Source organism: Nerophis lumbriciformis, linkage group LG01 (assembly GCF_033978685.3).
Source record: "Nerophis lumbriciformis linkage group LG01, RoL_Nlum_v2.1, whole genome shotgun sequence".
Taxonomy (NCBI): Eukaryota; Metazoa; Chordata; class Actinopteri; order Syngnathiformes; family Syngnathidae; genus Nerophis; species Nerophis lumbriciformis.
In genome coordinates this window covers 30,409,421-30,553,599 of record NC_084548.2, presented here as the reverse complement: position 1 = coordinate 30,553,599, position 144,179 = coordinate 30,409,421, and the positions used below count along the sequence as shown (strand labels likewise).

The window sequence follows — 144,179 nt, the reverse complement described above, 5'->3', positions numbered from 1 at the left end:
CACTTTGGCATAAACTAAATAGTGAACCAGCGCTGACAAAGTGGAACTACTCTAGTACCACTAGGCCACCTACTCAGCGGCCTAGTAGTTAGAGTGCCCGCCCTGAGATCGGTAGGTTGTGAGTTCAAACCTCGGCCGAGTCATACCAAAGACTATAAAAATGGGGACCATTACCTCCCTGCTTGGCACTCAGCATCAAGGGTTGGAATTGGGGGTTAAATCACCAAAAATTATTCCCGGGCGCGGCCACCGCTGCTGCTCACTGCTCCCCTCACCTCCCAGGGCGTGATCAAGGGGGATGGGTCAAATGCAGAGAATAATTTCGCCACACCTAGTGTGTGTGTGACAATCATTGGTACTTTAACTTAACTAAAGAGAATGAATTAACAATGAGGAACTGGTGTGCTGGCAGAACAAGAAACAGAAAGTAAAGGTTGCTGCAAAATACAAACAGGAAATACTGACAAAACAAGAGCACCAGGACAGGAAATGTTGTAATACCAAACACAGGAAAATAAAATCCAAAGTGTCACGTGGGACCGTGACAGGTTTCTTTTTCGTTGGCCTTTTTGTAAGAATGCGATAGAAAAACGAAAGTAACGTTTTTTTTAACAAGCATCTCTGTCCTGACTACTTAGGCCCAATCCCAATACACCCCACTACACGCAACCACTGCACCCTCGAAACGAAGTAAAAAGAGGTAGAGATTTGCAATCTTCCCTAGGAATTGGGACACTACCGGTACTTGCTACGTCACTGCATAGTTTACGTTCGGGCACGTAAGCGACTAAATATTTACGTTTGCACATACGTCCCACCTAGAGTTGTACCAACACCAATATTTTGGTACCAAAATGTACATCGTTATGTAATTCAATACTTCGATGCTTTACAAAATAAAGAGCACCACAAAAAATTTCATTATTGGCTTCATTTAAACAAAACATTTATGATAAAACTTGTTTCTTATTGCACCCAAAGAACATTATTATAATTAAAATTAAAATGCGCATTTAACATATGGGCACTCAAATAACAGTTTAGAATTATTTTACAAATTATATAAAGCCTGCCATATTTTAGAATTAGCAGAATCGAAAGTGGAATCGGAACTTGAAAAATCTTATCAATTCCCATCCCTAGTGGTGAGTAAATGTTACCTAAGACATTGAACAGTTATAGGGTTCAAACATCGTGGATCTTACTGCATCATTAAAGCATCTTAACATTGGATTGTGCAAGACTCTGACCTAATGTTGTGTTTTTTCTTTAAAGGCCTACAGAATTGCGATTTTCTTATTTAAACGGGGATAGCAGGTCCATTCTATGTGTCATACTTGATCATTTCGCGATATTGCCATATTTTTGCTGAAAGGATTTAGTAGAGAACATCGACGATAAAGTTCGCAACTTTTGGTCGCTGATAAAAAAGCCTTGCCTGTACCGGAAGTAGCAGACGAGTAGCGTGACGTCACAGGTTGTGGAGCTCCTCACATCTGCACATTGTTTACAATCATGGCCACCGGCAGCGAGAGCGATTCGGACCGAGAAAGCGACGATTTCCCCATTAATTTGAGCGAGGATGAAAGATTTGTAGATGAGGAAAGTGAGAGTGAAGGACTAGAGGGCAGTGGGAGCGATTCAGATAGGGAAGATGCTGTGAGAGGCGGGTGGGACCTGATATTCAGCTGGGAATGACTAAAACAGTAAATAAACACAAGACATATATATACTCTATTAGCCACAACACAACCAGGCTTATATTTAATATGCCACAAATGAATCCCGCATAACAAACACCTCCCCCCTCCCGTCCATACAACCTGCCAATACAACTCAAACACCTGCACAACACACTCAATCCCACAGCCCAAAGTACCGTTCACCTCCCCAAAGTTCATACAGCACATATATTTCCCCAAAGTCTCCAAAGTTACGTACGTGACATGCACATAGCTGCACGCACGTACGGGCAAGCGATCAAATGTTTGGAAGCCGCAGCTGCATGCGTACTCACGGTACCGTGTCTGCGCATCCAACTCAAAGTCCTCCTGGTAAGAGTCTCTGTTGTCCCACTTCTCCACAGGCCAATGGTAAAGCTTGACTGTCATCTTTCGGGAATGTAAACAATGAAACACCGGCTGTGTTATCCGGCACAACAATCAGGGGGTGCATTCTACGGCGGGGGTGTGTTATCCAGCACAACACTTGCCGCAATACACCGCTTCCCACCTACAGCTTTCTTCTTTGCTGTCTCCATTGTTCATTGAACAAATTGCAAAAGATTCACCAACACAGATGTCCAGAATACTGTGGAATTTTGCGATGAAAACAGACGACTTAATAGCTGGCCACCATGCTGTCCCAAAATGTCCTCTACAATCCGTGACGCCACGCGCAGACGTCATCATACCGAGACTTTTTCAGCAGGATATTCCGCGCGAAATTTAAAATTGCACTTTAGTAAGCTAACCCGGCCGTATTGGCATGTGTTGCAATGTTAAGATTTCATCATTGATATATAAACTATCAGACTGCGTGGTCGGTAGTAGTGGGTTTCAGTAGGCCTTTAACATCTTCCAAATATGTTGCGAACGGGGGCCATCAATAACTGCCACAATAATTGTCTTCATCGCTTCAGGAAAAAAAAAAAATTCAGTGAGGTTCGTCTAATTTCCAGCACAATAGCAAAGCTAAGGAACTCGGCCAGTTAGCAAAGAACCAGGCGGCCAATGCCTGGAATATATCCATTGTACGAAAGGAAAAACATTCCTTTTAATTCCATCACCTCGCACATGTCGGTGCGCTCACAGCCTTTTCAGAATGCTAAGTTTGACTGAAAGCATGTTTTTCCTCTGTTTACACGTAGCATTTGTTAGCTGATTTGATTGATTGATTAAAACTTTTATTAGTAGATTGCACAGTGAAGTACATATTATGTACAATTGACCACGAAATGGTAACACCCGAATAAGTTTTTCAACTTGTTTAAATCAATTCATGGTACAAATATATACTATCAGCATAATAAGTCATCACACAAGTTAATCATCAGAGTATTTACATTGAATTATTTACATTATTTACAATCCGGGGGGTAGCTATTAAGCGATGGTACAACGTACAGTAAAAAGCATGTCGTCTGTTTCCTCTGTCGCGGACTCAACGTCTAGGTCCAGAGTATATAAAGTCACCAAAAAGGAATGGACAATGAAGGTGAAGGCAAAAGAGTGAGGAGTGTCCTGACCAGATATCTAGATCCCTAGTTTGATTGATGTAAAATGTTATTTATCACATTGTTTACGTGTCTAATAAAGATTTGATTAATTTATGATGGCTCAGGTGTGATTCACTACAATAGGGCCCCACAGCACACTGGATTCCAGTTAATTGAAATACCACAACACTGAATATTGTTCAGATAAGTTCAATTTAATTTAAGAACTTGCACACAAAGCAACACTGGAGGTGACTATGACGTGCACATTTTCCGTGCATGCGTATTAGGTCGCGTTGCGCCCGCGGACAAAAGGGGCGGGGGTCTAAAACGGTGGCATTACTGTGTGTGGACACGGATAAGGTTAGGCGTGATTTACCCTGGGTAACCTTATCCGGCTTAGTGTAAACGGGGCCTTAGTCATGGTTAGGCACAAAATGAATGAGTATTAACTATTTAAAAGTAAAGATGGGTTAGTTTTTTTCATTGAACCCTGCTTATTAAACGCATCTCGGATACATAAGAGATGAAAGCTGTAGATTACGCACATTTGAACAAAAGACAATGAGCCTTAACAGACTTTGTATTCAACAATTCTTCACTGGTTTTAAAACTGACTGTTGACGAAATACAGACAAGTTGTCAAGAGCATGGAGGTAGCCATGGCGACATGACCCCAAGATGCAGCAGATGGAAGTAACAATTAATCTTCTTTAATGTAACAAACGAAAACATTCTCACGAGGGAGTGGGTGAACACGCAGCTGATAGTGACGAGAAACAAAAGAAGGCGAGTGGAAACGTAATTGCACAAGACACGGCTTCTTTTGAGAAAAGCAACAAAGCCAAGCAGAGCATTTGCATAGCAAAACAATCATCCGCCGCCGTCTTCCAGAGACACATCTGCACCCGGTTGCCAATCAGGCAGCAGGTGTGGACGCCTGTGCATGGCACGAGGAAGTGAAAATTACAAAATAAGGGCACAGGACAGGAACTAAAAGACCACACACAGAGAACACGCAAGCATAAGTCCCAAACAGTTCCACGCCTTGATTCAAATCTCTCAGCCAAGGGTCCAGTTCACAGCTCATTTGAGACAATTCCACCATTTTTTCAATCATTTTTTTCTAGGCAGCAAGCCTTTGGAATATGTTACAGTTTGTCTCGCCACCGTCCACTTTAATCCAGTTTGTTGCTCGCTTTCACACTGGAAACAAAGCCTTTATCTAACAAGTATGTCTACCCACAATGCATTGCAAAATCACGTGGCCTTTTCAAGCCCTATTATGAACTTTCGCGGTTCTACGGGACATTTCGGGGGAACAAACCTTGTTGACAAAAGAGTCCGCGGTGCTTTTTAGGGGGAGGGCCAGGTAGAGGGCCCCGGCCCCCAAACAAGCCCCCAAACATTGGGCTGTGATGTAGACGACGGCTCTGAGGACATCCAGCCGCCGTGTGGCCAGCAGGGCCAGAGTGACTGCAGGGTTCACCTGAGAGCACACACACACGCACACACACACACACACATGCACACACGCACACACACGGGTTGAAAGGTCACCCAAAACAAAAATGGAGATAAATACGACAAGTGAGAGTGAGACCTGCGCGCCGCTTATTTCCCCAAAACAGTGTCCCAGTGCAACGATCACCACACCGAGAGCCACAGCCGGGTACAGGGGTCCCACAGGGGACTGTCCAGGACCCGGCACAGATGCACCCAAGACAGCGCTCACCAGCACCAGCGTGCCGAGCAGCTCCGCCATCATGGCCTTCCAGAACTGACGACTGCGCAGCTCCTCGGAGCAAAGACCCACAAACAAAGTGGCGAGTTTAAAGGACATGCTGCAGATCACACAACTTGTTTGTGTTTAGCCTTTTTTCCCCCACACATAAATCACTAAAACAAGGTTGAACCAAACAGGAAATAAGTAAAGATGCTCACCTCACGCCACATCCTTTCAACACCCACAGAGTGCCTTGTCAGGAGCGTCTTTCGCTGGTGCGTCCGTCTGTCGGGCTGTGAGGCGCTCAGGGTCGTCACTCCATCCCTCGTTAGCGTCTGAGAGTCCTCTGATGAGCGCAGCCTCCTCCCACACTCCCCCCCTCCTCCATATCACACACCTCAGTGTGTAGAGTGTGCACATTAGTCATCATGGCCATGAACGTGTGTGTGTGTGTGTGTGTGTGTGTGTGTGTGTGCGTGTGTGTGTGTGTGTGTAGTGTCTTATCTGTCTCGTCTGACAGATTCCTCTCCACATGTCTTGGGTGACCTTGAGCAATTAGGTCCATCTTTAAGGAGCTTGAAGGTGAAGTGATTGTGTTTGCTGCAGAATGGCGTCATCCAATTGGAAGAGACAACTGTGCAAAAGACAAAGTAATTCGTATAAATACATTGGTTTTTAGGGCTTCACGGTGGAAGAGGGGTTAGTGCATCTGCCTCACAATACGAAGGTCCTGAGTAGTCTTGGGTTCAATCCCGGGCTCGGGATCTTTCTGTGTGGAGTTTGCATGTTCTCCCCGTGACTGCGTGGGTTCCCTCTGGGTACTCCGGCTTCCTCCCACTTCCAAAGACATGCACCTGGGGATAAGTTGATTGGCAACACTAAATTGGCCCTAGTGTGTGGATGTGAGTGCGAATGTTGTCTGTCTATCTGTGTTGGCCCTGCGATGAGGTGGCGACTTGTCCAGGGTGTACACCGCCTTCCGCCCGATTGTAGCTGAGATAGGCTCCAGCGCCCCCCGCGACCCCAAAGGGAATAAGCGGTAGAAAATGGATGGATGGATGGATGGACATTGGTTTTTAATTGATGACTCCCTCACTTTTAAACCTTTTATCGCTAACCTGGTGAAGAAACTGAAACTTAAATTGGGGTTGTTCTTCTGTAATAAGATGTTTTCTTTTCATTTTTATCTGTGCTAGATGATGGTGATCTTTTTTATATGGATGCTACTTGTTCCTGTCTTCAGAGGGAGGACTGTGTTTGCCATGCTTCTTTGAGGTTCATACCAAACTGTACAGCCATGACCCACCACTGTGACTGTCTGTCCACAGGGAGACCGTGTCATTGGTACACTTTTATTTACAAGGCTCTTCTACTATTGCCCGATGACATTTGTGCATTGATTTCACAGAGAAGTACGAACTCTTAGGCTCTGAGATCCAACGATCAGATGTTGCTCTCTGTCCCTTTTGCTCAGACTGAGCTAGGGAATAAATATGTTGTCTATGCCAATGTTTTTCAACCACTGTGAGATACAGTCTGGTGTGCTGTGGTAGATTATGTAATTTCACCTAATTGGGTAAAAAGTTGGTACATTTTAAGTCTACTTTATACTTCTTTTTGTGCCCTTGTGTGCACGATACTTTCCAGCCTTATCCTTTCCATCCTTTGTAACTGAGCTACTGTGTGGAAAATGTTCCCTTGTGATCACTAAAGTTTGTCCAAGTCAAAAAAAAAATTTGCAGCCTGGTAATTATAATCAGTGTCTTGTGCTGTCTAGAGCTTGGCAGACTAACCATGTAATACTCTTCCATATCAGTAGGTGGCAGTGGGGAGCTAATTGCTTTGTAGATGTCGGGAACATGGTTTGTCGTGATCACAATATGTAACCGACAGCGGGAGGCAGTGTGCAGGTAAAAAGGTATCTAATTTTTGAACCAAAAATAAACAAATGGTGAGTGCCTCTAAGAAAAGGCATTGAAGCTTAGGGAAGTCTATGCAGAACAAAACTAAAACTGAACTGGCTACAAAGTAAACAAAGACAGAATGCTGGACAAGAGCAAAGACTTACAGCGTGTGGAGCAGAGACGCCGTCCACATCCGTACATGACATGACAATCAACAATGTCCACACAAAGAAGGATAAAAACAACGTAAATAGTCTTGATTGCTAAAACAAAGCGGGTGCAGGGAATAGCACTCAAGGAAGACATGAAACTGCTACAGGAAAATACCAACAAAACAGGAAACGCCACCAAAATAGGAGCGCAAGACAAGAACTAAAACACTACACAGAGGAAAAAAGCAAAAAAACTCAAAATAAGTCAGGGCGTGATGTGACAGGTCGTGACAGTACACCTCCTTTGAGACAAGAGCTATATTGATGCATCCTTGGTTATGGTTTAAAGTCATATCCAACAATTGCGACGACGACTTTTTACTGTCAATACTGCTGAGTTTCATTTTTTTATGTTTTCTGCTGGTGGTGTGCCTCCGGATTTCTTCAATGAAAAAAATGTGCCTCGGCTCAGAAAAGGTTGAAAAACACTGCTCTATGCAGCTCCTTGTGCTTGGAACATGCTACAAAGAGACTGGAAGCTGACTGAATGTTTATCCTCAAATGCTTTTAAATCAAACCTGAGAGCATTTGAAGGAGCCTCGGTTTTCTGTGACTGTTTTACTTGATGTCCATCCTGTCATTTTAACGTGTAATGTCCATGTCATTTGACTTTTGCCTCTTGGCCAGGACTCCCTTGAAAAAGAGGTTTTTAATCTCAATGGGATTTTTTCCTGGTTAAATAAAAAAAAAAAAAAAAAATTGTAAACTTGTGTGTTAAACAATTGTCAGCGGTCTCGAGCAGATTCTCAAACTGTGGTGTGTGTACCATTAATGGTACGCCAAAGAGTCACCAATAATTAAATATTCAAACACAGTGTGACTGTTCAAATTGCATGTAATGTTTCAGTGGCCCAAAATATTAACTACACATTGTTTTTTTAAATGAATATTTAGGCCAACTATGCTACTGTATTCTAATATTGGTCATTATGGTGGTGTTTTCTGAGGCGGTATACGTTTGACCACCACTGCTCTTAAGCACAACAAGTCTACTTGTACTCTTGATGGTCTCTGCAAATCTTTCTGGTGCTAAAATATCACATAATTTCTGTACTCCTAATAATCTTTGACAAATCCATCCAAGTATGCATGCCACCTATCTGCTTGCCATGTTATTTATATTTTAGAGAAAATATTTATTTTACAATTTTAATCGTGTATGCCAGGTGTGTCCAAACTTTTCTCCACAGACATGAAAGGATGCAGAGGTCATTAATTAGCAACTTAATTATGAGCTGGCTGAACAATACATAAACAATACAGTGTGAGTCTCTTGCATCGAAGGATAATGTCGCTTATTAGTTCATATTTTATTAGTTGAAGTGGCAATGTAATCAAGTGGACGAGGACATCAAACCAAGCAATAACATCCTTCAATTTAAAATGCAATATGAAAAAGGTGTCTTTGATAAGTACAAAAAGAGGAGGAAGCATAAAATATCTTAAAGGTGTAATGTATTCATACAAATTACATATAAAGGATTGATGATTATTTGGAGCGTATGTGGATGTAATATGTATACGACATTTTGTAATAATATACAGAATATTGTTAGATATCAGGTGATTATGCAATGTATTATGCCTGATTGATGGGGCAGAGGACATTCTAAGCTTTGCTTCTTCCTGCTCCTTTTCCGACACGTTTATTTTTTTAATTTGCTTTTTTTTTTTAAGTGCAATTTTTTTAATTTTTAGATTTAAATTGTTAATTAAATCGTCCACAATCATTATGTGAGAGAGGAACACAAGTAATTTTCTTTTTAATGCATTGTAGATCATAAACACTAGCAAGAGGAGGCTAACAATGTAGCTGATGAGTCATATATTCCACCTATAGAGCCTTCTAAAAAACATCTGAAAACTGCCAACAATACTTAGTTTACTCTGAGTTGATCAATGTTTGCATTAGATTATAAATCTTGCTTCTCACTTGTATAGTACAAGGTTGAAAATCAACTCAGACCTGAAGACGTCAAGAAAACCAGATGCTTGTTTACTTTCAGCACTTTTTACCTGAGTGAGGATTATGATACATTTTATCACCTAAACTGGGAGCAGAAGTCTGCTGAAAGATCTAATAAACATCCTATCGGTGGACACCCCAGTGAGAGCAGACATTGTACAGTAAGTGATTGTTTTATTATGTTTGTAGTTTGTTTAATACTTAGCCATACTGCTACATTTTGGGGCGGCATGGCGTAGTGGGTAGAGCAACCGTGCCAGAAACCTGAGGGTTGCAGGTTCGCTCCCCGCCTCTTACCATCCAAAAAAAAAAAAATCGCTGCCGTTGTGTCCTTGGGCGGGACACTTCACCCTTTGCCCCCGGTGCCACTCACACCGGTGAACTGAATGATGAATGATAGGTGGTGGTCGGAGGGGCCGTTGGCGCAAATTGCAGCCACGCTTCCGTCAGTCTACCCCAGGGCAGCTGTGGCTATGAAAGTAGCTTACCACCACCACGTGTGAATGAATGATGGGTTCTACATGTAAAGCGACTTTGGGTACTTAGAAAAGCGCTATATAAATCCCAGTTATTATTATTATTATTATTACATGATGCTTAGTGTTTTGTCGCTAGATCTGCTTATCACTCAGCCTTTTAAGACTCATCCTCCACATATTCAGGCTCAAAAATATAAGGTTCTCCATCATCATTTGTGACAACTAGTCATTGTTGGCTCTCATGAAGTCTGCCATGATTAGTAGTTGCAGTTGTTAGCAAGCGTTGCGATGTGCACTGTAAAATCAATGTGCTCAGGGAAAAAGTAAACGTAATGCTTAAAATTAGCAAAATACGTACATATTAGATGTTATCATGAATGTGCCTGTTACATTATTTTACACCATGTACTGTATATAAAATGTTGTTGGGGCTTTTGGATGTTTTTAAGAGGGATTCATAGGCAGAATATATCGAATCCCCATTACCTGCATTGTTAGCTGCCCCTTGCTCGCACTTTTTTATGATTCAGAATACACAAAAAAGAAAATCATGTGTGTGCCTGTCTTACATAAGGATTGTGAATGATAGGCAAGATTCCAAAAAAAGTGCACTTTCCCTTTAATATTACTATTGTTTTTACAAATAATATTGTGTAGGAGATGGTATTTTTCTTACTCGTGTGGATGAGAAATATTTGTGTTTTTTGTGTCCAAAATAAATATTAAAAAATAAACATTTCTTCCTACGTGTAAAGAAGGTGTTTCTGGTAGCAGTATGCCAAAGAAAAGGAACGCCATCAAGCTTGGATGTAAAAACGTACATAAAAAGCTCAGGGATAGGAACAACATCTACACTTGTGTCAAGACCATCATTAAAGATGAAGACTGTACTGTATCCTTGAGCATGTTAAAGGATCTGCTCCAATGAAAGAGATCTAAGTAGTGTAGCGGTCTCATTTTTAGAGAGAAAGGTTGCTTTGTATGGAAGACCAGAATGAATTTGTATTTTTTATTACTGTATTGTATGTATAGTGGGAGTGACTAAAGTGTTAAGAATATAAAATTCCACTCGCCTCCTGCTGTTCCAAAACTTTTTTAATGAAGTAGTTCTTTTTAGGCCACATAATGCAGCATACTGTGACAAATCATTGTTAAAATGTATCGTAATTATAATTTAGTGCTGTGAGCAATATTTTCAAACAGACCAAAATGCCTGCTTTGACCATATCTGCTACACCTCCATAACATCCATCATTTCTCAAAATTGCTTGCGCAGCATCCTCTTGATCTCCAAGGAGATCAGGTGTCATGATGGTGTTGCCATGGCACTTATTGTGTTGCTGCACACCGACATGCTTTACTGTTTTTTTCCATCTTTGATATAAAAAAACAAACACACCTTGTGTTTTGAAAAAGACTTAAGGCTTCTCTGCTTTTGGGGTTTAAACAGCTTTCAGTGGCACAGAGGATGCTATATGGGCCTTGGCATTTGGGGGGATGGGGGTGTTTGAATTCAGACCTTCCGGGCGTCAGGGGTCCAGAATGAACTGGTCAGTGGGGGGGACTGATGTCCTGTTATGAGGTGGATAAGCCACTACTTACCAAAGCATCTGTTAAACTCTTATCCCCCCTTTGTGGTAAGCTTAAATGTGTGCGGTGTGGCGGGTGGGGGCAGCTCACTGGAACCCGCTAGCGTGGGGAGTTTTCGTCCCCTTCCACCCAAAGTGCTGACAGACACAATTTCACCCACTAACAAAGTGCCAACTCGGTGATATGAGGGAATGACAGGGGGTGAGATGTATAGGAGACATTGTGTCCCATTTGCATGTGAGGAGGGTCCTACTTGAGAGCAGAGCAGCTGGAAGTGATGGCAACACCTCCCGCGCAGCATGTGCCTCAGACAGGAGTCTCCAGGGAGGTGCTCCACGATCTGCAAACACTTCACATTTTTATCAATCTTGTTTCTGCATTTTTACAATAATATACTATATCAAGCATGCATTAAAGCAAGCATAAGACATTCATGTAATTAAAAAAATAATATATGGGTGCGTTGCTCAGATGGTAGCGCGGTCGGCCAGAAACTTGAGGGTTCTTGGTTTGAATCCAGCTTCTGCCATCCTAGTCACTGCTGTGGTGTCCTTGGGCAAGACACCTCCCCCACATTGCTCCCATTTCCACACACACGGATGTAAATATAGCTTACATGTAGATAACAGGGGTTTGTCAATGGAAAGCACTCTGAGTCACTAGAGAAAAAGCACTATATAATGTATATATTTTTCAATTCACTCAGTTCACGGGCAGGGTGAGTGACACTAATATAGGGTGAACCAGCAGTAAGTGAGTCATAGTAAGTGAAAAAAAAAAACTATAGTACTTCAAAATGGATTTCATCACCACAGTGCAATTGTCTGGACTTGGCAATTACCTGCCCAAAATGCTTATGCAAAATTGCCTGGTTGTTAAGACTTGTAGAAGTTAGTTTACATTTGGCCTCTGCTACCATGGCCATTAGAAAAAACTACTTCCCGTTTTAAGATTGATAAAGGAGATGTATCCAAACATGAACTGGGCAGAAGGAGATTGTAAACACAAGGAAGTCCAAATTACTACTAGATGTGTTTTTTATTCAACTCACAGTACATTCTACAGATGCACACGTGTTACATCACCTTAATACAACAGAATCTGATAATACCTCCTCTTTAAAAATGAATTGGTCCTAAAAATATAAAGGAACAAAATTTGAAGTCACCAAAACTGTACATTATTAAAAATTCACATGACACCACATTTGGTTTTCTGGTCTTTTTTTTTTCTTCCTTTTTGAAAAACATTTTTAACGTGTAATAAGGAACAATGTACTGTATATGTTCTAACCAACTGATCTGAGGTCAGTGTAAGAAATATGTTTAAATAAAAGCTGGACTGTGGTGCGGTCCTGTTTGTCACGCACGCCCAACAAGCCGCTTCATCATACACTACTGGCCCACAAGTGAGATTAAAAACAAACAAAAAAGGAATGTAACCAGGTGCAAATGCAGCCAGTGCTTTGAACTCATTTGCAATTCCTGTACAGCACACAATGTTTGATTATTTTACACACAGTGTCACAACATATGAGCAAGCATTCAGCGTCATCTCTACAATAGATAGACCAACCGGTGCAAGTAACACAGTTCTATACAATCTGTATACTACTGACTGCTGCCTCTTCACTGTGCAGTGAAATACACATGGACTGACTGACATCAAGTATCCTCCAGTGTTCCACACAGCAACAGCAGTAGAAATGTGTGTGTGTGTGTGTGTGTGTGTGTGTGTGTGTGTGTGTGTGTGTGTGTGTGTGTGTGTGTGTGTGTGTGTGCATGCGTGTGCAAGACTGAATGGAGGTTATACAAAGTCTACCCAAAAAGCTATTTCTTTTAGTTGATCTGGCCTTTTTCAGAAATCTGCTCGACCAGTCTATGAGGTCATCTGTACAGTCACTACGAGCTATTGCTATTAAATAATCCCAGCTATTGTCATCTTTATATATATATATATTTATATAGAATATATAATGAAAATATATAGCGCAACAAAACTTCTAGGTATATAACACCGCATTACATGACATTTCTATTGAATAGGTGAGAAATGGTCAATGATCTATTGTGTTTGTTGTGGATCGCTAAGCAGGTCCAAAGTTAGTCGCTCGACTGCAAAAAAAATGACAATAAGAAATAAAAAAAAAAAGGCAATGAAAAAATTTGAGACTTAAAATCCTCCGGGCCTGAGAACGAATCATCGCCCCCCACCCCCAGAGATGGGCTTGACCCAATGCCTCGCTACGATACAACTTGTGAAACAGGTGTGGCACAAACAGGAGATGAAGAATGACAAGTTCAAGTGAGTTCAGTTGCAGGCCTGAAGAACGAGGGACAAATATTAAGTCTGTACAAACATACTTTTACAGGCGAGGATACCGTCTTTGCAGTAACGAAGGGTTGCTTACAGCACCGATAGTCATGTGTTCTATTTGTCTTTGTTCGAGTAAAACTCAGCCCAGCGGCTCTCGAAGAAGCGCCTCATTGAGTGTCCCGCCATCCCCACCTCAGAGGTGTCCTCATTGAACAGCACACAGTTGTTAAAGACCAGCTGAGCATCTGCAGCAAACTCCTCACAGCTGCAGTACCTGCAACACAGAAATGAGGGACATTAGCAAGTGGGATGTCGTAAGAGACACACAAGAAAGTCTTACCCTCCCTGCAGCAGCCTTTCTCTCATGGTCAGGAAGTCCATTGGGTTCTTGACAATTCGGCGGTAACCTGGCACCAGACGTGGGTTAACAGGCTCCAGGAACGGCCATGCGTCTGCATGAGCCTCCATCTCCATTAAGATGATCCTAGCAGGATATCAAATGATTAACACCCACCAACCACATGGTATTGTTAAAAAAAAAAGCATTAGGTTGACAACTCACTCGCAGAATGTGAGGTCTGGCTGGTTACGGGTGGTCATCCGACGTCGCTTGGCGGCCGCTCCTTCTGCTGGGCTACGAGAGGACGAAGAAGTCGCAGTCGTCGTCGCCACCACCACCTCCTTGTGCCGCGTTGCCATGCCAGAGCTCCTTCGTCTTGTTGTGTCATCATCCGAGCTGTTTTCTTCATATCTCTTCTTCTTCACCCTGGTCCTCTTTTTAGGGTGCGGTGACTTGCTCTCATCCTGAAAAACGGAAGACAAGAGCTGACCTTCTGCTGAAAACACTGACATGGAGTTGCTTCTCTGCTTGAGTTCTGACCTTGGCAGTGCATGTTGGACAAAACCAGTCCCCTTCAGGCACCTGGGTGATCTTGGGCTTCAGGCAGTACATGTGACAGCCTCGATCGCAGCCATCACAGAGCAGCAGACAATCGTCGTTGTCGCCTTTCCTGCACACCTGGCACGCCTGGAGGAAAGAGTCTTGGTCAAATTGACACACCTGAGGTTCAGTCGAATTGAAAGATGGTAGCTCTTTGTACCACTTTAGTCACAGATCTTTCCCAAGCAATTGCTTTCTCCAGCTGCATCAGACAGAGACACAGCTGAGGGGCACTGCGGCAGCGATCCAGAGCCTGCCGCCATGTTCTGAGCCTGGATGTGATCTCACTTTCCAAGCTGGAAGGGGAGAGAAGCATTTTAGATTACACAAAAAAGTATTATTGTGCCGTGTACTCAAAGGCAGTTCTCCTGACCTGATGACATCCATGGGTTGTTCTTCTCCAGGGGTTGGCGTGAGAGGAGCGAGCCGCATCACCTCAGCCGGGTTCCAGAGTGGCTCCTTCAGGTAGCGCCTCTCGATGTTCCGCTCAAGGTTGGCGAGGCGCAGCATGGCCAAGTCGAGCGGGTGGGTGGCGATGCGAGGCAGGCCAGACCACTCCTTCTTGGTGCGTACTGTCCAGTCATCACGGGGGTCGGCGTCATGTTCGTAGTACTGGAGGTCCTCGCGGGTGGAGTCTGGCTCTGGGATTGTGTACGGCTTAAATGAGGAGAGAGTCCATGTTAGCCACATTTGTGTGTGTGTGTGTGTGTGTGTGTGTGTGTGTGTGTGTGTGTGTGATGCTATGCAATCTGATTGTATTACCTGAAAGTCTATTGCTGGTACCTCACTGCTTGACTCAGCTTCATTGACTACACTCTGAGGGGGAGCCTTCAAGAGAAATGAAAGGACAATATTTAAATGTCTTGTATTCATTAAAATTTATTATTGTTGCTTTCTCACCTTCAGGTGAAGGTCAGAAGCCATGACTCGCTGCTCTAGGTTCTCCACCCACTGGAGGGCGCTGAGGTCTACCTCCATTGCCTTTTCCTGCACTTGCCAAGGTTGCTGCAGAGCCTCTAACAGCGCCTCCTTCTTCTCCTCCTTCAGCTCAAACATGGGATCTAATGGGAGATAGTTATTACAGAATAAAATGAGCAGTTCAGACACTTTTCAGAGTTTTATGACTAATTTTTGCTCACCGTTGATAGGCTTGGTACACATCTCCTTTAGGCTCTCCATATTTTTGGCCAGGTGTTTATGGAGTATTTTTTCTCTTACACCTCGTGGATGGAGAGCTTGCAGAGTGCTAAACAGCTCCTCTGGATCCTTGATCCACCACCAGCCGCGCACCATTGCTGCAAAAGATATGACGTATTGTGACCACAGTGTTGACTAGGTAGAAACATTTCAAGTGTGCTCTACTTACATGCTGGGATGGGCTTAACCACCAGCTGTGTAAAGTACTGCTGCTCGAGGTCTTGGAGAAGCGATGCGGGAGGGGGACCTCTGCGCTTGGCTGAGGCTCCACGTGGCCCCCTGCGGGCGGGGCTACTGCCTCTGCTGCCTCTTCTCCGCCTGCGACCTGGTCTGGATGGGGTGGTGGGAGCCCGTTTGGCAGCATGAAGGAAAGCGGGCTTACACTCAGCAACAGTTGGTGTTTGTGTTGTTGAGGGTACTTCTTCTGTATCCATGTCCTTCTGGGTGTCAGCAGAAACTTCACCAACAGAAGTCAAGGGCGGGTCCAACTGAAGGATAGAATCAAAAATGTTAATGTATTAAAAGAAATTGCATTATAAAAGTTTACTATGTTATGGTTAACATCAAACCTGTACGAATGGGGCAGCAAGATCCTGCGAGGGGGATCTATGGGGCGAGGAGGGCATGTGGGGCTCACTCAGACAGTTGTCATCACTTTGTGTTTTGGGGAGTGGAGTAAACCACTGGTCTTGCTTCTCTGCAGCATCCTTTATAGTCTCTTCTGTTTGACCGCCCTCTAGAGGTTCTTCTGAGCAAGTGTCACTGGGTACTGCATGTCTTGATTGGCTGAGCCAGTTCAGGAAAGCTGTCTGCGAGAGATCTTGAGTACAGGCCCCAACCGGAGAGCCTAGACCATCTTCCCCCGCTGACCTGACGCTACTTCGACGTTGGCGGCGAATCTTTGCAGTGCGGAGGTGGAGCTCCACCTCAGGTTTGATTTTTCGCGGCCGCCCTCGTCCTTTTTGGCTGCTCATGAGGGATGCAGTGCCAGGGAGGGGGTCTTCCTCTGGGGACAATGTCTGCGCTTGAGGGGTAGCAGAGAAAGGCGAAGAAGGCAGAGTCTGAGGGGGAGTAGTTTCCATTGGAGTGTCTTCTGCTTTGAAAGGCGTCTCTTCTGTTTCAGCCTCCTTTTTGAGGAAAGTAACAGGCACCTCTGCTATGACCACATCTCCTGAAGCTGTAAGATAATGGAAAACATTGGAAAAATCAACAAATCAGCAATTTGTTTAAAGTTAATTGTAATCTAAACACATGTACTCAGACTTACTTAAAAGCTCTTCTGGACCCTCAACTAAAACTCCTCCGAGATGAGGGAGAGCCAAGTACCTTCGTCTGTACCGGTCCTGGCCCAACATTACAGACCGCATGGAATGAGAGGACTGAAGCAGCTTTTTCCGGAAGAACGCTTGCCGCTGAAGATGGCCGAAGGAAGAGGATAATTTCACTGCTTGAAACAAAGATTATTAATGTTGTGATAGAAAAGCATTAGTCTTACCTTAGTTAGCTTGTCTATCTGCCTTTCAAGCTCAGGAATGCTGGCATTGGTAGGACTTTCACTCTGCAGAAAAAAAACCCAAATGTTTTAAATAATGATTTTCTTGTTCTAGTAAATGCAGTTACCGCGCATACATACATCACTGAGTTTGGCGTCTTCTTTGCGACCACGGCGACTGCTTCTCTCTGAAACAACACTCGGCTCCAGATTGTCCTCCTCAGCTACCCGAGCACTACGTCGTCTTTCCTCTAAACAAAGTTCTTCTTCTGAGCGTCCTGTGCGACGCGCCAGTGCAGTCTTAAGTCTGTGAGGAAGTATGAAAAAAAATCCCCCCAAAAACCTTCAACATCCAAGTCATCTACAACATTTCCTTGATCTAATTTGTAAAAACATGGATCTTACTTGCGCAATTTGCCCTCAATGATCCACTTGTTCTTCCTGTAGCTTGACATGTTTTCCAGCGTGTTGTCAATGTCACTGAAATGTGAATTTTTTTTACAAGTGAGAACCTCTTATTGCCGAATACAAACATATTAAAAAAAGCTCTTGTTCTAACCTTGTCACAACACTGCTTCCGTTCAGCTCCTCCACCACAAAACCCAACATAGCTGCCTTGGTTTCTGGTGACAAGGAGTGAAAGGTTTTGGTCCGCAGTGTGTTGCACACCTCCGTCTCATAACCATGAGATTCCAAAAAGATGCGGAGAACCTCAGAAACTGTGCTGCGCGTCAGCTGCAGATCAGTCAGTTTATCACCAAGAATCTTTACTGACTGAGGGTGAAGAGCAAAACAAAACAGAGGTCTAAGTAACGTCTCCACAATTCAGATTGTATTAAAAGATCGATATATCACACACCTGATAATAGGATGGCAGGCCTGGATCACGGAGTGCAACCTCAATTAGCTTTATGAGCAGGTCTTGAACCTCCCCCTGGCTTTCTCCTATGCCAAGCAGACCTTCCTGCAGGGTGGCAAGACTGGGGATGTCTTTGGGTACATTGAGACCCACCAGTTTCCCATAACCATGAAGAAACTCGACCACAGCTAGGCAGTGAGAAAAAGCTGTGCCAGAGAGAACCATACCAGGCACACGGGACAGATCTGGCAGGGGCTACAAGAGGAAGAGTCATTATCTCCATAATCTTTGTGATCACATGTTTAAAATGAAAGTTAAAAACTCACTTTGTGGTCAGTAAGACACATGTCTTCGGTGGGTTTTCTCAACTCTTCTGCTATCAGCTGCTGTCTCTTGCGTTCCTCTAGTCGCCTCTGGGTCTGCACTCTTCGCTCTGCGGTTCTCTTAGCTGCCAGGGTGGCACGAGCTGCTGCCTCTGCCTCAGCCTGGGCCTTGGCGAGAGCCTTGGCTTTACCACGAGCACTCAACACTCTCTGGCCCTGAGCTATCCTCTCCTCATCTGTCTGCTGGATTACAGGAGTTGCCTCCACCTTGACTGACCTTCGTCGGCCTGGCTTCTTGGGCTCAGCAACAGGCTGTTTTGCATCCTCTGTGAGCGGTGAGGCTGTCAGGTCTTGTGGCTCGGCTTTCACCTCTAAATTCTGGGTCTCTTGCTGTTGCAGAAAACAGGACAAACACATAGTGCTGAGTAAGTACTGGTGTAAGGGATAATGTAATGATAGTGAAATTTTTGGGCAAAACCTTGGCTCTCTTTTTTTCTTCTCTTATCCTCTTCATTTTTGCATCCTCCATTCTCTTCATTCTGGCCTAAGTGATGAATACAAAAATCAGGAGAATAGACCTCTGCCGCACTTAGTCAACTGCAATTTTTTTAGTTGAGGCATGTTTACGAATGACCACCCACAGGAGGCTTGCATGCCTGGCTAAAGACTTAGTAGTAGAGGCGGTACTAAGTTACTTAGTACCGCCTAAGTCTATTTGCCTTAGGAACCGGTCATACAATCCCTAATATTCAACCTTCTAGTTCCAGAAATTAATTTTGGACAAAATTAACTTCTCCAAAAAAAAATACACTTCTCACAAGTTTTCACAATTCCTTCATTATCACTGGAGGACGAGAAATAGCTAAAAATGCCACCAAGCAAAGAGAGCAGCAGGAGTCAAGAAGTCATGCTAACCGCTTAACAAGCTTGAATGTAAAATAGCAAAACAGAAGTGCTTAGTACACTTCAGCGTTCAGAGTAACCAGCTTTGAAAATGAAATTAAAGAGCCAAGACATACATGTTTGAGAACATTAGAATATGCTACCGTACAACCAGAGGAGCCTTGCAACCTGTTCTGCAACGATTCTATCAATCATATGCCTTGTAATATATTTTGATTCAGTGTTATCGCAAGAGGTATGTATGTTGCCCCGGCCTCCTTTGGATGTTTAACAGGTTACTAAGATTCCGGCATTCATGTTTTAACCCAAGCGTAAAGGTTACACATATACCTGCCTGCTTTCAGCCCAATTCATTATTAGACAGAGCAAACAAAATAAACTGATTTGGATTTAGTCAGAAAACTCTCCAAATAAGTCAAAAGATTACAAAATGAGTCATTAGGTGCAGCAATAAAGGAGACATGACAACCACATCATAGTAACATCATAAACAATTACAAGCGCAAACCTTCTTCTTCATCTTCTTCTTGATTTTTGACATTTTCTCTTTGTCTTCCTCTGTGAGGCCTTCTAAAATAACCAAATAGAAGGTATTAATCACATGACACGCCCATCACATTAAAATCAATCATCAGTCACTCACCCTTAGACTCAAGTCTCTTCAACAGCTTGGCATCAACTTTACTCAGGAAGTCAATCATCTTGGCTTTGGGGGGTCTACCCGGGCGGCGTACCTGCCCTATCTTCAGGCTACATATCCTGCTCAGTTTCTCTTTGTCAGGGTTTGGCGGTCGACCTCTCTTGCCAGTGATGGCCATGATCATAGAGGGAATCTCCTCATTAGCCAAGAGAAACCACTTCATACCCTGCCACACATCATAAAGAATAAAGTGTTCGCATGTTTTATATTTTTGCAGAAACTGCAGTTTTTCATTTATTGGCAAGCGATTTATTAAGTACAGTTATTAACCTCAGGGCTTTCTCTTTCTTCATAAAAGTCTCCAACAGGCATGCGAGGGCTGAAGCTGAAGTGTTCTCTAGTGACAATACTGTCATGGTGTTTCTTCAAGTACTGAAAGATGTACCGGTAATTTAGGGGTATGATTATAAACGACCTATCATCTTCACCACCATAATCAACAATCACAGCACTACCTTAATAATTTCTGGGAACTGCTTCATTCTCCTTCCGCAGGGTGCGTAATACCAGGTTTCACCCTTCATGCGGTCATCTAGTTTCCTCACACGAATCTCTCTCTTCCATCTATTATCAAGAGAAAGCTTTATTACATCACAGTCAAATATATTTTGAATATCCTTTTAGCGTATGATAGCTTGATATGACAGCCACTATATCAAGCTTAAAGGGTACGTAAAGACAAATAAGCAGAGATAAGTGGCAATTTTGCGTAAAATACACCGTAAAAGACTACATGTAAACATGTATGTTACCCATGCATCAGAGGAAACTTGACTTGCTGCTCAGTTGCCACCCTCCTCCTGTTAGGTTCACCTGTTGAAAACCACACACAGGCTCAGCACAGGCACTGTCAAACCAGCAGTATCCTAAAGCATCTTCTCATCTTTATTACCCGCAGTGAAACTTTGTTCTTCATTGTCGTCAGCATCACTGGCAGCTATTTCAGCATCTTGTTTTGGTGGTTTCGTATCCTTTCCATCTTGGTCCCGTTTTCTGGCCCTTTTAACCTTGGGTTTGTCAAAAGGTGAGCTGATGGCGGCCGGGTTAGCGAGAACCGCTTCGATTGTGGCTGTGACGGAATCCATCTCCTCAGACAGAGGCCCAATCTGTTCACATTTGTCTGGACTTTTGAGGGACACCCTCCTCCTTCTCCTTCCCTTGGCTTCCACAACTTTGTCATCCTCCTCTTCAGCCTTCATCATCTCCGCTTTTGGGGTTCGACCACGTGGCTTTCTCTTGGCCTCTTGAGGAGCTACAAAAAAACAGAAGGGACATGCAAATTATATTCGATGATGGAGTAAAATGTCATACTTATAAGCTGGCTTATTACCTGATTTTCTCATCCATAATGCCTTTGGAGAATCAAGTTTAGTAGGTGTTTCTGGGCTTTTCAGAAATCCTCCAGTTGCTGACAAAACCTGATCAGTGACTGGCTGGAGCGGGTGTACAGCAGGGCTCTGTGCTGGAGTACTAAAGGCAATGAAGTTCTCATCTTTCATCTTGAAACTCGGTGGAGTCATGTTCTCGATTGCCGTGGTTGTTCTGCGAATTGCTCTGGAGTCTGGCGTATCTTGACCTATACAAAAACAAAACAATTTAAAATGATGTAAGCTCCAATTAATGAGAAAAATGACAAGCTACTGTTCAGTTGTTTTAACTTTAAAATTCCAGAAAGTACCTTCCTGAAATAGTTGAGATGCCCCAAACGCAGTACTGTTTTGAGAAGACACCAGTGCCCCAGATAGCTCCTGCTCACGAGTGGAGTCCAGTGTGTCATCTCTGGTGTAATCCAGGAAGGAGCTGCCGTTTCTAGTTGTGTCGTATACAGAAGACGGTTCTTCGTCGGTTTGTGAGGTACTGGCAAACTGAGAAGTGTCGTTGCCCAGGTAACCGCTGTTGCCAAAGCTGCTTGAGTCATGTATGTGCAAGCTGCTACCAGACATATCTAAGAAAGAACTAATATGGAATCTTGACGACTGGCTGCTGGCTGAATTGCTGCCATATTGGGAGGAAGTATGTGAAGAGTGGTCAAAACTTGTTTCAACAGTCAGGCGTTCGGCACTTGGGCAATGAGTTTGCGCTGCCTTTAGTTGGTCCCCAACACGGCCAGTTGACATTGGCTCCTTCTGCATTTTGCTGGACTGTCGTTCAGAATGGAAAGATTGGTCTGGAAGATCAGATGATTTCTGAGGATCGGTATCTTTGTGTGCCTCAACCTGAGGGAGGCACTCTTCTGCCTTTGTGCCTTTTTCACGTGCAAAGGCGTTCCTTGTGTTATTCTGACAAACGTGCTCTGGCAACTGACTAAGCACACTGACAGGAATGCAACTTGCAGGATGCTCCGCGGAGTCAGTATTGTGGACCGCTTCAGAAGATGCTGCAGGAGGCAGAGACACCAAGGCAGGAGGGACAGAAACAGGTGCAGTACTGGAGGCTTGAGTGGTTAGTAGAGGTAGGGCAGAGAGAGGTCTGGCTGAGGGGCTGTCATGGGCAGATAAGGAGGGCAAGCACTGCCCCTCTGGTGGGGATGATGCTGCAGACACAATGGGTCGAACGTCACCAGCTGCTAGAGCAGTGTACAAGGAGTCCGTTTGGGCCATGGATGCAGGTTTATTACCAGCAGAAAACAACACGCCAGGAGATGTTATTGAAGAAAGAACACCACCTGATGCATCACAAACTGATGAGTTGGATTTTAGAGCAGGCATGAGGGGAAGTGTGGAGCTTTGGACCATTTGTTGAAGGGATAAGATAGGTGTAGCCCCGGAGTAAGAAGAGGTGGAGACAATAGCAGGCGCTAAGATAGCTGTAAGTGGCCCAGAAACCTGTGACTCGGGTGATGTAGACGAAGAATCACTTTCAGACAAGAGTGGGTGAGGGGCTGGCAAGGAGGATGATCCCACAAATGGATGTTTAGATCCAGGAAGCATCAACTCTGTTGCTGCAGGAGCAGTAGACTTGAGGTCTTTCCCCATTTGCAAAAGAGAGGAATGCATGGGAGCAGTAGCTGATGATGATTGGGGTGAACTAGATCTAACATCAGGGTAAGAAGTAATAGTAACCGCAGCAGAATCCATTGGAGAGTCAACAGCTAGAATGCCGGACACCAGAGAAGGTACCTTATTCGGAGACGCCGTGGAGGAAGATAAAGACGGTGGGTGCAATGTCTGAGGAAGTGCGCTCAATGAAGGCTTGATAACACCTTCTGGCTGCTGGGTCGTGGGCTTTTCAGAACTCTGATGATGATCACTTGTGTGCCTGATGTAAGCCGTGGAAGAGCCAGGTGCCCTTTGAACAACCGGTGTCTCCTCTGAGCGACTATGGGACGCCTCCTTGCTCTCCTCTCTCAAATGCCCTAAGGAAACACTACATTGAGTCAGCAAGAAAAAGGTGACATGATAATAAATATGGAAGACATCACATATTATTCACATATATGATGGTCCAACATGTTTTAAATGAATTATGTGTCAAAAGATGGCTTTTTCAGAGAATACTCTCAATGATTCTACTCACAATGACATGTTTGCTACAACAGTGGCACCTGCTGGTTGACCACATTTATGCACAGGTCACAATAATGAAACTAAAGCACAACATATGAAAAATGCTTCAAATGAAAAAGACATTGTTGATTGAAATTATGTGATGCGTGGTCACCTTGCATGGAAGAAGACACGGTGCTAGCATGGGGGGTCTTGTTAGCGCCGCTGTCCTGCACAGGCGATGATGACATCCTCAAACCCGAGGGTGCCTCGTCTGTGTCACGTGGCGGTGTAAAATTCTGGGCTGTCGGGAGCATCGTCTGACCTTGAGGCATCGATTTCTTTGGATGCTGAGGTGATTGCAGAGATGTATGTGTCTGCTGGTAGAAGGGCATCCCATTTGGCATCACGCCATAGTGATGCGGGAGATGCTGGGAATGGAGGTGCTGTTGCGTCGACGGAGTGGACACTTGTTGCTGGTGAAGCGGTGACGGAGAAACTCCATGATGTGACGGACTCTGAAAGGTACCATACATACTGCGGGAAGTGTAACTGGTAGTTTGCGGTCCCGGGTTACTCCTGTTCCAGAAAGGACTTCCAGTGGGGGGCAAGTTTGACGGGTCCGCCACAGAAGGTGGCTGGGAGCTTGCCATGTCCCCATTGAGTTGGTACTGTCCATGAACCTGGAAGCTAGCTTGTGACAAAGGCTGCATCATCCCCGGTGCAGGCTGCTTTTGGTGCAAGCCGTGGCTGGGAGGAGAGGCCAAAGTTGGACTGTACTGAGGATGTGCTCCCCACAGGTAGCCCATGTTGCTCTGGTGGTGGTTGCTGATATGCGGGTAAGGACCGGAAGGTGGTTGAGAACCAGGTGCACCAGACCCGAGTACAGTAGTGACGCCATTGACATTCATATCGCCATTCATATCTGTCAAACACAAGAGTCCAACTACCACTTAGATGTTTCAGAACAGCAAAACTCGCTCATGAGGAATAAATAATACTCACTCTTTCCTTGCTGAGGAAAACTCGAGGACGAACCATTAGTAAAAAGAGAATCCCCTGAGGAACGTTTCAGTCCTGAGTTTGTTGAGGAATTGGTGCCATAGTTGAAATGATTATTCGCTTCCATCTATAAAAAGAAAACATTACTACATTTAGAAGAACTCATCTTCATCAACATTGTGCAATTAGGGAACACTACACAGCTAAGCACGTGGGCATCATTCGGTTCCCATTGCTGCTTTTTTAAATATAATGTGCTATTTAAGTTTCCTCCATATTAAACTTGGAAAGTGTCGCTTGTTGTGAGCACCATTTTGTTCCAACAACAAGCGTCAAAATGTCGCAGCTAGAGCGAAGAAGAGATGAGAGCGAGGCCCAGCGAGGCGCAATGGAGTTGCCTAAAAAGGTTCATCATTACGGCTGATGAGGTTGCTAAATGTGTACACAATATTCACGCAAACACAAGACATGGCCTCGGTCAATTCACGACGGAGGGGTCAGCGAAGCTACGTCAACGCAAAAAGCCCGATTTCTAAACCCGCATAGTTCGCCTTCTTAGCACTAAAGCGAGCCTCTAAATACTACATTTCCTAATTCAACGAGGCCATTGCGAGCGCTGCGTTAGCCAAGCGGCGCTAGCTCCATTCTCACACGAACAATTCACGCCAAGAGCGACGCTTGTCAGTCTTCAAAGACGGCATATAAAAAAAGTTCAAAGCAATAAGAAAGCGGGTAACATGTTTCCATTCACACCAGAGACAAAATATCCCCCCTCAGCTCCAAGGTTATTATGCAAATCCTCACAATGGAACCGAGCGAGTGATGCTAGCTAGCAAAATAAGCTAACTGATCTGAGCGTCATCGGCGCTGCGATGTTAGCAAACATCCCGGCATCATGAACCGCAACCACGCGGCTTTGTGTGCACGACGACCCGCGAGATTGGATATAACCACGTAAACATGTCAAGTTTGGTGTAATTAGAGGCTAATGACACACTACTCGCCTATTAAGAGCAGGATGCGTGCTCCCTTTTGTTCGTGGGCTAGCGTGAGCTAGCAGCCAGATGAAATGACATTGTTTACGCTGTACGCACACAGGCGGCTTTTGTAGAGCATCGCCATCCTCCTCACTCTGCGCCGACTAAAGTTGGATATTTCAACAGAGAACTACCTTACCTTTCATTACGCTGATCTGGAAGACACCAGTGTCTTCACAGCCTCCGCCTTGGGGAAAATTGAAGCAGCGATTGCGCGCGACAAACAATAAACAACTCTTCCCTAACCTTTGGGTTTTAAATTAGAAAACATGGCTGGTGTGCTCCAGTGCAGCCATGATCACACAGGAGGGCGAACAGAGGCAGCGTTAGCGCCTCGACAATGACCACACACGCATCCGGTCAAAGAGCTGTTCTTCAAAGTAAAATACCTTACTCCGCTTTAGCACCTCGTATAGTAAGGATCAAGTCAATACTAGTATAGCGTCACTACAAATAGCTACAACTTTAAGAAGTAAAAATAGTTTGACTGTTGCCCCTAGATTCCTTACAATGCGTGTGATAGCCACGAAAATAACACTTAGCGAGAATGTTTTTGGCAATGGGTTGCACAAGTGGAATATCAATAACCAAACGCAGTTGTCTGGCACTTACCAGTCAGTGAACTACAACAAAGTCACTTTTATTCCACTGTAGAAACAGGAAATGTCTTCAGCATTTTGGGCTGGACAAAAAGAAAGCAACCGACAAAGAGGAAGTTTACGGTCGAAGTAGCCTAGACGTTTCTGGGTCCAAACGCCGGCAAAGGTGCCAATTACCATACGACCATTTTCAATAATGCTAACCTTTTATTAACGCACATTAAAATGTTAACTTTTCCTAAACGCGAAACATTATTAAAATGTTTCTCTGAAGTACACGTTACGAGCGACTACAAAAGCAGTATGCATGAAAGTATAATTCAAAGAGAAGCAGTGTGTTTAACGTTGCTTGAAGATTAAAGGTCTTGCAACTTGACGATCAACTCAGAATTTCCAGTTGCTAGGAAGCTGGCTTACAACTTTGACGCAATTGGTCACCTTTTGCTGCAAATAAAAATACTTATAGACACTTCCTCACTACGTGGTTTCCCGAGAAATATTTGACTCTTATGGAAACGGCATGGAGACATTTTGCCATTTGTAAGATCTTTAGCATTAAAAAACTTGAATTCTACAACTTCAGCAACTTAAATTACGTCTCACATACATGACCCACGTGATTAAAAAGACAAAAACACAGCGTTAAGCATTTATGTTTATTAGAAATATGTCAACAATAAAAAAAGAATGTTCACTGTAATTCACAATTTTCCCCTATACATATTGTTAAATTGCAATTAGAATTTGGTCATTAAACACTGCATCTCTCCAACATTGATTTCCCACAAGGGAGGCTCTGTTCTGGATGTGGTTAAGCAGAGAACCTGGAGGAAAGCAATAAGTCATGTGATGTTGACACCTAACTAAACTTCAGTTCAGGCCTTCTTCTGCAGGCAGACTGAGCATGTTGGTATATTGGAAAGATAAACAGTAACAATTAAATGGATGAATTCCATTCACAATACTTGAGTAGATGATTATTGGTCAGATGCAAACATTTCTGCAATGATTTCAGAATATACCAACTGTACAGACTTTCAACAAATAGTAAAGGGAAACATGTAAGCTATAGATTTAAGCAACCAAAACAAAAAGACCAGCTTCCTGGATATCTAATTCTAAAGTCTCTAAAAAGGGGCCCGTTGTAATTGTTTGTTTTAAAGAAGAAACTACACTATATAGTTGACTTAAACCACAACAATGGAAAAGGGTGTGCCTAATTTCAATAAATCACAATTATGTTCATGTCAATCTTTTTAACACATATTGCTCAATTAAAGACAAGCTTTTCCATCCAATAATATGTGCTTCGTTGGTAATATTACAGTAAAGCAAGATACCTGACAGGTGCAGTACAGCAAATGGAAGTGGCGATAGCTGCTCTGTACAATACCATGCATATCAACCTTCACTGGACTGACTGGGAAGGAAGGAGCTTGGAGCAGAGGTTATGTATTTAAATATGGCTGCTGGCTGTACATTTGTTTTTTACTGCCTTTAAATAAAGTGTAAATTAATTTTTCTTCCTTTCTCCATGATCTTTTATTTATTTTTTTCCCCCAAGAGTACCAATGCTTCTATTCCAAATCAGGCATTTCTGAAAGCACAGCAAACATAATTAGTACTTTCAATCCACAAGCTATTCTAAGGAAGAAACTGAGGAGTTCTTCACAGGTCACGGTTTCTTACTTTCATCATCACTGTCTGCAGTGTCCTCCTGGTGAAACAAAAGGCAGTGAAACATTACAGAAGGATCAAAGAAATCACTCAACAATAGAAATGCACCAATCAATCGGCCACCCATCAGGAGGCGATCGGCCACCCATCAGGAGGGCTGGGTATTGCGACCAATTTCCCAAATTGATTCAGTTTCGATTCAATTCGATGTGCACTTAAATATTGGAAATGTCTTAAATCTGGTACAAAATATACTTAACTTTTTTTCTTCATCATAAAAAACTTTAAACAGCTTAAACTTCATATAAAAAATCTCAAAAGCACAGTTCTGAAAAAGGAAATTCAAAAAAGAAATTTCAACTGCAAGTGTAATTGTATTGCAACATTCCATCACTGCACATTGCCTAAAGATATTGTTTCTTCAAGCCCAAATTAACAGTAAATTTGAAAGCTATTTTTCTGGTGATCTTATTTTGTTAGCTTAGTCATAGGGCATTGCGATTTTAGGTTGAAGTCCGGAAGTGTGCACTTGGTTTTTCTAGCACGCTTGACACTGCTCTATGTGGGAGATGAAGATGTTAACAGAAGTATCGGTCTTTTTCAGCGGTGATCGTACAACTCTTAGTTACAAATAACCGTTTCAGTCAGATGTGTACCTTGCATGATCATAAAGTAGTATGGTTCACTTCAAGCATGACCAAAGCCAGCATATGCAGGCAAAAAGCCAACAAAGCATTGGCTTTTACTTGTATGTTTATGGTTCGCGTAGAATCAGGTGATAATGTGAGGTTAGTAACTCCCTTATCTTTGTTTTGCCCCGGACGGCTTATTGTTGGCAGCTAATGTTAGCATAGTTAGTGTGATGCTGCAGCTGCTCCACGCACAAGACGACTACTTTATTTTTGGTCCCCTGGGTAGAGGCTAACTGTATGTTAGATCTTCACTAAGTTAACAATCGTCACAGCCATCGCGTAAAATACACTACAATTGTTATGGGAATCATAATCACTGGTGGACTGTGGTATGAGGCTAAACATGTTACACACCAAGTAAGAGCAAGCACGAGCAGACAAAAAAGTATGCTAGCCGCTAATATAGCCTGAAACAACACAATAAATAGTAAGCATTAAAGGGGAACTGCGCTTTTTGGGGAATTTTTCCATTCACAATCAATGTGAAACAAGAACACAGGTGTTTAGTTTTTTAGGATTGTAAAGATATAAACGCTTGAAAGATGTGGCTAATCTCTATATTGCCTTCAAATCCCCCTTAAACACGTGCGTACGTGTATGTGTGCGCGCGTGTGTGCACCCCACATGAAACGGACAGCGAAGACCTGTCTGTCTGAGAGAAAGACTACCATTATTGACCTACGGTTAACAACTAAGTTATTTCACTTTACCTTTTTCTGTGTTGATTGAGCTGTGTTGAACCAGCAAAAAAACGACATAATGTTAAATTAAGCTGTCTCTAATAGTTTATACAATAATGTAACTGCATCATAAAGCCTACATGAACTCCATGGTGTTCAGGGATGAATAGTCTCTCCTATTGCTATTGTACTATATATTCAGCTATAGTTAATAGGCGCCAGCGCCCCCCGCGACCCGAAGGGAATAAGCGGTAGAAAATGGATGGATAGTTACATTAATCATTAGTAATGTAGCAGCCTGGTTTTGAATGGCAGGGTCCCTGCTATCACATGTTGATGAAAATATAACATTTACATAATAAAAATCAACTACAGGCTTCCCAAATGCTGTAATAAATTAAGCATGAGTTGAGCACATGTCAGCATGTGGTCCCACTTTTAACTCTTTTTTTCCCCAAACGCTTATTGCAAACGCTTACTAATTTGACTTAGTAAGTCATTATTTTGACTTAGTAAGTCATTATTTTGACTTAGTAAATAACTAAGTCAAAAATATTGACGTACTAAGTCATAATAATGACATACTTAGTATCTCAGGTAAGTAGGACTGTAGGTAAGTAGGACTGTTTTGCGGTTTTGTTTTAACACTTACGGAAAAAATATTGAGATATACATCACCACTCAGCAAAGGTAGCGGAAAACACAACCAAAAATTGTAGGCCTACTTCACTACAGTCTGTAGTCTATTGCCCCGCCCATGCTGTGGTGGCAGCGATGAGGTGAAGAAATGATGGCGACAGGCCGAGTTGCACTGTTCCTTACACCCACCCACCCGTCCCGGGCAACGCCCCCTCCCCGGGAGAGTCACCACCATTTAACTAACACATTTTCTGGGGGAAACACTGTACATGATATAGTGCACACATTCATACTGTAACAACCAGCTGGTGTTAATGTTTTATGTTTGCGAAATATGCCCAGCTTGGCAACTCGAGAACAGTTTTGACTTGGGCTTACATGGTAAACAACTCAAATGAATGTTTTATCCAGATGCATACATTTGTCCAAATGTGGCCAAGGAGAAGCATTGTGGGTTTCCTGGACGCGTCTACATCGCTAAAAGAAAAATCTAAGAAAGAAAATCCCTCTGCCATCTTCCACTGGTTTTTTTAATATATAAATCACCCGCTTGACTCTCGCGTCATCATTTGGGATGTGCGTGTCTGTTGTGATTTCCCTTCCTGGTTTGATGACCCATCCTATCTTGCCTCTGATTGGCCTGTCCGTAATGTTTTGCTCTAATCTTAATCAATCGTGACTCATCATAGTAAACAACCAACCAGTCATGGATGTTCTTATATGTGTTTGCATGTCTTGGTAGGAGGAAGGGGAGGGGCTTAGTAGCAAGTGGGAAGCGGGGGAGAACAAGGAACAAAACAAATAAGCGGCGTTTGGTCATTTTAACGTGAAATTAATTATATCGATATTACGATATTTTCTTAATTCATATCTTGTTTGTAAATACATCAATATATCTTAAAAACTCGATACATCGCCCAGCTCTAGTTGACACTCGGCAAAAGAAAGGAGAGAAAGTTAAAGAGAAACATATTTCAAATTAATTTGGGCATTTCTTTTTCAAGCTTGTGTAGACTACCCAAATTCTTCTGACATTACAGGTACTACAGCTTCCTCCCACCTCCAAAGACATGCACCTGGGGATAGGTTGATTGGCAACACTCAATTGGCCCTAGTGTGTGTGAATGTTGTCTATCGGTGTTGGCCCTGCGATGAGGTGGCGACTTGTCGAGGGTGTACCCCGCCTTCCGCCCTAGTGCAGCTGAGATAGACTGCAGCACCCCAGGGACCCCGAGAGGGACAAGCGGTAGAAACTGGAATGGAATTGTCCACAGACATGAATGTGAGTGTGAATGATTGTCTATATATGTACCCAGCGAGTGGCCATGCCAATTTTGGTTAGCCTTGTCTATTACACGTTAGCATTAAGCTGGAGGTGCACCTGCTGGATGTGGGGGTCAAGGGTTGGTATGGTTGCACGTGGTTTGCAGTTGTGAGGCCAGTTGGCTGTACTGACAAATTCTCTGAAACGCCTTTAGAGACGACTTATGGTAAAGAAATAAACATTCAATTCACGGGCAACAGCTCTGGTGGACATTCCTGCAGTCAGCATGCCAACTGCACGCTCCCTCAGAATTGCAACATCTGTGGCATTGTGCAGTGTGATAAAACAGCACGTTTCAGATTGGCCTTTTATTGTGGGCAGCTTAAGGCACACCTATGCAATAATCATGCTGTTTAATCAGCATCTTGATATGCCAACTTGTGAGGTGGGTTATCTTGGCAAAGAAGAAATGCTCACTAACACATATTTAGAAAGATTTGTGAACAATACTTGAGAGGAATAGGTCTTTTTTTCCTATAAAAGTTTTAGATCTTTGAGTTCAACTCATGAAAAATGGGAGCAAAAACCAAAGTGTTGCATTTATATTTTTGTTCAGTGGTATTTTTGTCATCTCTAATTCTGACTGTACATGATTGGCAAACTAACTTGCAACATATAGGGAGGGCAGAATATAGTGTAGCCTGTGTTACATTTTACAATAAGCAGCAACAAATGCGTGTGACGTTGGGGAACTTGCTTTTTTGCCATACCAGAATATAGCACTTGCTTCAATGCAACCACGGTGGGAGACAAGGAAAGACTGGTGTGTTGTTAACTTTAACATTAATAAGCTTACAATGACATGCAGAGATAGGGCTGCACAATTATGGCCCAAATAATAATCATTATTTTTATCACGATTATTTTCCTGTTTTTTTTACCCTTTCTATTTTAAACAAACAGTATGTGAACTAGGCTTTAATTTAAAAATAAAACAACCACAAATAATTTATCAGTTATAAAATAAAATTTACAAAAGAAAAAGACCTAACTCAAAATAAATATACCATTGCAGAGTTCGATCATGAAGTGCAAACAAGTGAGAAAAAAAAGATTATGCACAAAAGGCACATACCCCAAGGAACACACTGTACTGCTCCCAGTAATATAGGACATGTCTTTGATAAATAAAACGGTATTACATCCGTTACTTATGCGTGTCTTTGAGAGGTGGATGGATATGGGGTCCCTTGGTGCACAGTTGATGTTACAGTAGTCTGTACGTAGGGTGTTCGTGTCGGTGGCGGACGGATCACTCTGTGAGCAACTATAACTCTGGATTATTAGCTTTACGTCATGGGCAAAATATGGCAGTTGAGGAAAGAAGGGAAGTGTTTTTAATGCTTAACCTGTCGCCACAACTTAAAAATGTTTTTCAAAGTGCACACAACGCAGATTTGCCATGCAACTTGGTTTATATGCGCGGGAGCATTCCCGGGTTTGCGGGATCAAGCAGGAGGATTCCTAGAGAACGATGAGGCGTGCAGGAAACAGTGTTCCAGGGTTAAAATGTGGGTCACTCTTTTTACATAACACATTTGTTTAGCCGTTTCAAAGAAAATATATGCATCATTGCAAATCATAATTACCATGTCATATATATATGTCACAATGACAACGCACCGAGCCTATTACTTTATATATACTGTAATATGATTGTTTGTTTTTCAGTCAGTACAGATGTGTCCTATGGAATTGTGTTGGGCATTACAAACTCAAAAGTGATTCAGATGCTGACGCAGGCGGAGCTTAAGGCTAATGCCGTCGCAAGGCGATTGTGTTACTGCGCTAGATAAACAATTCCTCTATATTCGCTCTTACAATAATAATGTCACTACAGCTTGGTTATTATACAGGTTACGGAAAGTAAATTAAGAATTGTTGGTGGTTTCTGAATGTTGAGTGATTTCGAGGCAGAATGGAATGCACCCATTTGCAGCATTGCTTGCCACTTACAAATGAGACTAAAAAATAAAATAAGTGTGTTCTTGTTTCTCAAAAGAATTGTGACGAAGACAGGTAGAAAAAAAGTGTAGTTCCCCTTAAAGAAGTCTCGATGAAACCACGTTACAGCACACAATTAGATGCTTACAGTGATTATATGCTATATTCATTTTCAAAAAAATAATCTTTTATCATTTACAAACTCAGAGGAAAAAGTCCCTGGATACAGGATGAGTTTGAGGAGTAATGTCAAAAGATTTAAATGAGTAGTAGCTGGTAGTTTAGGCTTTTGTTTAGTTGGTGCGTACTGTTGACTTTGTTTTATTCAAACAATTGAGTACAGTAATTTAAGAAAATAGGAAACAACTTTAAATATTGTGTTGATATTGTTACATAGTCAATAGCGCTCACAATAAGTACATTTTAAAAATTACAAGTAATACATATATTGGATGATCTAACTCATGAATGACCAGATTTGGCCGTATAAAATCCTATCAAAAAAAAGACGGATAGGTCTCATGAGTGGCGCAAGTAAAACAAAATATATTCTTACATCTTCTTCACCATCCATACCAGGTTGGAAACCATCACCTCCCATGTTATTCATCATCTGCAATTGCAAAAGCAAATTATTAATGTTCAGACAATTCAATGAACAAGGATCTTTGCTTTTTTTATCTGTTAAAAATGATGACAACTCGATGGATTCTAATGTCAGGTGAGAGAATACGCAAAGATACAAAGAAACACTTGAATAAAGATTTAATGAACAGTGCTGGGGTACAAAGACTATTGTGGGTTCATATGAGTGTCCTCTCTCTCCTGCGTTACATAAAGCCTTGTTAGTTTGTCTCCATCTGCTTAATTTCAGATCAATCTTTGTTTTGCACAGCTATCAAGGCAAAAAATAAAGGAAATGTCAACACAACAATGGAAAACAATGGAAACAAAAATCTAAAAACATATTGAACACTTAATAACCTCTTAAAACCAAAGTGCAAAAATAGGTAATACGTTAGACATGGTTAATTAAGTGTAACAAAATAGTGCAAAGTGTGAAAATGTAAACAGAAAATCCTGAGAAGAACTATTTTAAGGATAAGGTGGTGTGGTATTACCAATTACAAGCGCCTCGGTCTGACTACAGTCCTTTTTAAAAAATCCCCCAAAACTGCTGTACTGTCATGTAGGACCAGGCAATATGGTGGGGAAAAAAAAGAACACGATAAATGTTTTCATATTATCCGATTTTGATATACATTTTTTTATATTATTAAAGCAGATTGTCCCGTGCAGGATTATACCAATTACTGCAGCCCTACTTTTTACTACTGCAGTACCTCGTAACAGACATTAAGGTAATATATGCTAACAGCTGACAACTGTCATTTTGTTTATATCTATATTTGTGTTTACTAGGTGCAACTGTACAGGTGACCCATGCTACAGTCCGTACCTGGTTTTAGTGCCACGGTTTTGCTTCTTTTTCGGTACATTTTGTGGGGGTAAAGAAAACTTTTTTCCTCTCAAAGTTATGTTTTTTTGCTTGTTATCTCAAATATTCTGCAGTAAACAACATATAATTGGTGTAGTGACTACTGTAAGACTTTTATCTTAAGTTAACATTTTGTCAACAACACTTTATAATGGTAAATTATTATTTTAAATTACTTGTATACACAAGCATGTGATTTGAACTTAATGAAAAAGACTGAAAATAAGCTGGGGTCTGGGGGCCGCATCCAAATCTTGCTTGGTTATAGGTGACCAAATACTTATTTTTAGAGGAATTTACCAATTAATGAATTAAAAATCCTACAATGTAATTTCCTGGATTATTTTCCCACATTCTGTCTCTCATAGTTGAAGTGTACCTATGATGAAAATTACAGGCCTCGCTCATCTTTAAGTGGGAGAACTTGCACAATTGGTGAATGACTAAATACTTTTTGCCCCACTGTATGTATACAGTACATGTACGTACAGTGGGGAAAAAAGTATTTAGTCAGCCACCAATGCCGTATCCTTCTGCAGCACGCTACAAATACTTCTCCCAAAATGCATTTTTTAAATGAATTTATGGGAGAGCGTCAGTAATGACGAGACGGAGGGCCACCTGTTGTAAAAAGTGCTTACGTCTGAGAACTGATCAAAGTTGCCCATCTCTTCTTCGGAGTCGTCCTCCCACTCTTTCCAGTTGTTAAAGTCAACACTGAGCCACCTCAACTGTGGAGAAACAAAGGCACCATAAAAATGCATTGTATTAGCCAAAATATATATACCCCATTATAGGTCAATTTATATAGCGATACAGATATATATCACAAGTCATGGTCGTATTACTTCTTAAAGTTATATGAAATTTTAAGAAAAACATACCAGACATCCATGCTACCACTGGCTATAATCATAGTTTTTTTAATTAACATAAAAATGTTCCTGCAAAAGAGCAGTATTGTTGCAAATACATTAACCACGGTCCAGATGATAAAATGACATCCAAGCAATAGTTACAGTGCATTCGTAAAGTATTAACAGCGCTTCATTTTTTCCTCATTTTGTTATGTTACAGCATTTTCCAAAATGAAATTCTCAAAATTCTACAGACAATACCCCATGACAATGTAAAATGTTTTAAATAATTGTTAAATAAAAATAAAATACATATCACAAATACGTACATATATACATCATTTGCTCAATACTTTGTTTAAGCACCTTAAGCAGCAATTATAGCCTCAACCTTTTTGAATACGATGTCAAAAGCTTGGCACACCTATCTTTGGGCAGTTTCGCCCATTCCTCTTTGCAGCGCCTCTCAAGGTCCATCAGGTTGGATGGGAAGCGTTGGTTTTCATCTAGGATGTCTCAGTACATTGCTGTATTCATCTTTCCCTTTATCCCTGACCTGGGCAAATCACAGCCCGTGGGCCATATTCAACCCGTTAAAGGGGACATGCACTTTTTTGGGGGGAATTTTACTTATCATTCACAATCATTGTGAGAGACATCCATCCATCCAATTTCTACCGCTTATTCCCTTCGGGGTCGCGGGGGGCGCTGGAGCCTATCTCAGCTACAATCGGGCGGAAGGCGGGGTACACCCTGGACAAGTCGCCACCTCATCGCAGGGCCAACACAGATAGACAGACAACATTCACACTCACATTCACACACTAGGGCCAATTTAGTGCACGCAGTCACGGGGAGAACATGCAAACTCCACACAGAAAGATCCCGAGCCTGGGATTGAACCCCAGACTACTCGGCACCTTCGTATTGTGAGGCAGACGCACTAACCCCTCTTCCACCGTGCTGCCCGTGTGAGAGACATAACGGAGTTATTTTTCTTTTAATGCATTCTACCCTGTACATAAGTCACTTTAAAGCGGAGCCAATATTCCGCCCAAAAACCCAATAAATAGGCATCCAAAAACCGCCAACAACACTCCATTTATATTTCGTGACTTGAAAACTAAACAAGTATAAGTGATATTGTTGTTAGAATCTAACGCTGACAAACAATAGCGACGCCGTGATCACAGGCTTGTGTGCCAATATTGACAAGAACGACTGATGAGCTGCTTCCTCATTTCCTTGTTCGTCAAACTTTATTCCAGATCATAAATCATGGCTCTTACCTGGATATTAGAACTACAAGGATGTATTCCGACAAATTGACAGCCAATTCAGACACGGCTATGGCGAGAAAGACACGCAAAGATGCTTGGTTCCACCCACCTTTTCTTTGCAAGAATTGTGATTCATTCTTAATCTAAACCAGTGGTCACAAACCTTTTCACACATATACATAAAAACACACTTAATACAGAGGCTAATTCATCCCTACAAGCCTGTTTCACAAGTTTCCCTGCTCGTGAGGGGATTTTTATTCCGCTGTCCCCCGGTATTGAGCACTGTATAACGGATAAACCACAGAAACCTTGACTATACATATATATATATATATTAGCAGGGAAACCTGTGAAACAGGCTTGTAGGGATGATATAGCCTCTGTGTTTTGAGATATATATATATATATATACCGTATTTTTCGGATTATAAGTTGCTCTGGAGTATACGTCGCACCGGCCGAAAATGCATAATAAAGGAAAAAAACATATACCGTACGTCGCACTCGTGTATAAGTCACTTTTTTGGGGGAATTTCATTTGATAAAATCCAACACCAAGAATAGACATTTGAAAGACAATTTAAAATAAATAAAGAATAGTGACAAACAGGCTGAATAAGTGTACGTTATATGACGCATAAATAACCAACTGAGAACGTGCCTGGTATGTTAACGTAACATATTATGGTAAGAGTCATTCAAATAACTAACATATAGAACATGCTATACGTTTACCAAACAATCTGTCACTCCTGATCGCTAAATCCGATGAAATCTTCTTCCTCGTTGTCGCTCCTGGTATGCGCCGCTAGCGTCCTTTCTTTCTGCTGCTCGATCGCCGTTTTCTGCTGCATATTTCACTACGTCCAGCTTGTAATCTGCAGTATATGATTTCCTTTTCGGTGCCATTTTTGTTCAGCCCTTCCCTTTATAAGTTACCGCCAATGTAGAAATGATCCATTGTAATAGCTACGGCAGTAGCATATAGCAGTTAGCATGTAACTAAATGTAACTATTCTTACATTTATTCTACATTCCATCAGCATTTCAGTTCAGCTTCAGCATTGGACCATTGCAATTTCTACAGAAATTGCTTCATCTAGGTCAGTGGTTCTTAACCTGGGTTCGATCGAACCCTAGGGGGTTCGTGAGTCGGCCTCAGGAGTTCGGCGGAGGTCAAGACACACCTGACTCATCGTGTAAATAGAAACTTCTCCCTATCGGCGTATTACGGATACGGCAACAGTTGACTGATTTGCAGGTGTGTAATTTGTTGTGAGTTTATGCACTGTGTTGGTTTTGTTGTTTGAACAAGGTGATGTTCATGCATGGTTCATTTTGTTCACCAGTAAAAAAAAAAACATGGTAACACTTTAGTATGGGGAACATATTCACCATTAATTAGTTGCTTATTAACATGCAAATTAGTAACATATTGGCTCTTAACTAGTCATTAAGTACTTATTAATGCCTTATTCGGCATAGCCTTATTATAACCCTAACCCTCTAACCCTGACCCTAACCAAATAACTCTAAATTAAGTCTTTATTACTTAGAATATGTTCCCATAGTGTCCAAATAACTCTAAATTAAGTCTTTGTTACTTAGAATATGTTCCCCATACTAAAGTGTTACCAAAAACAGAACTTTATCTTGAATCTGAAAAAAAAAACATTTTATTTTTCACTAAAGAAGGGTTCGGTGAATGCGCATATGAAACTGGTGGGGTTCGGTACCTCCAACAAGGTTAAGAACCACTGATCTAGGTCTAATAAATTAGCAAAATTTAAAAAATTGCATTGTCATTACAGGGTATTGTGTGTACAACTTTGAGAACAAAAATTAATTTATTGTATTTTAGAATAGGGCTGTAACACAACAAAATGTAGGAAAAAGGAAGCTCCGTGAATACTTTTCAGATGGACTGTATATTGTACAATGAACATTATGTTGCATTACAATATATATTGTGATATTGCAAAGCACTAATCGGATGCATTTCAATTTGCCAAAAGTGTACATTTGTGGTGAACCAACCTGAGCCTTCTCTTTTGTAATCCTCGGCCATGACTTTCCTGGCTGGGCTTTCCGTAAGTAGCACAACACTGATCTATCGGTGCGTTTATGTTTGGATTCCTGCATTTATAAGACAGAGATGGTGAATAAAGAAACACTTTGGTCGACGGAGAACAATACTCTGAACTTACATTTTCCTCAATGGCTTCAAAAAGTTCTATTTCGTTCACATGTCTGACATTGTCAGTTCCTCCAACACAACTGTGAAGAAAACAAACAACTTAAGTACAGAATAATAACTAAACAAACCAAACAAAAATAAACATGATGATGTGGAACATCTTAAATGTGTGTGGGACAGGCACATACAACTTAGACTGATTATTTCCATTATGATGCATACATACCTGAAAATAAACTTTGTTTTATCAAAACTGACTTTTACATCTTTGCTGTCCACAACACAGAACTCTATAAAAACAGAGTCTCTCCGGTCATACCACTTGGCACTTGCTGGTTGCCTGTGAGAAACATAAGCAAACATTTTAATTAGGAATGTTCCACACAGAGATCTATGTTGCCGATACGTATCATCTATGAGGGAGATTAGGGCTGGGCAATATATTGAGTTTGTAAAATATATCGATATATTTTTAAACAAGATATGAATTAAAAAAAATTGTAATATCAATATAATTTATTTCACGTTAAAATGACCAAACGCCGCTTATTTGCTATGTTCCTTGTTCTCCCCTGCTTCCCACTCGCTACCAAGCCCCTCCCTTTCCTCCTTCCAAGACGTGCAAGCACGTATAAGAACATCCATAATTGGTTGGTTGTTTACTATGATGAGTCACGATTGGTTGAGATTACGGCGAACATTAGGCAGAGGCCAATCAGAGGCAAGACAGGGCGGGTCATCGAACCAGGAAGGGAAATCACAACAGACATCCCAAATGACTACGAGAGAGTCGTAGAAAAGAAAGAGGGAATATTCAAGCGGGCGATTTATATATTAAAAAAACTAGTGGAAGATGGCAGAAGGATTATCTTTCTTAGATTTTTCTTTTAGCGATCTAGACGACGTCCAGGAAACCCATAATGCGTCTACTTGGCCACATTCGGACAAATGTCTGCGTCTGGATAAAACATTAATTTTAGTTGTTTACCATGCAAGCCCAAGTCAAAACTGTTCTTGAGTTGCCAAGACGGGCATATTTCGCACGAGAAATGCTGCCAAAAATGTATGCCGAAGGGAGGAAGATCATAGCCGCGCAATTAAGTAAAGTCACTTACTTGGCGCTAACCAGAACCGTACGTGTGTGACAGCCTATTACATCGTCGACTGGGAATTTATTTTTTATCTGAGTTTGATACATTTTGTATTATTTGCACAGCTATGTTATTTATTTTACGTACAAAGAATATTTTTAATTTATGTTATGTAATTCTGTGCTACCTAAACAGTTTATTTTCTGTGCTGTTAATACCCATCTTGATTAACAGGGTTAATAAAAGTGCCACTGACTGTTTACAGTACAGTTGTCATTCAGTTCAATTTCAGTGAATCTCGCTTTTAAAAATGAATATCTTTATATGTATACTTTCACCGGAAAATATATCGAGATACAAATTGAATATTGAGTTTAAGTAAATATATATCGAGACATACTTTTTCGTCCATATCGCCCAGCCCTAAGCGAGATTGGTCGATATCAGTATCTATCACATGTATTAACTGTACAATTTTTGATTCATTTATGATTAGTACTATTGACAGTTTAACAATATAAACAATATTTAAACTACTTCTTCATTCTCTTATTACATACAATTAACTTAGCAAAATAAAGTTAATAGTAAACAGTAACTAAAAAGCTATTTTAGGGCTCCACAATTTTAACTGTGATCACGATTTTGGCAGCGACAAAAAAATTAGGGTGATCGTCGGCGAGATAAACATTTAAAAACAGGCTTCGCTTCATTTCATACAAAGCATGTTCACAACTAACAGTCAGCCAACCACCAGTGGGCGACCGATAGGCGGTAGACTCATGTGAGAGCGAGTGACGACAGAGGTTGAAGGTAGATCAGACAGTAGCTCCCAAAAATATTAGGAAAAATAAATGCATTACTACATTGTAGGGCTGCAACTAACGATTAATTTGATAATCGATTAATCTGTCGATTATTACTTCGATTAATCGATTAATAATCGGATAAAAGAGACAAACTACATTTCTATCCTTTCCAGTATTTTATTGGAAAAAAAACAGCATACTGGCACCATACTTATTTTGATTATTGTTTCTCAACTGTTTGTACATGTTGCAGTTTGTAAATAAAAATGTATATTAAAAAATAAATAAATAAAATAAAAATTAAAAAAATTGCCTCTGCGCATGGCATAGATCCAACAAATCGGTGACTAAATTAATCGCCAACTATTTTTACAATCGATTTTAATCGATTAGTTGTTGCAACCCTACTACATTGGTGGCCTCCTCTCCCGCAGAGGTTCCCACAGGGTACTAACAGGTGCGCATTTTAACCCTGCAACACTACCGTACGCCTCGCCGTTCTCTAGGCACTACCGCTCGTTTCCAGAAACCCGGAAATTCTACCGCGCAGATGAACCCACAACAAATGCCAGAACTGGTTGCACGGTAAAGCTGCGTCGGTGTGCACATCCAAACAAATTATCGAGTTACGAAGACACATTACACATGAACAACACTTCCCTTCTTTTCTCAACAGTCATTTGCCCACGCTGTAAAGCTGATTGCCAACATAGCAGGCCACCCGCCACTAGCGCAGAGCCCTGACGAACAGCTACAAAAGCGAGGGTGCCTAAAATACAGATGACCATAACATCAACAGTGCACCAAGGGACGCCATATAACGGATATAATAACGTTTTATTTGGCCAAAGACATACATCCTATATATACTGTGAGCAGTACAATGAATGTGTTAATACTAGGGGTGTAACGGTACGTGTATTTGTATTGAACCGTTCGGTACGGGGGTTCCGGTTCGGTGGTGAACCGAACGAGTTTCCACACGGACATATTAAGTAGCGTAACGCACGTTGTGTAAACAATGCACACCGAGGCACAACACACGGCATGCTAGCAGCTAACGGGCTACGATAGACTGACCATACGTCCTCTTTTCACCGGACATGTCCTCTTTTGCGGAGCTGTCAGGGCGGAGTTTCTTAAATGCCTCAAATGTCCGGCATTTTGAGTTAGGGTTGCGTGTATTTTCAATGTACGTTCAGGGTTAAGAAGGGGTTAAAAACAAAACAAATTGTGTGCACAGCAGCATTCGTGAGGGAGGGGGCAGAGACAGAGAGAGCGAGAGAGTTATGATAAACGTGCATGCGTCACCAGGCTCTGCTTTTTATCCATAGATTTATCAGATTAAATTTTTTATTATCTATAGCAGGGGTGTAAAAAATGTGCCCCGGAGGCCATTTGCGGCTCACAGCTAATGTTTTAAAGGCCCACGGCACATTCTAAAAATACTATGAAAATAAACAAAAACATAACAAAAGTGAAATAAAAAAACTTAAAAGATTAAATGTAATTTAGAAAAAGTTCAATGTTGACTAATAAAACAAAGCTGGGTTTTTTTCTTTCAAACTGTCATTGCTCAAAACATAATATTGAATCAAAATCAATGTCATTATGAATTATTGACCTATCCAAGGTTCCGATTACTTCACATCAAATATTCCACTAAGAAAAATATTTTTGGTGGAAGATTTTGCAAATTTGGTAAATAAATAACCCAAAAATGTATATTTTGTTGTTTTCTTACTGTACCGAAAATTAACCAAACGTGACCTCTAAACCGAGGTACGTACCGAACCAAAATGTTTGTGTATCGTTACTCCCCTAGTTAATACCTAAGTATTTTACCTCAGACTTTACAGGAATATTGAAAATATTGTTATTCACACATTCATTGATAGGAAACAATTCACATTTTTAAAAGGTCCAGGCAAAGTACAGAATACAGAATACAGTACAGAATTATTGAATATTTTCAATAGCAGTTGGAATCTGTTCTTTATTTTTTAGGAAACGGTTGTGCCTGAGACTAGTAGGACAACTATTAATATTATCATAAAGTCCTCTAATTATCTCCCAAAACGTAATATCAAATCCATTGTGTTCTAGCACTAGAAAAAGAAAGTCATGTTCCAGTGAGTCAAGCGCTTTATAAAAGTCCAAGAAGAGCAGACGACCATCATGTGTAATTAAATTCCTGTATTCAATAATGTCAAGGACAGTCTTATGTTGTTATAAATGGAGCCTCCTTTGATGAATCCTGACTGTGTCTAAAAAGCGGCGATAATTTCTACAGTACCATGTACCTGTGACGCTGGCTAACATGGAAAGAAAATACTTAATACATGGCACAAAGTTCCAAGACTTCTACAGTAATATCTACAAAAATATCAACAGAAAGTGAAAAGCAAACCAAAATGTATATGTTTTCATATTGCGACACCGGAACCGGAAGTACTGATTTTAAAGACAGGACCGCGGACTGGCTTGTATGAAAATCTGTACTTTGATGCGCGACCAAATCTCTTCATGCCTCCACTTTCATATGATATGGCCATTCATTTGGAATAGAAAAATTGTTTTACATAAAAATTCACTTTCCACGATTTTTGGTTTGAAAAAACAAAAACCGGATCATTATCCATTATCCGATTTTATTGATGTTTGTAAAAATCGAAAATGGGAATTAAAACGACGAGTGGAAAATTCATTTCTCTATACCCTGTTCAAGGTTTGGACATATGTGTGGATTGCACATGCACAGTGTCTCTTTTCAGCTCCTTGTCTGTGAGTGACCCAGAAAAACAACGACAGAAGAGCAACGTTTGCCTACTCAATAAAGAACCAATAAATAAAATGTGTCACTTTCCATGTCTCTGGACATTAAAAAACAGAAAGGAACTCTTAACAGCGAGAAAATAGTTTTGACAACACAACTGTCACCGTTCTTTGTCTTATTCTTCTGTTGTTCCAGGTCAATCACAAACGAGGATCTGAAAAAGACGATCCACGCATATGTCCAATCCATACAAATTGAACAAGGACTCGAGAAATGCGTTTTCCACTCGTTTTAATTCCCATTTTCGATTTTTAAAAACATCAATAACGATGATCCGTTTTCCGTTTTTGTTTTTATTTTCAAACCAAAAATCGGGGAAAGTGGATTTTTATGTAAAACAATTTCTATTCCAAACAAAAAACTAATGGCTGCGACATGCATGGACCATACGGCCCGTGTACCTTCCATCCATTCCATTTCCAATTCTTAAATGCAAATCAAAAAACTAATTTCGAGCCATTTTTTCTATTTTTATTTGTGAAACAAAAGTTGGACAACTATTTGATGACACTTTTTTTTTTAAACGACAATAGGACTCCTGCTGAACAAAGATATTACAGTTATGCTAAAAACATAAATAAATAAATAGGTTACTGTACAGATAAATATATTGCACTTTTCCACATGCGTCCACGTTTATGGATGTAGGTTATATTGTCTCTTTTATTCCAGCGAGTTAATACATTTTGGGGGGAGTTGAGGGGATCATTTAATTATGATGCGTTCAATAGTCTTACGGCCTGAGGGAAGAAGCTGTTACAGAACCTGGAGGTTCTGCTTCGGGGGCTGTGGAACCTCTTTCTAGAGTCAAGAACCTCTTTCTAGAATGGGTGAATGTGGAAAGTGTCAAAGCGCTTTGAGTGCCTTGAAGGTCGAAAAGCGCTATACAAGTATAACCCATTTACCATTTAATGGACAAATCTAAAATGAATCTTTATCCACTATGCTAAATGGCTCCTACCGCAATACAGACGCGTACTAACAGTTAAACAGGCTGCGTGTTAACTGCCATTTTACTCGTCTATGTAATGCTCCCATGAGCCAAACCTCCTTAATCATCATCATTGACGAAGCAACAAAGTGACTACCAAGAGATAGGACTCGGTTCAAATAAGTGACCGGCTGTTAACCTAAACCTGAAGTGAACGCCACGGTCCAAACTTGGCCAGAGCGCTGATAGTCGAGAGCTTCTAGAACCTGCTAGAATGTCGTTGAATGAATCCTAAGCTAGCCACGCTAACAACAGCAGGTTAGTTTAGCCATGCGGTGCACCTGACACATGCCGTAACCTTAGCAGAAAAGTAGTCGTATTTCCAATCAATCTTTTCTCACGACAACAAAGTTGAACTTTGTGTACTTTAGAGGGCGTTCTAAAACATTCGAGACATTTGGCAAGTTAAAAGGCAGCTCGCAGTTCACCGCGGTAAAGGCCATCCTCCCGCCTTTACGAAGCATGTTGTCGGGCGGCTAACTTTAGCCGGCGACACCCGTACTAATCCCACTTTTTCCTGGCGCGCCGCACTCGTGTCACACAACTTACATGTCTGGACGTGAAGGGTGCGTTTATTTCGGAGAGAGGAGAATCTAATGAAGAGTGCTACTGCCCGCAGAGTCGGAACGGTTGCCACAGACTTGCAATGCAAAACGTCGCTAGTGCGTAGGTTGTTACGTAGTGGCGGACGTTGAGAATACCAACGGAGGCGCAAGTGGGTCCTGCTGCGATGACGTCACAGCAGCCTTCTGGAGCTTTCAGGCACAGCTGCTCGTTCCTGGACAATATTCATGACACATTTGTGCTTTGTTTTAAAGATGTGCTATTTGGTTTTACACTGTATGGAAAAAAAATTTGAAAAGGAATTTTACCTTTGCAACCTCATTATACTATTGGCTAAGTTTTATATTCATAAATGTAAGTTTTTCAATACCCGACCTGTTTTTTGTGCCTTTAAAAAAAGATTTAGAACTCTATGTTAAAACATTCTCTACCTATAACAACCAAAAGCTGTGAAAACGATGATGCTGTGTTCCAAATTTAAGTTATTTACTGAAATCGAGTGAGCCTATGGCTTTGCACTTTGTTTGTTATATATATAGTATATATATAACAAACAAAAAATTCAAAATGTATATATGATATACATTTTGCATTCTATTTTAGTTACTTTGAATTTACAACCCCATGGCACTGTTTTGTACTGTTTTTGTACTTACTTTGATTATTATTTCTCAACTTTATATAAATGTTGAAATTTATAAATAAAGGTGTATTTAAAAAAAAAAGGCACAGCTGCTCGTGAGTGGGGAAAGAGAATAACAATAATATGTAGAGTATTTAAAACTGCTCTACATGTTGTGTATTTTAATTTCAACACGTTCAACATTAATCAAAAGTAGTCAGTAATCAGCGGATGTTTTACATAAATAGACAAGCGGTAGAAAATGGATGGATGGATGTAGCTATTTGCCTGCATTTCCGCTAGGTTCATATAATTTTACGACATAATGATTTAATCCCTTGCTGATTTTGTGGATGTACCCCCTTACAAAGACATGGACAGTCCATAAGGTGTATAATAGATGTCGGTGACAGGCAGGGGTGCAATTACCTACTTTTTAGGAGGTATAAAAACACATCACAGTCGCTCCACTCCCCCACACAAAATAAACTTTGAAACTGAAAAATCAAGTTTAGATGTTAAACGTGGAAAAAAATACATCAGTGTATTCATATCCGCCCTGAGATCGGTGGGTCGTGAGTTCAAACCCCGGCCAAGTCATACCAAAGACTATAAAAATGGGACCCATTATCTCCCTGCTTGGCACTCAGCATCAAGGGTTGGAATTGGGGGTTAAATCACCAAAATGATTCCCGAGCGTGGCCACCGCTGCTGCTCACTGCCCCCCTCACCTCCCAGGGGGTGTAACAAAGGGAATGGGTCAAATGTTAATTCCGCCATACTAAGTGTGTGTGTGACTATCAGTGGTACTTTAGCTTTAACTTCATAATATAATATATTTTTTTGCAGGTTGAACAAAATTCACTCTGAGTTTGAGTTTATTTCGAACATGCAACATGATACATCACAATTGTTTGGCTATTCTTTTAAACAAATGATCTATTTTTATTTTTCACTTCCATACATTTTTTTTTGGATTCAAATCTTTTTTTCTGTTAATTCAGATTTTTGGCCAAAATTCAGCTTGGACTGCATGTCATCAACTGAAAGGTGCGTGGAATCCTGACACACAACTTAGCAAAGCGTCTTCTGACACAGTGCCTTCAAGGAATTTAATGTGATACTATACATTATTAGGTATTGTGTACATAGAAAATAATTGAGAAGCACTGAGCTACTGTGTGTCAATTTCCATTGTGGATCATTAAAGTTTGTCTAAGTCTTAGTCAGAGGGAGACTTCAGCGCATTGAGGGGCTCTTTCACAGGCTGATGGGTCATAGAAATCTTGAACGACAATCTCCCGGCCTCAGCCAAAGCCTTGAAGTTGGGTCTTCCAGCATGAAAATGACCCAGAACATACAGAGTAAGCAACAAAAAAAGATCATGGAGTGTCCTACAGCCGGCCTCCAGACCTTAACTAAATTGGAAATCTGTGGGCGAAGCTTTAAGTGACAGCTGCGGCGGCATGGCTCAGATGGTAAGTAGTGTGGCCCACCAGATAATTGAGGGTTCCTGGTTTGAATCTAGCTTCCACCATCCTAGTCTCTGCCGCTGTGACTAGGACAAATATTGAATACATAAATAAATATTAAACATACACGCAATAATGAAAGTTCTCATAAATAAATAGTTAAGTGATTTATGGTTCATCTGGGAGATAAATGGGATTATCTTTTTTTTTTTTTTAAAGATTGAAGATGTTTATCATAATTCTTCTTCTTTGTACTTTGTGAACAGTTGTAGTTTGAACAGTTTCTTAAAGTGGATCATATTAGTGCTTTGGTGTTTGCCTAATCTATTCCATAATTTAATTCCACTTACTGATATGCTAAAGGTTTTAAGTGTTGTACGAGCATACACATGTTTTAAATGAGATTTCCCTCCAAAGTCATGTTTCTCCTCTTTTGTTGAGAATAATTGTTGTACATTCTTGGGTAGCAGGTTATAGTTTGCTTTGTACATCATTTTAGCTGTTTGCTAATGCACCAAGTCATTGAATTTCAATATTTTTGATTATGTATGTTTTCTTTATCCAACATTATATGTATTATTCTAATTAATGTTTTCTGTAACACCGTTGGTACATGAAGCACATATTTGTAGTTGTTTCCCCATATTTCTACACAATAACTCAGATTTGGTAACACTAGCGAGCAGTAGAGAATATGAAATTAGATTTTTGGTCCAGAACATATTTTGCTTTATTCATTATTGATGTATTTCTTGCTACTTTATGTTGAATATGTTTTTCATTCAATTTCCAGTTCATTTTATCATCTATTCTTACACCCAAAAATGTGTTTTCTTTTACCCTTTCTATATTTACTCTGTCTATTTGTATTTGTCCTTCCCTTCTACTGTTACAGAATAATATTTTAGTTTTACAGAGATTTAAAGATAGTCTGTTTTTGTCAAACCATCTTTTTAATTTGTTCATTTCTTCTGTTATTATTTGTATTAGGTTCTGTGCTTTCTCTCCTGAATAAAACACAGTCGTGTCATCTGCAAATAGTACTAACTTTAAGTCCTTTGTATCTTTACAAATGTTGTTTGTATAAAAATTTAACAATTTTGGTCCTTGTATTGATCCCTGAGGTACGCCACAAGATATTTTTTAACTCTGTAGACGTTTGTTCTCCTATCTTTCCGTATTGCTTCAGAATCAGAATCAGAATAATTTTTATTGCCATTGTTTGAGAGATGAGGTGGCGACTTGTCCAGGGTGTACCCTGCCTTCCGCCCGAATGCAGCTGAGATAGGCTCCAGCGACCCCCCGGGACCCCAAAAAGGGACACGCGGTAGAAAATGGTTGGATGGATGGATGGGTTCACAAACTAGGAATTTTTCTTGGTGCAATCGTGCAACATAAAACACATCCTGTTGGTTAAGAAGCTTCTTACCCAGTTCAAAACCAACCCTTTGATGCCATACTTTTCTAATTTGTTTATTAAGATGCTGTGATTAATTGTGTCAAATACTTTTGTTAAATCCATAAACACTGCAGCAGCACATTTTTTGCTACCTGTTGCATTGGTAATCTCATCCGTTATTTCGATTAATGCCATGTTGAAATGTTGGCTCTGTATTGGTTGTCTGTGAGTGTTTCATTTGTATTCATGAATTTGTTTAATCTGTTGTTAAACAGTTTTTTAGTCATTTTAGAAAATTGTGAAAGAAGAGAAACAGGTTTGTAGTTTGTCACCAGTCTTATAAATTGGTACGACTTTTGCTCTTTACATTTTGTCTGGAAATTTGCCTGTTTGAAATGAAAGGTTACTGATATATGTTAAAGGTTCTGAAAGCTCTTCCATAACTTTTTTTTATCATTTCCATATCAATTCCGTTACCATCAGTTGAGGTCTTGAATTTAATTTTTTTCACAATATTGATTATTTCCTCTTTTGTCACACTTTCTCGGAACAACAAGTTGGGATTTCTGTTTTGCCCTAGTGTGTGAATGTGAGTGTGAATGTTGTCTGTCCATCTGTGTTGGCCCTGCGATGAGGTAGAGACTTGTCCAGGGTGTACCCCGCCTTCCGCCCGATTGTAGCTGAGATAGGCTCCAGCGCCCCCGCGACCCCGAAGGGAATAAGCGGTAGAAAATGGATGGATGGATGGATATTGAAGCGTTCAACTACTTTGTTTATATTGCCATTTTTTACATTTCCGCCTCAGAAGTATTTAGAATAATCCTTCTTAGCACCATTTTTAATAATGCTATTTAGGATGCCCCATGTTGCTCTCATATTGTTTGTGTTCCAGTCTAATAATTCACTGTAATATTCTTTCCAACATGTTCGTAGTATGCCAGTTAGCTTGTTCCTATACGTTTTGTACTTGTTTTCTGCCTCTGTAGATCTTTGTGTTATAAATGTTCTCTATAATGTATTCTTCTTGTTGCAAGCATTTTTCGGTCCTTTTGTCATTCATGGTTGACTGTTTTTCTTTTGCTTCTTACCAAGTTGTTTCAATGGACAATGTTTGTGATAAAGCATCTCGAAAGTATTAAAAAAAATACCATCTACATAATTTTCACTGTATACATTGTCCCAACTTTGATCTCTCAGATCATTCTTGAAAGCTGTCATGCTTTGTTCTGTGCATATTCTTTGAAATGTATTTTTGTCATCAATGCTCCTGTTCTTGTAGTTTCCATCATGGATTATGAAAACTGGCAGATGATCACTGATGTTGGATATTAGCAGACCACTTGTGGTATTATTATCTAAATCATTAGTAAAATAATTATCAATAAGTATGGCGCTGTGTCCTGAGATTCTGCTTGGTCTTGTAATTTTAGGATATAAACTCAGGCCATACATTGTGTCTATAAAGTCATCTATGGAATGTTTGTTAGGGTTCAAGAGGTAAATGTTAATTTCAGTTCAGTTCAGTTTCAGTTTATTTTGAACATGCATACAATACAATTACAGTGCAATGCATAACATATTTCCAGTTGTTTCATTACACCACATAAAAGGAGAAGGAAGAAGCAGAGCTTATTTAATCCTAACCCTTTTCATATCATAGCAATTTTATCCCATTTCCTTGATCTCTGTAACAGAACAGTGAATAAATAAACAATAAATAATTAATATACCATAGTAAGTAAACAAATATTAAATACATAAATCATATTTGTCTGAAAAAAAAAAAAGTTTAAGATGTTCATCATAATTGTCCTTCTTTGTACTTTGGGAACAGTTGTAGTTTGATCTGTCATTTAAACTGAAGTATATGGGTACTTTGTTTGATTTATTTGGTTAATCCGCTCCATAATTTAAATCCACATACGGATATGTTACAGGTTTTAAGTGTTGTACGAGCATACAAATGTTTTAAATTAGATTTTCCTCTAAGGTTATATTTCTCCTCTTTTGTTGAGAAGAATTGTTGTACATTCTTGGGTAGCAGGTTATAGTTTGCTTAGTACATCATTTTTCGCTGTGTGCTAATGCACCAAATCGTTGAATTATAATATTTGTGATTCAATAAATTTTTGGTCCAGAACTTATTTTGCTTTATTTATTATTGACGTGTTTCTTGCCACTTTATGTTGTATATTTTTCATGAGGTTTCCAGTTAATTTTATCATCTATTATTATATTATTATTTTATTTTACCATTTCAATGTCTACTCTGTCTATTTGTATTTTTGTTTGACTTTCCCTTATACTTTTACCAAATAACATTATTTTAGTTTTACTGAGACAGTTTTCATCAAAAATAACACAATAAAGTTATTTTTTGACTGATTTCTGTAAAAGTTGCTTTAATCCAGCTCTCAAACGTATCAATGTTTGACTTAGGTGTTCTATATATACAGATGATTAATTGTTCTTGTATTTTCAATGACATATTTCAATGGTTAGGGATTCCAAGATATGATCAATAGCTAATGACATATTTTTTACAACTTTGTAGTTCAAGTTCTTTATCACGTACAAAGCTCAAACGCTTTAAGTCACTTAAGAAAAAGTGCTATATACATTTAATTCACTTCACTTCACACTAGAATCCTACAGGTTACACAGTTTTTGGAAAGAGGTCCAAAATATTTCCAGAACTGAAAAATGTTTAACTCTATCACCAACTTTGAACCAGTGCTTGGGAGATCAAATACTTTGCCATCATCACATAACAATTAACCTTAAAGGCCTACTGAAACCCACTACTACCGACCACACAGTCTGATAGTTTATATATCAATGATGAAATCTTAACATTGCAACACATGCCAATACGGCCGGGTTAGCTTACTAAAGTGCAATTTTAAATTTCGCGCAAAAGATCCTGCTGAAAACGTCTCGGTATGATGACGTCTGCGCGTGACGTCACGGATTGTAGCGGACATTTTGGGACAGCATGGTGGCCAGCTATTAAGTCGTCTGTTTTCATCGCAAAATTCCACAGTATTCTGGACATCTGTGTTGGTGAATCATTTGCAATTTGTTCAATGAACAATGGAGACAGAAAAGAAGAAAGCTGTAGGTGGGAAGCGGCGTATTGCGGCAGGTGTTGTACCGGATAACGCACCCCTGCCGTAGAATGCACCCCCTGACTGTTTTCCCGGATAACACAGCCGGTGTTTCATTGTTTACATTCCCAAAAGATGATAGTCAAGCTTTACCATTGGCCTGTGGAGAACTGGGACAACAGAGACTCTTACCAGGAGGACTTTGAGTTGGATACCCAGACACGGTGCCGTGAGTACGCATGCAGCTGTGGCTTCCAAACATTTGATCGCTTGCCCATACGTGCGTGACGCTATGTGCATGTAACTTACGTAACTTTGGGGACTTTGGAGAAATATATGTGCTGTATGAACTTTGGGGAGGTGAACGGTACTTTGGGCTGTGGGATTGAGTGTGTTGTGCAGGTGTTTGAGTTGTATTGGCGGGTTATATGGACGGGAGGGGGGAGGTGTTTGTTATGCGGGATTAATTTGTGGCATATTAAATATAAGCCTGGTTGTGTTGTGGCTAATAGAGTATATATATGTCTTGTGTTTATTTACTGTTTTAGTCATTCCCAGCTGAATATCAGGTCTCACCCGCCTCTCACAGCATCTTCCCTATCTGAATCGCTCCCACTGCCCTCTAGTCCTTCACTCTCACTTTCCTCATCCACAAATCTTTCATCCTCGCTCAAATTAATGGGGAAATTGTCGCTTTCTCGATCCGAATCGCTCTCGCTGCTGGTGGCCATGATTGTAAACAATGTGCAGATGTGAGGAGCTCCACAACCTGTGACGTCACACTACTCGTCTGCTACTTCCGGTACAGGCAAGGCTTTTTTATCAGCAACCAAAAGTTGCGAACTTTATCGTCGATGTTCTCTACTAAATCCTTTCAGCAAAAATATGGCAATATCGTGAAATGATCAAGTATGACACATAGAATGGACCTGCTATCCCCGTTTAAATAAGAAAATCACATTTCAGTAGGCCTTTAAACTGTTGTTCAGTTTAATGCTTATTCCTTACAAACTTTATTTCAATAAAAGAAGTGGACCAAGTTTTTTAAACATATTTACAGAGGATAATAAAGTATTCAGCTAGACTTCGAAGCGGCAAGACTAACTGACCACGCACCGGGACTCTGACCTCAAAGCTTGAAGAGAAATGTGAGATACAGGACGACTGGAACAAAAGTAAATCACATCCAATTTTTCAAGTGTCCAAGCAAACGCAAAAATTCCTGAAGCATTCAATGGAGCACATGTAAGACGTGCACACTGTGGCCATACCAGCATCACACCTGTCCCAAACCTGACTTAATAACAAGTGAAATGTTGTTATAATAATCAAATGCCAGCAGTTATTGTCATGAAATTATTTTCTAAAATAAGTGATTTGGCCCACTTACAATAAAAATACTCTTGTTTTTCATGAGGTATATACTAGAATTGCAGTGGTGTGCCGTCTGGGCCAGCAAGGCCTTCTCTGCCGGCCTAACATAACCAGAAATCATGATCATAATTAAAGATAAAATTATTTTTTAATTTACTTTCCCTAAATATCTAAAAGTATTCATATTGTCTTCATGTCATATTATGCTCCTTCCAGTGCTGTTGTTTTTAGTTTTAGTTTGTATCCAATCAGAACTCAGCTAGCGTATGTTGCCATGCTGTACCAAATCTGCCATAGGCCTTCAGAATCAACAATGCGGGCATCCGTGCACTGTCACTGAACGGGGACATACAGGTGATAGACAGCTGCGATAGCCAATCGGATCACGAGTTGTTGTCAGTAAGGCCTTCTAGATGGCCTCACGTTAAACGTGACGTTTACGCGTCCTGTGATTGGATACTCACCGGGACCGTTAGCGGATGAATTTGAGAACACATAGAGTTGAGAGACAATTGCGATAGCCAATCAGATCACAAGTTGTTGACAGTAGCTGTTCTGTTACAACTGAAAGTTGTAAACTCTTGTTGTTAAAGTGTGTCATGCTTGTCATTTAATTAACATTGTTACATGTGTATTTGTCGCCATCGTGTGGTCAGGGCAGTTGATATATCTTTGAGAAGTGTGTAGTTTGAATCAAACTTTATTGATCAGAAGTTCCATAAGCCAAGCAGATACATTTATGGTATATGTTTTAATTGCTGATGTGTTCTAATTTATTTTCAAATGCGCCAGAAAATAACCCGTTTTGTATACTGTTGATGTGATTCAATGGCCAGTAGGGCGTAAATGTGTTCCTGTATAGTATTTCTCCAGCAATGATCATGTGGTGACATCAATTATAGTATTTTGAGAGGTAATCATTGAAGTCAAAGTTCACTGAACATATACATTCACTGTACAAACATACATATACACATACTGTACATATACATTCACTGTACAAACATACATATACACATACTGTACATATACACATACTGTACATATACATTCACTATACAAACACACATACTGCACATATACATTCACTGTACAAACATACATATACACATACTGTACATATATATTCACTGTACAAACATACATATACACATACTGTACATATACATTCACTGTACAAACATACACATACTGTACATATACATTCACTGTACAAACACATACACATTCTGTACATATACATTCACTGTACAAACATACATATACGCATACTGTACATATACAAGTACATATACATACATACACTCATGCATATAATCACGCTTCGTCAAACATATGTTAACGTTTTTACCCTAGGGGAAACTGGGTAACATGGCACACTGACAAAGTTTAACCTATTGTTACTATAACAATCTACAAGGTTAATACAGTTCACTTATCTTTCTTCCCCTCCTATTATCTGCTTTCTTTTGTATTTCAAGTTATCATTACATATATGTATTGTTGCATTTGAACAACTGTATTGTTGATGATAGAGATCATTATTGTTATTATTCATTATCAATAGTGCTATTTGTATTGGTATTTGTATTGCTCCATTTGTAGTGTAATAATGCTCATTATTATCCGAACCCTTTCACCGTATTTCTTTTGCACTATCTTGTTTAGCTTATGCATTATTTATGTTCTTAGTTTTTTTTTGCTTTATGCTTTTTAACCTGTAAAGTACTTTGGTCCAATTTTAAAATTGTTGTAAACGTGCTAAATAAATAAAGTTGCTTTCCCTTGCCATTGTCATTTCTGTATTATTATTTACTTCACTAACTGCTTCTTTCCTATCACTTTTCGTATCATATTTGTGCATATTGTGTTTGCTGATGCTGTTCTGTTGTTGTTGTAGTCTCTTTGTCTTATCCCCCTCTTGTCCACGCAATTCCCCCCTCTGTCTTCCTTTTTTCCCTCTTTCTACCCCCTCCTGCACCAAATAATAATATAAATCCATTTAATAAAGTCAAATACCAATAAGGCAATAAGAGAAGTATCCCACACTTCTCTTTTGTAAAGTAAATCTGAACAGCCGATATGGGTATCTACATCAACTATATGATTTGCCTGAGAAGCTGGACAGGACAAAAAATAAAAAATAAATAAATAAAATAACTTAAAAATATAACTACGACCACTTTGGTTGTTTTCTTTGCTCTACTTTGGCCAAAAATAGAAAGAGCACGTTCTGAAAATGTACATATCACAAATAACCCTCTTGACAAAACACTTGAAGTTCGTTGAAAATTCTGAGGAAAAATTGGTGCAGTTTCAAAAACACCATGAAGAACACGTTAGAATTAATCTCAGTGCATCTACAAAGCAATTAAACTTTAAGTCACAGCCCAGCTAGAATGGAACAAAACACAAAATAAAGCAGAAATAAAAACGTATATGTATCAACTAACACATTGGTCATTTCCACATATTAATCCTCTGCTAACTCAACAAAGCATAACAACTAAAGTAGAAACTATTCAAGATGGCTGAGTTACTCCCTGCCTTTGAGGCATCACTGTGTATTGATAGAAAAATAAAAGCTGTGCAATGTGTGAATAATTTCAACAAACCAAAAATAAAAATTTAAAAGACCTACTCTTTTGCAGTAAATCAGTGTTCACTTTCTTTAAATTTGCACAGAAGACAATTTTCACAGAACTATATCAATGTGCAGGTCTCTCATGCAGCATTTTAAGTGGAGTTACCAATTGTTTGCTTTACGTTGGGTCAAGGGGGAGGAGTGTACCTCTTGCTTAGTATACATACCAAAGACTATAACAATGGGACCCATTACCTCCCTGCTTGGTTAGAATTGAGGGTTAAATCACCAAAAATTAATTACCGGGCACGGCCACCGCTACTGCTCACTGCTCCCCTCACCTCCCAGGGGGTGGGTCAAATGCAGAGGTTAATTTCACCACACCTAGTGTGTGTGTGTGACTGTCAGTGGTACTACTACTCGTCCCTGTATAAACAATTTGCTTGCTTAAAAGAATTGCTCTTGCGACATCCAGTGGACACATGTAGAACTGCAGTTTCTTAATGTAAAAATGCAGCTACATTTTTTAACACTCAGCAAACTCAGCTCGCGGGCCGGATAGAACCTGTTCGCAGGTCTAATCCGGCGCATATTTCTTATCCCTAATACACACACAAATATATTTTACATACCCTGGGAGAATTTATGATTTCTTGGCCATTCTTCAGAGAATATGAATGATAACACAACAACCTTTCTTCCACTCATGCTTAATGGTTGTGTGAAGCTATTTATTGGCAAACTGTGTTTACTCTTTTTAAAACAAAATGACAAAAGAAAGTACCCAAATGATCCTGATCAAAGGTTTACATACCCCAGTGATTTTGATCTGATAACATGCACAAAAGTTGACTCAAACCGGTTTGAATGGCTAATCAAGGTTCCAATCCTCACCTGTGACCTGTTTGTTTGTAATTAGTATGTGTGTATAAAAGGTCAGTGAGTTTCTGGGCTTCTGACAGACCATTGCATCTTTCATCCAGTGCTGCACAGATGTTTCTGGATTCTGAGTCATGGGGAAGGCAAAATAATTGTCAAAGGATCTGCATAAAACAGGAAAGGGGTATAAAAAGATATCCAAGGAATTGAGAATGCCAATCAGTGTTCAAACGCTAATTAAGAAGTGGAAAATGAGGGATTCTGTTGAAACCAAACCACGGTCAGGTAGACCAGCAAAGAGTTTAGCCACAACTGCCAGGAAAATTGTTCGAGATGCAAAGAAAAATCCACAAATAACTTCAGCTGAAATACAGGACTCTCTGAAAAATGGTGTTGTGGCTGTTTCAAGATGCACAATAAGGAGGCACTTGAAGAAAAATGGGCTGCATGGTCGAGTCGCCAGAAGAAAGCCATTTCTGCGCAAATGTGACACAGTATCCCGCTTACATTACGCCAAACAGCACAGAGAAAAACCTAAAAACTTCTGGAACAAAGTAATTTGGAGTGATGAGACCAAAATTTAAATTTGTGGCCACAACCATAAACGTTACATTTGGAGAGGTGTCAACAAGGCCTTTAATGAAAGGAATACCATTCCTCCTATGAAACACAAAGGTGGATCACTGATGTTTTGGGGATGTGTGAGCTACAAAGGCACAGGAAAGTTGGCCAAAATTGATGGCAAGATAAATGCAGCATGTTATCAGAAAATAATAGAGGAAAATTTGCACTCATCAGCCTGGAAGCTGCGCATGGGACGTTTTTGGACATTCCAACATGACAATGATCCAAAACACAAGGCCAAGTTGACCTGTCATTGGCTATAGCAGAACAAAGTGAAGGTTCTGGAGTGGCCATCTCAATCTCCTGACCTCAATATCATTGAGCCACTCTGGGGAGATCTCAAACATGCAGTTCATGCAAGACAGCCCAAGAACTTACAGGAACTGGAGACTTTTTGCCAAGAAGAATGGGCAACTTTGCCATCTGAGAAAATAAAGAACCTTATCCACAACTACCACAAAAGACTTCAAGATGTCTTTGATGTTAAAGGGGACAATACACGATATTAACAACTGGGGTATGTAAACTTTTGATCAGTGTCATTTGGGTACTTTTTGTCATTTTGATTTGAAAAGAGTAAACACAGTTGTTAGCCAATAAATAGCTTCACACAACCATTAAGCATGAGTGGAAGAAAGGTTTTTGTGTTATCATTCATATTCTCTAAAGAATGGCCAAGAAATCCTAAATTCTCCCAGGGTATGTAAACTTATGAGCACAAATTTTACATGGTATCAATGTACAAATATACGTCATCAGCTTGATTTGTATAAACTACCCTGAACTGTGAAATGCGGTATTGTAAACCACACAGGTCTACAGGAACATGTAATTTGAGGAACTAAAGGTTCAGGAACTAAAGCTCCTGAACTTCTGTTGGAAAAAAGGCCCGGTATCCATTTCAGGAAAATACACACAGAAAGCATACATTTCTCGAATGCAGCCTGTTTAATTTTACACATGCCAAAAAAGAAATTTCAACACATTTGTCTTTAATACAAGTATCAGTTATGTCTTTGTTTGTGGAGCTTTTCTGGATGTTCTCGTTAGCCAGGTATACACTAAAAACTTCAAGCGGGTATTAGTAGTTTTAAACTGTGCTCTACGACATGCCTCCAACCACTATTCTATTCAAATATAATCGCGCAGATCTTTTCTTCACTCTTCTATCCACCAGAACTGTATTTTAGAACAGTGATTCTTCGTGGTACACGGGTTCCATCTAGTGGCAAGTCAAAGAATCACTTAAAGTACAGTGTTTTATTTTTACTTTAAAAAAAAAACAGGGTTACTGTTCAAACTGTAATGTTACAGTGATCAACAATTCAAAATATACTTGCTGAATAAAACATTGTCACTTCTTTTTATTGAATACTTAGGCCTACTACACTACTGTGTTTTAATGTTGGTCATAATGGGAGTACTTGGAGAGCCAAGTGTTTTGAGGTGGTACTTGGTGGAAAAAGTTTGAGAACCACTGATTGAGAAATGAAGCCCTTCTCTATAAACAGTTTTTAGTCATCAAATGTTCCATGGTAGATGTAGAGGGGGTGCATAATGTTTTGGTTTTGTTGTATTCCAATGAACTGGGGAATTTTTGAGAAACATATCTCATAATACATTATAGTTATTTCTTCAAATTATATTTATTCCTTTTTTATGTGTTATAAAGATCTTACATTTTTGACAGACCTTTTATTGCCCAAGATTTGAACCCCACAATCTTCTCTTCTTGGGGTAATGGAGTCATTTCTCCATATTGAAAATAGAAAGGGAGGTTTTTTTTTTAAAGATACTTCTTTACCTGGTACCACACTACAATTATATTATCGGATTTTTTTTTTCTTTTTAAATTCTTTGGTGTTTGCAGAGTACAAAAAACAGGAAGAGTAGATCAAGCTGGAGTTCCTCCATCTGTGAAAAAATATTGCAATGTTCTCAGCTGTGATGGGACATTTAAGCCTCCCCTGCCAGTTTTGGCATTATATTCCTCTTAAGAATGTTTATTTTCCTAGTAGTGACATTGGTACCGTATGGAAGTCCAAAAGTATTTTTTGACATTTCTTGCATTATTGGTTCATAAGAGGGACAGGCGGTAGAAAATGGATGGATTGAAATATTACTAACATTAGATTAAAGTTGTGGAACAATTAGAATCCCCAAGTATGTGAACCAAAATGGATGGATTGAAATATTACTAACATTAGATTAAAGTTGTGGAACAATTAGAATCCCCAAGTATGTGAACCAATCTAAAATGTTGAATAGGATGGCACACTCGGGAGTTCTTTTACGCTCTGATTTAAGAACATTGATGATTTTGGTTTGTTCAACTTATAGCCTCAGATGTTTTCAAATGTAAGCAATCAAGAGTTGTAACTATTCAGAGAAATGTTTTTTATTTTATTTATTTAGCAATATTACATCAACTGCAAAAACAGCAAGTTGATCCTTGTCAATTTTGGACAAACCCGTTTTGATCTTTATCAACAGTGTTTGGAATTATTTTCTCCAGCTTCCTGAGTGGTATAGTCAACATTTTAAGTCTACATCTAAAAGACTAATTTGCCGAAGCTTTGTTTTCACATTTGTTTACTTTTCCCAGTTTTGATAGCAAAAGTTATTAATGTTCCTCTTAAGGACGCTGGAAGGATTCCATTATGCAATCTCCAACATTTGTAACAAGGCTATTATCAACTGATGTTTACATGTTTGATAAACCTCAATGAAAAACCCTCCCTTCAGACTCAGGATGTGTTCCTCATTTAACCCTCAGAGTAGATTTGGGACTCTTTTGACCTCTGAGGTCATTTTTTGCTTTAATTTTGGCCATAACTTTGGTTTTGTTGCTCAGAATGGAATCTTTCTAAGAGGGTTTTTTCATGTTCAAATATATTTTAATTTAAAATACTTTTACATACAAACCATACACACATGTTATAGCCATAGAGTAGCTAAAGGACAAAAAAGGCATCATGAAGTTTAGTCTACAGACCATGTTTGGATTCAAATGTATTTCTACTTTTTCTGCTCAAATCTGTCACTTAACTACAGTCCTAAATACAACTGGCAAACATGTCTTGTTTTTATTGTTTTGAGTTGATCCGATCATGTAATATTTTTTATTTTGAAACATTTCCGTGACATGTACTTATCTATAACGTAAATGTTAAAAGGCTGAGCAAATTAGTAATAAAATAAATTTGGATCAACTATTTTTTTGCTGTGTCCAATTACAAACTCAGTATAAAGGGGACAAAAAGGTCCCCTTTGACTACTTCCATCCACCAATTTTCTACCGCTTGTCCCTTCTGGGGTCACAGAGTGTGCTGGTGCCTATCTCAGCTGCATTCGGGCAGTAGGCGGGGTTCTTTATAACTATAATTTGTAACAGTCACAACACAATATACTTCAAACAGGTTTTTCACCTATATCTTTAAGTCTTTATAGGATTGACACTGGTTTTGCTACACACATTTCAATACATCAAGATTTTGGCAAGTATCCTGAGTGTTAGTATTTTGTCATCTACTTTTTCCTGTTTTAACACTTTTGCTTGCTTTTAGGTTTCTCTGGATTTAGAGCTGGTTTATCATCTGTTCACTAATAAAGGCTTACAATGCCCCCCACCTGGAACTTCTTGAAGTTTCTATTGTGTTAATTTGAAAGTAGTTTTATTTGTTCATCCAGAAAAGTAAGAAAGACAAAATCAGTCATCCATTTTATTTTGAGCCTCCATTTTGGATTACCACTCACTAGTTTGGAATCATGGTAGCTCAAAGAGTTATGAGGATGACCTGACAGCAGTGTTAAGGTTGTATGAAACGTTTGACATTTTATTATTGCTGAAACCAGGACGTAATCAATGCGAGAATATAATTGGGCGAGTGCTGAGATAGTAGGTTTTTTTTTCCAATCAATCGGGTTGTTTTCTCTTTAAACATGGATTAAATTATTTCATAAATTGTCGATTTGTGCATATCACTTTTCCCATAACATTTTAAGAGATTAATTCTGACTTTACAGTTGAATAACTCCTCTCCATGTTGCATATTTCAAGTTTGTTTGATGTAGATAATCGTTGCTGCAGTCAAATGGGGTAGGTCTCCAAGCTCGGCATCACCAACAGCTAAAAATCTTCCCACAACTTATTCTGGAAGTTGGGTAAAAAGTATGAATGCAGCTTTGTAATTGAGTGGAAAATTTAAATCATCTTAAATGTATGTGATGCGGTTTAATAACATAGGGAAAAAATACTGCTTTATAACTTACCTTTAGCTCTTAAAACAAGTCATTTTCCCCCCAAAGAAGGACAAATATTGTCAAGCCACAATTTTATTTCCATAGTCGGTATAAATTCTATAAATGAGCCAATATTGAATCAGCAACCACACAAACACTCCTTTTTGCCAGGGTCCCCTTTACATTGTCAACTCCTGCAATGAAAACAAAATTGATCAGCAAGTGTTACGACTTCTTTCCTCCCTAAAAGCTCAAGAGCCTCTTCTCAGGCACAGAATTGGCTTCACTTGACTCAGAAGAACGAAAGTCACTGTATTAAATCATCACTGAAGAGTTCTTGGTTTGAGCAAACCACTTAAATGGCCTACTCAAGTTATTATCTAGGAGAATGTCTGGAGAACTTACCATAATTGCATTGACAATGTCATTGTTGTTGTTTTTCAGGGCACGAACAGCCTTTGCCCGCGATACGTTAGCTTGCGACATAACCAGTTCAATGTCTTTGACCTCAACTCCAGTCTCGTCAACCTAAAAAAAGGGCAGGGTTGTAAATGCATTGTATTTACAAACAATAAAAGTGTAAGCTTTTGATCATTTGTCCAAAGAAAATCTAATAACCTCTTCTTCTTCGCTCTCCTCCTGTACTGTTGGCGTCTGTGTATTTTCCTGGATATTTGACACAGCTTCTCCTTGCACTTTGAATTTTTCTGCAGCAGCCAGCTGTGCTTGTTGGGAGAGATCTTCGATCTAGGTTACAAAACGGGGGGAGATCAACACAAGAACACTAACACAAAAACACTAACGCATGATTGCAGTAAAAGGAGCCATAACTTGATTACTCCATACCTTAGCTTCACCGAATACAATATATGTGTCTGATGCAGGGCTCTTGTACACATCTGGTTTGGTAATAACGAACAAGATGTTCTTGGACTTGCGAATGGTTACTCTGGTGACACCTGTTACCTGTCTGAGACCAAGCTTTGACATTGCCTGTTTAAAAATATAAAGAAAATAAATATAACATGTTGCACGGTTGTAGCAAAGTTTGATTTCACGACAGGAATTTGGGATTACCTTTCGTGCTTTCTTTTCACTGCGGCTCTGTTTGGCTTTACTGACGGGTTCCTCATCTAATTCAGCAGCAGCTGCAACCTGTTTCAAGCAAAATTCATCCTTAAATGTGCAACCAGAAAAGTTAGCATTTTTATCCAAAAAGATTTTCTTCGTCTCAGTACAGAAAGGATGGCTTCAGTATGCTCAGAAGAACGAAAGTCACTGTAAATCATCATTGAAGAGTAGGAGTGTAACGGTACATGTATCTATATTTGTTTGAGTACGGTACAGAAGCTTTGGTTAGGGTCAATTTTCCACACAGGATTAATTTCAAGTGAGGCACAGGATGGGTACATTCGTCATTGTTATGCACCTCTCACAAGCCCAGGTATTGTGCCAAAAAGCGGATTCAAATTTAGTAACCAGATATTATATATTGCACAAATTTACTTTGTCAACAATAAAGCTCATATTAAAGCTGTCAAATTATTGCATTAATGGCGATTATTTAATGAAATAATTTAATATTTGGCACATTATGTTATTCAATAGAACATTTATGGAGGAAGTTGAACGTCTGTTGCCGAGCACCAAAAGCTAAGGGATATGGAGAAGAGTGTATGGAGAAGTGGGCTAATATCTCCACAGCTTTGTGTGCAAACCTGGTCAATACTACAGAAAACATTGGCTCGCTGTAACTGCAAACAAAAGTTTCTTTACCAAATGTGTTTTTCTGATGCATCAAAAACGTATTTAATGCAATGAAATGCCAATTACCTAAATATCATACAATGATTTTCTTTTTTAATATAAGATTTATTTAACATTTAACATTTTTACAAGACATATACAGCAGTATACATTGAAATGTTGGCTGCAGTTCACTTGCTACTGATGAGCCACAAGTGAGCAGAAATGGATAAAGAAAAGGGAACATTATGGAAATACCAGGTTCAAAACCATAGCAAGTTGTTCGCCCGACAAGGACTATTTTTCACTGTGAGAAGAAGTAAAATCCCTGCAGCAAACGCCTGCTGCGAGCGTCATTTTAGGTGGGTGGTGCTTCACTTCTTTGTTCAGATTACGGTTAAGGTGCAGAGATAACATAACATTTAGATTGTTACTGTGACTGCTTTAGTAAGTCGACATAAAAACTCAACAGAAATGAAAGTCGTCAGGATCAGGATGTCGAAAGGAGACTTTTTTATTGCAAACAGTCGATCCGACATCAAAACATGTCAAGACACTTTCTCAAACCAATCACACACTTTTCCGGCTTCAAAATAAAAGTGCTACGCTTTACATTCGGTTTAATTATGTTTAAGGTTTCTCCTTAATGTAGGGTCTTCATATTAGCCGCCACACTTAACAAAATAAATATAATGTATTGTAGCGTCCTGCTAACATCGTGCCCAATTACGAAACGGTGTGTTCAAAGACCATGGGAAAATGACCACCATAACACACTAACATACACATTAACACCAGCCATACGCACAGGGTTGTCTGGAGCAGAGGCAGCGTGTCCGCGCTTTAATATATTGGAGATATAACCGCAAACAGCTATCTTCACAATTTAAGATGACATTGCCGGTTTTTAATGAGAGAAATGCTGCCAGCAACGCGAAGCAAGTGTGCTTTTCACCTTGAACATGGCGCGACAGAATCAAAACAGAGTCTCTAAACACAAGTACAGTCACCAGTAACACCATAAATAGATGCTAGATTTGTTGCCAGTTGTTTTTATTGCAGAAAAGGTGACTAAAAGGGATTTGAGAAATCTCCCCCTCCAAAAAAAATTCTTAAGTACATTGTCCAAAAGCAGCAACAATTTAAAAATGGAACAAAATATTATGTAAGAAAATATATACCGTATTTTCCGCACTATAAGGCGCACCTAAAAACCTCCAATTTTGTCAAAAGCTGACAGTGCGCCTTATACATGGACAAATATTGAGCCACAACAAACTTAATTTTCATAAAGTTTAGGTCTCGCAACTACGATAAACAGCCGCCATCTTTTTTCCAGTAAGCAGCTGCCCCGTAGAAAAAGAAGAAGCGCGCGTTGCATGCTGAGATATATGAAGTTTAATTTCCTTTTGTGTGTTTATGTAATGACCCCAAAATGGCTCCTCTTAAGTGTGTTGTCTGTCTAATTATAAATAATGCAGACGAGGCGTGTTGGCTGAGTTCTTAACGTTTACTCACAGCGTGCTCATAACCACATTCTAACTGCCGGCATGGCGACACACAACGCTTCTCAGAGCTACCGCGAATGCTTGTCACTCCCGTTGCATGCTGGGTAGTGTAGTTGTTATTTTCCCTAGCTCATAACATCACATTAAGAGACACGCTTACACGCTTAATTCAATACTCGCCGTCATTCCGGGTGGATTGACAAAAGAACTCCAGCCGCTAGATATTGGTGTCAACAGGGCATTCGAAGCTCGACTGCTAACTGCGTGGGAACAGTGGATGACAGAAGGCGAACACACGTTCACCAAGACGGAGACAGCGCCAGACGACATACGCCAACATCTACCAGTGGATCGTAAATGCCTGGGCTGATTCAGTCTCAACTGTAGTCCGAGCTTTCAGGAAGGCAGGAATTGTCACTGAACTGCTGGACAACAGCAGCGACACTGACTCGATTAATGACGAGACGCTCAACTGTTTAATTCGGACACTGAAGAAGAATTCGAGGGATTCGTGGATGAGGAATAACTTCATAAAGTGAGCTTTACATGTTTATTTTGTGTGTTGTGTTGTGTGACTAACGTTTAAGCAGCGTTGAGTTATTGATATATTGTTATTGCTCTGCACTATTTCGAGTGTTACTATATTGTGATAGCACTAACGTTTGATTTACCGTAACAGGAGTAAATCACTGTTTATTAATTTTGGGAGTGAACAGAGTTGTCAGAATGCTGGTTTGTAATCTATTAATAAAGTTTGGCTGACCTGACTGTTTTGTTGATATTCCCTTTAGCGCAGCTCCATCTAATGGGTGCATAGGTGCGCCATAAAATCCGGTGCGCCTTATATATGAACAAAGTTTTGAAATATGCCATTCATTGAAGGTGCGCCTTATAATCTGGTGCGCCTTATAGTGCGGAAAATACGGTATGTTAATACTAAACTTAATAGATTAGTTTTAAATGTATATTCACATTCCTTTTTAAAGAATATATGCATCACAGCAAATCATGCAATGACGTCATATCAGCCACGCCCCCACAACCACAGGTATTTTGGCAATTTAGGGGAAACCCTGACATTGAAAAATTAAAAATGTCTTACATTACCATCATGCTTTGTCAGAGATGTTTTGTAATGTTATTCTGTGATATTTGCACCTAAAGGAATGCCCCAAAACATGCACCTGGGGATAGGTTGATTGGTAACACTAAATTGGCCCTAGTGTGTGAATGTTGTCTGTCTATCTGTATTGGCCCTGTGATGAGGTGGCGACTTGTCCAAGGTGTACCCCGCCAACCGAATGCAGCTGAGATAGCACCCCCGTGACCCCAAAAGGGACAAGTAGGGCTGCAACAACTAATCGATTAAAATCGATTATAAAAATAGTTGGCAATTAATTTAGTCATCGCTTCGTTGGATCTATGCTATGCGCGCATGCCCAGAGGCTACTATTTTCTTCTTTTTACATTTTTTTTAATAAACCTTTATTTATAAACTGCAACATTTACAAACAGCTGAGAAACAATAATCAAAATAAGTATGGTGCCAGTATGCTGTTTTTAAAATAAAATAAAATACTGAAAAGGATAGGAATGTAGTTTGTCTCTTTTATCCGATTATTATTTGAAGTAATAATCGACAGATTAATCGATTATCAAATTAGTTTCAGCCCTAGGGACAAGCGGTAGAAAATGGATGGATAGAATGCTAGTATATCACTTAAGGAATATGGGGGTGTATTTTTCTGGCTGGCTGAAACATTGTGTAAAGTCTGTTATAGCATGTTCTCGTCGAGTCCTCAAATGTGATTTTCTACATTTTTATTTTAGATTTCATGTCTCACTGTTTAAGTGTACTTACAATAAAATATTGGCCCTTAACATGCTTTATAAGCAGGAAAACCTGCAAAATGGTCAGTGTATCTAATACTTGTTCGCCCTACTGTATAGCAAAGTACAACCCCACAATTTAACATTTTCTATATGAAACATCTATATTTTTTTGAGAATTTTATCAGAAAATGACCTTATGTTCTAATGTTTAATTTAAGGCGTACCGTTACACCCCCATTAAAAATTCACACCAAAACATAGGGCAAACATAACACACCTGGGCTTGCTGTGTCTGTGTTTGTGCTGAATCCTGTTCCTCTAGCTCCGGGACTGAGTCGTCACTCTCGGACTCTGTGCCAGACCCTATGTGCATGAACCAAAACAAAGTTGTAACGCAAAGACCCTTAACTTACCGTATGTAGAAAATGCTATTATTCTGGGCAATGACAATTAATGAAAATAGTCAAAGATAAAATTGTATTTTGCTCTTTCAACCACATTTATTTTAAAAAGTGTGTAGTTTGTGTATAGCGTCCTAAAGACATTAAAAACCAACGTAGATTAGACCTAATAGAACAAAAAAATTATTTTCATCGTTATTTGATAAATATACCGAACTAAGCACATAGGAAAAAATATCCCTGTCACAACAGGGGGACAGATTAGTAACAAGGAAGAAAGAAGGAAATACCCTTATCGTTCTTGACCACAGGCTGCACCACTGCTGGGATTCGATCAACTGTAGGGGCCGTTTTGAGTGATGGGACAGGATCTGTACTTATCTCAACATCAGATTTGACAGGGGCAGGCTTTGTAAGGGCTTCAGCAAATGTAAGTTTCTTTTCAGAGGCACAAGAATCCGCAGTAAGTGTGGAAACCAATTTGGTGTCCACAACTGGTTTGATACTCTGCACAGGAACTGGTTTAGTTTCTATATCAGGCTTGAGCTCAGCTTTCTGCACAAGTTTCTCTGACTTCGCAGCCTCCGCTACAACATGCTTGTCCTGTGGGGTTGGCTTGGGAGCCCCCACGGGAGCGGGTTTGTCTTTAGCGTCTGGCTTTGCAGCGTCCAGGGGAACAGGTTTGGCAGTCTTGTCTTCTTGAGCTGGCTTAGTGGCCTTTACAGGAGCAGCCCTGCCCTGTGAGGTTGGTTTGGCTGCTCCCACAGCAGGTTTGTCCTGTGGGGCTGGCTTTGTAGCCACCACGGGAGCAGGTTTGTCCTGTGGGGCTGGCTTGGTAGCACCCACGGGAGCGGGTTTGTCCTGTGGGGCTGGCTTTGTAGCCACCACGGGAGCAGGTTTGTCCTGTGGGGCTGGCTTTGTAGCCACCACGGGAGCAGGTTTGTCCTGTGGGGCTGGCTTTGTAGCCACCACGGGAGCAGGTTTGTCCTGTGGGGCTGGCTTTGTAGCCACCACGGGAGCAGGTTTGTCCTGTGGGGCTGGCTTGGTAGAACCCACGGGAGCAGGTTTGTCCTGTGGGGCTGGCTTGGTAGCCACCACGGGAGCGGGTTTGTCCTGTGGGGCTGGCTTGGTAGCCACCACGGGAGCGGGTTTGTCCTGTGGGGCTGGCTTGGTAGCCACCACGGGAGCGGGTTTGTCCTGTGGGACTGGCTTGGTAGCCATCACGGGAGAGGGTTTGTCATGTGGGACTGGCTTAGTAGCACCCACGGGATCAGGTTTGTCCTGTGGGGCTGGCTTGGTAGCCACCACGGGAGCGGGTTTGTCCTGTGGGACTGGCTTGGTAGCCTCCACGGGAGCGGGTTTATCCTGTGGGGCTGCCTTGGTATCCACCACAGGAACAGGTTTGGCAGCCTTGTCTTCTTGAGCTGTCTTAGTGGCCTTTACAGGAGCAGCCCTGCCCTGTGAGGTTGGTTTGGCTGCTACCACGACAGCAGGTTTATCCTGTGGGACTGGCTTGGTAGCCACCACGGGAGCGGGTTTGTCCTGTGGGACTGGCTTGGTAGCCTCCACGGGAGCGGGTTTATCCTGTGGGGCTGCCTTGGTATCCACCACAGGAACAGGTTTGGCAGCCTTGTCTTCTTGAGCTGGCTTAGTGGCCTTTACAGGAGCAGCCCTGCCCTGTGAGGTTGGTTTGGCTGCTACCACGACAGCAGGTTTATCCTGTGGGACTGGCTTGGTAGTCACCACAGGAGCGGGTTTGTCCTGTGGGACTGGCTTGGTAGCCTCCACGGGAGCGGGTTTATCCTGTGGGGCTGCCTTGGTAACCACCACAGGAACAGGTTTAGCAGCCTTGTCTTCTTGAGCTGGCTTAGTGGCCTTTACAGGAGCAGCCCTGCCCTGTGAGGTTGGTTTGGCTGCTACCACGACAGCAGGTTTATCCTGTGGCACTGGCTTGGTAGCCTCCACGGCAGCGGGTTTGTCCTGTGGGACTGGCTTGGTAGCCACCACGGGAGCGGATTTGTCCTGTGGGACTGGCTTGATAGCCACCACAGGAGCGGGTTTGTCCTGTGGGGCTGGCTTGGTAGAAGCCACGGGAGCAGGTTTGTCCTGTAAGACTGGCTTAGCAGTCTCCACAGGAGCGGGTTTGTCCTGAGATACTGGCTCGGCAGCCACCACGAGACTGGGTTTGTGCTGTGGGGCTGGCTTGGTAGCCACCACGGGAGCGGGTTTGTCCTGTAAGACTGGCTTAGCAGTCTCCACGGGAACGGGTTTGTGCTGTGAGGCTGGCTTGGCAATCTCCACGGGAGCAGGTTTGTCCTGTAAGACTGGCTTGGTAGCAATCATGGGAGCGGGTTTGTCTTGTGGGGCTGGCTTGGCAGTCTCCACGGGAGCAGGTTTGTCCTGTAAGACTGGCTTGGCAGCCTCCACGGGAGCATGTTTGTCCTGTGAAACTGGCTTGGCAGCCTCCACGGGAGCATGTTTGTCCTGTGAAACTGGCTTGGCAGCCTCCACAAAAGTGGGTTTGTTGTGTGAAACTGGTTTGGCAGCCTCCACAAAAGTGGGTTTTCCGTGTGAAACTGGTTTGGCAGCCTCCACTAAAGTGGGTTTGTCGTGTGAAACTGGTTTGGCAGCTTCCACGGGAGCGGGTTTGGCTGATGAGTCTTGCTTAGCAGCCTGAACAGGAGCGGGTTTTGCATGTGAGACTGGATTGGTAATCGCAACAAAAGTGGGCTTGTCCTGTGAGACTAGTTTGGTAATCTCCACAGGAGCAAGTTTGTCAGCAATTTTGTCCTGTGGGGCTGCCTTGGCAACCTTTACTAGAGCAGGTTTATCCCAAGGAGTTGGGTTACCAGCGTTGTCTTGTATAGCTGTTTTGGCAGTCTCCACCGGAGATGCCTTCACGGGAGCAGAACTGTCCTTAGGGGCTGGCTTGACAGCTTCAGGAGAGGTGTTTGCTGTTGCCTTAACACTCTCAATTTCCCCCAGGGATTCAGCTTTAACCGAGGCCAAGCTGACATTTGATACATTTACAGGAGATTTAGTTTGCAATGCAATTATGGTATCTGAAGTAACAGTTGGGACTTGTTTTTCTTCAGTTAGATTTTTTTCCTTAAGAATCTCAGCAGGCATGTTCTTTTTCTGTTTTTCCTCTAGAGGCACGTTCTTAGATTTGGATTCTTTTTTAGATACCCCTACAGGTGTAATGGTATTACACTGATTTGGAATTTGCGTTTGCCTTTCAGGTGGGATAAGTGGTGGGAGATCATCAGCAGCAGGAACAGTAGCATGTGTCAGCAAAGCTACTTCAGCAAATTGGGAAGTTGCTGGGTCTGCAGTAGCTTTTGCAACAACTGGTGATCTTTTTGGCTCAACTTGGGCAGGTTTATCACCAACAAATGGCTTGCTCCCCATTGATTTTTTACTTGTTTCATTGACTTTGACATTCTGTGGAATAAAGGACTCTTCATTCTTGGCCTTTTCTTGTTTGCCAGCCTTTACAATCTTTGGGGCAGAACGAGTAACCTGAATAGACGAAGGGGAAGAAGCTAAAGGAGATGGAACTGGTGACAAGGGAGTTGAGGAAAGAGTAGATTTGGGTGAGGTAGGAGAAGAGGAAGACGCAGACATAGAAGAGCGTTTTCTTCTGCCAGGGACAGCCTTTGGGGCAGAAGAACCCTGAGCACTTTTAGCATCTTTGCCTTTGGACTTAGTGGGGGCAGCTGTCCGAGGTTGCTGGGAGGAAATCGGGACAGATGGTGTAGCTGAACAAGAACAGATTCTTTTACTTTCTTTTGAACCAATAAGTGTTGCACATGCTGGTTAAATTAACAAACCAAAACACAAATATTCAAGGGGTAAAAACACAAACTTGTTTAACACTGGAGTTTGGTTCAAAATGCTTATTTAAATGCCACACAGAAAACCTATAGGGAGGTGCTTAAGTCTGTACTCAAAATGTTTTAATGCATTCTGCACACGTCACACCATGCACACCATCTGCATTGAAACTTAACTAACTATTGAATTATTCTCTGTAAGACTCTTATAGGCCTGCTAATTTCCTGTTAACCGTTTAGTCTCTGCTATAACGCGGTTCCAAATAGAGTTCTTTTTAACTATATTCTACTTATTTTGTTATCTCACTGCTTTACATTTGACTTAGCTTAGCAGTTACCATAGCTCCAGCTTTTTCTTGCACATTGTGAACTAAACAGAACACATTTATGGCAAAAGCAGGATGGGAAATAATAACAAACCTCACAGGTTGTGGCCAAAAGGTGTTTTGAGAAGTGTGACATTGGTCTGTTCTCATTTTGCGCTAGCTCGGCTACATTCATTTACAACTCTCCGTCCAGGATAAGACTAACCTGGGATTTCGTCTTGAATGGATTAAATTGATTTATCTCTTTATTACTTGTAAATACATCTTTATAATTAAATTAGAGAAAACTGCTGACTGTTTGCTACTTTTCTAGGCTCTTTGTAATGTACATCTTTATTTGAAGATTACTCATGCAAATGCTGTGCTGAGGAAGAAATGGTAGCCTCTCAAGGAACCAACAGCTTAACTTGAAAATTGGCTGAAGCCCCTGCTGGATCAGTCAGACCTTTTTTAGAGATGGCACTGGTGCCAACTTGGACTTTTCACCTTGCTAGGTCATGTCCTGACATATGGGTTTACCATTTGGTTGATCATCGGTGACCTGAATAGAAGTTGCTCGGGCAGGGCTAGAGAGTTCTGGGGAGTTCTCTGGTGGGTTGGCCTTATTTAAAGTATGGACAAGCATCTCAGAAGAATCAGAGGAATGTATTACTCCTGCAGCTGAAAGCAAACGGGTAACAGGGCAAGGAGCACATCAGGTATTCTCGGGTGACAAACTGGGTAGTTTGTACTCAAAACATGAAATGAGAAAATTACTTGCCCGTGGTTCGTGGGCAGATGTTGGGAAGGAGTGTTAAACACTGAATCCATGCAGTGTCCAATTTTTTTTTTTTACACAAAATGTAACCATATCACTGAAGTAGGGGGGTGCACAGAAAATATTTGATATGAGAAAGTATGTCAATGAATAAATTAGATAACAAAAAAAGTCATGTGCTATAGATGTGTTAGGGTGAGCAAATAAAGTGCTCCTTTTCCGACGTGCCGTGCTGTTAACGGCTTGTCGCAAACTTCCCGAGCTTACTGTAAACAACCATGACGCAGATCCTGTGGGACTTCTTCACGGCTTTAGAAGACATTACGCGCTATATGTTCTAAAAGCCGCGAGGAAGAAGAAAAAAGTGCTTCAAAATATTGAAAAAAAACTTATCAGCCACTTTAAATGCCGGTGTTATGAAATTTGACAAAAGAATCCTCCAAAACGGCTTAAAGCCATGTGCAAAAAAGATGTGTTTAGACAATAGGTAAATGTAAATTTAAAGAATAGGATAATTATGTCGACTATCATTGCGAGGCTTAAACCACTTTGCAAAGGTCATGCCATTGATTATTTCTTGAATGCAATTATTTTTTTTTTCTCAGCACTCTTACACTAATTTTCTCCGTTCTCATGGTTGGAAAACAAAGATATGTCAAGATGTAGCTGTAAAGGTCAGTGTTTTTTTTGGTCATTGTACTTACAATTGAATAATGAGAATTAAAAAACAACAGTAGTTTTTTCTGGATTTCATTGGTAAATACAAAACATTTGGTAAAAAAGCAGTCTTTTTTGTGTCGAAAATCATTAAATAGATCTATTGGTATATAAAATACATTGTTTTTTTAGATTTTGTTGTTGCTTTTCTAGACTGAAAAAAAAAACTTTCAAATTCTTATTCGCGATAAGAAAATTTTATGAACACAACATACACTGACCTATAATCTTGTAGTAGCAAAGAAGACCAGATGTTTTGAGGCAGCTCTTACGGCATTTGTCATTTAAGAGGCCCAATAACAGTGGGGAGCATAGAAAAAAATAAGGAACGAAGTGACTACAACTTTATACTAGGGTTGTATGTTATACGGGTACTAGTATAGTATCGCGGTACTAATGAATCACTATACTCTAAAAAATACAGGTTCCAAATTTTTGTTTTACGGGCATAATGGTGCGCCGTCACATCATGACATTGCTGGGTTTACGAGCAGAGGAGCATGTTTGGCAGCGCACAATCATGGAGTACTTCCAAGCCGACACGGTGCATAGACAGAAAAGGGAGAATGAACCCATTTTGGTCTAAAAACTGACGATAAAGCTATAACACGGAAACACCCTCAGGTGGTGCTTTAAGACATGGCTAGCAGCTAACATCCGTCAGTGTTTTAGCTACTTCTAAATCACTAATCCTCGCCTCCATGGCGACGAATAAAGTATGCTTATTACAAGTATCATCTCTGCAGGACGAGGAATAGCTAAACATGCTTCACTACACACCGTAGGAGGTTATAACAGCTCACTGCCGTAACCGCTAACAAAAGCTAGCGCGCCTGAATGCCATGGGTGCATCTACACCTGACATCCACTGTAATGATACCAAGTACAATAGCGTATCTAGTCGATACTATTATTACATCTATGTTTTTATAGGCAAAAAAATCTTCTTTCCTTTTTTAAAATTCATATTATGTTTATAAACTCAGGAAATATGTCCCTGGACACACAAGGACTTTGAATATGACCAATGTATGATACTGTAAATATTTGGTATCAGATCGATAACTAAATTTGTGGTATCATCCAAAACGAATGTAAAGTATTCAAACAGAAGAATAAGTGATTACCGTATTTTCCGCACCATTAGCCGCACCTAAAAACCACAAATTTACTCAAAAGCTGACAGTGCGGCTTTTAACCCGGTGCGCTTTATATATGGATAAATATTAAGATTCATTTTCATAAAGTTTCGTTCTCGCAACTTCGGTAAACAGCCACCATCTTTTTTCCCGGTAGAGCAGGAAGCGCTTCTTCTTCTACGCAAGCAACCGCCAAGGTAAGCACCCGCCCCCATAGAACAGGAAGCGCTTCTTCTTGTACTGTAAGCAACCACCCGCCCCCGGAAGAAGAAGAAGCGCGCGGTGCATGCTGGGATATGTGACGTTTCATTTCCATTTGTGTGTTTATGTAAAGACCCCAAAATGGCTCCTATTAAGTGTGTTGTCTGTCTAATTATAAATAATGCAGACGAGGCGTGTTAACTGAGTTCTCAACGTTTACTCACAGCGTGCTCATAACCACATTCGAACTCCCAGCATACAACAACGCTTCTCAGGGCTACCGCGCATGCTCGTAACTATCGTTGCATGCTGGGTAGTGTAGTTGTTATATTTGCTAGCTCATAACATCACATTAAGAGACACGCTTACGCGCTTAATTCAATACTCGCCGTCATTCCGGGTGGATTGACAAAAGACCTCCAGCCGCTAGATATTGGTGTCAACAGGGCATTCGAAGCTAGACTGCTAACTGCGTGGGAACAGTGGATGACGAAGAAGCGCGCGGTGCATGCTGGGATATGTGACGTTTCATTTCCATTTGTGTGTTTATGTAAAGACCCCAAAATGGCTCCTATTAAGTGTGTTGTCTGTCTAATTATAAATAATGCAGACGAGGCGTGTTAACTGAGTTCTCAACGTTTACTCACAGCGTGCTCATAACCACATTCTAACTGCCAGCATACAACGCTTCTCAGGGCTACCGCGCATGCTCGTAACTATCGTTGCATGCTGGGTAGTGTAGTTGTTATATTTGCTAGCTCATAACATCACATTAAGAGACACGCTTACGCGCTTAATTCAATACTCGCCGTCATTCCGGGTGGATTGACAAAAGACCTCCAGCCGCTAGATATTGGTGTCAACAGGGCATTCGAAGCTAGACTGCTAACTGCGTGGGAACAGTGGATGACGAAGAAGCGCGCGGTGCATGCTGGGATATGTGACGTTTCATTTCCATTTGTGTGTTTATGTAAAGACCCCAAAATGGCTCCTATTAAGTGTGTTGTCTGTCTAATTATAAATAATGCAGACGAGGCGTGTTAACTGAGTTCTCAACGTTTACTCACAGCGTGCTCATAACCACATTCTAACTGCCAGCATACAACGCTTCTCAGGGCTACCGCGCATGCTCGTAACTATCGTTGCATGCTGGGTAGTGTAGTTGTTATATTTGCTAGCTCATAACATCACATTAAGAGACACGCTTACGCGCTTAATTCAATACTCGCCGTCATTCCGGGTGGATTGACAAAAGACCTCCAGCCGCTAGATATTGGTGTCAACAGGGCATTCGAAGCTAGACTGCTAACTGCGTGGGAACAATGGATGACAGAAGGCGAACACACATTCACTAAGACAGGGAGGCAGCGCCAGACGACGCAAACATCTGCCAGTGGATCGTAAATGCCTGGGCAGATATTTCGGTCACAACTGTGGTCCGAGCTTTCCGGAAGGCAGGATTCACAGAACTGCTGGTTAACAGTGACACTGACTCCGATGACTTCGACGAGACGGAACCGGCCATTTTGGATCTCACATTTGCCCAACTTTTCACTTCGGACACCGAAGACGAAGGATTTACGAACGAAGAATAACTTCAGAAAGTGAGCGCTATGTTTATTTTGTGTGTTGTGACATTAACGTTCGAGCAACATTATGTTGCTATTGCTCTGCACTATTTTGAATTTTACTATGTTTGTGATTGCACATTTGCGTACATTTTGGGACAGAGTTGTTAGAACGCTGGTTTTCAATGTATTATTAAAGTTTGACTGACCTATCTGACTGTTTTTTTGACATTCCCTTTAGCGCAACGTAGGCGCGGCTTATAGTCCGGGGCGGCTTATTGGTGGACAAAGTTATGAAATATGCCATTCATTGAAGGTGCGGCTAATAATCCGGTGCGCCTTATAGTGCGGAAAATACGGTATTACATTTCAACAGAAGTGTGGATAGAACATGTTAAAACGGAAAATAATCATATATTAACAGTAAATGAACAAGTGAATTAATAATAAATTTTTACAGCTTGTCCTTTATAATTTTGACAAAATAATACAATGAGAAATTACAATATATTATTGCATATGTCAGCAGACAAATAAGGAGCCTTTGTTTGCTTACTTACTACTAAAAAAATGTGCCTAGTATGTTCACTATTTAATTTAAGGCCAAAATTGTTCTTCGATTGCAATAACAAACACATGTTTAATGTATCGTAAGATTTTTTGTTCAAATAAAGCCAATAATGCCATTTTTTGTGGTCCCCTTTATTTAGAAAAGTATCGAAATACATTTTGGTACCAGTACCAAAATATTGGTATCGGGACAACCCTACTTTATATATACAATGGCGGACTCGCGCAAACCTTTTTGGGTAACACCTAACCATATATGGAGATATCCGCTGATGTTACTAGCAACAAATACATCACTAGCTACTCAAATTCCAAATGTCTCGTTTGGAGCAAGTACCAAAGAATGCAAGATTGTTTACTAAATATCTCAGTCATGCTGCCTTGGTTTGCGTTCAAATTTGTAAGACTTACGGGGACGCAAATACACAAAACAGGTACTGACAGGTAAGAAAATTTGGTTTTGCATGATGGGACCCCTTTAATGCATAACAAAAAGCTGAGAGACTGCTTCTATTCCAAAATACTCATGGATTGGGTTATTGTCCCGATATCAAAATTTTGCTGCCGGGACCAAAATCTATATTGATTTGTTTCAAAATAAAAGGGAAACATGTTTAGCTTGTCTCGTTCTGCACGGGTGATACTTGTCGCCATGGAGGTGAGGATTAGTGATTCAGAAATAGCTGAAAACACTGTGTGGACAAGCATTAGCTCACTATGTTTTAAAGCACCGCTTGCAGAATAGTGCTTCAGTCTTTATCAGTTGTTTTAAGCCAAAATACATCCGTTCTCCCTGTAACATCTCCACTTGTCAATGCTGTGTGCGTGTGTTGACTTGTGACCTGCGCCTCAGCTTATATTACCAGCAATGCAATCAAAAGCATGAAAGAAAAAGTCTGCTACTTTTTAAAGGCAGTATAGTACCCTTTTCAATTCATTAATACTGGTATACCATACAACCCTAATCCTAAATTAAGGTATCACTGTATTTATTGGTGTTCACAATGTGCTTCTCCTTGCAAAAACAATAGATTTGAGTGCAAGCTTACACAGGTTTTACTATTTTTTTTCTCAGGCAGCACAATTACAACACTTAGTTACACCCTCTGATTCACAATTATAAAGTGGGTGACAGAATGAATGCCACATTTGCTTATAAACCTAACTTTAGGTACAAGTTAATGTCTTGATGTTACTTCTTGTTAAGCAAAAGTATAACACTTAGTTAAACCCTCTGATTCACAATTATAAAGAGAATGACAGAATGAATGCCACACTTGCTTATAAACCTAACTTTAGGTACAAGTTAATGTCTTGATTTTACTCCTTGTTAAGCAGTCCACAGCTTATTAATGTCAGAGACCAACAATTTTGAAGCCTTTCAGATCAAAGCTGCATGGTCTTTAATTTTGTCTCAAAGTATATAAACCATTGTACCTATAAAATTATTTAAATTTACAATCTGCAACAGAGGCAATAACTACCACAAATGCATTGGTACAAGTTGATTTGCAGCATCAGTAAATATTTGTGAACTGAGATTTCAAGACCATTAATGTGCACACAAAACATGCTTTTTAAAACAAATGCAGTTGTCAGAGCAAAACACACTCTGGTGTATTAATACACAGGGATCCTGGATTTCTCTGAAAGCAAAGCCATGACAGTAAGCGACACATGTGCAACACATGGCTGCTGGAGGTCAGTTATGTTGCATGCACCCGATATCAGCAATTCAACCACCCCATTTAAATCAAGTGTGCACGTTGTGACCGTCATCAGCATTATTGCGTAGCAGTGTCCCACAAGTGTCGCTGTTATGATTTAGCACAGCATGCAGATGAGATAGAATATACGAACCAGTTTCCACTTGTGGTTGCTGCATCTCTTGCTCCGTGACAGGGACCGTTTCTGTTGCTTCGCCAGGCATGGTTGCTGACAAAAGACGTTAACATTACGTCATAGCAAAACAAGCAGTAATGTGAACTAAGTACGGTAGATGAGCTTTGTCGACATAAGCACAACCGTTAAGACTTCCTAAATGTAATACACTGTCTACTCGTAATTCACTGGTGTCAATACTTGTCGAGCTAGAAAGGCAACCCGTGCTTTAGCTACTAAGCTACACAACAGTTTTACTTCAGCTAGGTTGCTTTTTTTTAATAACGTTGAACATTAACGACTACGCTCATCTTCGGCCTGTACACAAATACCACTGTTTAAGACAGTAGTTGTCAACAAAAAAAACTCCTTCACTGATTACTGAAAAAGCGGCCCTGAAAACCTGCATGTAAACTACAGAGCCATCAAAACTCCCCCATTTTGAACTGGCTATCGGAAGCACAAACTCGCATATAATGTTGACAAAATGGACTACATATGTGAAATAATCTTACCGAATGATGTACACTACTTTGATTAAACTTATAATAATGTAACTATGAACTATAATGTCTCAAAACCAGTTGGATGATATTAGATTTACAGCGAGACACTCACCAGCTCAGGATGCTATTTCCAAGATGGCTGTGAGAAAGAACTTGTGACCTCCTTGAAACCGGATATCCCGTTTCAGATATTACTTTCCGCTTCCGGGTTAAATTAAAACCCGAATTGAAACGCTCAATATTGTCCTTGTCTTCACATGTATATTGCGCTTGTTTTTACAAACTCCAAAAGTGATGACAGAATAGTAAATATACTTTAGTATTTTTTGTTGAAGTGACTTACTCTTTCAATCAATAAAACGTTTTGTTCAGTAGAAGTAGAGAGTAATACAAGTACTTTCAGTGTAATAAAATACATTAAAATACTTTGGGACTGGTCGTCCAAACAATTTATGTGAAAAACAATTCTTAAAAAAACTAGTAATAATAATAATACCAATTATTATTATTCTGTTATCACTCATATTAAACAAAATCTGACAGAAAACATTTTATATGTGCACATGTAATTAACCAATGTGAAATACAAATGCAGAAATCAACTTTGACATATCATGGGTATCATACAATGAATATTTTATTCAAGAATGCAAATTCTATGTACGTTTACATAACAAAGAATGAAGAGAATTTGAGGTAAAACATACAAGTTGAAAAATCAAGTGAGAATGAAATCTGTGAAATGAAAACATGATACAACTAAACACCACCAACGACCATGGTAAGCATCGTCAGCTTCCGTAAATCAGAATTCCTTTTGAAGGTCTGAAAAGTGGGGCAGGACAGCAAATTAGTGACAGTAACAATACAACTTAAGATATCAATGTTTCCTCATTAAAACAAATCTTACCACTCTTTCTGAGAAGTTCTCCTTTCCACGACTGAGAGACTACATCCAGAAAATGATCAAAATACTTAATATATTTTGCAAGGCTGGTTCTTTTGTAATCTGTGAAAACAGTGAGCAGACAGTGCTTTTAAAAAAAAAATTAAACAATGAACTGAAAGATCACTTTATTAAGTGTGTAACGATTCCTTTTTAAAACGATTTCATTCAGAATTTGTGGTTGCCAATACAATTCAGGGATATTTTTTTTAGAATGATACGATCCAAAAAACAATCCAGTGAGATTGAAACGATTCAGTAACTTTTTAGCAAAAAATAAAAATGAAATAGTGTGACTGTTAAATAAATACTAGATACTGTGAAGTTTAATATATTCATGTTATTTCTTGTAAGGGGATTAGGTATAAAATAAATATGGTTACAAACAAGCAAGTAAACAACAATTAATGACATGCATCCCCATCTTATTTGAAGTGCAACCATCACTGTTGTTTTTGTCTCTGTCTAATCCCCCCCTCATCCCCACAATTTCCCCCTCTGTCTTCTTTTTTTTCTCTTTCTATCCCCTCCTACTCCGGCCCGGCTGCACCAAATGATAATATAAATTCATTTAATAAAGTCAAATACAAATAGGGCAACAAGAGAAGTATCCTACACTTCTCTTTTGTAAAGTAAATCTGAACAGCCGATATGGGCACGTCACCGCACGTCACTGGCATCTACATCAACTATATGATTTGCCAGAAAAGCTGGACAGGACAAAAAAAAAAAAGAATTAACAAGAATAAACCTTTTCTGCTCTCATTTTCAATAAAAGTACAGTAACCAACATTTTATCAGTAGCTTTCCCATCTACTTTTGCTGTTTTTCAACATAAAATATTCCAATATTAATGTAACAAAAATAATAGGATTAATTATCAGTAGATTTACCTGAGAAATTAAGTGAAACCAATTTTTTTCAGATTAAATGAGTAGTGGTTTGACCTGCTACTACTCTCATTTTAATAAACAAGGAACATCATAAAGACATACTGGAAGTGACAGAAAACAATTTTCGGCGACACACAGGCCAAATGGTCGAAGGTGTAATGAACAAAGTTGGAAAGGTAAGTAAAGTGTGACCACTTTTTAAGTCATAAATAACTTTTTTTTCCTTACTTTTTCAGTAATAATAATATACTGTGAGTGTTTATTACACAGTTTATAACCTTCTGTCCAAAGCTGCTCCATCGGCGAATTTACTGCTCTGTCACTTCTGTTTTGTATGTCACATCCTTTATGGTTTAAAGTCAAGTTGTGGCTTTATATTATTGTGTTGTGTCATTTTATTGGTTGTGGCTTTTACAACCGTGCTGTAGCTGAAAGTTTTTGTGTTGTAATTAATGATATAGGCTTGTGCTATTTTCATTTGGTATGACCTTTCTCGATCACTGTAGGTATCCGCCATTTTTGTTTTGACGACGCCACTGACGGGAAAACAGACATAACGCTCAACGTCCTTTTCATTAAAAGTGCTCAACTTTATATAACGTCTGCCGTTCATAAATACAATGTTTTCTTTTTTTTACTATTGATAAAATTGATATATTGGCTTTAAAATCTATGTTGGATCAATACTTACCTTGCGGAAGGCCAACTTGCTGAGCACAGATCGATTTGAAATTTAGGAATATACATTGATCTATCGTTAAACCCCTATTGATTATCACGCTCACCTTTTCTAACTATTCCAACAAATATTTTAACTAATCCATTAGAGTAAATCTTGTGATGAATGAAATAAATCTAATTCCAGGCAGCTGACAAAACTGTCTTCTGTATGACTATGTCATTAAAACACAAGCAGATAATTGACAACTGAGGTAATATTGATTCTCAAAATGACTGCTAATAAGTGGTGTAAAAAAAAAAAAAAAAAGTATAGGCTACATGTGGACCAGTGACACAATTTCTTCAGTGTCTAGAAAAATTGGGTGAAGAAATAAAAAGTATTGGTTGTGTATAATTAATTCACCTCTTAGCTTTCGTTTCTCTGCGGCTACTTTCTCATTATCCTTGTCTTCAGCCTTTTCCTCGTTTTTCTCCTCCGCCACCTCCTCACCTTCCCTAGCTCGGTCCAACTCTTCACAGATCAGACTACAGAGACATTTAAACATCAACAAAATATGAAAAGAGTATCAAATGAGTACACACAAGTTCAACACAAGATCAGTTATTTCTGACCTGATAGTGGGCACAGTCAAAGGATCAAACTTATCCAGGTCTTTGAGGTCCATGGGAACAGAGATGCGCCCTGACGAGAGTTGAGAGATTGAAATACTCAACATTAGAGTTGGCAAAAGTATCGATACAACACACAAAAAATACCTGCTTTTTTCACAAATCCAATCACAATCGATTTTCACAATCGAATACAGCGAGATGTTTCAATACTCGCAAATTAAAAAAATGTATGACAATAATGTGACAGTGCAGCATAACTGTAGGAGTGGCGTAGCTGTTTCACAACACACCGGATGTGCGCCTGTTTTGCCAGAGAATAAGACGTAGCAGAAATGATCTGTGGGTCACCTTAGCTTAGATGTACAGTATAGATATTACAAATGAAAGGAAGGTGTCTCTTGAGTCATGAATTTATTCAGTAATCAAATACAAGCGGCCACAAAAGTAAAGTATTTGCAGCATGAGTGAGAGCAGAGATCTGCCACCACAAGCCCTCAGAGTGTGCATTACCACAGCGTGCTGAAAAACCTCCAGAAGCGTGCAACCAAACCTTTAACATGAGAAACTGACCTGAAATTATGGGAATAAATAATAAAAATAATATATGAGAATACATTTTTCTTTATAGTTTTACTGCTGTGAGTACACTACTACCACAGAGAAATTATCATGTTCTTACTTGTATTATGACAAGTGATTTCTTACCAGGAACTGAAAACCAGTGGTGGTCAACCAAGCTAAGATGGCTGTTGTACAACAAGAAGCACGCAAACTACCTGAGTACATAGAGGGCCTATATATTCCTGCAAAAACTAGATATGAACAAAACAAATCCAACTATGCAATGGAAAGGATCCCTATACTTTACTTAAAAAAAAAAGAAAGAAGATTTTTCGAGTGAGGATTATTTGTCAGTGGAGTTACCAAACATATTGAACTATCGTGTGCTCCCAAACGTTATTCTACATGACAAAACAGATGAAAACTTGGAAAAGCATGGTCTAGAACTTCTTTGTGTGTGGCTGGGTCAACGAAATTGACTCTCCAAGACAAGTATGCATCGTTTTGCTCTGGATAAGGTTGCTTTTCATGATTTTACTTTGTCTACTGCCATGTTTGTTGCCTGCCCTTGCTGTTGCACGCACTGTTTACGAGTACTGTATGCGTGCTCTACGAGTAAGTTGGTCTTTTGACACTGACTTATGATGCCGGATTTCTTTCTTTTACAATATAATTTCATTCACTTTCACCGTAATGTTTACAAACGCTTCCCTCCTCGATTGCTCCACATCCTAGTCCAAAACTTTATGTTTCCATTCACTGGCTTCAAGCATGCATTATTTTGATCGTTCTGTAGCCATAAATCATTGAACTTGCAATTACCCATTTATGCAAGTAATTCGGCTTTGCTGTGGGCTTTCGTTAAGTTGTCTCCGCTGCTATGCTAAGCTGTAACAACATACCGCTGAGCAACGTTCCCCCTAAGGTGCGCGCCTGCGCAATTGTGCACTGCTCAAGCGTCCTCTGCGCACAGCAAATATATGCCGCGCACCAAATCAAATCCCATCTGAAATCTAAACAAAATAAACACATTTATTCTGTGTATTTTTGCAATGTAATGCTGAGTGACAGTGACAACAAGCGGCCCTAACAGTGTTCGTCAACACCATTCTATTGAACACCGTTCAATTATTGTAACGTCTATCGAGATGCTTCGAGGACAGGAATTATATTGATCACTTTATTGAGCAAAAGTGTTTATATTCGGCCATAACCACACCACAAACATGAGTAAAAAACTTCTATCTCAAAAAACTAGTAATTTTCTGCCGTACAAACCAGGCTAAAACCAACTTGTCATCTGTCACCAACACGCATAGCACTAAGCCACTGGTGCGTTTATGGCCACACAAAAAGTCGGACAACTCAAACACTACACAAAGTTACACTGTGACTCCTCAGTCATACGTGTGCTTATTCTACTGTCATTTATTATTATTATTAATTTATTGATATTAATCATGGACTGTTGTTATTAGAGAAAGTTACAGGAATGCACACTTCATCCTATGCTTACATTTCATTGTGCATCATGAGGATGTTTAAGGGGAACTAAATGTGATCTCTGAAAGGGGTACAAATTATTTCCAAAGCAGGACCCCCACCCAGACATATTGTACAATACTAATCCATAGCTTATGAAAAACAAGATTTCTTTTATTTTCATTACAAGTGGGCCAAATCACTAATATTACTAAATAATCTAATGAAAATGACTCCTCTCATTTGAGTGTTATTATAAAAGATTGGTTTGGTTTGGTGCTGCTGGTATTGCCACGTGTGATGTTGCTCACATGTGCGCCACTGAATGCTCAGGGAGTTTTTGTGTTTGCTCAGACACATGAACAATTAGAGGGAACATTGCCGCTGAGTGCGCACAGCACGCTGACTAAAGGTGCGCAATAAATTCCGACAGAACAGCACAGGCAGGTAGCCTACTTTGGTTCCGTTTTGCAGTTATGTTATAGTGTCTTCAAAAATAAAAACATTTAAAAGCAAGACTGAAGTTTATGCACGTTTTAAATAAAAGTAACGTTAATAGATTTTTAGGATCTTTCAAAATCATATGTAAGACCATTTATGAGATTTTACGAAAATTTTAGACATTTTAAGCCAAGGCCTTAAATTCGAATTGTTGGATTTAAAGGGGAACTTCACTTCTTTTAAATTTAATTTTGCTTATCGTTCAAAGTCATTATGAGAGACATGACAATACTTTTCGTGTCGTTCTTGCTATTTTCGGGTCCTAAATGGCTGTAAAAGTGTATCAACTTGTCGGAATACATACTCACTTTTATTCTGTCCAGGTGAGATGCATGATATGTGATCTACAATAAACTTACAGGGATCGAGGAAGCAGCAGACCATTTGATGATGTAAATATAGGCACACAGGGTAGTAATCACGTCGCCGCTATAAACAGTTTGTGTGTGTTTGCGCTTATACTAACAATATCACTAATACTTGGTTAATATTCAAGTCACGAAATATAAATGTAGTATTGTTGGCGCTTTTTGAATGGTTATTTATTGGATTTTATGGGCGACATAGAGGACCTCCCATTAGCTACGCTGTCAGCAGACTTTTATTTACATTTATTTACAAGTTATAATGCATTAAAAAAACAAACATCCGTCGTCATGTCTTTCATGATTGTGAACGAAAGACAAATTTAGCAAAAAAGTACAGTTCTCGTTTAAAAGACCATGCAGATACCCTGATATTAAAATAATATTAAGAACAATATTGTTTGTTTAATATACCTTAAGGCTCCATGCGAGTGTGGTTCTTTTAAGAATATAAAATAGTTGACTATTGTTGTTATTTATGAGCATATTTAGAAGCACGTCATTGTTTTGGTGTACTCGGAGGCTGCAGCTCATTGCTTTTCTTTTTAAATTGTATAATAACCTTTTGGAAGCTGTTACTGCAATTTTGATTTTGTACATAAATAGTAAGTAACAGCGATCTTAAATACTTAACAGCTTGAAAGACTTTTCAATAAAAAAGTACATTTAAAAGTATATGGGTTAAGTTTATCTCTCACATAAGTATTGAGGATTGTGAAATTGATAGGTATCAACTACTAAAATTCTGTACAGTGGCAACCCTCGTCACCATCATAAAGTCTGCTCGCTCACACATACCTGTCTTAGGGTGGACACTGAAGGGACTCTTCAGCAAATGGTTCACCCCTTTGCTGACATTCACATCGAGTCGTGGGTAACAATACTGCAACATGATTTCTTTCTCAAAGTGCTGACCCTTCTTGGCAGTTGCCTGTATGTAGACAGAGAACACATTTGTCATTAACCTTCTTTTGGAAGAAGGTAGGGCTGAATGATTATGGCAAATATAATAATCACGATTATTTTAATTGTATTGTAATCACAATTAATAACACAGTTATTAATCAATTTGCAAACATGAGTATTTATTGTACTACAAAAACTCAACTTTATATATTGTTTCAAAAAAACAAAAAACAGAAATGAGTAACATATAAACCACAAGTAAAATAATATTAGTAATAACAATAACAATATAAAAAACAATACAATTCAGTTTTTCCGTTTTTTACCTTTTACACTAATTTTACCAACATAGGATGTGTCTTTATTTTTTCTTAATAAATGCAAAAATCCTTACATTTATTGGTGCAATACATGTTTGGACAATGTTCAACAGTATTTTAATTCCAAGCATAATCATTTTGTAAATGTATCAAAAAGCGTTTTAAATACAATATGCTTGTGCAAGGGAATTCAATCTTTTAATTTGTTAGCGCAGTCAGACCGGATGTTGCACACAACACAGTTCTGTCATTGAAAAGATGGGAAGTGTGCTGTTGTTCTGAGCTTGACGGTTTTTGAGGCATCTTTAAGCTGTTAAAAAAAGAGAGCTTCTCAATTTGCGACTGCTGTCTTCTTTGTGCATTGATCTTACATCCATGGTGCCGTTTACAACAACATAAGCAGATGAAATGTGTTGTGGGTGTATTAGTTGTTCTTGCTAGCTTTAGCTTCGTATTTTGGTCGCTGTTTCAAGTGGCCGTCTCACCTTGTTCAGTTCAAAACAGGGCGGTTGAAAATTTCAGGGATAAATAAGCGGTCAGGACATTACAAATTTCCAAACAAGTGTTCCTTCTTCTGTATTTCAGTATTTCACTCATATTTTTGTGAATTTCCTGCACTTAACAGCGGATTTGGTTTTACTGGCCAATTCTGTGATTCCGTCCACGGTTACGTTAACACGGATTTCATATGGCCTTACTTTTTTGTTAGTTCAGTGATTGTTGATAAGGCATTTCAGCGCTGTGTCGAACAAGAAGTGGCAACCATTGTGAGATCCAAAACTTCTAGTAGTTGTGGTCTTTTTTTCACTCATCTGTTTCACCGTTACAAGCTCCAGAATTTGCATGCAAATTGCACGGCCTATTAATAGTTTGTTTTCCGATTATAATATTTTTATGACCGTGTTAAAGGAGAACAGCACTTTTTTTTTAATGTATTTTGCCTATCATTCACAATCCTTATGAGACAAGAACACATTTCTTTTTTTGTGGGGGTGTTGTTTTTTTTTAAAGATGATATAAAACGCTTTCAAGATGCGGCTAATGGGAGCCACTGTTGTAGCCTTCAAAGCCCTCTAAAACAATTTCAAAACCCTCCATCAACGTTTTATATACATGCTGCAAAGCTATATATAATGTAGTAACAGACACGTTCATAACAATAAGTAATATGTACAATATTTACCATATTTTGGTCATTTAAATTAATAGCGGGACTTCCTTCTCTGGCGCATTTATTTCCGTTTCCATAGCAGCACATTTCCGACTTCCGGCATCTACAGTGTGTTCTTACTTCCGCAAACAAACACGTGACGTGAGTGTGTTGTAATCATGACAGACTTGGTAACAGACATTGGAGAGGACTATTTTTGGCCAAATGAGGATTCTCAACCTTATCTTTTTGAAGCTGAATATACGAACTGAGAATAAACTGCTGCTTCTAAAATCGAGCACGAAAAAGAGGGTGAAACGTTGGAGCAGACGGAAGCCCAGAGAGTGAGGTCGGTGCGATTTGGTCACACTGCAAATCTGGAACTTTTGAGCCAAGCTATGCCGAATTATTGGAGTGCCCAAATCAACTGGAAACATCCCCGGCCAGCTTGACCAAGCGGACAACTGTCCATCGAGTAAGTTAGTATACTATTGATCATGATACATGCAGCACATCACCGTACACTACAGTACATACGCTTTCAAGCTAGCTGTGTACAAACAAAATATGAAATGTGGGCTAATACTTTACAGACACTGCAGGGTTTCCACTGGATGTATCTGATCGTGGCGCTGCACCACGACTAAATTGAAGCCGCCACACCTTGAAAATTAAGATTATTTTTAACGTGGAAACAAATTAAGTAATATATTGTGTGAACGGATATATAGCCTATATTATTTAAGCACTATTGACAAGTGATGCGTAGAAAATGTGGCCACTGTAAAACTTTGATCTACCGTAAGTAAGACGCACGCGAGTGTCTGAAGCCTCTGTGGTAAGACGAGGCAGCTGTGCTGCATCTTTGCTCCAGCGGCTGGCGGCCTGGGAAATGGGGCGGTGGCTCTCCAGCGGCAGGACGCGCTCAGCCCGGCTTCGCACTCCAGCCAGACCCACCCTGCCCTTGCAGCCAATCCTCGTCCTGAAGTTATGGATCTGACATGCCGCTACCAGGTGTGCGTGGGGAGGGGGAGGTTTGGTGGTAGCGGTGGTGTATTTTGTAGCGTCCCGGAAGAGTTAGTGCTGCAAAAGATTCTGGGTATTTGTTCTGTTGTGTTTATGTTGTGTTACGGTGCGGATGTTCTCCCGAAATGTGTTTGTCATTCGTGTTTGGTGTGGATTCACAGTGTGGCGTATATTTCTAACAGTGTTAAAGTTTTTTATACTGGCACCCTCAGTGTAACCTGTATCGCTGTTGATGAAGTATGCGTTGCATTCACTCGTGTGTGCGTACAGAAGCCGCACATATATTGTGACTGGGTCTGAACGATGTTAGAATGGATGAAAAGCGGACGTGACGACAGCTCGTAGAGTACGTTAAAGGCAGTGCATTTAAGGCACGCCCCCAAGACTATGGTCCGTGTGGATGAGATATAATGACTGATGAACACCTTCGTTCGATAATGAAGGTTGCCTCAGCTCAAAGCCTGAGCCCTGACATTAATGAACTAGCATCCAAGAAAAGATGTCAGGTATCTGGCTTGGGCACATCAGATTAGATCAGTGTGTTGCAAACTGAGCAGTTTAAAGTCCTGAATGGTTGTTTTATTCATTATTTTATTTTCAAATGTATTTACCTGTGGAAAAAGTTAATGTTGATATTTACCTCAGAAGGCTGCAAATAGAAAAGAGGCATTCAATTTTTATTTAAATTGCATTTGATATGTCATTGATATTTTTTAATTATTATTATTATTATTTGAAACTCGATTTTGCATGTCACTATAAGCTATATAAGCCTTGCTTGTTCAATATTCAATGCAAAACTTGTTTGGGTCCCTATTAAAATGTTAATTTGTTCAAACTTGGCCCGCGGCTTTGTTCAGTTTTAAATTTTGGCCCACTCTGTATTTGAGTTTGACACCCCTGCACTAGGAGAAAAGCACCATCAAACTAAGCATTCGTTGCATGAACATACTAGCTTTGTTAGACAAGATCATAGACTGTATTGGACAGTATAGTTTACATACGAATTGTCCATTTCCATTTATAACAAGTAATAAGAAAACGTAAATGCCTGACTTACCTATCAGGGAGGAAATTAGCAAGTTTGGCGTCAGATGGAAAAATATTCTCCGCCTTCAATCGTCTCTATCTTTCAAAGGCATCCCCGATACAAATTCTTGCTTTGTTCCTGGCTTTGTCATGAATAAGTTGAGAATCATAATGACGCCTTTTAAATTTACTAAGGTCTGACATGTTTAGTAACTTTACCAGTGGCAGTAGCGAGGGTGGTGCGTAACTGGCAACCTGGATGTGACACACTCACAGACTTTCTAATTGGTCAAACGGTATAGGGCGGGACTTCGAAATTAAAACAATAACAAGTTTTCGGGGCTGTAAATCTAATTTTGAAATTAGCATATCCCGGCTGACTACTGTTATCAGTTATAGAGGTATTCGAAAAGAACATGATTTATTAATGCCTTTTGACATATCAGGGCCATTTAATTATGACTTGACATGAAATTATTACATATGGCTTCTTTAAGCCATAATCAAAATCAAAATTTGATTCATTGTCTCGCCCTACAAGAAGGTATAATTATGTAACAACAAAGAGCATCACCAACCTGTTTCCTAATTGCATGGTCCATGATGAGATTCCATCGATTGTCCGGATTTCTCTCATTTTTGAAATCGTGCTGTAACTCCTTTCGAACATGTAGACCAGGGTTAAGGGTCAGTCATGCTTCCATTTGTACTCTACAGTTAAAGGGGTGGATGAACAAACAGGAAAAAGGATATCTTCAGGCAAAAGGCCCAGCACTTTATCAACAGACTCCTTGCGTCCAAGTATGTCCTGTTCTTGCAACGCGTATGTGGAAAAGTAATGCTCCACCACTGCCAGAGACTCTCTGTTGAATGTATAAGTAGACTTGAATACCAGAAAGTTAATGTCAACACAAGGATCAAAAGGCCTTACAGTGGAACCTCAATTTACAAACCTCATTGTACAAACTTTTGGATTTACAAACCACGGGCAGAGTAAAAATATGCTTTAGTGTACAAACCTTGTCTCAGTGTATCAACATTTCATCCACCCATTGTGTGCCTGCAGCCCAGCAATTTTGGGCATGACAGCACATCCATTGTGGGCGGGCTGATCAATCTCCACTGCTCATTCCGTCAGCAGAGCAGTGCTGTCCTTAGCTAATTTTGTGTACTTTAGGTGGTTTTAGCCTTTTTACACAATTTTGCCAGCTCAATATGAGTGCAAAGACAGCTATGGAAAAGCCATATTTGGTTTGAAACATTCAGGAGATATCAATTGCATAGTTCAAACTTTCTCCCCCAACCTTCCACTGAATGCAGAAAAGATTAACCAACAAGGTAAGGTGGATGTTATTTTTTTTTAAATTCCTAATAATTGTAGCGACCTGCCTGTTAAGAGTTAAGCAATTTTGTGATTTCAAACGGTTAGTGCACCACAGGGCTAATGACAGTGTGTGTGTGTACGTGTACGCAGGGCGGCTGCATAGGAGGGGGACATTTGAGCTAGTTTTGTTGTTTGGGCTGTTCTTTTTTTTTTTAAATTAAAAGTTGACCCAGCCTTGTCATATTTCTTTGGTACACAGCACTGTATAGCACTTTATATTGCGTTCAAACTTACACTAAACTTTGGACTTTTGTCAAGGCTGAAACACATTATTCATGTTTACATTTTTTCTCTTGAAAAAAACTGCTTTAATATACAAACATTACTAGTTACAAACCCTGTTAAGACCAAATTAAGTTTGTAAATCGAGTTTCTTCTGTACTATAAAGTCATACTTGATAAAGGGATGAATTGGATCTGTCAGCACCACTTTCTTTACAGTATCTTCACCACCCTGTGAAATGACAAAACATTAGCTCATCACAAGAAAACCAACAAGGACTCATGTAGCTGTCTTACAGTAATGATCTGGTTTGATCTAGAATGCTCTTACCTTGATCAAACTGAGGTATTCTGCCACTGCAGATCGAGCAGATACCGAAAGCTTCCTGGCAGATTCATCACACACCCAACAATGAACCCCCCTTCTGCCAGAATACACCCACAGGAGGAGCTGGAAACCAAAGTCATCTAGAATAGCGCACAGAAATCGTTAAATCAAAGTCAGAACTTTGTGTAAAGGAATTCATGAGGCTTATTAGGGACGGCGTGGCGAAGTTGGTAGAGTGGCCGTGCCAGCAATCCAAGGGTTGCTGGTTACTGGGGTTCAATCCCCACCTTCTACCATCCTAGTCACGCTCGTTGTGTCCTTGGGCAAGACACTTCACCCCTTGCTCCTGATGGCTGCTGGTTAGCGCCCTGCATGGCAGCTTCCGCCATCAGTGTGTGAATGTGTGTGTGAATGGGTAAATGTGGAAATACTGAAGGTGAGTACCTTGAAAGTAGAAAAGCGCTATACAAGTATAACCCATTTATCATAATTATTTATATTAACCAATGGGGACAAACCTCTAAGCGCTCTGTCCAAGATTCGTATGGCGATAGTCATCAGAGTCCAGCACTTGTGACAAATGTCTGCAGCACTGCAATTCAAGTGTGAGTGGACTCAGTGGCTGTCAAAAAGTACATTCTACAAATACCAATTACATGAGCAAATTACCTGCAACAGCTTCTGACATCATCATAGTCCGTCATGTCGATATCAAACACCAGCTCCTTCTCAAGAGCCTGGAAGGTTCCAGACTTCACTGTGTTGTGCTGACTGGGCTGTAAATATTAAAAGCAGTCAAAAATTATTAAATTGACAGTTTGTGGATTATGAAATATTGTGCCGACATACTCTGTGACTGTAGACTGCTCCAATGTCGATTTTGTATGGATTCATCTTCTGCATTTCTTTCTCCAGCTCGTTTTGCGTGGTAAAAGACTGGTAGCGGACGTATATGTCATCTTTCAGAGTGAAGGAGAACTCTCGGTTCTGGAAGTAGTTCTTTTGCACTTATGTCGCCATTGGAAAAATACATTATATCAGTAAGTGCATCTGTTCATAATAATACACGGAACAAAATCATGATTTAAACGTGTAAGTAAAGTACTGAACGCTCACCTCCTCCATAGTTTAACCAGCGGTAGTACTGGGAGAATGGAAACAGTCGTCGGTAGTAAAGCGGTAGTAAATCCGGCAGACTGGCCTGGTCATAATCTGATGATGGTGGCATTCCCCTGCAATATTAAACTGTCGTTAAATTGTGAATAAAGTGTCTCAAATGTCTTAGTTTTGTACATCCAGAGACTGTCAACTCGGTGTGTTGTTTTGCGACAGACACAACGCGGGAAAACGCTTCAGCAAAGCACACAGCCAATCAGAAAAAGGCTGCTGGGTGACGAAAACGGATGTTAGAAGTCCGTACAGGAAACGTTGTAATGTATAATATAATTATAAAATAAAGGTAAATTCATATCTTATCAATACCAAACCTAGACACGGCGTTTAAAATACCAAATAAAATATTTTACGATGGATGATTTTTGTTCCAAAAAAAAAAAAAAAAAAAAAAAAAAGCGAGAGAGGAAGCGTCATGGCATATGTCGTCGATCGAGACAAACCGGAAGTCTGGTTAAGTATTAAACGATAACCACACGGTGCAGGTCATATGTGGATCCTAGAGAAGAGAGTCTATTGAACTGACTGTATCAAGAACTAGTCTGTTAACTGTGGTCGACCAGCTGAGACATGCGCAGGTTGTAGATGTCCGTTGAAGAGGCCCACATGTTGATTGTAAACACCTTTCACATCAATAGAGGGCGGTAAAGTCCCAGTTATTAAAATAATTCCCAGGGTTTGGATTCCCTTTCACAATAGGTTTTCATATATCCATCCATCCATCTTCTTCCGCTTATCCGAGGTCGGGTCGCGGGGGCAGCAGCTTAAGCAGGGAAGCCCAGACTTCCCTTTCCCCAGCCACTTCGTCCAGCTCCTCCCGGGGGATCCCGAGGCGTTCCCAGGCCAGCCGGGAGACATAGTCTTCCCAGCGTGTCCTGGGTCTTCCCCGTGGCCTCCTACCGGTCGGACGTGCCCGAAACACCTCCCTAGGGAGGCGTTCGGGTGGCATCCTGACCAGATGCCGGAACCACCTCATCTGGCTCCTCTCGATGTGGAGGAGCAGCGGCTTTACTTTGAGCTCCCCCCGAATGACAGAGCTTCTCACCCTATCTCTAAGGGAGAGCGCCGCCACTCGGCGGAGGAAACTCATTTCGGCCGCTTGTACCCGTGATCTTGTCCTTTCGGTCATGACCCAAAGCTCATGACCATAGGTGAGGATGGGAACGTAGATCGACCGGTAAATCGAGAGCTTTGCCTTCCGGCTCAGCTCCTTCTTCACCACAACGGATCGATACAGCGTCCGCATTACTGAAGACGCCGCACCGATCCGCCTGTCGATCTCACGATCCACTCTTCCCTCACTCGTGAACAAGACTCCGAGGTACTTGAATTCCTCCACTTGGGGCAGGATCTCCTTCCCCAACCCGGAGATGGCACTCCACCCTTTTCCGGGAGAGAACCATGGACTCGGACTTGGAGGTGCTGATTCCCATCCCAGTCGCTTCACACTCGGCTGCGAACCGATCCAGTGAGAGCTGAAGATCTTGGCCGGAGGAAGCCATCAGGACCACATCATCTGCAAATAGCAGAGACCTAATCCTGCAGCCACCAAACCAGATCCCCTCAACGCCCTGACTGCGCCTAGAAATTCTGTCCATAAAGGTTATGAACAGAATCGGTGACAAAGGGCAGCCTTGGCGGAGTCCAACCCTCACTGGAAACGTGTCCGACTTACTGCCGGCAATGCGGACCAAGCTCTGACACTGATTATACAGGGAGCGAACTGCCACAATAAGACAGTCCGTTACCCCATACTCTCTGAGCACTCCCCACAGGACTTCCCGGGGTACACGGTCGAATACCTTCTCCAAGTCCACAAAGCACATGTAGACTGGTTGAGCAAACTCCCATGCACCCTCAAGGACCCTGCCGAGAGTATAGAGCTGGTACACAGTTCCACGACCAGGACGAAAACCACACTGTTCCTCCTGAATCCGAGGTTCGACTATCCGGCGTAGCCTCCTCTCCAGTACACCTGAATAGACCTTACCGGGAAGGCTGAGGAGTGTGATCCCACGGTAGTTGGAACACACCCTCTGGTTCCCCTTCTTAAAGAGAGGAACCACCACCCCGGTCTGCCAATCCAGAGGTACCGCCCCCGATGTCCACGCGATGTTGCAGAGTCTCGTCAACCAAGACAGCCCCACAACATCCAGAGCTTTAAGGAACTCCGGGCGGATCTCATCCACCCCCGGGGCCTTGCCACCGAGGAGCTTTTTAACTACCTCGGCAACCTCAGCCCCAGAAATAGGAGAGCCCACCACAGACTCCCCAGGCCCTGCTTCCTTATAGGAAGACGTGCTGGTAGGATTGAGGAGGTCTTCGAAGTATTCCCTCCACCGATCCACAACATCCGCAGTCGAGGTCAGCAGAACACCATCCCCACCATACACGGTGTTGACACTGCACTGCTTCCCCTTCCTGAGGCGGCGGATGGTGGTCCAGAATTGCTTCGAAGCCGTCCGGAAGTCTTTTTCCATGGCCCCCCCGAACTCCTCCCATGTCCGAGTTTTTGCCTCCGCGACCGCTGAAGCCGCACACCGCTTGGCCTGTCGGTACCTGTCTGCTGCCTCAGGAGTCCCATGAGCCAAAAGAACCCGATAGGACTCCTTCTTCAGCCTGACGGCATCCCTCACCGCCAGCGTCCACCAACGGGTTCTAGGATTACCGCCACGACAGGCACCAACTACCTTGCGGCCACAGCTCCAATCGGCCGCCTCGACAATAGAGGTACGGAACATTGTCCACTCGGACTCAATGTCCAGCACCTCCCTCGTGACATGTTCAAAGTTCTTCCGGAGGTGGGAATTGAAACTCTCTCTGACAGGAGACTCTGCCAGGCGTTCCCAGCAAACCCTCACAATGCGTTTGGGCCTGCCAGGTCTGTCCGGCATCCTCCCCCACCATCGCAGCCAACTCACCACCAGGTGGTGATCGGTAGAAAGCTCCGCCCCTCTCTTCACCCGAGTGTCCAAAACATGAGGCCGCAAATCCGATGACACAACTACAAAGTCGATCATGGAACTGCGGCCTAGGGTGTCCTGGTGCCAAGTGCACATATGGACACCCTTATGTTTGAATATGGTGTTTGTTATCGACAATCTGTGACGAGCACAAAAGTCCAATAACAGAACACCACTCGGGTTCAGATCCGGGCGGCCATTCTTCCCAATCACACCTCTCCAGGTTTCACTGTCGCTGCCAACATGAGCGTTGAAGTCCCCCAGTAGAACGAGGGAATCACCCGGGGGAGCACTCTCCAGTACTCCCTCGAGTGAATCCAAAAAGGGTGGGTACTCTGAGCTGCTGTTTGGCGCGTAAACGCAAACAACAGTCAGGACCCGTCCCCCAACCCGAAGGCGGAGGGAAGCTACCCTCTCGTCCACCGGGTTGAACTCCAACGTGCAGGCTCTGAGCCGAGGGGCAACAAGAATTGCCACCCCAGCCCGTCGCCTCTCACTGCCGGCAACGCCAGAGTGGAAGAGAGTCCATCCCCTCTCAAGAGAAGTGGTTCCAGAGCCCTTGCTGTGCGTCGAAGTGAGTCCGACTATATCTAGCCGGAACTTCTCCACCTCACGCACTAGCTCAGGCTCCTTCCCCCCCAGCGAAGTGACGTTCCACGTCCCAAGAGCCAGCTTATGTAGCCGAGGATCGGACCGCCAAGCGCCCTGCCCTTGGCTGCCGCCCAGCTCACACTGCACCCGACCTCTATGGCCCCTGCTATGGGTGGTGAGCCCATTGGAGGGGGGACCCACGTTGCCTCTTCGGGCTGTGCCCGGCCGGGCCCCATGGGGACAGGCCCGGCCACCAGGCGCTCGCCATCGTGCCCCACCTCCGGGCCTGGCTCCAGAGGGGGGCCCCGGTGACCCGCGTCCGGGCGAGGGAAATCTGGGTCCTTGGTTTGTGTTCTTCATCGAGGTCTTCGAGCTGCTCTTTGTCTGATCCCTCACCTAGGACCAATTTGCCAGTTTTCATATACTGTACTGTAATTCCATCCATCCATCCATTTTCTACCGCTTGTCCCTTTTGGGGTCGCGGCTGGTACTGGAGTCTATCCTAATCGACAATTAAATAAGAAAAAAGGTGATTAGATTTTCATCTTAATTACCCTAATCAATAGACAAATACGCTAAGAAAACAGCAGGAAAAAAACAAAAAATAACACAGTTTTAAATAGACCAGAGGTGTTTTAACACCAGATGCAGGGTCCAAATAGGTAAAATAAGGAAACCAAGATCTCATTGGAGAGGTGGGCCTCTTTGTCTAACACTTGTAGAATGACAGCCGATTGTTTGCCTCCCCTTTAAAGAAAAATAAAAATACAATGTATGGTAAAGTATTAGGATAAGGTCTCGGCTTTTTGCAGATGATGTGGTCTGGCTTCTACTGGCCAGGATCTTCAGCTCTCACTGGATCGGTTCGCAGCCGACTGTGAAGTGACTGGGATGAGAATCAGCACCTCCAAGTCCGAGTCCGTGGTTCTCGCCCGGGAAAGGGTGGAGTGCCATCTCCAAGTTGGGGAAGGAGATCTTGCCCCAAGTGGAGGAGTTCAAGTACCTCGGAGTCTTGTTCACGAGTGAGGGAAGAGTGGATCGTGAGATCGACAGGCGGATCGGTGCAGCGTCTTCAGTAATGCGGATGCTGTATCGATCCGTTGTGGTGAAGAAGGAGCTGAGCCGGAAGGCAAAGCTCTCAATTTACCGGTCGATCTACGTTCCCATCCTCACCTATGGTCATGAGCTTTGGGTTATGACCGAAAGGACAAGATCACGGGTACAAGCGGCCGAAATTAGTTTCCTCCGCCGGGTGGCGGGACTCTTCCTTAGAAATAGGGTGAGAAGCTCTGTCATCCGGGAGGCTCTCAGAGTAAAACCGCTGCTCCTCCACATCGAGAGGAGCCAGATGAGGTGGTTCGGGCATCTGCTCAGGATGCCACCCGAACGCCTCCCTAGGGGCATGTCCGACTGGCAGGAGGCCAAGGGGAAGACCCAGGACACGTTGGGAAGACTATGTCTCCCGGCTGGCCTAGGAACGCCTCGGTATCCCCCGGGAAGAACTGGACGAAGTGGCTGGGGAGAGGGAAGTCTGAGCTTCTCTGCTTAGGCTGCTGCCCCCGCGACCCGACCTCGGATAAGCGGAAGAAAATGGATGGATGGATGGATGGATGGTAAAGTGAAATTTATATCTGCATTCATCTCATCTTACAGAGCAGCAGTGAGCAATTAGCATGCGCAGCAAACAATGACCCTGATCTGAGGTTGAGAGGGTGTTGCTCGAGGGTACCTTGGCAGTATTAGATTCAGACTTGCATCTTTTCAATTGAACCATACGTAGCTTTTTCCATCTAGCCCCAAGACTGTGAAATGATGACATGTTTAGGACGGAAACAACTGAGGAACACTGCAAATATTTCTTGATTTCACTTCAGTGTATGGTAATATTCTTTGATCATAGCCATATTTGCATAATGTAGAAGCTCTCAACCATTGACTCGAATTATGTAAATGTCTTTGGCTGCAAGGCTGAAGGATGTGGTGAGTGTCTTTTTGTTGAAACTGACTTTCAGATGATACCATTTGTCTGTTTATCTAATTATGTGTTAACAACTTGAGAGGCTTTGACGTCTAAAAGCATCTTGGCTACTTTATCTCCATCTCTGAATAATGTTCTGTTTCTATGTAAGGGACGTAGTGTCATTGTGCATGTTAGTCAAGGTGGGCACAAAAATAAAGTATTGTGTGTGATAAAAGTAGACCAGAACAATTAGGATATTGACACATAAAACAACATTTTTGGGTTGTGCTCCATCAGAAGTGTTCTCCCATACAGTGAAGCAGTTAGTTTTAATGCTGCTGCTGTGGATGTAGAATCATTTTATACCAGTGTTCCGTGGAGGCAGTAAAACACGCATGTTGATTGCAAATGGTGAGAGAACACATATGGAAACAACCGAGCTGTTTGCCTCATTTCTCACGGCGCCAGGCAGTATGAGATTGATGTCACCCAATCAAATATCCCCTTTGTACATTAGCGGCGTCAAAATGCCAAGCGCCTCCCGACAGCTGAGCAATTGTTGCAATTTATGTTGCGCACAACTCATCATGCTCCACTTCCCCTCAAAATGGTTGACGCGTCAGTATTCTCTCTTTTACTTCAGATTGATGGGGCCATCTGTCGTCTATTTAGGCCTGGCAAGGCCGCTGTAAGCGCCTTCAGTTGCCACATGCTCCTCGTTCTATATAAGCATATGCAGACATCAGCTCACTCACCTGCAGATGCACCAGCTTTATAGGCAGATTGAGCATCATAAATGAGGACTACTGTGAAGTCCGTATTCCAATCATTTTGTCTGATGCGCTGACCTTTGAACTGAGATACAGCATGGACCTGCATGTACATGTTTTTTTTAGCATATTAGCTGCTTGTAAGCAACCAGAGTGTTGACATGCAGCAGATAATAGATATGGCAGTTAATGTTTGCACTAGTTATAATTACCAAAAAAGGTGTCATCCTGCATATACACACGCACATTCTAACTCGCCTTTAAATTCAAATCACTTGTTTACATTTTTAAGCTTTACTTGACAAGAAATGTGAAAAAGTGTACCTTTAAACATTTTGGAAAGGTCAAGTAGCATTGACTGTATGTATACTGTAGCTTCCGCTGACGATATCAAGTGAGCACAAATCCTTCTTTCTATTGTGTTTGTTTTACATGCAGGGATTCAATTAGAGCAGTTGTTGTCAAACAACAGTCAAACTAAAAATGTAATTAATTTTGCTAGGGATGTCCGATAATGGCTTTTTGCCGATATCCGATATTCCGATATTGTCCAACTCTTTAATTACCGATACCGATACCAACCGATACCGATATCAACCGATACCGATATCAACCGATATATACAGTCGTGGAATTAACACATTATTATGCCTAATTTGGACAACCAAGTATGGCGAAGATAAGGTACTTTTAAAAAAAATGTATAAAATAAAATAAGATAAATAAATTAAAAATATTTTCTTGAATAAAAAAGAAAGTAAAACAATATAAAACAGTTACATTGAAACTAGTAATTAATGAAAATGAGTAAAATTAACTGTTAAAGGTTAGTACTATTAGTGGACCAGCAGCACGCACAATCATGTGTGCTTACGGACTGTATTCCTTGCAGACTGTATTGATATATATTGATATATAATGTAGGAACCAGAATATTAATAACAGAAAGAAACAACCCTTTTGTGTGAATGAGTGTGAATGGGGGAGGAAGGTTTTTTGGGTTGGTGCACTAATTGTAAGTGTATCTTGTGTTTTTTATGATGATTTAAAAAATAAAAAATAAAACGATACCGATAATAAAAAAAAAACGATACCGATAATTTCCGATATTACATTTTAACGCATTTATCGGCCATCTCTAAATTTTGCTTTTAAACATAACTGAAGTAGGCTGGGCGGATATGAAAAATGTTGTTATTCTTTATTCTGCTCAAGCTGCCACACCTCATGTTTTAAAAACCTATAAATACGTCTCTTAGAATCATTTTAGATTATGTTTGTGACATAATTGCCTTTTATTATTCATCTACATCAACAGCTATCTTGTACAGTATTTGCAGAATTTGTAGCGTGACTTTTGATGTTTTAGTTATTTAGGTCATGATTTCTCAAGATAATTACAGCAAGGAACATAAAATGGCGACAATGACATGTTTGACAGTATTTCTGCTTGCACTTCATGAAGTCTTCCAGGCAAAACAATGAATCATGTTAAGGAAAAACATACATTCCATTCATTTTCTTGGCCTTTTTTTTTGCTGAAATTGTACTTAATTAGTGATGTGTAATAATGAATCAGGAGTTATTTGTTGTGGTTTTGCTGTTACATTACACATCAGTGCTTTTGGAAGAGAAAATGTGATGAAACAGTTTTCCTAATTTGTAGCCATAGTGATTTTGGCTTTTAGTCAGAAGGACTATTGTCGAATTGACAGAACATTACAACTAAGTAAGAAGAGTTATGACATCTACAATTAGAAAAAAAACATGGAAACTCATTGAAAACCCATAATAATAAGTTCAGTTAACTTCAGAAAGTAAGTCAAGGCGGGCCTTTCAACCAACTAGCAGGAGCCAGCAATGTGATGTCACGCGCAGTAGATAGATCATACTTGCCAACCCTCCCGGATTTTCCGGGAGACTCCCGAAATTCAGCGCCTCTCCCGAAAACCTCCCGGGACAAATCTTCTCCCGAAAATCTCCCGAAATTCAGGCGGAGCTGGATGCCACGCCCCTCCAGCTCCATGCGGACCTGAGTCCGCTTTCCCACAATATAAAGAACGTCTACAGTAAAGCAGTCCGTCTGCCTTAAACAGCAATGTTGTGACACTCTTAAACAGGACAATACTGCCATCTAGTGCATTTGATGAAAGCACTTTTGTGCGTGCCACACAGCAATGCATAATCAGAGACCGGGTGTTCAGCATGGTTAGAAAGATAGTGACAGAGAATAGAACAAGGATGGACAATTCAACCCTTAACTCAACAATGAGTAGATGAGTGTTATGTGTGTGTATATGTGTGAATAAATGAACACTGAAATTCAAGTATTTCTTATATATATATATATATATATATATATATATATATATATATATATATACATATATATACATATATATATATACATATATATATATATATATATATATATATATATATATATATATATATATATATATATATATATATATACATAGCTAGAATTCACTGAAAGTCAATTATTTCTTATATATATATATATATATATATATATATATATATATATATATATATATATATATATATATATATATATATATATATATATATATATCCATCCATCCATCCATTTACTACCGCTTATTCCCTTCGGGGTCGCGGGGATATATATATATATATTTATATATATATATATATATATATATATATATTTATATATATATATATATATATATATATGAAATACTTGACTTGGTGAATTCTAGCTGTAAATATACTCCTCCCCTCTAACCACGCCCCAACCACGCCCCCAACTACGCCCCCGCCCCAACCACGCACCCCGCACCCACCCCCCACCCCCCAACCTCCCGAAATTGGAGGTCTCAAGGTTGGCAAGTATGAGATAGATAGTACTTTATTGAACAGTGTTGAACCTTGAAAATCTGATCAAATAAATTCAACCAACCTATTTTTTAAATTCTCTCATATAATTTTTTCCGGTGAACGTTACATGCAGAGGTGGGTAGAGTAGCCAGAAATTGTACTCAAGTAAGAGTACTGTTACTTTAGAGATTTATTACTCAAGTAAAAGTAATGAGTAGTCACCCAAATATTTACTTGAGTAAAAGTAAAAAGTATGTTGTGAAAAAACTACTCAAGTACTGAGTAACTGATGAGTAACATACACACACACATATCATATATATATATATATATATATATATATATATATATATATATATATATATATATATATATATATATATATATATACATACATATATACACATACATTGATATATACAGTATATCATTTATATTTATTTATTTTGCCGTTTTTGTTTACGTGTTAAAGGTGTTTTAATGAATATACATGCATGTTTAACACATATAGATTCCTTTCTTTCATGTTGACAAGAATATAAGTTGGTGTATTACCTGATTCTGATGACTTGCATTGATTGTAATCAGACAGCAGTGCTTAACGTCCACGTTTTCAAATGCAGGAGAAAAAAAGTTCCTCCTTTCTGTCTAATACCACATGAAAGTGGTTGGTTTTTGGTATCTTATTTGTCCAGCTTCCATATTCGTTTTCACACACTTTACAAGAAATACATTGGCGGCAAATTCCGTAGCTTGCTAGCTTGTTTGCGCTGGCTTTCGGAGACTCTTATTTTGAAAGCGCAGGCGCGATGGAGCGGCACTTTTATTGTGAAGACAGGAACTGTGCAGTCAGTCTTTAGGCTTGTGACGGGATGTACGTTTGAAATAAAAAAGTGTCTTTTTTCCTTCACACTTTTGATTGATTGTTTGAAACTTGTATTAGTAGATTGCACAGTACAGTACATATTCCGTACAATTGACCACTAAATGGTAACACCCCAATAAGTTTTTCAACTTGTTTAAGTCAGGTCATGTGACCGCCTGGCTCTGTTTGATTGGTCTAACGTCACCAGTGACTGCATCTGATTGGTGGAACGGAGTCAAACGTCACTAGTGACTGCATTTTATTGGTGGAACGGAGTGTAACGTCACCAGTAACGCAGACACTTTGAAGGTCTGTCTGACAGACCAAAACAAACAAAGCGTGCATTAACAGATCGATAAAAATTAGTAGCGAGTAGCGAGCTGAATGTAGATAAAAGTAGCGGAGTAAAAGTAGCGTTTCTTCTCTATAGATATACTCAAGTAAAAGTAAAAGTAAGTTGCATTAAAACTACTCTTAGAAGTACAATTTATCCCAAAAGTTACTCAAGTAGATGTAACGGAGTAAATGTAGCGCGTTACTACCCACCTCTGGTACATGATACAAATACAAATTACAAGTAGTATCAATTGTCTCCCGATGAGCGGCGTGGCTCAGTGGGTAGAATGGCAGGCTGTAAACAGAGGGTTACTTATTTGATCCCAGCCTGGTCAAGCTCATGCTGAGATTCCCCGCTACTGATGGCTTGTGGTTAGCGCTTTGTCTGAGTGAATTTTTTTGAATGGGTGATTTGATCATGTATGTACTGACTACGAACATATACCCAGATATAGTGATGCGTTATATGAACACAGACCATTTACCATGTTGACCCAACTAGACTTTCAGTTGTAGGAACTTGCTAAAATATATTGATACAACTTATTTCAAAGTTATCTCAACTAATATTTTCAAGTTCATCTTACACCAGACTGAATGTCAACTCATGTTTTGAACTAAATATACTTGACACTATGAGTTGACTCAACTTAACACAGTCAAAGCAACAAGATGACCTGATTGAGTTAAGTTGAGTCAACAATTTTCTTTTTTTACAGTATACCTCTGTGGTAAATTGTCATGTTCATATAAAAAAGCAATTGGGTTCGAGGGTTTGAATCTCCATTAAAGTATCTCTGTGGAGTTGGAATGGTCTTTCCGTGTGTGCTTTTCTATACGCGTACCTCGGCTGGCTTCCTCCCACATCCTCAAAACAGTCATTAGACTCTAAATCAGAGATCTCAAACTCAATTTACCTAGGGGCCGCTGAAGGTAGAGTTCAGGTGAAGCCAGGCTACACAAAGTATTCACTTCAGACTCATGCTTTAATCATGTGACTAAATTTGTTAACTACTTCCACCAGCCGCAATAGTGACCCTGAAATATGGTATCTTATGGTAGGCTCTAAGTCATTTTAAATGTACAATTTAATGTAATAAATCTATATTTTAGCATTATTTAGTACTCGAGAAGAAACTTCAGCTTGCTTTAAAGAAGTTTGTGTTGCTCAATGTGGGTTTGTTGTGCTGTAAATGTTGTGTTTGCACCGCCATTATAGTTAGTGTACAGTGACATTTCCACAATATCCATGCATGTTTGAAATAAACTCAAACCATAACCATATCCATATATTTATAACTACACTATTTTTTAGACTATGAGGCACACTTAAAGTCTATTTTCCCAATAATCGACCCGTACATTAGGTGCACCTAATGTACGTATTAATTCTGGTTGTGCTTACCGACGTTGAAGCAATTTCATTTGGTACATGGTGTAATGAGAAATGTGACCAATAGATCGCAGTCATATATAAGAGATACGCGTGGACTGCAGGTTGACTGACACCTGTTCAATATATAACGCTAGTAAGTACTACACCAAATCTTTAATTTTTCATTGAGAATATGGAACATTTTCTTTTTATCCCCTCCTGCTCCGGTCCGGCTGCGCCAAACATCAACTGCAATACATCCATTTAATAAAGTCAAATACAAATAAGGCTACAAGAGAAGTAACCCACACTTCTCTTTTGTAAAGAATTTCTGTACAGCAGATATGGACATCTAAATCATTAATATGATTTTCCTGAGTGGGTGGACAGGACATGTTGAAAAAATAAAACAAAAGAGAATATAGAACATTACACACGGCGCTCCAAAATTTGTCAAAAAAGTTTTAGTACAACTTTGGTAGGCTACAAAGCCGCACTGCCTAATGCAGTGTTATTAAACTACATAATGAAGACGGCCACAGTTTCAAGATCCCAAGGGCTCAGGGGCCGGACATTGAGTTAAGTTAAAGTTAAAGTACCAATGATTGTCACACTCACACTAGGTGTGGTGAAATGTGTCCCCTGCATTTGACCCATCCCCTTGATCATACCCTGGGAGGTGAGGGGAGCAGTGAGCAGCAGCGGTGGCCGCACCCAATTCCAACCCTTGATGCTGAATGCCAAGCAGGGAGGTAATGGGTCCCATTTTTAGAGTCTTTGGTATGACTCGGCCGGGGTTTGAACTCATGACCTACCAATCTCAGGGCGGACACTCTAACCACAAGGCCACTGAGTTTTGTTGATGATTGATGTTTCTTCTTTTGAATTATTTTCCTTTTTCAGTTGTATATCTTTACACTTCTTCCTTAATTTAGTTTAGTAAGACTGAAAATATAAATATAAAATAAACATGACAAAATAATAATGTCCATTGTGTATTTTACATAAATCAAATAGAAGGTTTAGTGTTAATACATTCACGCAATAAACTACAAATGTTTGCGCATATAGGAAAAAAAAAACCCACAAATGTAGCTCAACACAATTAAACCTAAGGTGTAGCGTTATTGCCGTCTACTGGTCAAATTTAGCACTACATGTATTAAAAAGAGGCTTAGAATAATAAATAAAATTACACGACAACGAATACTAAACACATCCCGAAGTCAGCAATTTCAATACAAAACAAACAAATTATCTTTATGCACAATATCTACTCACAAAGATTGTACCAAGTTTTGTGAAGAAGCTTACACATGGATTTCTACCGTTGTTGCTGCTTGTCTGGAACAGTGTTTCCGCCGCTTAAAATGTCCGACAGAGAACAATGACTTGAGCAGCGGCTCAGGGCAGAGCATTCATACTATATTGTCCAGTTGCCGTTAAAAGTCAGACTTTCGCAGTTCATTTTGATCTTTTAGGTTCGATATTATCGGCCGATAAATGCTTTAAAATGTAATATCGGAAATTATTGGTATCAGATTTTTTATTATCGTTATCGTTTTTTTAAAATATTTTTTTATTAAATCAACATAAAAAACACAAGATACACTTACAATTAGTGCACCAACCCAAAAAACCTCCCTCCCCCATTTACACTCATTCACACAAAAGGGTTGTTTCTTTCTGTTATTAATATTCTGGTTCCTACATTATATGTCAATATATATCAATACAGTCTGCAAGGGATACAGTCCGTAAGCACACATGATTGTGCGTGCTGCTGGTCCACTAATAGTACTAACCTTTAACAGTTAATATTACTCATTTTCATTAATTACTAGTTTCTATGTAACTGTTTTTATATTGTTTTATTTTCTTTTTTATTCAAGAATTTTTTTATTTTTTTATTTATCTTATTTTATTTTATTCATATTTTAAAAAAGGACCTTATCTTCACCATACCTGGTTGTCCAAATTAGGCATAAAAATGTGTTAATTCCACAACTGTATATATCAGTATCGGTTGATATCGGTATCGGTTGGTATCGGTAATTAAAGAGTTGGACAATATTGGAATATCGGATATCGGCAAAAAGCCATTATCGGACATCCCTATATGTAAATATTACATATATGTTATATTTTATATTGCTACTATGGTACATTTTTAGTCTACTTTATACCTTTTGTTTTCACCCTCTTTTTGTGCCCTTGTGTGCATTATCCTTTCCATATTTTGTAACGGAGCTACTGTGTGGAACAATTTCCAATAAAGTTTGTCTAAGTCTAAGACTAAGTCTTTACCCACCTTGCTCCTAGTGCCAACTACACTGGTGTAAATGTAGACCAGTGATTCTCAAACTAGTAATACACATGCTCCATATAATGGTACGCCACTTAACTCAGTGTTTAGTGTTTTATTTTCCTGCACAGCGTTACTGTTCAAAGTCTGTGTAATATTCCAGTTGCCAAAAGTATTAAAAGTTGAATGAAGCCTTTTTTTCAATGAATACGTAGGCCTACTACGCAACTCGACAATGGGTTTGTCAATGTGAAGTGCTTTGAGCAGTGGTTCTTAACCATACTTGCCAACCCTCCCGGATTTTCCGGGAGACTCCCGAAATTCAGCGCCTCTCCCGAAAACCTCCCATGCGGACCTGAGTGACGCGTTGACAGCCTGTTCTCACGTCCGCTTTCCCACCATATAAACAGCTAATGATCGAGGGCGAGTTCTTGGTTTCTTATGTGGGTTTATTGTTAGGCAGTTTCATTAACGTCCTCCCAGCGCGGTAACAACACACAACAACAGCAGTCAAGTTTTCGTCCCCCGTAAAGCAGTTCGTCTGCCGTAAACAGCAATGTTGTGACACTTTTAAACAGGACAATACTGCCATCTACTGTACATGCATATGTGACCCACCCATAATGTGTCACATTTTTGTGTTGATTTATTTATTTTATTTTGTGGTTTGAATTCGTTTTTGGAGCTGTCATTACAGATTTATCAGTATTCACATTGGTCAGTAGGGGGCAGTAGGGCGTTTCTTCCCAATTGAATGCTATCACCTGCAGACCGGAAGTATCGTATCATTCTGATGAGCGCGACCAGTCTGTGAACAATTGAAACGTCCTGTGTGCTTTTTCCTCCTGTATAACAGGTTAGTTTTGGTGAATCAACTCACTGAATAATATCCATGTGATCTTTATAAGTTTAAGTACACATTCTGATGGTGGAGCCTAACTCTAAAGTGTTTGTGAGTTGTAGTTTGTATTTGTGAATGAATCCAGTGCACAGCTGCAGTAATCAATACAAAAAGGCGACATGAGTGCGCAATGTTTGTATAGGAACTTCTGATCCTAATTCAGACTCCCAAATTAGAGCTCCCGTTTTCTTATTGATTTTATAATGTATATTTGTATAATGTGTGTGTTCTGAAATAGTGACAGAGAATAGAACAAGGATGGACAATTCAACCCTAAACTCAACAATGAGTAGATGAGTGTTATGTGTGTGTATGTGTAAATAAATGAACACTGAAATTCAAGTATTTCTTTTATTTATATATATATATATATATATATATATATATATATATATATATATATATATATATATATATATATATATATATATATATAAAAATATATATATATATGTATACATATATATATATATATATATATATATATATATATATATATATATGTCTTAATAAGGTTATCCAAAAAATAGTGCTCGATACCGTAGTAGAGCGCAATATATGTATGTGTGGGGGAAAAAATCACAAGACTACTTCATCTCTACAGGCCTGTTTCATGAGGGGGTTCCCTCAATCATCAGGAGATTTTAATGGGAGCATTCACATACCATGGTTTATATAGGGCACAGAGTGGGTGGGTACAGGCTGGTGTAGGGGCGTGGTGATTGGCTCATGTGTTACCTAGGAGGTGTTTCCGTCTGTGGCGGCATGCTGATACAATTTCGCTGCGCTTGTTGAGGGATGACAGGTCTGGACGGTATATGATAAACAGTTTCTCTTTCAAGCATAGGTTGCATCTTTTATTACCACTATTGTAAGGTGTGCTGGATGCAAGAATTTGCCATGTTATTGAATATTCAACATTATTGTCTTTGAGGTCCCAAATGTGTTTGCTGAGTTCTGTGTTATTCCGCAGATTTTGGTTCCTGAAAGAAGCCTTGTGATTGTTCCATCTGGTTTTAAACTCTCCCTCGGTTAATCCTACATATGTGTCGGATGTGTTAATGTCCTTGCGTGTTACCTTAGATTGGTAGACAACTGATGTTTGTAAGCACCCCCCGTTGAGAGGGCAATCAGGTTTCTTGCGGCAGTTGCAACCTTTGTTGGTTTTGGGGTCGCTCTGTCTGGGGGCCGACGGCTCATTTGCAATTGTTTTGTTGTGGTTTGAGATAATTTGTCGTATATTGTTCATACAGCTGTAGCTCAATTTAATGTTGTTCTTGTTGAATACTTTTCTTAGGCTGTTGCCTTTGGGAAAGTGTTTGTCAATCAGAGTGAGGAATTTGTGGCCAATGTTAGTTGAGACGTTTTTGCTGTATGGGGGGTTATATACAACCCCCCATACAGCAAAAACGTCTCAACTAACATTGGCCGTCAGCCCCCAGACAGAGCGACCCCAAAACCAACAAAGGCTGCAACTGCCGCAAGAAACCTGATTGCCCTCTCAACGGGGGGTGCTTACAAACATCAGTTGTCTACCAATCTAAGGTAACACGCAAGGACATTAACACATCCGACACATATGTAGGATTAACCGAGGGAGAGTTTAAAACCAGATGGAACAATCACAAGGCTTCTTTCAGGAACCAAAATCTGCGGAATACCACAGAACTCAGCAAACACATTTGGGACCTCAAAGACAATAATGTTGAATATTCAATAACATGGCAAATTCTTGCATCCAGCACACCTTACAATAGTGGTAATAAAAGATGCAACCTATGCTTGAAAGAGAAACTGTTTATCATATACCGTCCAGACCTGTCATCCCTCAACAAGCGCAGCGAAATTGTATCAGCATGCCGCCACAGACGGAAACACCTCCTAGGTAACACATGAGCCAATCACCACGCCCCTACACCAGCCTGTACCCACCCACTCTGTGCCCTATATAAACCATGGTATGTGAATGCTCCCATTAAAATCTCCTGATGATTGAGGGAACCCCCTCATGAAACAGGCCTGTAGAGATGAAGTAGTCTTGTGATCTTTTCCCCCACACATACATATATATATATATATATATATATATATATATATATATATATATATATATATATATATATATATATATATATATATATGTAATTAAAAAAAATATATATATAGCTAGAATTCACTGAAAGTCAAGTATTTCTTATATACCGGTATATATATCTTAACCACGCCCCCAACCACGCCCCCCGCCCCACCCCCGACCACGCCCCCCACCCCCCACCTCCCGAAATCGGAGGTCTCAAGGTTGGCAAGTATGTTCTTAACCTGGGTTCGATCGAACCCTAGGGGTTCGGTGAGTCGGCCTCAGTGGTTCGGTGGAGCACAATTCTCGGGAGGGGCACTGAAATTTGGGAGTCTCCCGGGAGGTTTGGCAAGTATGAGAATTAGCGGTGTACCGCGGCACCGCCGCTGTATAAAATCGGCGGGCCAGCTCTAGTGTTAATTTGATATCACCTCACGGGCCAAGTGAAATTACACGGCGGGCCAAATTTGGCCCGCGGGCCAGAGTTTGATCGACACCCATGCACTAGAGAAAAAAAGCGCTAATAAAATACGATTGACTTCACATTACAACGTGATATCAGTATTTCTTTTTTTTCTTTGCCTTAATCTTTGTGTTGTGTTTTGTTTGTTGTATTTATAAATTGCAATAAATTGGTATCGACAATTGGGTCCTGTGTTTACCCGGTATGTGATCGATACATGACTTTTACAGTATCGCCCAAGAAAACGAAGCAATGGGAGGATGGAATTGCGTCGTGCGCACGTCTTGCAGCTCATTGGTTGTCGCCACAATATAAAAATCCCGCAGTGTCCTTTTTTTTTTACTTGAACATCGCGCACATCCAGCTAACGTCACCCTTAAAGCGAAGCGAGCACCAAGTTGTCGCTGTGTCGATAATTGTCGTATTCTGGCCCAGCATGAAGGAGAGACGCCTCCCGCAGCCTTTGGTGGCGCGCTGCAAACTAGTGCTGGTTGGAGATGTCCAGTGCGGCAAAACAGCCATGCTGCAAGTCCTGGCCAAGGACTGCTACCCAGAGGTAAGATTTATCCCTGCACCACGCCGCCATACATGCACGCATGTGCACTTGAGGGACCATCACTTGTCTCCCAATCATAGGTGAAATATGCTGCATTATTCGAAATGAATGATGACGTCGGAGTAAAAATGGCTCTCTGAAATGAGCCAGAGCTATTATATATCTTTTTTTGGATTTTTTTCCGAAATTACTCGTTTTCATGGAGGAAATAATCACTGGTAGAAGTTTAAAGTTAAGATTCCAGTTCAGAACTCTTGTGTGAAATATTGTCAAATATTCATATTTCATCTGGTTTGTGTCTTCATGGTAAACAAAATGGTAAAAAAAAAAAGATGTTTTTTCCCCCAATGCTTTGACAGTGATATAACAATTTTCCGCACAAGAACATTTCAACAATACAAGAAAAAATGCCTACAAGTAATATATCTAGTATATGCTCCGGTATAAAAATATAAATAAAACTCAATTGAAAATCAGCACAATATATAAATAAAGTGAATATAAAATTGTACTAACTGGTGTCAAACTCAAGGCCCGGGGGCCAGTTCTGGCCTGCCACATCATGCATATGCATTTCGATTAATCACAGGTTATTACCCGCATGCATAATGTAAATTCATTTTTAAAAAGTGGCCCTCTGAAAGCAGCCATTACTGCGATGTGACCCTCAATAAAAATGAGTTTGACACCCCTGGTGTAGACCTAAACTATTGGCTACTGTTGCTACGTTTCCTTTGACTTTGGCTTATTTTGTGGGGTTTCTTAGACTGCGTGGCTCCGGTCCAGTCAGGCAGCGCACACATGAAGGCAGTGTGGGCAATTTGCATTTTAAAAATGGCTCGCAACTGCGAATCGGTTCTTGTCGTATCACTTAAAAGAGCTGTTCAAAAGACTCGCCTCTTAAACAGAGGTACGTTAAATGTTTATTATTGTTGCGCAGTGATGGGTAACTCCTGCATATAAATGAGCAAAATATAAGTATGGCATCTTGTCTTAGCACAAAAGGCTGGTGCAATATCAGCTATAGAATATTTAACAAGTTCGTCACCACTCATCACAACATCACACGTGATGGCAATAGAGTTTTTGTGTCATAAAATGACTCCTGTAATTTCTAGACATACGTCCCTACTGTGTTTGAGAACTACACAGCCTGCATGGATCTTGACGGCCAGCGTGTTGAGCTGAGTCTTTGGGACACATCAGGTGAGCATTGGCTTCCTCTTTCTCTCCCCTTTTTCTTGAGAAACTCCTGGATTGTTTGTGCATGAGCATCCATTTGGCGAGTACTGTAGTCATACTTGCCAACCCTCCCGATTTTCCCGGGAGACTCCCGAATTTCAGTGACCCTCCCAAAAATCTCCTGGGGCAACCATTCTCCCGAATTTCTCCCGATTTCCACCCGGACAACAATATTGGGGGCGTGCCTTAAAAGCACTGTCTTTAGCGTCCTCTACAACCCATCGTCACATCCGCTTTTCCACCATACAAACAGCGTGCCGGCCCAGTCACATAATGCATGCTGCTTTTACACACACACGAGTAAATGCAAGGCATACTTGATCAACAGCCATACAGGTCACACTGAGGGTGGCCGTATAAACAACTTTAACACTGTTACAAATATGTGCCACACTGTGAACCCACACCAAACAAGAATGACAAACACATTTCGGGAGAACATCCGCACCGTAACACAACATAAACACAACAGAACAAATACCCAGAAGCCCTTGCAGCACTAACTCTTCCGGGACGCTACAATATACACCCCCCCACTACCACCAAACCTCAAACCTAAACCCCCCCCATCTCCCGAATTCGGAGGTCTCAAGGTTGGCAAGTATGACTGTAGTTTTATTATTCTTTGTTGATTTTAGTGGTACTAGTTGTCCCTCCCCACAGACACGTACTAACTTTAAATATGGCTGCATTCATTGTTACACTGTACAAAAGACTGCTGTTGAGTTACGTCAGCCATGTTTTTTTGCAATTAATGTTGCAGGCTTTAAATAGCAATTTTTTTTTACATGTTATTGAATATTGGAGAAATATTGGTTCATTATGAATTGTGCACTACTCTACTAGTTCAAATGTATTTCCTGGTCCCACTAGGAACACATGCTATTGAATTGTGTCCTAGTGTTTTGCTTGTTTATAGTAGAGAATATCTTAACTGTGTTTCTCACAGGACTGCAATCTATTTGTGTGGTGTGTTGTGGAGATAGGCGCGTTAGATGACGTCACCGTCACATTTGCATGTATGTCCATGACGCATGTGCATGTGATTGTGATGGACGTTCTAGGACAGGGGTCGGCAACCTTCAGCATACAAACAGCCAATTGAGCCCATCTACAGCCACACACTGTTTGATCCCTACAATGACACAATTTATAGTTTAATTGTATATCTTATGAAATCAAACACTGGACAGATAACGACTCGTCAAATATTTTTGCTCTGATAAGCTTTCCGCAGCAGTCCAAAAACTGCTCCTTTTTGGTCATCTCCAGCTGGGTATTTTTCTGTGAATGCTGTGTGTTCGTCTTTTAACATTAAATTTTTTTGTTGTTTGCTATTATCTCCCCACCTATTAAACACACAGGTGAACCACCCTCGTCAACAGTGAAAGCAAATTAATTTGTCCATGAAGCAATGAATGTTCTATTTTTATCAGTCAGATCTGTCAATTGCTAGTTTACCGGGGGGTTGACTGCTAAAATCAATGCAATTGCTTGTCAGCAAAAGATGATGCATAGGGCGTGTGACCTACATTTGGATTGACAAAATATTAAAATATGATTAATTTTTATTTCCATAAGATCACTGAACTCTCCAAAATAACAACTGTTACTTTAAAATTAACTAACTAAATAAAATAAAATCAATTAAATTGAAATAGCCATTATTTATTGACATTTTGTTTCAAAGGCAAGCCAGAGGGAACCAGGGTGGACACATGAAAGAGCCGCAGGTTGCAGACCCTTGCTTTAGGAGAATGTTGTGGGATATACAAAAAAGGAAAAAAAAACATTAAAAACAAAACAAATAATAATTTGTATTTTTTTTTTTTTTTTGTCACTGCTTTTTGGTGATCGTCATTGAATACTTTAAGACCAGCTGCTCATTGAGAAGAGCAATACAGTCATCCCTCGCCAGATTTCGGCATTACTATATTACAGATTAAAATACAAAACAAAAATGAAAGCATTTCCATGTATTTTTGGCCTAAATTTAGCATTTTCAAGTACAAAATGGCTAAATAAAGTAAAAATATTTATACCACAGTAGTATTGGCCTCTAGGTTAGACCAAACCAATCAGAGTGCTGTTCAGCATTTTGGCCACTGATTGGCTCAGCCTCAGGCAGCATTATTATCCATCAACCATCCATTTTCTACCGCTTGTCCCTTTCGGGGTCACGGGGGGTGCTGGAACCTATCTCAGCTGCATTCGTACACCCTGGACAAGTCGCCACCTCATCACAGGGCCAAGACAGACAGACAACATTCACACTGACATTCACACACTAGGGACCATTTAGTGTTGCCAATCAACCTATCCCCAGGTGCATGTCTTTGGAGGTGGGAGGAAGTTATATTGGATTAAAATAGTGTAGTGTGTGGGTGTTATTACATGTCTCGATGGCTTTCATCATTTTAAAAACTGTATTTAGAAGGTCATAAACAGGTTTTCATGCAGATTTTGATGATTAATTCCTACTTTGCGGAACTTGATTTAACACGGTCAGGCCAGTAACTAATTAACAGTGATAACCATGGGTTTACTGTACGTACTCTGGTGTCACAGTACATGTCAGTCAGGTGGTCAAATTCAAACTAGAGACAAGGTGTGTATGAGGGGTGTTAAGAAGCGGAGTTATGATGCATAGGGCCACCTACTGTACAGTGTTGTCGCGACAAGCTGCATCCACAGACAAACTACAATCCATCCATATGTCCATCCATTTTCTACCGCTCGTCCCTCTCGGGGTCGCGCACAATGTGTTATTGAGCGAATTGAACAGGTAACGCCAAATCTATTTGTTGCGGTCCAAATTTGGCGTTCCATTAAATGTTTGTTGAGCAATGGCCTTTTTCTGACCTTTTGGGGCGGATTACTAAAGAAAACCGAGGTACAGTCGGCCCTCTTTTATCGCAGTTAATTAGTTCCAAACATGGCCGCAATATACAGTATATGCATTTCTGCGAAAAAGGAATTATTAACCATATATGGAATATTTTCCCAGATATAACTTAAAAAAACTGTTTACTACCTTCTAAATACATTTTTTAACATAATGAGAGCCACCTAGACATGAAATAACACACTTTAGTCATGTTTTTAGTCTTTTAATCCAATATAATCAGCCCCTCTGAGGCTGAGCCAATCAGTGGCCAGGATACTGAATAATGCACTCTGATTGGTTTGGTCTAATCTAGCGGAAAATACATATATTGTAGGGTTGTACGATATATCCGTACTAGTAAAGTACTGCAGTACTAATTAATCATAAACGGTACTATACCGCCTCTAAAAAGTACCGGTTCCCTCTTTAAATTTACTTTTTTTTTTTATTATCAGGCATGACGGCGTGCCGGTGTCACGTCATGACATTGATGGTTTAACGAGCAGGGAAGCGTGTTCGGCAGCGCACAATCAGAGAATACTTAAAAGCAGACACGGTGTGTCGACAGAAAGTGGAGAATGGACGCATTTTGGCTTAAAAACTAATGATAAAGCTATAACACTATAACACCGCTCTACAAGAAGTGCTTTAAACATGGCTAGCTCGCTGGCGGCGAACGTCCATCCGCAGTCGTCAGTGTTTTAGCTACTTCTTAATCACTAACCTTCGCCTCCATGGCGACAAATAAAGTAAGTTGCTTATAGTATCATCCCTGCAGGGCGAGTAATAGCTAAACATGCTTCACTACACACCGCAGGACGATACAATAGCTCACAGAGCTCCTCAAAGACAAATGCCATGGGTGGATCTACACCTGACATCCACTCTAATGATACCAAGTACAAGAGCGTATCTAGTCGATACTACAATGATTATACTACAATGATTTTATTATCACAAAATATTTTTTGCTTTTTTAAAACATTTATATTATGTTTATAAACTCAGGAAATACATCCCTGGACACACAAGGAGTCAAATTATGACCAATGTATGATCCTGTAACTACTTCGTATCGGATTGATACCGAAATTTGTGGTACCACCCAAAACTAATGTAAAGCATCCAAACAACAGAAGAATAAGTGATTATTACATTTTAACAGAAGTGTAGATAGAACATGTTAAAATAGAAAATAACTAGATATTAACAGTAAATGAACAAGTAGATTAATAATCCATTTTCTACCGCTTGTACCTCATAATTTTGACAAAATAATAGAATGAGAAATGACACAATATAAAAAGTTAAAGTACCAATGATTGTCACACACACACTAGGTGTGGAGAAATTATTCTCTGCATTTGACCCATCACCTTTGATCACCCCCTGGGAGGTGAGCGGAGCAGTGGGCAGCAGCGGTGGCCGCGTCCGGGAATAATTTTTGGTGATTTAACCCCCAATTCCAACCCTTGATGCTGAGTGCCAAGCAGGGAGGTAATAGGTCCCATTTTTATACTGTAGTCTTTGGTATGACTCGGCCGGGGTTTGAACTCACAACCTACCGATCTCAGGGCGGACACTCTAACCACTAGGCCACTGAGTAGGCCTTATATGTTACTGCATATGTCAGCAGACTAATTAGGAGCTTTTGTTTGTTTACTTACTACCAAAAGACAAGTTGTCTCATATGTTCACTGTTTTATTTAAGGACAAAATTGTTCTTCGATTGGAATAAGAAACATACATTGGTACCGGTACCAAAATATTGGTATCGGGACAACCCTAATATCCATCCCATCCATCCATTTTCTACCGCTTATTCCCTTTGGGGTCGCGGGGGGCGCTGGAGCCTATCTCAGCTACAATCGGGCAGAAGGCGGGGTACACCCTGGACAAGTCGCCACCTTATCGCAGGGCCAACACAGATAGACAGACAACATTCACACTCACATTCACACACTAGGGCCAATTTAGTGTTGCCAATCAACTTATCCCCAGGTGCATGTCTTTGGAAGTGGGAGGAAGCCGGAGTACCCGGAGGGAACCCACGCAGTCACGGGGAGAACATGCAAACTCCACACAGAAAGATCCCGAGCCCGGGATTGAACCCAAGACTACTCAGGACCTTCGTATTGTGAGGCAGATGCACTAACCCCTCTCCACCGTGCTGCCCCAACCCTAATATATTGTATGAATATTTTTAGTTTGTTTAGCCATTTTTATGCTTGAAAATACTTAATATACAATGTTTTTTTTTTTAGAATGTGCTTTAAATAAATAAAATTCTGTATAAAAAATATGCAATGTGGTGAGTCCGCAATATTGAAGTGCGATGTGGCGAGGGGCACTCTACTCCAATCTTGTTAGGACTGGATCAACAGCTCCTCTGGTGGTTGCAGCCAAGTAGTGCACTTCATTTTGCTTCAATTGCTTCAAGACATGATTAATCAACTAATAATTGTTATAATTCTTGATAAACCACTGATGGATAAACATGCATAATAACTAGGGATGTCCGATAATGGCTTTTTGCCGATATCCGATATTCCGGTATTGTCCAACTCTTTAATTACCGCTACCGATATCAACCGATACCGATATCAACCGATATATACAGTCGTGGAATTAACACATTATTATGCCTAATTTGGACAACCAGGTATGGTGAAGATAAGGTACTTTTTAAAAAAATTAATAAAATAAAATAAGATAAATAAATTAAAAACATTTTCTTGAATAAAAAAGAAAGTAAAACAATATAAAAACAGTTATATTGAAACTAGTAATTAATGAAAATGAGTAAAATTAACTGTTAAAGGTTAGTACTATTAGTGGACCAGCAGCACGCACAATCATGTGTGCTTACGGACTGTATCCCTTGCAGACTGTATTGATATATATTGACATGTAATGTAGGAACCAGAATATTAATAACAGAAACAACCCTTTTGTGTGAATGAGTGTAAATGGGGGAGGGAGGTTTTTTGGGTTGGTGCACTAATTGTAAGTGTATTTTGTGTTTTTTATGTTGATTTAATAAAAAAAACAAAAACAAAAACGATACCAATAATAAAAAAACGATACCGATCATTTCCGATATTACATTTTAACGCATTTATCGGCCGATAATATCGGACATCTCTAATAATAACTAGTAGTACGATATAGAAAACAAAAAAAGGCTTATATATAACGTTTGCCAAAGACCACAGACCACAGAATTTCAATCCACAGAAAGACCACAGAATTTGTGTTTACTTTCTAGACCTTCATAAGATATATAAAGTGACATGATGAACATGTCTTAAGTGTTATGTAAATAAGATCAATAAGGTCAAATGCGTCCACTATGTTATGGATTTCTTTCATAACTGTGCTAGGAGGATATTGACCTGTGCCGGCTCGTGGAAGGCTTGTTATACTGGGGATAGGGGGTTGCCTGCACCATGCAGGGGGTGGAAGTGTGTGTGTTTGTGTTTGTGTGTGTGTGCACCCTGTCCCATTATGAGAACAGAAGGCAGAAGTGAGGATACTGTGAGAAAACAAATGCATGGCCTCCTCACCGCCTTATGTTCTGTGCAGCCCAAAGAAGCTCTTTGTGTTTTTGTGGATTCAAGCATTCATGTCCCACAGAGTAAATCTTTTTTTGGACAGTTAAAACATTACAGAAGACTTATTTACATTGGCAACTAAGTTCCACTCACCATTTGCTTGTGTTAAAGGGCTTAATGGAGGACTTGAGAGATGGCACACTTTCTTCCTTTTTAGTTATACAAGTTAGACAAAATATGTGTTTATTATGACATCTTCTATCAATAGACGGATAATCTATTGTTCACTGTGTTTTTTGGCAGTAGAGTAAAGGCACTTTCAGTGATGTTGTGTGTTTGTGATGCATGCAGAGGGCCTGGGTGGTGAGTGCCAGTGTCCTTTCATAGCTCTGCCTCCTCTTTCTCAGGCCTTACATCATTCCTTGCTTGTTATGTGATTTATTGTTTGATTCCAGAGTTGCATAAGTTGTCTTACGGTACCCTTTTTAGAAATGTCTCAAGACTCTCACATTCCTCAAGATGACATGATTGTTGGGAAGGTCCGCTTATTAGAAGTGCGCCTTTGTGATAGAATTATTCCAACGAAGTCTTGCGGTTTATATCCCCCCCGGAGGAAATGCAGAGGAAATTAAATTTCTGTGTTGGTGTGTGGGGACTTATTAGGTAGCAGAGGCAAGACAATGGGCAGCGGACATCCTGTTAGTCTGATTTTAGCACAGGAGCATTCCTGGGGATCAAAATAGCATCTTAGTAGTGTTGTTTTTACGGAAATGTAAGTTAGAGGCTGTTTGCAACTTGCTCAAAGTAATGTTTTACAAACCAAAACTATAACAAAAACACCACCAGCAAGCTTTTGTTACCATTAGTGGTTTAGGAGAAAAGATGTATCAAATAAATGTCTAATTGTTACAATTAGATGTTCAACTTTGTAAAAGATTTCTGCACGGACCAAATTAAATACAGGCATTGATTGGCTTTCATTTTTTGTGTCCGTATATGTGCGCAATAACTTAATTTGGAGGTTATATGTCCTTTTAACATCCACAATTAATGTTAGAATAGGGCTGGGCGATATGGCCTTTTTTTAATATCGCAATATTTTAAGGCCATATCGCGATACACGATATTTATCTCGATATTTTGCCTTAGCCTTGAATGGACACTTTATGCATATAATCACAGCAGTATGATGAATCTATGTGTCTACATTAAAACATTCCTTCTTCATACTGCATTAATATATGCTACTTTAAAACTTTCATGCAGAGAAGGGAACCACAACTAAAAAAAATCACTATTTTTTTCAAACGGTGTTGATCTGGAAATGTTTGCCTCGGCATTTTGATAGTGTGGGCGTGTGGCACCGAACAGAGATGTTGAAACTGACATGCGGAGTAAGCACTGTTCATTCTCTAGCTAGTGTGTGTGTGACAATCATTGGTACTTAAACTTTAACTTTAACATGTGACTTTTCAAATGATGCTACATATTAGCAGTAATGCTACTTTTTATAGCAACGCTTTCGCCCCACACTTGACAAATTACGGTTGTCTGTTCGACATATTCCCACTTGAAGCCAAACCACCACCAGACGATGGACCCCCTGCTGTTTTTTGGGGAAATTAATTATTCCTTCATTTGTTACCAGATTCGCACCTTCTTTCTCTCGTATTACCGCTAGCATCACAGCTAACGTTAGCCATGCTGCTACCTCTCATGCGAGGGCGTATACGTATGTGACGTATGTCGTGACAGTATGTGACGTGTGTAGAAGCTGCGCTTGTCTGTCTGTGAGAAGGAGACACAGGAAAGAGCGATGTGAGCCTGCAGTGTAATGTCCGCAGCTAAAAGCAACTGCGTGAGAACGCATACTCGACTATCACAATATAGTCATTTTCTATATCGCACAGAGACAAACCCGCGATATATTGCGCATATCGATATATGTTAGAGGATTGAACGAAGACAAGTCAAACAGTAGCGCCAGGTGGAAAACGGCCGCTCAGTTAGTTAAAAAGTTACCAATGATTGTCACACACACACACTAAGTGTGGTGACAATTTGTCTTCTGCATTTGACGCATCCCCTTGTTCACCCCCTGGGAGGTGAGGGGAGCAGTGAGCAGCTGTGGTGCCGCGCCCGGGAATCATTTTTGGTGATTTAACCCCCAATTCCAACCCTTGATGCTGAGTGTCAAGCAGGGAGTTAATGGATCCCATTTTTATAGTCTTTGGTATGACTCGGCCGGGGTTTGAACTCACAGCCTACCGATCTCAGGGCAGACACTCTAACCACTAGGCCACTGAGTAGTTCAGGCTGAAACTTGTCCCTTTAGATGGCCTTAGATTTCTCCCAAGCTCATTGATTGGTTTTCTGGGGCAACCTTCTTGCCAACGTGACACGAGCTGTGTGCACATGGACACAATTAATCGGATTAAACGCCTAACTGGAATAAAAATGCTTCATGTAAACACGCCATTCGGAATATTCTGACTCGATCAGACACGTTCAGGTCAAAATTTTATTCCGGTCGAGACAGGTGGTTTATCTCGAAAGTCGTTTAGATTCTAGCGCATGAAAACACATCTTCCGAAACTCGGGTTAGAATTGTCCTTACTGCGCATGTCTCTGATACTTTGGTGGTGGAGCGGGAACTAAATGTGATAGTCTCGGAATGAAGCGATTGTCTTGCTGCCGTCTCCCCTCATTCAACTTGTACATAAGTAGCGTTATATACTGTTGAGTTTGTTGCTCTAAAACGAGACTAGCGAAAACAAAAGTATGGTCTGGAGTGTCATGTGTCGATGTAACAATACAAGAAGGGATCCAGTTGTCGTCTTAACAAGCTGTTTTATTCACCACATTACAGCTACCCCAAGTGCTAACTGCACAACATGAAGATGCGCTGCAACCCGTACATAATCACAGCATAAAAAGCACGAAAGAGCTCCATTTGAAAAAGAGAGGTACAACAAAAGTTGTGAACAGAAGGAAAAAATGATAAATAAAATACCGTGATAACGTTGGACAAGCAGAAATTTACACGGTCATATTTGTTTACAGGGTAAATCTAAAGCTTCTTCAGCACCTGCAGTGAGTGAACTTGTCTAAAAGATGGTGCCATAGCACAAATAATAACACACATTTATGTTTATGTTAGGTTCTGCGCATGTCAAAGTCAAATATTTCGATTTAAAGTGCGATGCATGAACATGCACGTCATAATCAGATTTCTTTTTTCAGGGTCCATGTACACAATAACATTGGAATTTGAATGATGATCAGATTAAAGGCCTACTGAAATGCGATTTTCTTATTTAAACGGGGATAGCAGGTCCATTCTATGTGTCATACTTGATCATTTCGCGATATTGCCATATTTTTGCTGAAAGGATTTGGTGGAGAACATCGACGATAAAGTTCGCAACTTTTGGTAGCTGATAAAAAAACCTTGCCTGTACCGGAAGTAGCAGATGAGTAGCATGACGTCACAGGTTGTGGAGCTCCTCACATCCGCACATTGTTTACAATCATGGCCACCAGCAGCGAGAGCGATTCGGACCGAGAAAGCGACGATTTCCCCATTAATTTGAGCGAGGATGAAAGATTTGTGGATGAGGAAAGTGAGAGTGAAGGACTAGAGGGCAGTGGGAGCGATTCAGATAGGGAAGATGCTGTGAGAGGCGGGTGGGACCTGATATTCAGCTGGGAATGACTAAAACAGTAAATAAACACAAGACATATATATACTCTATTAGCCACAGCACAACCAGGCTTGTATATAATATGCCACAAATGAATCCCGCATAACAAACACCTCCCCCCTCCCGTCCATATAACCTGCCAATACAACTCAAACACCTGCACAACACACTCAATCCCACAGCCCAAAGTACCGTTCACCTCCCCAAAGTTCATGCAGCACATATATTTCCCCAAAGTCCCCAAAGTTACGTACGTGACATGCACATAGCGGCACGCACGTACGGGCAAGCGATCAAATGTTTGGAAGCCGCAGCTGCATGCGTACTCACGGTACCGTGTCTGCGTATCCAACTCAAAGTCCTCCTGGTAAGAGTCTCTGTTGTCCCAGTTCTCCACAGGCCAATGGTAAAGCTTGACTGTCATCTTTCGGGAATGTAAACAATGAAACACCGGCTGTGTTTGTGTTGCTGCAGCCGTGCCGCAATACACCGCTTCCCACCTACAGCTTTCTTCTTTTCTGTCTCCATTGTTCATTGAACAAATTGCAAAAGATTCACCAACACAGATGTCCAGAATACTGTGGAATTATGCAATGAAAACGGACGACTTAATAGCTGGCCACCCTGCTGTCCCAAAATGTCCTCTACAATCCGTGACGTCACGCGCAGACGTCATCATATCGAGACATTTTCAGAAGGATATTTCGCGCAAAATTTAAAATTGCACTTTAGTAAGCTAACCCGGCCGTATTGGCATGTGTTGCAATGATAAGATTTCATCATTGATATATAAACTATCAGACTGCGTGGTCGGTAGTAGTGGGTTTCAGTAGGCCTTTAAATAAATGTTGTCCATGTGCACTGATTAACAGCACGCAGCTGCTGACCAATCAGTGGTCAGGTAAGAATGAGTTGGTCTCCACATTGCACTATGAATCACGAAAAAGTTTGACAAAAAAAAATCAAAACAAGAAGAGTCTACTGTTCCACTCAACAATAGTTATGTGGTCGACTAAGACTTGCGCTAAGGGAAAAAATGAAAATTGCAGCTGGCAGGTAAACATTAAACTTAATTATAATGCAGTCTATTTTCTAATAGGTGTTTATTTGTAGGGATGGATAGGCTCCAATGCCACCTGAACGGGACAAGCGGTAGAAAATGGATGGATGGATGGATGATACCGTTGCCAAATCATTACTTTTGAAATTGTGCTGGTGCAAAACCTAAAAGATACAAACTTTGGTGAAAACAATGCTTTTTAATTCTCACAGAATTTTGCAACACGCAAGTTAAACAGACTGGTAATTTAAATTCTTCAAAAATATAAATACACTTATAAGTAAAACATTCAACAAACTAAAATTCAATGCACAGAATATTGTCATAATTATTGCAGCAGAACCAGCAGCAATGCAGACGACAGATAATGTGCAAAAAAAAAAGATTTGCTGGGTTGTAATGTTGATGTTCAGAATTTAGGGGGATTGTGATTCATGTATAAAGAGGAAGTGTTGTAGGGCATGCTACTGGGAATCGTTTGGGCGGTGTTGGAACTGAGGACTGTTGTTAGTGTGTTAGGTCGGGCAATAAGTTTAAAGCCAGCATCAGTATGTGTGCTTTTGTTAGGACCTTAAATGACTTACAATATATTACTCACATAATATCACCAGGTGGCTGAGTCTGCATTCATTTAGCACCGAAATGAGGCAAAGCTTCTTTTTCTTTGGTCTGTCTTTATGCCGTTATGGAACAGAGTATCCGCATTCCTGTTTATTTGAGATGTAGCTTTTTTTATACAAACTCTTGAGTATGAGTGCTTGTAAAGATTGGTGTCTGTTTATTGGTCAATAAAGAAGGTTGTAAGACCATTCTGAATTTTTGTGGTTGTAGATTTTGATTTATCAATTAAGTCTTTTAAGTAAACTCATAACCTTTTTTTTAAATGAAAGATCCCTCATGTGCTACTTGTGGACATGACATAATGGGAGGTTTACAAAAACACTGTTTATCAGGATAAAGCAGTGATTCCCAACCACTGTACCGCGGCACATTAGTGTGTCATGAGAGATTCAAATTCAGTTTCGCTTAATTAGACCGAATATGATCAGTAAACCACAAAGATAAATATTTTTTTGGTATCACGGTTTTATTTATTGTTGATTTAAGTACAAGACGACCCCACTTACACTAAAACTCGACTTACACCTCAATCCATAAACAGAACTCATACGCAATAGAGGACTACCTAGACCAGGGCTGGGCAATTATTTTGACTCGGGGGGCCAAATTTAGAGAATTTTTTTTTACCTGGGTGCCGGTATATCTATCTATGTATACAGGTAAAAGCCAGTAAATTAGAATATTTTGAAAAACTTGATTTATTTCAGTAATTGCATTCAAAAGGTGTAACTTGTACATTATATTTATTCATTGCACACAGACTGATGCATTCAAATGTTTATTTCATTTAATTTTGATGATTTGAAGTGGCAACAAATGAAAATCCAAAATTCCGTGTGTCACAAAATTAGAATATTACTTAAGGCTAATACAAAAAAGGGATTTTTAGAAATGTTGGCCAACTGAAAAGTATGAAAATGAAAAATATGAGCATGTACAATACTCAATACTTGGTTGGAGCTCCTTTTGCCTCAATTACTGTGTTAATGCGGCGTGGCATGGAGTCGATGAGTTTCTGGCACTGCTCAGGTGTTATGAGAGCCCAGGTTGCTCTGATAGTGGCCTTCAACTCTTCTGCGTTTTTGGGTCTGGCATTCTGCATCTTCCTTTTCACAATACCCCACAAATTTTCTATGGGGCTAAGGTCAGGGGAGTTGGCGGGCCAATTTAGAACAGAAATACCATGGTCCGTAAACCAGGCACGGGTAGATTTTGCGCTGTGTGCAGGCGCCAAGTCCTGTTGGAACTTGAAATCTCCATCTCTATAGAGCAGGTCAGCAGCAGGAAGCATGAAGTGCTCTAAAACTTGCTGGTAGACGGCTGCGTTGACCCTGGATCTCAGGAAACAGAGTGGACCGACACCAGCAGATGACATGGCACCCCAAACCATCACTGATGGTGGAAACTTTACACTAGACTTCAGGCAACGTGGATCCTGTGCCTCTCCTGTCTTCCTCCAGACTCTGGGACCTCGATTTCCAAAGGAAATGCAAAATTTGCTTTCGTCAGAAAACATGACTTTGGACCACTCAGCAGCAGTCCAGCTGGTGTCGGTCCACTCTGTTTCCTGAGATCCAGGGTCAACGCAGCCGTCTACCAGCAAGTTTTAGAGCACTTCATGCTTCCTGCTGCTGACCTGCTCTATGGAGATGGAGATTTCAAGTTCCAACAGGACTTGGCGCCTGCACACAGCGCAAAATCTACCCGTGCCTGGTTTACGGACCATGGTATTTCTGTTCTAAATTGGCCCGCCAACTCCCCTGACCTTAGCCCCATAGAAAATCTGTGGGGTATTGTGAAAAGGAAGATGCAGAATGCCAGACCCAAAAACGCAGAAGAGTTGAAGGCCACTATCAGAGCAACCTGGGCTCTCATAACACCTGAGCAGTGCCAGAAACTCATCGACTAAATGCCACGCCGCATTAACGCAGTAATTGAGGCAAAAGGAGCTCCAACCAAGTATTGAGTATTGTACATGCTCATATTTTTCATTTTCATACTTTTCAGTTGGCCAACATTTCTAAAAATCCCTTTTTTGTATTAGCCTTAAGTAATATTCTAATTTTGTGACACACGGAATTTTGGATTTTCATTTGTTGCCACTTCAAATCATCAAAATTAAATGAAATAAACATTTGAATGCATCAGTCTGTGTGCAATGAATAAATATAATGTACAAGTTACACCTTTTGAATGCAATTACTGAAATAAATCAAGTTTTTCAAAATATTCTAATTTACTGGCTTTTACCTGTGTGTGTGTGTGTATATATATATATATATATATATATATATATATATATATATATATATCCCCCCCGCGACCCCGAAGGGAATAAGCGGTAGGAAATGGATGAATGGATATATATATATATATATATATATATATATATATATGTATGTGTGTATATATATATATACATATATATATATATATATATATATATATATATATATATATATATATATATATAGGGCTTCACGGTGGCAGAGGGGTTAGTGCATCTGCCTCACAATACGAAGGTCCTGAGTAGTCTTGGGTTCAATCCCGGGCTCGGGATCTTTCTGTGTGGAGTTTGCATGTTCTCCCCGTGACTGCGTGGGTTCCCTCCGGGTACTCCGGCTTCCTCCCACTTCCAAAAGACATGCACCTGGGGATAAGTTGATTGGCAACACTAAATTGGCCCTAGTGTGTGGATGTGAGTGTGAATGTTGTCTGTCTATCTGTGTTGGCCCTGCGATGAGGTGGCGACTTGTCCAGGGTGTACCCCGCCTTCCGCCCGATTGTAGCTGAGATAGGCTCCAGCGCCCCCCGCGACCCCAAAGGGAATAAGTGGTAGAAAATGGATGGATGGATGGATATATATATATATATATATATGTGTGTGTGTATATATATATATATATATATATATATATATATATATATATATATATATATATATATATATATATACATATACACACACACACACACATATATATATATATATGTGTGTAAGCTGTGAAAATCTGCTGTACAGTATGTGTGCTTGGGTCCTTTTTTTAGGAACACTAATACAAAACCTCACAATAATGTCTGATTAAATGCTAAAAACATTATGACAGACCTCCTTAAAAAACGGAATTCAATTTAAAAAAATTGTTTACTGAATGAGACACCCAGAATGTACATGAAAATAAAGAATGTGGGATTTACAATATTAACTATGAACGATAAAACACTGAATATTGACATACATGTGAACGTCACACCCCCTCCCGATCGACATATTTTACAATCAAGCGAAACGCAACAAAAATGCAACAAACACAGCGAAAAATTGACGCGAAGGCTAAAAAAAACCCCACCTACAATCGGATACATCTGATACATCACTAAGCTTTAGAACTTTGTTTTAAAAATCTCCTTCCGTGTCTGTCCCTGACACCCGCATTTCAGGCTGGCCACTCTGGAAACATTTTGTGGAAACGCACCTCAACCACACTGCTTGTTGCCTCGTCTGAGCTGCTGTGACTTAGATTACCATAGTAACTCATTAGAATACCAAAGTAACTAGTATATCATGCAAAAGCGCAGATTCCAACCATTGAAATACTTTGTATAGTTCAAGACTTACGGTCATTCGAAAACATCACTGCACATCATAATGGCAGCTACAGTTTCTATCTTACAGATCTAAAATTATTCGGGAATGTTCGGCGGGCCAGACTGAAAAGCTTAACGGGCCTTAATTTGCCCAGGTCTGACCTAGACAGTTTTGTTACTAATAGTGCTATATAAATAAAGAGGATTGGATTGGATACCTGTATTTTGAGGAAATTCTGTGTACAGATCTGAAATCTTACCACGACCTCCTGTTTAAATGCCTGCCCCTGTAGGTTCTCCATATTACAACAACGTCAGGCCCCTCTGCTACAGTGACTCCGATGCAGTCCTCTTGTGCTTTGACATCAGCAGACCAGACATAGTAGACAATGCGTTAAAGAAGGTACCCATGCACACTGAATATTGAATATGCCACAACCATCACTATAATAAGCCTTACACTGAGCAATGTAACCTTTTCTTGCAGTGGAAAGCAGAGATTCAGGACTTCTGTCCCTGCACACGGATTCTGCTAATCGGCTGCAAGACAGACCTGCGCACTGATGTTTGTACACGCATGGAGCTGTCTAGTCAGAAGCAGACGCCGATCTCTCATGACCAGGTACCCCTTTTTCACGTCGTTACGTACATTGTGTTGTGTGCCAGCTAATATCGATGACCTTGGTGCAGGGTTGTACCTGGGCCAAGCAGCTTGGCGCTGAGGCGTACCTGGAGTGCTCGGCGTTCACGTCAGAGAAAAGTGTCCATAGTGTATTTCGTGCGGCGGCCCTGGCCTGCATGAACAAACTGCAGCCTGCCAACAAGCCCAGCCCGGTCCGCCGTCTCTCTAAGAGACTCCTACACCTGCCCAGCAAGACAGACCTCCTCTCCACCACTTTCAGCAAGGACAAGTCGAAGAGCTGCACCATCATGTGAACACAAAGCGGTTGCACACGAGGACGAGCGTTCACAGCAGTGATGTTCGGAGCAGTGATGTGGTTTCACATTATTATACTCGCTTCACTGCAAACGCCCTGTCATTTCTCCCTCTATGTTCGACTGAGACAGGCTAAACAGAAAGTTCCCCATGGATTGACTGTGAAAGCCTGCATATGTGCAAATGTGGATGCAATGGACTCTTTGCACACATGTTGTCTCGGGAGTTCATCTAAGATCTTCATGGGTAAAGGGAATGCCGCATTTGAACACATTACCTTAATTATCACCCATTTGAAATTCAAGTAGAGGCACTGTGATTCCTCCATCTGCCCGGGATGTGTCGATATAATGCTCACTTACCAGACACTTTTTTAGGTACACATGCATACGGTAATCTAATTTGACCCAATCCTAGAACAATATCACTTGATTTACCCTACATGGGTGTAATCAAGTACGGTTCCATTTTAGACACCGTATTATTGTTTCTTGTGTTAGATCTGATGTTGTGTAGGCATTCCTGATGATTTGATCAGTGTGTCTATTGCAACTGCTTTGCCCCTGGAAATGTTGTTCCTCTGCTATGCTCACGTGAATGTCACCATGGGGCACATTGAAGCTATAGTGTGAAAAACACAAACAGCAGTCCTTGAAGGAGTTATTCCCTTGCTGTCCTCTAACGGTTTTTCATTTGGATTAAAGTTAAAGTTAAAGTTAAAGTACCAATGATTGTCACACACACACTAGGTGTGGCGAAATTATTCTCTGCATTTGACCCATCACCCTTGATCACCCCCTGGGAGGTGAGGGGAGCAGTGGGCAGCAGCGGTGGCTGCGCCCGGGAATCATTTTTGGTGATTTAACCCCCAATTCCAACCCTTGATACTGAGTGCCAAGCAGGGAGGTAATGGGTCCCATTTTTATAGTCTTTGGTATGACTCGGCCGGGGTTTGAACCCACAACCTACCGATCTCAGGGCGGACACTCTAACCACTAGGCCACTGAGTAGGGTGGACAGTGAAGAAAGTAGCAGCAAAGGGAGTAATTTGGCAAGGAAGAGCTTCCCTTCTCAAAGGCAGTGGGAGGCTGAACTCGAGGGACACAATGTGACTCAGCACTCACGTGAGTCCTACAATGCTGAGGTGAGCCACGTATCATCGCAGTAATTGCGTGATTAACCGTAGAACATTAATGCTTCATCTCAAGACCCCGACAATCCACACCCTTTTGCACAGTGTCATTTCAAATGGTCCTTGATGTGAAACTGGCCTGGTTATGCAACACTTTGTCATCCAGAATGCATTTAAACAAATGTCCTGAGGTAATGCTGGTCAACAAGGGGGTGTCAAACTCAAACAGGCTGGTCCTGTCTAGGGAAAGAATTGTCTCATCCTTCTTTTCTTTAAAAATTTTGTTTTTAAGTTACCATCAAAGACATTATTTGTGACCCAAAAAACAAAACATGGATGTTTCTATCTTTACTGTTACTGTTGTATTCACTTGAGCATCAGTGTCTGACAGCTCAGCTAATGGAGAACTTGACAATTTGTTGGTCTGCACCAAGAAGACCGGAGTTGTTCGGTAATGGAGAACACTGGAATTTAGCATGTTGCCTAGCAACAGTGTCAGCGGGGTTCATGTCTGCCGCGGAGACGGAGGGAAGGCTCTCGGAGAGGGGCACCTCACCTTTCATTTGTAGCTTTAGACAGACCAGTGCCAAGGTGGCGGCCAGTCACCAAACAACAGTCAATAGCAGCCAAGGGGATTTGGAACACCTTCTAAAATGCACTTGGAGCTATATTGATATTTATTTCACAGTACTTCCTACAGCATTCCCGCTTTTTCTCCTTTGCTCATTTTTTGTTCATATCCTACAGCCTGTTAAAAAGTATTTCTGTGAAGTTGCTGATAATGAAATACATTGACTTATTTCTGTATTTGCTGTTGCCACACACCAGTTTCATCTTCAAATCTTTATTTAAATAAAAGTATTGAAAAATCATTCCCTTGCCAAAGCGTATTCGTTTAAAAACTCAAAAAGTATTGCAAAACCACAAAGTCCATCTCTGGATTATTATTTTAAACTGATATTAGTGAAGCATGACTTTTTGCCTGAGTTAACATTCTGGGCACATTTTTTTTAATCAAATTGGACCAAAAGATTATTTGGGTAGTCTAATTCAAGGCTCAGAAGAGAAAAAAAATTTTTTTGTCTCAAGCAAATGTGATACTATATCCTTCATCCCAGGTCAAGGTTACTGCATTTTTCCCATTTTACAATCTAATGAAGGCTGAAGCAGCCGATTCTTCTCCATTGTATTCTTCAACGTATTCCTATTAACCTTTTACACTCAAATGCATAATAAAACTACATGTTAATTGGGTGCAGTGCTTTGTGCTCATAAGATAAGCGACCATCAGGCAACTTTTTATGCCCCTTAGGGAGTGTGTGGCCTACAATCAGATGCAGACATGAAAGATATGGTGTCAGAACAAGCCTGTAAAAGTGATATCACTGAAGCGTGAGCACAGCCTTGGGGATCAACCCTTCCCCCAATACACGCGCTCACACACTGTACATTTCCAATGCCAAAAGCCCCCTTAACCACAATGCTCCACCTGCTTCCCCCCAACACGCTTTGACATATTTTCATTTTAAGCACATTCATCGGTTGTTTCATTTTGGAAAAACAAGTTACAATGAGTTTTCCAAAAATGTAAAATTTTTAATTTACATGTGAGTTAACTTCACCAGAAACATCACCAACCATCAACAATAACAGCAACTGATCAAACCACAGGCCTGTGAACCCATGTATGCGCTGCACGCAAACACAACCAAACACACACACACACACACACACGCACACACACAAATACACACACCTGTTATCATTTGGAATGGGGACCAAGTTTTTGATCATCACTTGTGGGGACCACCCTTTCTACAGGTTGTGGAGGCATAAAAAAACCGAGGTAAAATGGCCACTGCCCAGGTAGCTCATACACGTCTTTAAATCTCTGGATAGATGAAGTAATGTGCTGATCATTCTTACTGGGGACCCTGGGGAAAAAGAGTTCATATGGTTCATGAGGACCAAATTTAAATAATTTTGCATAATTCACACAAATTTGTACGTGACTACTGAGGACCATTTTTTTATTTTTTTTATTCAAATTAAATATGACATGATCCTCAGAATACATCACTACAGCTGTCCTCTTGTAGGAAGTTTCACCACTTAAATGTTAAAGCAAATCCTGCATCTTCTGTGACATTACTGAAAACTGCTATTTAGCAGTAATGAAGTTGTCTGCAACTCCAACTACCATATATAGAAGGATGGACAATTCTGAATGTGAATCATACTTTAAGGTAATAATGTTTTATAATCATGCTGTATGAAAATGTCATCCTAAGGAACACTAAACCAGATTTTGTTTTTGGAAAAATATATTAGTTTTATCTAAGGATGTATACCATACAGAATCACAGTACTATTAGACTTAGACTTAGACTTAGACTTCCTTTTTATTGTCATTCAAATGTGAACTTTACAGCACAGATAAGAACAAAATTTCGGTACATAAGCTCATGGTAGTACAGGACAAAAAAGCAATAAGGTGCATATATAAATAATAAATATATATAAATAATATATAAATATAAACAGTATATATAAAATAAATAAATATATATAAATATATATAAATAAATAAATAGATGTACGGATAAATATATTGCACTTTTTCACATGCGTCCACATTTATGGATGTATGTTATATTGTCTTTTTTTATTCCAGCGAGTTAATCCATTTTGGGGGGAATTGAGGGGATAATTATGATGCGTTCAAGAGTCTTACGGCCTGAGGGAAGAAGCTGTTACAGAACCTGGATATTCTGCTTCGGAGGCTGCGGGACCTCTTTCTAGAGTCCAGCAGTGAAAACAGTCCTTGGTGGGGGTGGGAGGAGTCTTTGCAGATTTTCTGAGCCCTGGTCAGGCAGCGGCTTTTTGCGATCTCATGAATAGGAGGAAGAGGAGTCCTGATGATCTTTTCCGCCGTCCTCACCACTCTCTGGAGAGACTTCCAGTCTGAGGCACTGCAGGCTCCAGTCCAGACAGAGATGCTGTTGGTCAGCAGGCTCTCTATAGTGCCAGGATAACAAATGTTTCACTTTTCACTTAGGCATCTTCAGAATGGATCTGAGTATCATTTAAAAAGGTTTCCTTTTAGGGGACCTGTTTTTTTGTCCCCATACCATGAGGTCCCCTAAAGGTGACTGTGTAAACAGAGCGATGTCCCCATTAAGTAAGCATTGCTAGAACACACACACACACACACACACACACACACACACACACACACACACACACACACACACACACACACACACACACACACACACACACCGTAGCCCTTTCCACCTCATGTTGCCACCGAGGTTTGTGTCATCGTGGGCCCTCTTCTCCCAGTAGTTGATTCTCTCTGGCCAATTTTTTGCTTGCGAGAAGCACTCTCATATGCCCTTTTTTCCTTCGTTGTGCAAATATTGTGTTTGAACAAGCCGCAATGTTTATAACCCAGCCACCCTCGTCCTTGTCCTACACAAGGCACACAACGCTAATGCAAGCGAGGAGTGGACAAAACACGTTGCAAAAACAGTTTGAAAAAGATCATGATTTTACTCCCCAGTGTAACACGTCAACAATATTATCCGTTTAAATCCTTTTGTTCATGATTATAGCTCTTGCGCGACGGGCGCATGCAGCTGTGATTCACAGCTATGAACCCCAATCATTAGAGGGCTGCAGCTGTCGATTATTTAGGTAATCGAGTATACCAAATTAGCTTCAAAGCGTATTTTGGCAAAAATAGTTCAAATAAACAAGGACTTTTCTCATTACCTTAATTATTTCTTCTCATCAATGCATGTAACATTGAAATTGCATTTTCAACAAGAGAGCGTCACAATATGTTAATTATATATAAATAAAAGTAAACAAACGAAGCCTGCGTCCAGCTTAAAATCAGGTAAAAAATAAAACCAAACTAAACAGAAAGGCTCTTTGATAAAGTATGCATTAGAGCACATTCAAATACTGTATGTAATATATTACAAATGCTAAAACAAAAAGCTTAAGCTCTGTTACAAAATAAGACATCCTACCATCCATCCATTTTCTACCGCTTGTCCCTTTCGGGGTCGCAAGGGGTGCATTCAGGTGGAAGGCGGGGTACACCCTGGACAAGTCGGTACCTCATCACAGGGCCAACACAGATAGACCGACAACATTCACACCTAGTTGTCCTGTAAATTGTGCATTAGCATATGAACATTGCTAAAACATTGACACCATCCATCCATCCATCCATTTTCTACCGCTTATTCCCTTCGGGGTCGCGGGGGGCGCTGGAGCCTATCTCAGCTACAATCAGGCGGAAGGCGGGGTACACCCCGGACAAGTCGCTACCTCATCACAGGGCCAACACAGATAGACAGACAACATTCACACTCACATTCACACACTAGGGCCAATTTAGTGTTGCCAATCAACCTATCCCCAGGTGCATGTCTTTGGAGGTGGGAGGAAGCCGGAGTACCCGGAGGGAACCCACGCAGTCACGGGGAGAACATGCAAACTCCACACAGAAAGATCCCGAGGCCGGGATTGAACTCACGACTACTCAGGACCTTCGTATTGTGAGGCAGACGCACTAACCCTTCTGCCACCGTGCTGCCCTAAAACATTGACACATCTGAGAGAATTAGAGTGAAGTGAATTCAATTTGTATAGAGTTTTTTCCTTGAGTGACTCAAAGCACTTTACACAAAAAAAACATCTACATTCAAGCTACATTTACATCAGTGACGGTAGCACTGGGAGCAAGGTGGGTGAAGGGTCTTGTCCAAGTACACAACGGCAATGACTATGATGGCTGGCGGAAGCTGGATTCGAACAATGAAACCTCAAGTTACTGGCCAACCGCTCTACCATTTATTTTTCCATTTTACAAAAATGGTTGCAGGAACATTCGGTCAATATTACCCCTTTAAGTCAGAAAAAAGTGAATATGACCTTCACAGAGCTGTACGCTAGACCAGTTTATATGGAGCCCAGTTTATGGGCAGCACTTGATTCATTATTCATCAACACAGGCATTCACACACACAAACAACTGATAGGAGACATCGAGTCAGTCTTTTCTTCACAGAATAAGTTACTGTTGCAGTGCAGAAATGTCAAAATATCAAATGGTCTGAGCTCAGACTTGCCCTAAGCTTTAATTATGTAATTGCAGCTGCAGGAAACAAGCGCTCTGATGGAGTTGATGTGGCTGGAAAGCAGAGAAATGATTCTTGCAAGTTTTGTCAGAGTTGGATAACATGCTTCATTTGTCTTCCACCATTAAAGTGGATTCTCCTTTTCAGATGGAGGTTGCTCACCAAAACAGAAGTACTTATTTCTGGACTGCCCGATTGACCTTTTCTGCATCTTCTTCATCATTTATGCTGGATTCAGATGATGATCCCAGAACCTTTTTGAGGATTGAGGTTTCCTTGTGTCGATGAACAGTCGATGTCTTGACTTTGACTTCTTTTGGTAAAGTAGGTTTGAGATGGTAGTTTGTATTGAGGACTGAAGTTGGAAATCATTTGCTAGAAGCCCTTGTCTTTCAGAACTGAGAGGGGACGCATGTCAGTCTTTGTGTTCAGCTCATACTTGCCAACCCTCCCGAATTTTCCGGGAGACTCCCGAAATTCAGCGCCTCTCCCGAAAACCTCCCGGGACAAATATTCTCCCGAAAATCTCCCGATTTTCAGCAAAGCTGGAAGCCACGCCCCCTCCAGCTCCATGCGGACCTGAGTGAGGACAGCCTTTTTTCATGACGGAAGGACAACAGGGTGACAAGAACTAAATCATCCAGACTAGAGATAAATTGTATTATTATGTTTATCTTACCTATAAATAAATATATTTATTAATTTAAAAAAAAAACTAAATACATTTTTACTATATTTTGCTAAAAACATCAAAATTAATTGTATTTTTATTTGTATTTTTTCGTGACTCCTTATTATATCCAGCCATAGAATTATACATTAAAATAAACATATTTGAAATAATTGATTTTAAATTATCATAATAATTCATTTAAAATGACCATATTTAATTATTAAAACAATTGCTTGTTTATCAACAACTTTAGCATTTTATTCATTACATTTTGAAACTCTCAGAAGCCAAGTTATGTTATATTCCTTAATATTTATTTATGCAAGTTTGAAGTATCAATTATCTAAACACAGTTTGTTTGTGTCATGTCTGTGTAATCAAGTTTTGTTTTAAGTCATGTTTTGTTTAGCTTCTGGCTTTTCACTCCCTTGTCTTGTTTGCATGATTACCCATTAGTTTCACCTGTTCCACGTTTGGACTCATTGTGCACTCTTGTTTGTCACCATAGCAACCATTAGTTTTCACCTGTCACGTCACGCACTTGTTTCACGTTTTGAGTCACGCACCTGTTTTCGTTAATCATGTCAGTGTTATTTAAGCTTTTCATTTTCTGTTGTTCATCCTGACGACATCCCCGCATTTATGCCCCCTGTCACACTCTGTCCACCTCTGCGCACTTCATGTCCATGCCAAGTAAGTTTGTTTATTATTGCCACAGTTAGTGTTTTTTGTTGTTCATAGTTTTTTGCCCCCGTGCAAGTCTTTTGTTTTCATCAGTCAAGTTTGTACATCCGCCTTGAGCGCGCCTTTTGTTCTTTTGTTAGTGTAAAATAAATAATGTCTTCACCTTCACGCCATGTCTGGTCCAAATGCTCATTTGCACCACGGGAGAACAAACCACGTCAAAGTCCTAGTCTTGACAGATGTCGTCAGCACTGAGGTGGACAGAGTGTGACAGGGGGCATAAATGCGGGGATGTCGTCAGGATGAACAACAGAAAATGAAAAGCTTAAATAACACTGACATGATTAACGAAAACAGGTGCGTGACTCAAAACGTGAAACAGGTGCGTGACGTGACAGGTGAAAACTAATGGTTGCTATGGTGACAAACAAGAGTGCACAATGAGTCCAAACGTGGAACAGGTGAAACTAATGGGTAATCATGCAAACAAGACAAGGGAGTGAAAAGCCAGAAACTAAACAAAACATGACTTAAAACAAAACTTGATTACACAGACATGACAGTTTGCATATTTTCAGGATGTAGATATCCATATATATATATATATATATATATATATATATATATATATATATATATATATATATATATATATATGAAATACTTGACTTGGTGAATTCTAGCTGTCAATATACTCCTCCCCTCTTAACCACGCCCCCAACCACGCCCCCACCCCCCACCTCCCGAAATCGGAGGTCTCAAGGTTGGCAAGTATGGTTCAGCTGCTTGTTGTCTTGAACATGCTCTGGGAATTTGCAGGACATTGTAAATACAGGGCTGGGATTTGATGAATGAACGAAAAAAACAATGTTAATATATATATATATATATATATATTTTTAAATTGACACATTTGTTTAAACATTCTTTAAACACATATTCTAGATTGAATTACTGCATTTAAATACACATGTGAAAAGGTATTCATTGGAGGAGGGGTGTTTGATTTTTTGGCAAACAACTGGCTGGCATTAATGTACAAATTGTAGATGCTAACCTGTTCTCATACTGTACATACCCCTATGTGTTTGAATAAAACCATTGTAATTCAAGTCAAACATTTGAGATGGCAAAATAGGCATTCACCTTGTTTCTTCTGTTTTGCTGCAGTGCAAATACGCAGGGTTCTGTCAGGTTCGGGTTTGAGTTGGAACCAAGAAGCAGGGAAGAGGCGTAACAGCAGTCAACAAGTCTTCAATGTTAATAGTGACACAAATACAAAAAAGTTCTTAACAGACGTCATGGCCGGAAGGAGACAAAAAAGGAAAAAACAAAGGGCAGTTTACTAATAGCAAAAAATCTGGGCAAAGTCACAAGGCTCATGATTTGAGAAGATTAACGATTCCCTGGAATACTTAGCAGTAGGGCTTCCAGGGAGGCAGGAAGATGCAGGAACAGGCTCCAAAATAGCAAGCGATACAACATAATTCCTGCCGCTCGCTTAAATAAGGGGATGATTAGTGATGGGAAGCAGGTGTGGGTCGTTACGCTGCCCATCTCCAGTAACTAAGGAATCACCAGAAACTATTGTCATGTACGTACAAACTGACAAGATAATACCACAATGATTCTGTATGACTGATCTTTCCGCAGGAGGAACCTACATATTTTACCCAAACTTTATATTTGCGGTTTGCAGTCATCGTATTGTTTTTTCTTTGTACAGTACTTTTGAGTTTGTTGTGTTGCTGGTCGTGTCAGTGTGGAACTGTGAACTATCAGGCTGGTGGCTATTTATTGCTACTAGATAATTAGATTTATCGGCCTGCCGATATTATCGGCCGATAAATGCTTTAAAATGTAATATCGGAAATTATCGGTATCGTTTTTTTTATTATCGGTATCGGTTTTTTTATTTTATTTTTTTTATTTTTTTATTAAATCAACATAAAAAACACAAGATACACTTACAATTAGTGCACCAACCCAAAAAACCTCCCTACCCCATTTACACTCATTCACACAAAAGGGTTGTTTCTTTCTGTTATTAATATTCTGGTTCCTACATTATATATCAATGGTACAGTTTAACTAAAACTATTATATTGTTTTACTTTCTTTTTTTTTCAAGAAAATGTTTTTAATTTATTTATCTTATTTATTTTTTATTTTTTAAAAGGACCTTATCTTCACCATACCTGGTTGTCCAAATTAGGCATAATTATGTGTTAATTCCACAACTGTATATATCGGTATCGGTTGATATCGGTATCGGTAATTAAAGAGTTGGACAATATCGGAATATCGGATATCGGCAAAAAGCCATTATCGGACATCCCTAATTGCTACCACGCAAATTTTTATTTTACCATCGAAAATTACTTACTAGTCCAGCAGGAACAGAGCCAAGGCAGGTCTGAAATCCCTTCTTTATAAATAAAGTTGATTTGATTTGATTTCTCATCTTTGAGCTCACGCCAGCGAGTGAAATCTGGGTACCCTTTTAAATTGTTTTCTCTAATCAGACAAAACTTTTCTTTTTTTTGTTTGTTTTGCAGCTTCGGCCATGATAGCAGTAATTGCACGTAGGTGTTCGCATCGACTTCCGACTTTGTACCGAATGGGAAAATGGGGAAGTGACGAATGCCGTAAAGCAAGTCAGCACATTTGTAGGTTGTTGTGTGGCAGATTTGCTTAGTGCCAGTGAAAACGATGCAGAGACCCTCAGGCCATGACAGATGTGTCATCCAACTAGTTGTAAATCGATGTATCATCCCAAAAGTTATGAAATTATTCTATGAAGGTTAAAAAGTTACTTACTGTTGCTTTAATGAAGCAAAATTATATTTATCTGCCATTATCGCGATCAATTTTGAGTTAACTATGAAAAGCTGCGGTTGATCGCAATAAACATTTTAATTGTTTGAAAGCCCTAAAAAAACAAAACAGCGTGCAGCCAAGTGCGGACACAGCTGACTGTGCGGACGGGCACAATGACAATGGCTGAAACCCTTATGTCATAAAATGTGCAATAGAAAAACTTGAAGCTGTCCTTTTAAATTGACAGAACACAGCAGAGAAAGTACTGTACTGTAAATGTCGCACTACAAGCCGCTACTTTTTTCCAAAATTTGGAACCTTGCGGTTTATAAGCTAATTTATGGATTTTCTTCGCTAATGCCCACAATGTTTTGTGTTCAATAGTTTGCATTAAACCAGGGCAGAGGACTGAAATGGTGTGTTATTGTTTGTGCTATGGCATTATCTTTTAGACGAGTTTGCAGGTATTGGGGCTTGCAAATGTACTTGTTTTGATGCCGTAAACGGAAATATGCGTCCATAGTGTTTTTGCTCAAGAGGATTCTCCAAACAACGTTTGTAAGTTTCACAGTTTAACTAAAACATTCTTACTTAATTCTTACTCATTAAGCCGTCCCATGTGTGATGTCTGTAGGACTGCTTTCATGCATATTTGTATATGCTATCGTAATGTAATGAAGCTAGCGTTGTTAGCATTAGCTAGTATGCTAACACGTTTACGAGTGTCTGTGTTAGTATTATTAACTTACAATGGCATTTGTTTTGTATTGTTTCAGTTTCACAAATAATAGAAAATAAATTCACCAAAACATCACCGTGGACTTATTGAGTCTGTTTAGCTGATTGGAGAGCTAGCTTTGGCAGCTAGTGGGTCCATGACGATAACTTGTGTTGTGTTTGATCAGTCGTTTCACTGGTACAATTAAGGTATGTAAATAAAAAATTACGAAATATTTATCTGTAAATAACTTATTGAACAACGTGCAGCTAATACATGAAAAATATTTTTTTCTTCTAAAATTTTGTTGGTGCGGCTTACATCATGGTGCGCTGTATAATCCGGAAAATACGGTATTTGTATTGTTAGCGTTATGTGATGTTACACTCCCATGAAGTCTTACTACAGCACTTATCAGACATGTAACCAAAATGTATTACGCCCCCCCATTTGCTATCACGTCTTTTTGTTATCAGTATGTTAGTTAGTTAGTAACATAACTCAAAAAGTTATGGGTGGATTGTCATAAAACGTTCAGGAAATGTCAGAAATGGTATAAGGAACAAGTGATACGATTTTGGGATTGAACCTACTAATTTCTACTAATATGTTACTTTATGTTTATGGTACAAAGCTGAACGTATGCATGTGTGTGTGAATGACTGTAAAAAGTGTTCGATCTCTCTGTCGATCTAATTTTGCTATAAAACAAAAGCCCCCAGCTGCAGTCACCAATGCAAACATTAAACCCTCTTGCAGCCTGTTTTGAAGCGACAGACATACAAAATAAACACGCATGGACATGACAGTTTCATTTATCCTTTGATTAATTACCTCCGCCAAGAGGTCATGTATATTTGCTGGAGTTTGTTTGTTTGTCTGTCTGTTAGCAACACAACTCAATAGGTTATGAGCGGATTTTGATGAAACTTTCAAGAAATGTCAGAAATGGTATAAGGAGCAAGTAATTCGATTTTGGGGGTGAGAAAGTGCTTGGCTCGGGTCTGTGCTCTCAAGTGTTTTCCTAGCCATATATGCGCTGTCCTTCCTTTCATTTGCATTACCTCTTATCAGGGCTTCCACCACAGGATGGATGTCGTGGCTAAATTTTTTGCATTCCTCGCCTATCACACTCAGGATACAGTAGTGACTCATGGCCTCCTTATCCATTAACACAACAGAGGAGAGTCACTATAGGATATGCGCTGCACCACACTCAGATAAATGTCATCTCGTCTGTTCAAATGTTGATTGGACATCAGGAACTTATTAATGTTCTTGTGTCTGACCTACCTCTGTCCTATCTGTTTCCGTCTTTATGTCACACCCTCATGATACACATAAGAATATATCCTGTGTCCATCTCTGTCCGTTTGATAAATCTGTGATGAAGTATAGTATTATGATGCATTAGTAGAAACTGTAAAGTCAAATACCCCTGCATTTGGACCACTCAGAATTTGACCAAGGTTTTAGGAGAATATACCTATACAAGTGCACAAAGGACTGGCCACTAGTCAATCGCAGAGTGTGTAAACTACTATAATAACAGTCACACACTGTAATATTCATTTGGACTGCCTACACATTCCTTATGGCAGTGGTTCTCAACCTTTTTTCAGTGATGTACCCCCTGTGAACATTTTTTTAATTCAAGTACCCCCTAATCAGAGCAAAGCAGTGTTGGTTGAAAAAAAGAGATAAAGAAGTAATATACAGCACTATGTCATCAGTTTCTGATTTATTAAATTGTATAACAGTGCAAAATATTGCTCATTTGAAGTGGTCTTTCTTGAACTATTTGGAAAAAAAGATATAAAAATAACTAAAAACTTGTTGAAAAATAAACAAGTGATTGAATTATAAATAAAGATTTCAACACATAGAAGTAATCATCAACTTAAAGTGCCCTCTTTGGGGATTGTAATAGAGATCCATCTGGATTGATGAACTTAATTCAAAACATTTCTTCACAAAAAAATAAATCTTTAATACCAATATTTATGGAACATGTCCACAAAAAATCTAGCTGTCAATGCTGAATATTGCATTGTTGCATTGTAATGAATGGAATAGCCTACTTGATTTGATGTTAATTTTATAAACTTAAATTCATATTTTGTTGAAGTATTATTCAATAAATATATTTATAAAGGATTTTTGAATTATTGCTATTTTTAGAATATTTAAAAAAAATCTCACGTACCCCTTGGCATACCTTCAAGTACCCCCAGGGGTACGCATACCCCCATTTGAGAACCACTGCCTTATGGTATTGTTTCCAAAAACTTCTGCAGAGCCACAACCTTTATTTCTGTCCAAAGTCGCATTCATCTCCCCCTAATATCTTGTATTGTAATGATCAGACCATTGTATAACTTGTCCTGATTTTTTCAAAAATTTTCAAACAGGTTTAGGTCAAGACTTTGCGGTGTTCAATCCGGCCGTGAAAATTATGTCTCAAGTTCCCTGAACCATTCTATTACAATTTGAGTGGCATTGTAATCTTGGTATATGTCCGTGCCATTAGTTAAGAAAAATATATCGATGGAGGAACTAGGGGCCAAATGTAAAGAGAGTTGTGTGGCTTTTTAAAAACAGACGTACAATCAAATCCTAAAAAAACGGCGTACGCAAGTAAGTGTTCGAACGTACAAATCCAAGCATATTTCTCTGCTAGATTGCAATCTAAAAAAGTATCAATGATTGTCACGCGCACTAGGTGTGGTGAGATTATTCTCTGCATTTGACCCATCACCCTCACCCCCTGGGAGGTGAGGGGAGCAGTGAGCAGCAGCGGTGGCCGCTCCCGGGAATCATTTTGGTGATCAATCTACTTGTAATCCGCTGCAGATGTGTGCGTGGCTTGGCATGGCCAGACTACGCCCCCTTATACATATGCAAATCACATTGAAAGTAGCCATATGCTTGAGCTCCACGCAGTCTGACCAATGACAAGTCAATAGGAGGTGCTTCATTCTCGTTTTTGGAGCAAAGACAGAGCGATTGAGAGCCTCACATTGCTGTGTATCCCCTTCAACTGAACACAGGCGGAAATTAAAAGAAGAAATAGTTGTGTCAGGAAGAAATTGAAGAATGGGCGTTTGGGCAAAACTTAGTGCTGCACCCCGTTTGAAAATATAGTCGCTACAATGATACTAATTGTAACTGTCCATGCGACGTCAAGGCTTGGTTAGCCCAGAATTGTTTAATAATGAAAGAGGGAAAAACGGAAATTTCAGTTTTTGGTTCGGCCCTCACTGACTTGGGACCATTGCAAAATTATGTGCGTCCCAAAGTCACCAGCCTTGGCGTCACTATAGACAGCAATTTTAAACTTGACAAACAAGTCAATGGCGTTTTAAAATCGTGTTTTTATCATCTTCGTCTTTTAGTAGAGGGAAAACCGTTTTTATCTTTTAACCTTTTTGAACAAGTCGTGCATGCTTTTATTTCAAGTCGCCTGGACTACTGCAATGCACTTTATGCTGGCATTAGCCAAAAAGCTCTCTCCCGGTTGCAGTTAGTCCAGAACGCGGCAGCACGACTTTTAACAGGGGCTAGGAAACGCCAGCATATAACCCCAATTCTTCAGAGTTTGCACTGGCTCTCTGTTCATTTTAGAATGGATTTTAAAACCTTCCTGTTTGTTTTTAAAGCTTTACATGGACTGGCACCTCAGTATATCTCGGACCTCATCCAAATTTACAATCCTGCGCGCGCTCTGAGGTCCGAGAGCCAGCTCCTGCTCGTGGTGCCCAAGAACAGACTTAAAACCAGGGGAGACAGGGCCCTTCCTGTGGTTGGCCCTAAGCTCTGGAACACTCTGCCCCTCCATGTTCAAACTGCTTCCACAGTGGAGTGTTTTAAGTCTCGTCTTAAGTCACACTTTTATTCATTGGCTTTTAACACTACGTGAGTTGTGTGGTCCTCTGTCCTCTGTTGTCCTCTGTGTTTTTTATTTGATACATTTTGATTTCTATTTACTGTTTTAATTGGTTTTACCCTAGTTTTTAATCATATTTATTTTTATATTGTTTTTATATTGGTTTTATATTTATTTATTTTTTGTTTTTATTCAGTCATTGGTGGAGCATAATATTGTTTTTAATATTCCATCCATCCATTTACTACCGCTTATTCCCTTTATTGTTTTTAACATGGCTGTGCAGCACTTTGGAAACATTCTTGTTGTTTGAATGTGCTGTATAAATAAAGTGGATTGGATTGGACTAATCTTTAGAAGAGATGGGTGACTGATTAGCCCAAAGTAAAAAGATTTGTATAATTTACAACAAATGTGTTCATACAGTTGTCTGCTTTCATGAGCTAGATTACAGTTTTATGTGAACGCCCCAAAACCCCCAGCACCCCCGACCAACTCCCCCACCCCACTCCATCCTAAGAGGGACAATTGGGGTAGGAAATGGATGAATTGGGGGCGGGGCGGCACATCAATCAGTCTGAGGAGTAAAAGTTGGCACTTTTTATGTGCACAGTTACCCAGCATCACACATGTGTGTCGCTAAAGTATCCACAGCCTGTAGAAATGTGTGTACAGCAGCTGTGGAGTAGCCGTGAGGCAGTGCACATTTCCACGTCAACATCAGTCTTGATACATTGATTGATTGATTGATTGAGACTTTTATTAGTAGGTTGCACAGTGAAGTACATGTTCCGTACAATTGACCACTAAATGGTAACCCCCGAATAAGTTTTTCAACTTAAGTCGGGGTCCACTTAAAGTGATTCATGATACAGATATATACTATCAAATATATACTATCATCATAATACAGTCATCACACAAGATCATCACATTGAATTATTTACAATCCGGGGTGTGGAGGGGGGTGGGGGGGTTGGATTTGGTTGTTGTCATCAGTCATCAACAATTGAGAACAGAGAAATGGATATTGGAACAGTGTAGGTCTGACTTGGTAGGATATGGACAGCAAGTAGTGGGAAGAGAGAGATCTCAACATTGCTGTGGAAAAGGGTGCACGGCAGGCTTTTATGTGTATGCAAGCTTGTTACATGAGGGAGCTGGGGCCTTATGAACAGAGAGTTGTGTGGCTTTCCTACTAAAAATGGAGGTACGATCAAATCCAGAAAGGAAGCAAGTGAAACTTCAGATGTGTTAAAGCAGGGGTGTCAAACTCATTTTAAATCGGGGGCCACGTGTAGAGAAATCTACTCCCAAGTGGGCCGGACTGGTAAAATCACGGCACAATATCTTAAAAATAAAGACAACTTCAGATTGTTTTCTTTGTTTAAAAATAAAACAAGCACATTCTGAAAATGTACAAATCATTATGTTGTTGTTGGTTTTTTTTACACTTACATGTTGGGGTTGATAATGTATTTGTCGTTATTTATATTTTCTGAATAAGTTATGTGATGATGTTTATCAGTCAACTTATTGGTGTTCATTTTCAATCAAGACAAAAAAATTATATCAAAATCAAATTACAGG

The 144,179-nt window shown here is 40.3% G+C and overlaps 7 protein-coding genes and 2 non-coding genes across 13 annotated transcripts in view; 1 reads left to right on the top strand and 8 right to left on the bottom strand.

Moving 5' to 3' along the window:
- The window catches only part of LOC133613354 (aquaporin-4), a 14,509-nt gene extending 9,225 nt beyond the window's left edge, over window positions 1–5,284 (bottom strand). The window contains exons 1-3 of the mRNA XM_061970847.2: window positions 5,162–5,284; window positions 4,821–5,015; window positions 4,545–4,706 (exon numbers count right to left, since the gene is read on the bottom strand). Coding sequence (XP_061826831.1) covers window positions 4,545–4,706; window positions 4,821–5,015; window positions 5,162–5,173 — 369 coding nt within the window. The 5' untranslated portion in view covers window positions 5,174–5,284. The remainder of the gene's footprint in view (window positions 1–4,544; window positions 4,707–4,820; window positions 5,016–5,161) is intronic.
- A 6,829-nt stretch (window positions 5,285–12,113) lies between these two features.
- baz2a (bromodomain adjacent to zinc finger domain, 2A) lies at window positions 12,114–26,132 on the bottom strand. 3 transcript variants are annotated; one of them, XM_061979249.2, is made up of 30 exons: window positions 25,961–26,132; window positions 24,315–24,438; window positions 23,485–24,234; window positions 21,503–23,179; window positions 21,155–21,400; window positions 20,717–21,076; window positions 20,577–20,637; window positions 20,280–20,388; window positions 20,095–20,196; window positions 19,768–19,990; window positions 19,633–19,694; window positions 18,700–18,765; window positions 18,225–18,611; window positions 17,899–18,153; window positions 17,599–17,813; window positions 17,445–17,519; window positions 17,181–17,346; window positions 17,043–17,105; window positions 16,815–16,959; window positions 16,117–16,724; window positions 15,717–16,035; window positions 15,490–15,645; window positions 15,251–15,411; window positions 15,113–15,178; window positions 14,724–15,007; window positions 14,511–14,646; window positions 14,291–14,437; window positions 13,973–14,214; window positions 13,751–13,894; window positions 12,114–13,684 (listed from the first exon to the last, which is right to left on the bottom strand). In XM_061979249.2, the coding sequence occupies exons 2-30, from the start codon at window positions 24,436–24,438 to the stop codon at window positions 13,525–13,527; spliced, it is 7,509 nt and encodes a 2,502-aa protein (XP_061835233.1). In that variant the 5' UTR covers window positions 25,961–26,132; the 3' UTR covers window positions 12,114–13,524. The 3 variants fall into 3 exon arrangements, with proteins under 3 accessions (XP_061835233.1, XP_061835226.1, XP_061835241.1); XM_061979242.2 differs by lacking the exon at window positions 25,961–26,132 and adding an exon at window positions 25,488–25,881; XM_061979257.2 differs by lacking the exon at window positions 25,961–26,132 and adding an exon at window positions 25,316–25,446.
- Window positions 26,133–26,589: 457 nt separating this feature from the next.
- LOC133618658 (prostaglandin E synthase 3-like) lies at window positions 26,590–45,181 on the bottom strand. The gene is made up of 8 exons (XM_061979230.2): window positions 45,015–45,181; window positions 38,965–39,078; window positions 38,749–38,818; window positions 38,579–38,677; window positions 35,043–35,132; window positions 33,460–33,516; window positions 27,637–27,664; window positions 26,590–27,544 (listed from the first exon to the last, which is right to left on the bottom strand). Coding segments are annotated over exons 1-8 (480 nt in total). The 5' UTR covers window positions 45,017–45,181; the 3' UTR covers window positions 26,590–27,524.
- A 16,228-nt stretch (window positions 45,182–61,409) lies between these two features.
- Window positions 61,410–78,521, bottom strand: LOC133618648 (nascent polypeptide-associated complex subunit alpha). Of its 2 annotated transcripts, none has more exons than XM_061979208.1 (8): window positions 78,434–78,521; window positions 77,795–77,869; window positions 66,697–66,782; window positions 62,410–62,487; window positions 62,179–62,325; window positions 61,951–62,079; window positions 61,738–61,860; window positions 61,410–61,526 (listed from the first exon to the last, which is right to left on the bottom strand). In XM_061979208.1, the coding sequence occupies exons 2-8, from the start codon at window positions 77,862–77,864 to the stop codon at window positions 61,512–61,514; spliced, it is 648 nt and encodes a 215-aa protein (XP_061835192.1). In that variant the 5' UTR covers window positions 77,865–77,869; window positions 78,434–78,521; the 3' UTR covers window positions 61,410–61,511. The 2 variants fall into 2 exon arrangements, with proteins under 2 accessions (XP_061835192.1, XP_061835201.1); XM_061979217.1 differs by lacking the exon at window positions 78,434–78,521 and adding an exon at window positions 78,331–78,399.
- LOC133573413 (small nucleolar RNA SNORD59) lies at window positions 61,593–61,665 on the bottom strand. Its single transcript, XR_009810907.1, has one exon. It is a non-coding gene; the product is annotated as a small nucleolar RNA SNORD59 (small nucleolar RNA).
- LOC133573424 (small nucleolar RNA SNORD59) lies at window positions 62,559–62,630 on the bottom strand. Its single transcript, XR_009810909.1, has one exon. It is a non-coding gene; the product is annotated as a small nucleolar RNA SNORD59 (small nucleolar RNA).
- Window positions 66,808–71,429, bottom strand: LOC140678820 (uncharacterized). The gene has a single exon (XM_072913209.1). The coding sequence runs from the start codon at window positions 70,445–70,447 to the stop codon at window positions 67,082–67,084; it is 3,366 nt and encodes a 1,121-aa protein (XP_072769310.1). The 5' UTR covers window positions 70,448–71,429; the 3' UTR covers window positions 66,808–67,081.
- A 419-nt stretch (window positions 78,522–78,940) lies between the features above and the next one.
- On the bottom strand, window positions 78,941–104,998 carry prim1 (DNA primase subunit 1). 2 transcript variants are annotated; one of them, XM_061979183.1, is made up of 13 exons: window positions 104,940–104,998; window positions 91,577–91,734; window positions 91,397–91,503; window positions 91,246–91,319; window positions 90,731–90,867; window positions 90,573–90,631; window positions 89,547–89,656; window positions 89,372–89,463; window positions 85,161–85,293; window positions 81,454–81,523; window positions 81,245–81,366; window positions 79,232–79,330; window positions 78,941–79,146 (listed from the first exon to the last, which is right to left on the bottom strand). In XM_061979183.1, the coding sequence occupies exons 1-13, from the start codon at window positions 104,941–104,943 to the stop codon at window positions 79,127–79,129; spliced, it is 1,185 nt and encodes a 394-aa protein (XP_061835167.1). In that variant the 5' UTR covers window positions 104,944–104,998; the 3' UTR covers window positions 78,941–79,126. The 2 variants fall into 2 exon arrangements, with proteins under 2 accessions (XP_061835167.1, XP_061835157.1); XM_061979173.1 differs by lacking the exon at window positions 104,940–104,998 and adding an exon at window positions 91,844–92,103.
- Window positions 104,999–109,710: 4,712 nt separating this feature from the next.
- LOC133618640 (rho-related GTP-binding protein Rho6-like) lies at window positions 109,711–129,524 on the top strand. Its single transcript, XM_061979197.2, has 5 exons — window positions 109,711–109,927; window positions 111,046–111,133; window positions 126,877–126,986; window positions 127,071–127,205; window positions 127,274–129,524. Exons 1-5 carry the CDS (start codon window positions 109,808–109,810, stop codon window positions 127,517–127,519), a joined length of 699 nt encoding a protein of 232 aa, XP_061835181.1. The 5' UTR covers window positions 109,711–109,807; the 3' UTR covers window positions 127,520–129,524.
- The last annotated feature ends 14,655 nt before the right edge of the window (window positions 129,525–144,179 follow it).

Bases quoted from the DNA above. Each gene is read 5' to 3' on its own strand.
- baz2a (XM_061979249.2), bottom strand. From the start codon at position 24,438: ATGGAAGCGAATAATCATTTCAACTATGGCACCAATTCCTCAACAAAC. The intron at 21,401-21,502 runs GTACTTTCTGGA...GTTTTTGTATAG, and splicing joins ATCTCAACTATTTCAGGAAG to GTCAAGATACGCCAGACTCC. The intron at 17,106-17,180 runs GTATGTATGCGC...TTTTTTCTGCAG, and splicing joins AAGACGCCAAACTCAGTGAT to AGTGAAAGTCCTACCAATGC.
- LOC133618658 (XM_061979230.2), bottom strand. The intron at 38,678-38,748 runs GTAAGTTCAGAG...TTATAAATGCAG, and splicing joins TTGAAGCCATTGAGGAAAAT to GAATCCAAACATAAACGCAC. The intron at 27,665-33,459 runs GTAAGAATATAT...TTGTTTCACCAG, and splicing joins GTATGGATGGTGAAGAAGAT to GAGGACACTGCAGACAGTGA.
- LOC140678820 (XM_072913209.1), bottom strand. From the start codon at position 70,447: ATGTCTGCGTCTTCCTCTTCTCCTACCTCACCCAAATCTACTCTTTCC.
- LOC133618648 (XM_061979208.1), bottom strand. From the start codon at position 77,864: ATGCCTGGCGAAGCAACAGAAACGGTCCCTGTCACGGAGCAAGAGATG. The intron at 66,783-77,794 runs GTTCGTATATTC...TCATGCACATAG, and splicing joins GCAACCACAAGTGGAAACTG to GGTCTGGCACAGAGTCCGAG. The intron at 62,080-62,178 runs GTATGGAGTAAT...TTTGTAACCTAG, and splicing joins TTGTATTCGGTGAAGCTAAG to ATCGAAGATCTCTCCCAACA.
- prim1 (XM_061979173.1), bottom strand. From the start codon at position 91,955: ATGCCACCATCATCAGATTATGACCAGGCCAGTCTGCCGGATTTACTA. The intron at 81,524-85,160 runs GTATGTGTGAGC...AACTCTCGTCAG, and splicing joins CAGTGTCCACCCTAAGACAG to GGCGCATCTCTGTTCCCATG. The intron at 81,367-81,453 runs GTCAGAAATAAC...ATGTCTCTGTAG, and splicing joins TTGACTGTGCCCACTATCAG to TCTGATCTGTGAAGAGTTGG.
- LOC133618640 (XM_061979197.2), top strand. From the start codon at position 109,808: ATGAAGGAGAGACGCCTCCCGCAGCCTTTGGTGGCGCGCTGCAAACTA. The intron at 111,134-126,876 runs GTGAGCATTGGC...CTGCCCCTGTAG, and splicing joins GAGTCTTTGGGACACATCAG to GTTCTCCATATTACAACAAC. The intron at 127,206-127,273 runs GTACCCCTTTTT...ACCTTGGTGCAG, and splicing joins CGCCGATCTCTCATGACCAG to GGTTGTACCTGGGCCAAGCA.